The following is a 144,179-nucleotide window of genomic DNA, read 5'->3' as shown; positions in this document are numbered from 1 at the left end:
GTTCCAGACCAAATAAACCTTTCTTCCATTGGTCTCAAAGAGTATGTGGGGTTCTAAAATATAGACACTGTCTTTTTTACCCCTATGTTCTGAATTACTTTAATCCCAACCTGTCTGGCTTTATTCTTTTCTCTAAATATCAGGTTATGTATATAAAACAACCTCCAAAAATCCAGAAATAATCATCACAACTCCGGACATAATGTGTCTGCTTTAAAAGCTTATAAACTAGGCCCCTATTTTTTTATAAGCATTTTCTAAAGATGACCATACCATTGTTGTTCTTTTGTTTCTGGCTTATTTAGTCTCACCAAATGTCCCACATGTTCATTCACATCGTTGCATGCCTCATGACTTTGCTCCTTTTTGTAGCCACACAACCTTCATTCATGAATATACACCATTGTTCACCAATCTACTTCACCTTCAGTGCATCCTTCAGCCACCTGCATTCATCAGGCATCACATACAGGACCCAAAGCCCACAGTTCCTCAAGATTCTCAATTTTAGATAATTTCATTGTTCTCAAGAGGGTGAAAACCAACAAACACACCCTTGCCAAATAGAAAATCTAAACCTCCTCTTAACTCCTGTCCCTCTACCCATTATTTACCTCTGCTGTTGCTGTGGTAGTGTTGATGGTTTCCTTTAAAATATAGCTCATAGCATGCAATAGCAGTTTTCCCCCTGTACCCTGGACTTAAACACTTTTTGTACAAGAATCATATCTTTGAAATAATTCTTGTGAGAGTTCATTTTTCTAGTGTTAATCAGTGGGGCACATAGGTCTATACAACCCCTTTCAAGCTTGTTCATCTTCAGTATGGTAATATTACTTATAGACTCACTAGAGAATCATCTTCACTCCAATCTATCCCCTTACATTGGAGTTCAACCACATTAGCTAACGGTTCACGCATCTCTAGCTTCTATGTATCTGTAAGTCCCCTATGTTCTGTATTATAAGCTTCTGTTATACTTCTATGCTGATCATAAAAGTGGAATCACACAGTATCTATCCTTTTCTACCTGGCTAACTTGACTCAGAATTATGTCCTCAAGGGTCACCCATCTTGTCATGTGCTTCAGGACATCATTTTTGTATTACTGCTGCATAATATTCCATCATATGTATATAACACATTTTGTTGATCCACTTGTCTGTGGATGGGCATTTGTTTGTGTCTATCTTTTGGTGATTGTGAATAATGCTGCTATGAACATTGGTGTGCAAATGTCCGTTTGTGTCATTTCTTTCAGTTCTTCTGGGTATATACCAAGTAGTGCTATTGCTGGGTCATAGGGCAACTCGATATTTAGTTTCCTAGGGAACCGCCAAAGAGTATTCCATAGTGGCTGCACCATTGTACATTCCCACCAGCAGTGCATTAGTGTCCCAGTTTCTCCACATCCTCTCCAACATTTATGGTTTCCTGTTCGCTTAATAGCAGTCATTCTTATAGGTGTGACGTGGTATCTCATTGTAGTCTTGATCTGCATTTCCCTTACAGGCAATGAAAATGAGCATCTCTTCATAAGCTTTTCAGCCATCTGTATTTGCTCTTCAGAGAAATGCCTATTCATATCATTAGGCCATTTTATAATTGGATTGTTTGTTCTTTTGTTGTTGAGTTGTATGTTTTATTTGTATATACAGGAAATCAAACCTTTGTCTGATAATGCGATTTCCAAATTCTCCCACTGAGTTGGCTGCCTCTTCGCCTTTTTGACAAAATCTTTTGAAGTATGGAAGCATTTGATTATGAGGAGTTCCCATTTATCTATTCTTTCTTTTGTTGCTTGTGCTTTGGGTGTAAGGTTTAGGAAGCTACCTCCTATTACTAGGTCTTGAAGATATTTCCCTACATTTTCTTCTAGAAGTTTTATGGTGCTAGTTCTTATATATATGTGTTTGTTCCACTTTGAGTTCATTTTTATGTAGGGTGTAAGATAGGGGTCCTATTTCATTCTTTTGGCTATTGATGTCCAGGTCTTCCATGCCCAATTATTGAAAAGACGATTTTCAATCTGAAAGTCCCATTTAGAGAATTTGGGGGCCTTTAAAAAAGTCAATTGACCACAGATTTGGTGGTCTATTTCTGCACTCTCAATTCAATTCCATTGGTCAATGCTTCTATCTTTGTGTCAGTACCATGCTGTTTTGACCACTGTGGCTTTATGATAGGTTTTAAAGTCATGAACTGTTAATCCTCCCACTTTGTTCTTGCTTTTTAGGATGCTTTCACTATTCAGGGTCTCTTTCCCTTCCAGGTGAATTTGGTAGTTAGCTTTTCCAAATCTTCAAAGTAGGTTGTTGGAATTTTGATTCTGTAGATCATTTTGGGGAGAACTGATTTCTTAAACTATATTTATCCCTCCTATCCATGAGCAGGGAATGTCTTTCCACCTATTTAGATCTCCTTTAATTTCTTTTAGCAATGTTATATAGTTTTCTATGTACAAGTCTTTTACATCTCTAGTTAGGTTCATTTCTAAGTACTTGATTCTTAGAGTTGCTAATTTGAATGGAATTTTTTCCTTAACTGACTCCTAAGCTAGCTCATTACTTGTGTATAGAAGCGTTACTTATTTTTGCACATTAATTTTATATCCCACCACCTTGCTGGGTTTGTTTATTAGCTCCAGTAACTTTGCTATAGATTTCTCAGGGTCTTCCAAGTATAGTATCATATCATCTGCAAATAATGAGAGTTTTATTTCTTCCTTTTCAATTTGGATGCCTTTTATTTCTTTGTCCTGCAAGATTGCTCTACCTAGAACTTCTAGCACAATGTTGAATAATAGTGGTGACAGTGGGCATCCTTATCTTGTACCTGATCTTAAGGAGAAAACTTTCAGTCTCTCTCCATTGAGCATGACGCTGGCTATCAGTTTTTCATATATTCACTTTATCATATTGAGATAGTTATCTTTGATTCCTATCTTTTGGAGTATTTTTTATCAGAAAAGGATGCTAAATTTTGTCAAATGCTTTTTCAGCATCAATCATGATGATCATGTAATTTTTCCCTTTTGATTTGTTAATGTACTGTATTACATTAATTGATTTTCTTGTGTTGAAACATCCTTGCATTCCTAGCTTAAACCCCACTTGGTCATGGTGTTTAATTCTTTGTATGTACTGTTGGATTCAATTTGCTAATAATTAATTGAGAATTTTTGCATCTATGTTCATTAGGGAGATTGGTCTGTAGTTTTCCTTTCTTATAGCATCTTTACCCAGTTTTGATATTAAAATGCTATTAGCTTCTCAATTGTTTGTTTTTAATATAAACATATATCTATTCAGAACTATTCATATTCATATAGATTTATAAAACTATGTTGTACATCTTCATCTGTTCACATCAGGGGAAGTGTTTCAGCAAACACTTGATTTACCAAGTGTTTTTGCCAAAAAATGGCAAGATGACTTTTTCAAGTTACATATCTTTGTCTGAGGAAGAACTCAAACTAGAACCCTGTTCACTCTATTTCATTTTTACTCTATCCAATTACCTTATGACTTTGAAAGGCATTGACTAACATTTTGCTAAAACTGAGGTTCAAAAATCTTATGCCATTCTCCCAAAAGGCCATTCTACTAATGTTGTCTCAAAGTGTATTTTTTATTTGTTTTCCGTGAATGTATGCAAATTTTTAATTGACACAGTTTTGGTTGGGCTGCAGGTATTTACTTACTTTTCTCTTGAGAACTTTTAGATGAACTTAGATCATGTCTACGTCGGCAAAGCAGGGTTATCTAATAAATTCGGTACAAGATGTGGTTGTTGATCGTCTAAATGGATTTTTCACACTATCCAGATGATTGTTTAGGTCTATGAATCATTGAGCTCATGATAATAGCATATTTTTTTGCCTGTTTCTGAGAGGTTGATGTACTGACTTCAATGCTTGGATATGAATCAGATATTATCTTACTTGATGAACTTAGGGACCAGTTCAGACCAACCTTCAACTGATCATAAGTTTCAAGGAAAAAAAGAAAAGATTAGAAAAAGAGACTCTTTCCATAATCTCCTTAAAAGAGCTAAAATACTTAGGATCAGAATTTCCTCACATGTTTTACAAAGGGGTCCATAAAGTACAATATTAACCTCTTTTGTACTGTGAACTATTGGGAAACTTTTAGTATGTACTAAAATTAAATACGTGTATATATATATATATATACTTTCTCCTTTTGGATATGTCATCACTATTCAATATTCATTGCTCCCAGAGCCAGTATCCCTTTCATTAAGAGAGATTTAAAAATCTGTGAGACATTGGCTATTCAAAATGGTAGAAATGATTGCTGTACTTTATTCAAATGTCTAATAATTTATTCAGATGTCCATAACAGTCTTTGGAATGGTGTAGATACAGCCGATGTATCTTCAACAACAATGCCCCAAATGTAACAGCCACTTTCTCTCTTCCCCATCTGCATATAACCTTCCTGCTAGGCTTTAGACTCCTGGGTAACCAATTAGCATTATCCCCCATGTCAGTAAAATCACTTCCCACCAAGACTTAATTTTGCAAGCTGCTACAAAATTGCTTCCAGCCCTTCTCCCTTAATATACTGCTAAAGGATGATTTTTAAATGCTCTGAGGTTTTGATTTCTCAAATACATTTGCCAAAACAAAAAACTGTTTTGATCTTTAATCAAGCAATGAAGGAGCCAGCCTCCACCTACAGTTCCTTACCTCTTTTTGGGTGCCAGCTGTTTCCAGAACTCCCCGTGAGGCTTCAGGAGAGAACCTGCCCCTGCCTGCATGCCCACCAGGGGCTCCCCCACCAGCCTACAGAATGCCAGCATGGAGCAAGTTAATGCCCTCCCAGCCCTCTTTTCAAAGAACTTCACCAAAGTCCAGACAATGGACACTGCATGAGGTTTCTATTAGCTTAATTTCCAGTTTGATGATTTTGAAAAGTCACCTTCCTTAAAAGACTTCATAGTGTGTATTTGAACGTACGAGTTAAGGAAAATACTCAGAGTGCTTTCTCATATGCAGGTTGAGTTGAACTCAGGCAGGGTGAAGGAAAGGACACAAATGAACATTAATTTATTTTATTTCCAAACGCCGTTTAAGAGCCCGACTCTGCCAATTTCAACTATGTTAAGGACTCAACTTGTTTTCTAAGAAGTCAAAAACAAGTCTTCACAGAACATTTTTCCCTATCCATTGGCTTCTGAGAAAAATATTGTTTTTGCTTTAGCTAATTAATAATGAACGAGTCAAAATCATACCTCATAATTTCTAGTTCAGTTCAAAGGGATTTTTGTCTTGTCTTTTTATCATAAGGTTCCTGCATAGGCCCATTTGTTTCCCTTAAATATTAAGGACTTTGGTAGAATCGGGACTCTTACTGTCTGCCTATTCCTGAACATGTTTCTCTTCTCTGCAGAGACCAACACCAAACTGGTTTGATTTGGAATATTATTATTTGTTAATAATGCATTTAAGTTTTTCTCACATGATTTAAGAAGGCAATTATACCATATCATGTCAGGGTAATAAAAATGTACAATACACTTAAGTATATTTTATTCAAGTCTTTAGCAGCCTTGAATTTCTTCCAGGTCCTCTTAGGGGAAATTTTCACCCTCAGGGGCTGGAGAACTTGGCATGGAACATCCATTAGGTGTAATGAGGGCTTGATTCCCAGTGCACAGCAAAGAGAGCTTGCCCTTCAGAAATTCTCCTTGGTTTCACATCAACAGATGGGGGAAAAAAAATCTGTGCTTTTTGCTTTCGCCCTAAATTTATGTTTGGACAAGAAATAGAATCCATGCCCCATAAGGCACTTTGCATGAATTGGTCGTGCTTTTCTTCTATCATGATGCTATTTCCCCTCACACCTTATGTTTGCTACAGTAAAACCTATTGATGCATAAAGATATACCATGAGTGAAACAAAAATGTGGCAGAAGTCTCTTTTTAGAACTTACTAAAGATTTTCCCGGGGCCTCAATACCTCTTGCTCCTTGATGTAGGTGGTGCTAATTTCCTTTTATCAAGATTTAAAGGCAGGAGATAGTAAAGAACATTACAGTAAATCTTTGTCTTCTACCATAGCAAATTAAAGTGCTTTTTAGACAGGAATATTATCCTATTAGCTTCATTTTAGTGTATTTAACCACAAACCTAAATACCTGTGATCTGAAACTATAGTTCTATTATGCATCTAATTTACATCTATTTTATAAAATAATGTTTAAATGGTTGATGGAAATGTCAGTGCTAATAATGAAGTCTGAACAGGACTAAAGGGAAAGGTCAGGGATGCAGACCTTCCTTGGTCATCTTATGGTGGGCCAGAAACATCCTCCACCTCCACCTAGGATTATCTTTTCTGGCATTTTGGTTTTGTTTGCTTCACTTATTAAATGAGTGATATGTTTCCCCATGTACCCAGGATTTGGGGGATGAAATAACTGAATTACTGGAAGCTTGAATATGAGCAAAGCAACATTTTTAATAGAAATACAAGATATAATAGTGCTCCTTTGGTTGGCATGATAAAGAAGTTTACACCAAATCCCACTATACATATGGACATGTAAGAACTGGAAGGTAAAAGCTTCAAAAAAAAAAAAGAGAAGAAGAACCCAACAAAATATCATTTCAAAAGGCAATATTTAAAGTATAATTACTTATATAAGGGAAATTTAAAGGGTGTTGGAAAGGTCCTATGTTGAAATATTTCCGCTATATTTTTTTTTTTTTTTTTTTTTTAAAGACAGAGAGAAGGAAGGAAGGATAGAAGGAAGGAAGGAAGGAAGAAAGGGAAACATCTTTAAACATTTTCTTGTTTTATTGTATTCTGTTTCTCCGTATTTGTTACATGGGCTGGGGCCGGGAATCGAACCGAGGTCCTCCGGCATAGCAGGCAAGCACTTTGCCCGCTGAGCCACCGCGGCCCGCCTCCGCTATATTTTTGATGTCTAAAATTGTACCTTAAAATATACTTCTTCTGCTTCAAAAGAATTATTTTAAGTTAAAATGTAAATCTGGGGCAGGCCACGGTGGCTCAGCAGGTAAGAATGCTTGCCTGCCAAGCCCAAGGACCCAGATTCGATTCCTGGTGCCTGCCCATGTAAAAAAATAAAAATAAATAAATAAATAAATAAAAATGTAAATCTGCCTGCTATAACAAAATAAACAAAAATGTATACACAATGGCGATTATGCCATAAAGGAATTTATCTATTTCTTCTCCTGTACCTGTAAACAGTTTCCTGAAAGATAAGAATGAAAGAAAGTTGGATGACACTAGAAAAGATGGAGTGGCAAATTTGAGCCTGAGATTGTGGTACTGCCTGGCAGAGCAGATTTGGGAGGGACCCCTGGACAGTCAGAGGCACAGTAATTTGTCATCTGAGAAAAAGACAAAGGAAAGGAAGGCATGTACAGGATGGTGTGGGAGAGACTAAGATGCTGATAATGAACTTGGCTTATGCCACAATTTTGATAGACCTGGCCTTAGGCATCATTCTAGATTCAGAATCGAGAAAACTTTATACTTTCTACCTTGCTAGGTACATCCCTGATTATCTCCTTGCATCCTTACAAAATGCAATGATCTGGATGTGATCACCCTTCTTTTAAGATTTGGAACTCACTGACAAGCTGTGTGCTGTTGGGCACCCTGATGTCATCTCCTGCCTCTCTAAGCCCCCAATTCTTGGCACCTCCTCTTCCATTTTGACTGGTCCTGTGACCTTTTGTATTGGGGGAATGGTTAAACAACTGATGAGCAGACCTGATTCACAGAGTCAAGCTGCTAATGGCTGAACTTTGCTTAGTTCGCAACCTCTTCAAAGGCACAATTTGAGCTTTGAAAGGTCTTTCTTTAATATTCTACTTTGAATTATATGATGGATTATATACTGGAAATGAATTAGAAGGCTGAAGGAGCAGTGCCGTCTATTAGAGTTGGCTAATTCTCTACAAAAGTATTCGTTCTCACTTGCTAGTCATGGAATCATTTTTGGTCTGGCACACGACTGCATTTCTCAGCCTCCCCTACACCCATGACTACATTCTGCTGATGAGGCATCAGCAGAAACATGTGGTGTATCCAGGAATGGCTCCAGGTGTTGCTTTATCACTTTTCTCCATTCTGTTCTTGGGAATCAAAGAAGTCTGGAGTAGGACATTCTGGGTTTTAAAAGGTTTTATTTGGGATTCTCTGTAATATGGAACTGAACCTCATCTTACTGGAGAGCAGTATTTGAAACTTTCCATGCCAGCCCCCTTCAGAACAAGCAGCTACAGTTATTGGATGTATTGCAGGGTGGCATGACTTGACCTGGCAGCCCTTATCAGCCCAAGGTTTGGCCTCTCTCTGAAGTGTTTGGCAGGAGAGCTCTGATGAAAGGGCAGTATTTCCACATAGATAATTTTTTGAAGCAAATAGAGGGAGAAGATGAATTGGAGAGCTGAGCCCTAGTGTCAGCCTGTGGAAATTACTCTTATCTCCTGATTGGTGTTCTAGAGATCCTTGAGGCCTGCTGAGTAGGTTTTTGACACTTTCTTGTCTCCTTGCCCACTCCGGAGGGCTACTGGGCCTCCTGACCCAAAGGATGGCCTAAGACCCAAGGTCATTTACATATGATGTTGTTGTAAATTTAGAGACACTGTCTAAAATAGGAGTCCTTAAAAAGATTCCCTGAAAATATCTACCTACTTAAAAATCTAGCTGGGACTGAGTATCAAAAAACTGTACAATAAGTATCTTGTACCAAAGACCATGTAAAAACACATCAACTCTTGAATACTTACTCTTGATGTGAGAACAAAAATAAGTCTACTTTTCTTTAAATTGCTCAAAACATACGCAAGATATATATATATATATGCTATTTTATTTTCTATTTTGTTTTGTTTTCCTCCATTCTCTCTGTTTTGGAGAACCAAGGTAGGCATATGTATTATCATCCACTTATATAACAGGCAAGGAAATGGAGGGACCAAGTGTCTTGCCCAAATTCACACAGCTGTGCAGAGATATAGATACCATGTTATGTAGTTCAGTTATGTTACATTTGATATTTATGAAGCAGTGAGATAGGTTGCATAAAGTTCTGCAGCTGGAAAATGCAGTACCTGGCTGCCAATTCAGGATGGTTTGAGTGCAAAGTATTCTCCCCCTTGCTCTAACATACCTCTTACTGAAGGCAGTAAAGCAGGGTGAACAGGGAGTGTCTGGAAGTTTGGAATCAGGAGGCCATTCCAGGCAGAAGAAATAGCTCACTGAAAGCATGGGTTTATATATAGTGTGCGCACGTGTGAAGTTACTCAGTGTAGTGTATGAAAAGGGATGGTCACAAGAGCAGGTTAGAGAAGAAGTCAGGACCAAATTGAATGTGTAAGGGTTTGGGAGCTTTTGGAGGATTTTAAGCAGAGAGCAACACAATGCATTTGATAGCTTTGTTGGCAGTGAAGACGCTTGTGAGGATGATCAGGGTGGAAGGAGAAGATCCATGAAGATTTCATCCAGGTGGTCCAAGTAAAGGGTGATGAGGACCTGAGTCACATTGTTGAAATTCTGGAAGGAGACAAAGGGATAAATTGGAGGACAATTTAGAAAGTAAAATTGGCATGTAAATGGTAAGGAAAAGAGATGTCAAGAAGATTTTTACTTTTCTAGCTGGGAAGGGGGTTTATAAAGTGCCACGAAAAAGAATAAAGGTGGGAGAAGGAATTTAAAAAGAAAGGAATATATCTTGAGAAGGAGGTCTTAGAGATTGTGCTACAATATCCAAGGGAAGTGCCCACCTGGCAGTTGCATGCAAGTCTGGAACTGTGTAAGGGATCTGGAAGGGAATGATAGACACACTCGGAAATCACCAATGTATCCATGGGCAGGGAAAAGCAAGAGAATAAATGAGACTGTCTTTGAGAATACAGAATGAAGGAATGATAGAAGTCTAGAAACACTGGGACCTAGTAGACTTGTCTCTTTTCAAGAAGTGAAAAAAGGGCTTCAAGGAGAAACTAAGGGGATGGCCCTGGATAACCACTTCATTCTTTTGCTTCATTTACAAAAGAAGCTCAACTGTGACAAGGGGGGAAGAGATTTTGTTCTTTTTTAAAATGCGGACTTGGGGGCCTAACTCCAGGTTTAATAAATTGAAGTCTCCGGGAAGTGGCTCAGGTCTCTGAATTTTAAACAAGCACTTCCAGTGAGAATCAAATTTCTAGCAGGATAAAATCACATATCTAAGGTACCTAGCTCCTGGAAATCTCCTAATATTCATTAGCAACATATAATATTAGTACTAAGAAACTTAGTGGGACCTGAGGCATTTAAACTCCCAGTGGGTTCATCCTGCTAACTCTAAAGGCTCTGAAATTGTTTTCAGGTCCTCAGATTCCCAGGGGAGGGTGTGATCTGGGTAAAGATGATTATATTATTTTTCTTTCTTAGTTATTTTTCTAAAAGATATTTCTCAAGGAAGATGAGAGCCTTTGTAATTTTCAACTTTTAAAAACCAATTATTGCTGAGTTATTTTTGTATTTTGAAAAGCACCAAATTAATTTCCATGGAATCTTCTTTTCTGTGATCAACAAGGAGGTGAGCCGGTGCTGAATATGATATTCTATCAACACTGCATACTGCCTCTCTGAGTTCTAATTGCCTTAACTCTCTACAATTCTATTCTGGGAACATCTTTTCATACAGTTTTAAAAATCTCAGCTTCCTTACATATGCATGAATGACAATACGTTAATTTGCATTTTGAGTTGCAGGGTTTACCTGGTGTAATTCTGCACATAGAAAAGCCTTAAAATCCAGAAGCCTTGGTCTGAAATGTTCTCCATTCTCAGAACACATAAAAAGACACAACCTCAGAGCATAGGTGGAATCATGATATCCCTCTCTCATTCATTATATACAATATCTTGCTCCAGCCCTGAGATTTCCCCCTGTGCCTTTGGAAAATGTGGACAGATAGAGTTGAACCAGCATCTACAGGTAAATGATGCCATAGACTATTGCCTGAGCTACTATCTCCCCAACAGCTTTCCCCTCCTCATTGCCCTAAAGAGTACATCTTTAGGAACTGAGAATATTCAGTGAACAGAACTCATAAATCAAATCATTATCATTAATAATCAGAGTGAGACACTGTGAGAAATAGCAAATTAATCACAACTGGCAGGTGAAGCTACTTCCAGCATGTGCTTCCTGAATACTAAAGGAAGCAGAACTTTCCCTAGTAGTATTTTTTATTTTATTTATTTATTTTTCACAGTGAACACTGTGAACTTGTTGGTTGGCTGGCAACCATATTTTAACCTAAGTTTTCATACCTCTCGGAAGACAGATTCTGTTTCATGAAACTTTATTTTCAGAGCCATTTTGTTCTACAACAGAACACAGACAATTTGAAATATTTCACTAGAACCAAGCAATAAGTTTGAAATTGAGGCCATTTTTTTTTAGGGGAGATACAAAACCAAATTTGTATTTAGATGTCTTTATTTTAAATGTGACCATCTGTAATTTTAGCTTAAATTCTTTTTTCCTGAAAATAGCCTCAAATGTAATTCTCTATATCATGAGAATTTTTATAGACAAGGATAATAAAATTGCCTTGGATTTCTAAAACACCTTATTTCTTGAGGAAAACAATTCCTTCTATCATCATGTTGGCCTTTTTGGATTTCCTGTAAAGTAAAAACTATTTCCTTTAATAGAGAAAAAGTTAGTGAAGAAGAGTTAAAGTTCTGCCCACTTCACACAGCAATTCAGAGTTTGAATTTGTAGTACAACTCTTATTTCCTGACTTAGCACTACAACTGTGGTAAAAAAAATGTTCAGTCCATGAATTTTGAAAGGCCATATAATTTTTTTAAATAAGAGAAAATATTAATTTCTAGATTATATTTTCACCTCTGTATTTAATTAAAATTCAATGAGTGATAAAAATACATTTGTGTCTTCAGAGGATATAAAAGTATACTAAACTCCTTCATATTTAAGGATAAGGACAGGCAAAATATGTGAGGTTGAGAAGGAAATAAAAATAAAATGCAGAACTAAGACAACAGTGTAAGATGCTTCAGGGTGCTGTTCGGAATCTTTTAGCAATGACTAAAATCTGGCAGATCATCTTCCTCATAACTCTGGAAAACAGTTAAAAACCTGCAGTAGTGAATTAATGCTGAATCAAGAAATTGCAGTTTGAATAAATGGTAGGAGAAGCTCATGGGGTTCCTGTTGGCTCCTGGCCCCTCCCTTTGACAACTTGATATGGAGCCAGCCTGTACCCTCATTGTGAGTCTCTGTCCCTGCTCCAGAGGGAGCAGAGGAGCTGTCATGTGCATACTGGGGTGTCTCTGTGCTGGTGGAAATAACTTGTGGTGCAGCCTAAAAGACAAAACCAGGAAACTCATCTCTGGCTCACCTCCCAAAACTTGCCCTGTAGGTTGAAGTTTTAGCTAGTAGACAGCAAAACCAGTGGAAGAAATAATTAAAAGTCAAAGTGGCCTGGGAAAAAGGATTGCTTCTTTACGTCAAAGAATATAACAAGCTAGAGGGGCCAAAATCTGCTTCATAAGGAGTAGAGGGGGCAATTAAGCTTCTGTAAATGGGAGAATTCCTAAACTCACAAACAAGTCCAAGTCCAGGACAATACACAGCCTCAGAAAAGACAGGGAGGATCTTGCATTTCATTTTTGTCTGGGGATAATCTTCTTGATAGAAGGTCTTAACTCTGAAGGAAAGCACTGGTCAATCCTTTCACAATTTGCAAAAAACTGTGAAAGGTGTTTTTTACTTTTGTTTATTTATTTTGTTAGCTCTTGGCACCCAAGGAAATCTCTGTCATTTCACTAACTGAATAAAAACTTAAGGAACAGATGGCTCAGGGACTAAGTCCAAGGGTTAATACTTTAAAATATTAAAATGTATAGTGTGCAACAAAAGATTTTACAAGGCAAACAAAGAGAGGGAAAATGATGGCCCATCCAAAGGAACAAGATAAAAATTGAGCAAACCTCAAGGAATAAGAATAAATTTTAGGCATACCAGGCAAAGACTTTTAAAAAATGATCTTCTATATGCTCAAGGAAATAAAAGAAAATGCAGACAAAGAAAACATAAATATCAGGAAACCGATGTATGAGCAATAGAAGAATTATAATAAAAGGATAGAAATTTTCAAAAGGACTCAAACAGAAATACTGGTGGTGAAGAACACAATAACTAAAATGAAAAATTTCTTAGGTGGTTTCAACAGCAGATTGGAGCTGACAAGAGAAATGATCAGTGAACTCAAAGACAAGACAATGGAATGACTGGGCTGAGGGGCAGAAAATAGAAGGAATGGAAAAAAGTGAACAAAACCTAGGAGACTTGTGGGACACCATCAAGTATATCAATATATATATTATGGGAGTACCAGAAGGACAAGACAGAAAAAAAAAGGGGCCAGATAGAATATTCTAAGAAACAATGGAAGAATACTTCCCAAACATAACAAAAGACATAAATATGCACATCCAAGAAGCCCAAGGAAACAGAACAAATGCAAGAAGAACCACACCCAGATATATAGTAGTCAAATGGTCCAACGCCAAGGACAAGGAGAATGTTCTGAAAACTGTGAAAGAAAAGCAATGTTATGTACAAGGAAAAGTAAAAAGACAACCCACAGAATGGGATTAAATATATGGATACCACATATCCAATAAGGTTTAATTTCAAGAATCTATAAAGTTATCCAACAACTCAACAATAAAAAGAAAAACAGCTCAAATAAAAATGGGAAAAATATTTGATAGATATTTCTCCAAAGAAAATATACAAATGGCCAAAAATACATGAAAAAATGTTCAACAACATTAACCATTAGGGAAATGCCAATTGCTTTATTATTATATATTTTTAGGCTCATGGTCTGGGAATCAAATGCGGGTTTCCCACATGGAAGGTGAGCATTCTACCACTGAACCACCCATGCACCCAAAGCAATAGTTTTTTGTTTTTTTTTTTTTTGCATGGGCAGTCACTGGGAATTGAACCCAGGCCTCTGGAATGGCAGGCGGGAGCTCTGTCACTGACCCACCATCGCACTGCCCTGGGAAATGCCAGTTAAAACACTTTTATGAGATATCATTTTACACCCACTAGAATGGCTACTGTTCAAAAATCAGAAAATAACAAATGTTGGAGAATATGTGGAGAAATAGGAACACTCATTCATTTTTGATGGGAATGTAAAATGGTGCAACAGCTGTGGGAAAGTTTTTCAGTTCCTCAGAAAGTTAAATATGGAATTATCATATGACCCTGCAATCACACTTCCAGGTATATACCCTAAAAGACTTAAAAGCAGGGATTCAAAGAGATATTTTCAAACAATGTTCGTAGTGATATTATTCACAATAGCCAAAAGATGGAAGCAACCAAAGTGTCCATCTATCAATGAATTTATCCAAGCAAAATGTGGAATACACACACACACACACACACACACACACACACACACACACGCACGCACAATGGAATATCATCCAGGTTAAAAAGGAATGAAGCTTCCATATGTGACAATATGGATGAAATGGTACACATCATGTTGAGTGAAACAAGCCAGACACAAGAGGACAAATAGTTTATGATCTCACTGATATGAAAACAATTAGAATAAGCAAATCCCTAGAGTCAGAAACTAGAATACAAGTTACAAGGGGCTGAGGTGGAGGAATTGATGCTTAATTGATACAGAGCTTCATTTCAGGTTGATGGAAAAGTTTTGGTAATGGGTGGTAGTGATGGTAGAACAACATTGAGAAAGTAATCAATACTACTGAACTACATATTTGAATGTGGTTAAAAGGAGACAATTTTGATCGAAAATGTACTACTAAAATAAAAACTTTTAAAAATCCGTAGGACTGTACAACACGGTGAACCAAGTCCATAAACTATGGACTCTAGTTAATAGTATAACTGTAATAATATTACTTCATTAATTGTAGGAAAGTTACCACATTAATACAAAGTGTTAATAAGGAAAACTGTATGTTTGGGGGGACTGTATATGGAACTCTTTCTGCTTGATTTTTCAGTAAACCCATAACTTCTCTAATAAATGATAAAATCAGAGTACTTAGGGATTACGACACAAAACATTTCAATAAATCCTGTTTGGTTACAAAGATCTGTACCTTTGTTGGTTCTGTCCTACTAAGAAAGGGGGGAGAAATTGAGACTGTCATTTTCTGTTATCCAGAATCATTTTTCTCTTCCATGACGGTTTCCAATTGCCTTAAGCTCAATTCAATAATCTTCATTAGTACTCCAGGAGTTCAACCAGAAAGCAACATTAAGGGTCCAAATGCTAGGGTTTTGCAAATGTTGAATTCTCAAAGTCTTTTCAGCAGATTCCTGAATTATTCAAGACTGTCAATGTCTATTTGTTTCAGATTACTTATATAATGACTTGTTTCTGCCATTTGAAAGCATCTCTGTTTGGTGAAAAAGCAAAACTAAAGTGAATCTGTGATATAGGTTGTATTGAAGACAGACTCTGAAAGTGGTTTAAAAATAGATAAATGCACTTGCTTGCTTGAATCTGACACATGTTGCTTACTATTTCCTGGCTCTTTTCCGGACTCTTTTTCAGTTTCTGTTGGTGGTCTGATTTGTCTTTCTCCTTGAATTTCTTCCTCTACTCATCTTTGGCAGGAAGACTTAGTCGTGCAACATTATGAGATTGTTTCCCGGGTCTGATGAGCGCTTTGTTGGAGGATGTATCCCTGTTCTTCAGCAAACTGATGCCCTTAACATCTGGCAGGGTGTCTGAAGGATGAAATTCCAACTCTCGAATGATGTAGAGAATAGGTTTCTTGGAAAGCGTGATCGTTTTCTGTTTGAACAGCTTTTGCTCCTTTTGAGAGAATATGTAACTATAATGATTCGACACTGAACTTGAAGAAAAAAAGTTAAACCTTGTAGGAAGGGTCTCATGAATTTGTCTTTTTATTTCTTGCACTATTTTAGACATTAAAGGCAAAATGTGCCCCTTGCTTATTGAGTCCAGAATATGCCATTAATGAGAAATGAAAAATGAATACACTTTGTTCTATAATGTCTCCCCATGGACTTACTAACACATCATGTTTGCATGACCTGAAACTGGAGAATTGTTTATGTGATTTGAAAACCAAGGAAAACCATTTCCAGACAACCAACACAGCGACCAATCATTTATAACTTCCAAGGATCTCAGATACTTCACAAAGATAGGTTTCTTATTTGTTTGTGTGTTTACTTTTATCATCCCTGGTTTATAAATACAGAAACATCATCAAAAAATCATAAAATAAGATTGCAAGCCATCACCAAACAAGAAGTTAAATAGATTCTCTGACACAATCAATTAGCTAATGCAGATTTCCCTTCCCCTGTTCTCCATTCTCCCTTTTTTTTCTCTCCTGCTCTTTCTTCTTCTCTGCTTTCACACACCTTGAGTTTTGTCTTCGGTAACTCACATGGTACTTTAGAACAAAGTTAAATTTCATGGTGTATTACTTGTAATCTAACTGCGTGGATGTAAAAAAAAGTGCCTGAGCACATTAGGTTATTCAATAACACAAGGAATGTAAAGTGATTTCATATCTCCTTGAATCAGTAACGTTAATTAATCATATGATGAGAATGCAACCTTCTATTTACCAGTGCAAGAGACTGCGAAGATCTTTCTAGCTTTAATAATTGCACATGCTGTGGTGGGAGGGGAAAATTAATTTAGTTATTAAATTGGAGGGTGCTTTTTCCTATCATGGTGAAGCTGGAAAGTAGCCAGGCTATAACATTAATGTTAGGAGAGGTGGGGTCTTTTTTATTAAAAGCTTTCTTCATTTTTATTTGAAGAAAAATACAGAAAGCAAGCATTAGGAATGGTCCATGACACTTATTTCCAATGAATGCAGATGTAAAACAATCACAGTGTAAATAGTAGTTTTTCAGGAACAAGTCAATTGAAGTGAGTGCAAGCATGACACTATTTCAAGGTGTCAGTGTTGACTTCAAGATGTGCAGTGGTTCAAATAGAAACAGAAAATATTCACAAAAGTATGTAGCGTTGCAGGGGAGTGAAGGTCTTAGCATGGAGGTATGGTTGTAAAGTAAAAAGAGGTGACTTGCCATTTGTTTTCTTGCCTCCTCATCTTTACGCGTGTGTGTCTGTGTATGTGTGTGCAAACAGAAGTGTGTGTGTGTTTTCTTCTGGCAGAAATCATTTTCCTTTTCCTTCTCTTTCATTTTCAAGGATCATCTCAAGTAACTCTCCTTCAAACAGTGTCTTACTGGTCAGGCCAACTTGAGGAAATCTTTCTATTTCTCTCTCATCCTTTTTCTTTTCTCTTTTTCTCTTCCTTACCCTCACCTCCTTTTAATTGAGCTCTGATTTGTAGCACTTTCCTGACACTTAATACTATAGAAAATGTGTGCTATATTTATGTGTACATGATCTTTTATCTCCTGCTAGCTTTCTTGAGAGTAGGGATAGGTTCTTGCTAGTCTTTGTATTCCTAAGTGTCAAGTGCAGTGATGTTTACAAATTTGTCAATAATTAAGTATCACATTTGTTTGGAAAGGGAACCATTGGTGTGGACATGCGGCTATTGAGAGTAGCTTTTGGTTAGCTGGACATATTCTTTATAAAGTCACTTAATTATTCTGGCTCTCAGTGCTTTCATCTTTAAAGTATATCATTCCACAATATTTTTATGTCTCTAATATTGCATGATCTATATGAGTTCATGCTTGTTTTTATTAGAACCCTGCAAAGCACAGTGTTTTCCCCAAGACAACTAGGTGTTTTAATAGTTTAATAAGAACAGAAAACAAGAGCCAGAATTTGGGGGAAAGACAGTACTACCTGGTATAAGTTTTGAATGTATGCTCAGCATTAAATGCAATTTCTCTACATTTGTTTGTGTCTAATAATTGCTGAATTAACCAAATCTGAGAGGGAATAAAAATATATATTTTAATGAATGCTGAATTAGTAGACATGCAATAAATTAATATATATATATAAACATTCATACAAAACATCCAGTATGGAGTCTAATTGACTGTTTTTAGAGAACCCGGTCTGCAGAGAACGTTGTAAATGACACTCCAAAAGTCATTATTTTAGATCCTCACATTTAGCCACAGTCTGATACCTGTTTAAGGGCATCATCCCAATTTCCTTCTAGCTCCCCAGCCCTACTTGAGTTGCATCTTTAGCTTTCACTTAACTTTGAAGGAATTGAAAGAAAATAAGCATTTACCTGCAGCTAAAATTCCTGGAACTCACCTCCAGATACATTTTCATACTGAGTCTAGAGGAAAGATGGAAAGGTAGCTCATTGTGCTTGTAAAGGGAACCCAGATTGTCAACACTATTCTTAGGAGCTCAATCTGAAATGTACTATACTTGAGATAATTAAGAGCTTTTTTAAAAATCCAGACCATGGGTCAATAGCTAGAAGGCAGTGCTTCAAAGCAAAAACATTTTTTTTTATTTGGAATTACCACTGTTTTGAGACTGGGGGTGGGGGCTACTGTTTTATTCATTAAAACTCACTATCTTAATCCTGGTATGTTCAATGTGAATTTCCAAACAAATGGACAAATAAACAAACAAAAAAAAACATACCATTTGCCCTCTACCACCCACCATATTTTAGCAGATTTGAGGAAATGTTGAAGCTGATAGCAGCAATCTGGCCAAAAGTAACTGGCAGCAAAGCAAGGAGGTAGGGCTTATCGAATGAAGTAAGTTGGGAAGTTGGAGAGTTTGGGAGAGGTGAAAAAAGTGCTTTATTAGAAATTGGATAGCACTGATGGGCAATCTTGTAAAGATGATATCTACTTGGGCTTTTAATTTGTTAGCCTTATTTTCTATGTGCCAAGATCCATAAAATACAGCTACACTTGGGAAGGAGTTGGGATTGATGCTAGTACATCTCTCTTAACCAATTTATCAGCATCCAGATATATCAAACAGAATGCTTTTTATAATATAGTAGAAATAAGTATTTTATCTGACAAGTAGAATTTGTTTAAGTTACAACACTTGGAAACATATGGAGCTACATCTCAGCTTTCTCCAAAGTCTGTTATCAGCCTTTTATATCTGGAACACAGAATACATTGGTTTGATTGAGCTGCTATACCACAAATACCACACAACAGGTTGGCATAAATAATGGGGGTTTATTATCTCATAGCTTTGGAAGATAGAAGGTTGCTTCCTCACAGTGTTGCGAAGTGCTGCCTTTTAGGCACTCCTTGGGGTTCTCTGGCTTTCCTGTACATGGAGATGCCCTTTCTTTTTGTTTCTAGATTTCTGCTGACTCTCTATTTCTAACTTCTGCTCATGACTTTCTCTTTATTAGGCCATCAGCAATACTGACAAAGGCCACCCTGGTTCAGTTGGGCCACACCTTTACTAAAAATAACATTCAAGAGGTTCATACCCACAATGTATTAGTTTGTTGACACTTTGGAATGGGATATACCAGAAATGGAATGGCTTTTATAAAAGCAATTTATTATGCTACAAGTTTACAGTTCTAAGGCCATGAAAATGTCCAAATTAGGCACCAACAAGAGGCTACCTTCACTCAAGAAAGGCTGAAGCCATCTGGACACCTCCATCAGCTGGAAAGGCATGTGGTTGGCATCTATTGGTCTCTTTCTCCTGTGCTCTGTTGCTTTGAGCCTCTGTTTCCTGTGAGTGTTCCTCACTTAGCTTCTGTGGGCCTTCACTTGGTTCCTCCAGAATAACTCTGGATTCTGGCTAACTTAGCATCTCATGGGAAAGCACATGGCAATGTCTGCTGGGCTCTGCCCATGTCTAGGCATCTGCTCTCTCTGTTAGCACACCACACATCTCCAAACAACTGTGTCTCTGTCAGCTCTGAAGCAACAGTTCCCCAAGAGTCTGCATCTGAGGTTTTATCAAATTGTGTTCCCTTTCAAAGGATTCTGGTAAACTAATCAAGACTCTCCTTGAATTCCATCTAATCAAAAGGTCACACCTACAATTGCATGTACCGCATCACCTTGGAGATAATCTAATCAAAATTTCCCCCCTACAGTATTGAATCAGGATTAAAAGAAATAGCTGTCCCCACAAGATTGGATCAGGATTAAAACATGGCTTTTCTGGGGTACATAATAGTTTCTAATGGCACACAACACAGGAATTCAGATTAAGGTTAAGAACTTGGTTTTTCTAAGGTACATAATTCAATCTACTATGGAAAAAAACACAAATTTAGGTAAAACTGAGCACTGAGTAGCCAAATGCTACTCACAAAGTCCAGGAATTAAAATTGAATTAAAATTCAATTGTAACTTAAAATAGAGCTTTCAGTTTTCAGAGCCTATTAGTACATACTTTACACACAATTCTAACAAACCTGGAAAACTATCTGCATTATAGAAATATGCGATAAAAAAAAGAAAAAATCTACTTCTGAGGTAGTTTCATTGATAGCAGCAACAAGTGGTAGCTGATATCTTTATTCAAGGGAGTAGAACTAATTATAAAAAACAGAAACAATTACTAAAAAGAAAAAACTCTCTGGGTCTTTCAATGACAAAGCTAAATTCCATTTAATAAGATTTGTTTCAGAAGAACAAGCAATGCATGCTGTTTTAACTCAGAATCATTTTCTTCAATATTGTTTAAAAGGGGTGCAGTGTATTGAATTGCATCCCTCCAAAAAGCGGTGCTGAAGTCTTAACTGCTGGTACCTGGGTATATGGCCTTATTTGGAAATCGGGTCTTTGGAAAAGTAATTGAGATGAGGTCATACTAGATTAGGGTGGTTTTAATTCAATATAATTGGTGTCTTTATAAGAAAAAGGAAATTTGGACAGAGGCAGACTCAGGGGAAGATGGTCATTTGAAAATGGAAGCAGATTCTAACAATGTGGCCACAAGCCAAGGAATGTGTGGGGCACCAGAAACTGGAAGAAGCAAAAAGAAACTACTCTATCAGAGACCTAGAGCTCAAATAATAGCAAACCCATCCAACTCCATCCATGTTGCTGCCTTTTCTCCTCTAGAGATCCCATTTCAAATTTATATGTAGAATAAGGGATAGCACCCCAATGGAAAGCAAGAGACCTTGCTTTTATCTCTTCTTCTGCATAATTTGGGGGCTTCTACTTAAGTAAGTACTTTGTTGACATGAATGCCTTTTTTAGTCATATAAACTAAGCCAGAGTTAGGAGAGAAGCATTTGGAGACCCTATAAAAACCACATTATCTATTTGGTTCCTTAGTCATGTTATTTAAAAAATGAATATATTACTGCCTTTTTTTTTAAAAGGCAGGAGCAACTGCATATTTTCAAGGTCCTTTCTAGGTCAAGAATCTGTGGGTCTATGAAAAAATTACTAACTATGTGATCATGCAGCAGATTTTTGTTCAGAGATATGGCATGGAAAAATACACTCAAAGAATAATGTTTAAAAACCTAGCACTCCAATGTTAATTATAGCATCTGTTTCTTTAGCTTGAAATAAAAAACACCAAAATCATAGCAAATTTCTTGAAAGAAATTTGGCAGATTATTATTTAGGGATAACGTATATAAACTACACTTCAAAGCAAAATCCCACGGTCTTACAACTTTCCTTCCTCCCTTCCCTTTCCTTCCTTCCCTTCCCTCCCCTTCTCTTCTTTTCTTTCTATTGCACTTACTAATAAATATCTGTTCAATTGCATTAAAAGGATTGAGTTGCCAACAGTGAGAATGAGATGAAACTTAAACACAAATTTGCAACCATAACCTGAGGGGGAAAAAGTGACTGTTTTCAAGAAGGGGTACAGTTGCACTCACTTTATGCCAAGGCTCAGAAAAGGAAGCATGGCAGTTTCATAAATTAGTTTCATTTCCAATAAAATTTATTAGCCATCTAGCTGATTGAATTAAAACTGCTTAAAATCAGTAATAACTGCCTTAGTTATCCTTTATGAAGATTTGGATTTTAAAATATCAGATTTGTTTAAAGAATTTCTTTAAAATGTCAGAACCAGTTACTGTCTGGTTCACTAAACCACAAAATGACTGGAACATACAGTTTTGGTCAGAGGACCTCCAAGAAAACATCAGGGCTGGAAAAGATCCCAAACTGCACAATTAAAATGATCACAGGCCTGTAGGGCTGTCCACATCTGTACTTAGTATTCTAATAATAAATTCATACGACAAAGCAACCCCTGAAGGGTGTGGGGCATAAAGAGAAAGACAAATGGTTCAAGGAACATTTTGTAATCGATGAGGGTGTTATTAGAGACCTTGGATGTTAATGTAAGAAAATATATTTAACTCAAAATATAATTATTTAAAACATTTTTTGGTATCATCTTTAAAATTAAACTCAGGGTGGACTGCAGTGGCTCAATGGCAGAGTTCTCTCCTGCTGTGCTGGAAGCCCATGTTCGTTTCCTGGTGCCTGCCCATGCAAAAAAAAAAAAAATAATTAATTCACAGGACCCTATCAGAGGGGAATATTATATTGATGCATTTTTGGTTTAGTAACAGAGCTTAAAACATTTTGGAATTAGATATGTAGCTCTCCCTATAATGAATTCTAGCTACTTGAGTGATTTCATCCATATAACCTAAACTTTCTGAAGTTCGGTTTCATCTGTAAAGTTAGGTGATTATGCAGATTTTTGGGTTTACTTCTATGATACATGAACCACAGAGGCTCCCTTGAGATCTCTTTAACACAAACTAAAAAACTCCCATTAAAAAGCACAAATCTTACACTAAATTCTGTAATGTCAAGGATAGTGATGGAGCAAGTGCCTTCTATATTTCCATGCATAAATTTGAATTCTCTGATCAATCAGTCGATTGAAGGAAAATTTTAATATGCTTTGCCCCTCATTTCTTACTTGCCTTCTTTTATCTTTTCTTTTTCCTTGAAAATTAGTAACTGGAGGGAATCTTTCGTTCTTACTATTGTAAACAGAAACCTTTGCTCTAGAGATGCTTTTCTTGCAGAATTTCTTTACTAGCCATAAAATTGTCTGAGTCCTGTGGATTTAGTTCATCAATATGATATCTAGACAAATAACCCTGAGGTTTTAAACTTGCAAATACGTGTGAAATAAAATAGTGATCAAATAACTTGGTTGGTGGTCAAGAAAGTTGGGTTCTAATCTTTGTTCTGCCATTAATACTCTTTGAGATCCTGAGCAAAGTCTCAATGGTTATAGTAATATATATATATATATATATAATAGTAGCCCAGCCAAGTAACCGAATGTGTTCTACCAGGAAATATTCCATAAAAGGGCTCATAGTTTTGTTTCTATGTGGTCACTAGATATTGTAGTATTTTTTTCTTCTTTGAGGCATTTATATCTATCAGATGTCTGAAGATAAACTTAAGCCATCCATGCTCTTTCAATGTGAAATATTGGAAATGGTCACCTCTGCAATACATTTAGGTACCTGGAGAGTTACCAGAGTACTCAGAGAGAGAGGGAATTTCATGCTTTCAGGTCATTTCAGTGGGACAGATAGCAAGACTGGCAATGTGATTGACATGAAATTGACATCTTTATGATGTCAAACAAATATTCTTACAGAGAGCAGCCCCCAGCATGTAATTATGCATCTTGATTGGTCTTACCAAGGATGTTTAGTATGATTAAGAGGAAGAAGAAAGAAGTGGATCTAGCCAGTGAGACAACCTGAATGCACACATCCTTGGGCATCCTCAAATGAAGGTTATTGCTTTCTATGTTCAAGCATGGCATTTGGTCATCTTGAAAGTGACATTGTCATGATGGTGGGAAACTCTTGACCTCAGTTCTCAGATCCCTGAAGACGTACTTGGGCAACTGAAAGTAAAATCATTGTTTATATATATTATTATTTATTGTTATGGTATCTGCTCCCTGCAAGTGGCATAGTAGTAAATAAGAGTTAGAATTTCTGATGTTAATTCCTGCCTTTTCAAATACTAGCTCTATGACCTTAGGAAAAGTTAGCTTCTGATCTTCAGTTACAAAATTTGTGAAGTGAGGATAATAACTGTCAGATGTGTTTGAGAATTAAATGTCATAATAGACAAAGGAATATATTGTCAATACTTTAAAAGTTATAAAAATATAGACATCATTTTCCTTGCTGGTTTCTTCCCATACTTAAACGTTGTATGCTTTAGTGAAAATCATTGCTCAGCCTAGGTTTGCTATTTTAATATTTGGTTAATATATTTAGGAAGATGAGTTACAATGTGCAAACACATTGCTTTTGAAATGATCTGCTGTTTGTGTTGTAGACACTTAATGGCTTTCCTCCATTAACTCAAAATTTGAGAACTGACCATCATTTGAACGTAAGAAGTTGAGGAAGGTAGAAATCTGGTGAAACTATGCTGCATTTCTTTATCTCACCATTATTTGTTACTCAAAAAAAGAATAAAATGAGGATTCAATGAACGTAGGTCGTGAAAGGTGTAAGAGGGGGCACTCTTTTATAAACATCGTAGTGAGTATTTGGCTTGGTATCCCATGCATTCTAAATTCTCACCATGAGACAGGAAAATACAGTAGTTTATAGGATTGATGTAATTGTTGGATTAGATATGCCTAGAAAACTGGTTTTGGGGAAAAGGGACTTCTGCTTCCCTGAGGTTCTGGCTGGACACGTGCTGCACTCAATTCAAAGGAAGATTTCTCCTAAAAAAGTTCAGCATTAAAACAGCCATCTGTTTACAAGGGGGATTTTATCGAGCAGGCTATTACAGGAGTGGCTTTCATAGGATTTGTTTGCTGTGATTAACAATAATAAACAGCCAAAAATGATCATTGACACCTGGTACCTGTATCTAAAAGATCCCATTTTAAGACTGATTTTGAAAGGCACTTTCTCTAATCTCAAATTATTTAGGAAAACTTTAGGAAGATGGCTTTGGCGTTTTGTTTTTCTTAAAAAAATTTTGTTAGTTTAGCTTTGTTTTAAGGTTGTTTGTTTTTCACATAGGAAAAGACATCGTCCCTTCTGATTTGTTCTGAGAACAAATTACTCCAAAATAGCTTAGAGAATATGGGAGATTGCTTATCTTGCTATATTAATAGACTAATACAAAACTGTAAGCTTTGACTGCTTAATAAGGAAAAGATCTTCTGCCATCATGTGGAATGTTGGAGAATCTTCCCTTGTTTGATGTTTTACTTCCTTTGCTGGCTTCTACAGGAGATCAATTTAATTTCCTGACAGAAGGGTAACTGCTATTACCACAAATAAAATTTCTAAAAATCATGGAGGAAACAAAGTGAAAGCATTTTAGAAAGTTAAATCTTGATCATCTAGATTTTACGTTTCCCATGATCCATGAGACAACTTAAGGAAAAAAGAAAAAGAAAACCTTCCAGTTCAAAAATAAATCACATATATTAGAGATGGAAAATATTCTTTGTCCAGTCTCTTTATTCACTGGGGAATTAATATACATATACCAATATGACTTAATTGATTGAATAGCTACATGTTACTTTGCTTTTGCAAAAGAATTTTTTTTTTTGCATAAGCACTCAGTATTGCCGGTACTTTTATTCTCAGGAAAGTTATTAAGCACACCTTTTCTTTCTCCTTGCCCAAATCCATCCTTTCCTATCATCAATGATTTTCAATGGGGTGGGAAAGCGAACTAGTTCTCTGTGATGACGGTGAGAGTTGTCAGCTGGCATGGAGAAACCTCCTGCTGATAACACAAGTATATTTGATTGTACCTACCACTGACGGACCAGTTTCAAAGGAAAATTTTGACCAAGCTGTCATTCAGGCTTAATTTATATGCTAGAAAGAACCTTAACTAGATGCCATGTATTTCTTGTTGAAGTGATTCATCATATTCTACAAGTAATGCAATCATCTCTCACATTGGAAGAGAAGTGGGAGAAAAGCTGTAAGGAAAGGAATAGCATTAAATGAAAAGGAAAATGAGTCCAAATTATCCCTTATTATCGGTGTGAAAAAATATGATGTCAGCAGCAGCAAAGCACTGTTAAGAATGGCTGCTGACTTTGCAACTACCATTTTTAAATGAATTTTCCAGTTTTCCACGGAGGAATAAATCTATAGGTAGTAGTACTTATATGGCAGATGCAATTTCCCACTCCCTCATCTAATTTTCCACATAGATCCATCTCACTTTCTTCCTTTAAATACATTGTAGAAAATTCACTTCATTCCCAAGTTATACAGTTCTAGGAATGAAGGAGTTAAACCTCTTTCTTTAAGTGAGGGGAAAGTTGCTTCCTGCAAATATATCTCAGGAGCCTAAGAGAAATGTTCTGCTAGATTAGGTTGATTGAAAAACTCCACTGATAAGGAAGGAAATGAAGAAGAAGTACCTGGAACTGTTTCCCTCATCCTCTCTAGAAGGCTGTAATCATTCCATCATTTCAAACCATTACTCACATCCACTTTTTCAATGGGGTCTTCTCCAGCTGAATTTTATTTTGTCCACATTATAAACTCCCAATCCCTTTGCCTTCTGCAAACGTATGTAATTTATTTTAAACACATCTGTGGACATGGGATGTGTGTGTGCGTATGTGTGTGTGTTTTCCTGTAGAGAGGACTGTGTCAAATCCATGAATAGTGAAATGACTGGAATAGGGCACAGTTAGTCAAATTTCATTCAGTATAACAAGTTCATTGTGGGTTTTTTCTTCCTTCCTCTTATTGTGAACCTCTATGTGTTCAGTACACTGTTAGTTGCTGGCCTATAAAAATATTTATTGTGATTCCTAATCTCCAAGGATTTATCAGACAGTTGGACATTTAGGACTGATAGATATGAAGAAACTGGTTGGTATGCTCGTGGAGAACTTTGCTTCTTGGCACACTTAACAGAATCAAGTTGATGTAATAGCATCTTTACTCACAAGTCTGTGAGGTAATGAGTGTGAGAGGATAAGAACTTATCAAGTCATGGTGGACTTTATCTCCATGCTTAAGGTTCTTACAATTATTTGCCTATCATGGTGCTTCGACAATTGGGCCACTGCTAGTGTGAAGCTGATCTGTGTTGGGAAGGCTGGTCCTGTTGCTTTTGCTTTTATTAATGATTTTTATCTGGACTCTTTAGTTATGAGCTAAGTTCCTAGGTGTCAAGGGTGACATCTTCTCTATTTTGAGCCGTCTGTTCGGTAAAGTGTTATGGCCACTGGAGATACACTATGTGTTTATCAAAATGACCATATGATAAAGACCTAAGAGAAAGTGCACCTACCCTGCAGAATTACTTGGGCAAAGGGGAAGAAACCCAAAGAGGGGAAATATAAAATAAAAGGAAATGAACTAGGAGAGGGCAAATGGCTTGACCCTCGTTGACATAACTAACACAGTGAAACCTGTTCAAATAGCAGGTTACAGATGGGAATTTGGAATTAGGACAATTGACATTGCTCTCCAAAGTCATTCTCTGACAGTGAAATAGATGAACGCATCCTGGACCTTTTGTTTGAACTTATAAAGCCATAGGACTGAGATCATAGCCATCCTCTTTCTCAAGTTAACTTATGAACTTGATGCTCTTGTTCCACCAACTCATTAAGATGATGACCACTTGTTCTGCATTTTTGGTTGGTTGGCTTGTGTGGTACCTGATAGCTTAAACTTTTCTTATTTCCAACATTGACAAGCTGCCAAATGCACATCCTTTAAAGTAAAGACAAGGACTTTCTATTTCTGCTTCATAAATAAGAAAATACATTCCAGAAGACATAATGATCCTAAAAATCTAACTCAATTGCTATAAAAAGAATAATCTGAGTTATTTGTAGGTTTTCTTAAATGAAAAATAAATAAAGCTTAGAGACCATGTGAATTTCCCTGGGACAGTAGCATCACTTGGGCAGGAACAAGTAAAAAATGACAGTATTTTCAAATGATGTTTCAGGACAGGTTTAAATAAAAAAATTTGTAAATTATCTTAAAATACAATAGCATAAAATTTAATTATAAAATGTAACACATTCTGTGTGCACAGATGTGTTTTGAGATGCCCAGTGCTTCGTACTCTGGATATTTTTTGCTGGTAAGAGCTGTTAGGGCAGTTATAGTAATATAGAGATTTTTCAGATGTGACATTGATGACAAAGAGAGATTCCTCCAACTTTTCTTAGATAAGCTCCGTCAGAAATATACTCTGCTAGATTTTTACTTTTTGATACAGTACACAGAAAATTCCTATTGATTTTCATGTGGCTATCGACTTACCTCAGAGAATTTGTAAACGTATCTCAATTCACCAAACACCACAACAATAACACACACCGACACACACAGACCTGGGAAGAATTCGGCCTGAGTGGAAGAGAAATGGAAACAGAAGTATAAAAGGTTGACGTCGCTGCTGTGTTTGTTTTTCAATGCCATACATGGCGTGACATAAATACCAAGATTTTTGTTATCAGTAATTCATAAGAAGAGTCCCAGAAAGGTAAATTCATTGCAAATAAAAATTCTTCCTCCTAGTCCTCTCTAGATAGTAACTTGACAAGTGAGATTCCTTAAATCCTATGTTAAAGTTTAAATCTATAAACAAATTGAAAGTAGGGAATGGGAAGCTAAGGCTTAAATTGTACCTAGTTTCCGTTAGAAGTGATGGAAAAGTTCTTGTCATGGATGGTAGTGATGTGTAGCAAAATATTGTGAATGTAATTAATAATACTGAGTTATATGTTGGAATGCAATTAAAAGGGGAAATTTTAGATTGTATATATGCTGCCAGAATAAAAATTTAAAAATAACAACGTAAGTTTGTACAGCACGAACAGTGGAAACTTAATGTAAACACTGATCTATAGTTAATAGTACAATTATAATAATAACTTTTTATCCATTGTACAAATGAACTGCACTACTGCAAGGTGCTGATAATAGGAGGGTTATATGGGAACTCTATTTTGTGCATCATTTTTCTGTAAACCTACAGCTCTCTCATTTTTAAAAAAGATGATAAAGGTAAAAAATAAAGAAGTTGGAGTATTTCAACTGTGATTGGACTAAGAAGTATAGACATTACTGGTGAACAGTCATAGCTCTGGCGCTGAAGGGGCTGTGTAGCTCAGATGTTCTTGCTCCACCGTGTGTCTTATTTACCATCTCCTGAAGATTAAATAAAAAGCCCCCTAAGAAATTTGCTTATTTGGGTCCACTGAAGGCCTCTGGGCTATTTCCAGTTTTCACAACTACCATTTAAATGTTCTTGAAAACTTTAGATGGTGTTGTTGTGGCTGAGTTCAAAGGCAAAGTTTACCATTAGCAAAGTAAGAATTACACAGTGACCTGGAATGAGTACAGGAATGTTCCAGAATTTATGTTTCAGCAAGTCCTTGGCAATGTGTTGCATTGTGGTGTTTTTGGAGTGAATGTTAACACAGGTGTTTTGAGAACACTATGTGCTTTAACTCAGAATTGTTAAGTGATTGTAGCCAGATAAATTGAATTTTGAGTAATTTTTTTAAAAAATTCAGATTATTGGGGCCACCAATGGGAAAACGATTACATTGAAGCCTATAGATGAAAATATTTGTCTTTGCAAAAAATAGAACAAATACCCCATGAGAAAAAAGACATTGGATAAATGCCTTGGGTCATTTATTTAATATATAAGTTTAAATGAATGAATGAATGAATTTTCAAAGAATTTGCTAACAGTTGGCAGAATAAGGATTAGTAAAATATAAAAAGTCTCACAATCAAATGGAGAAGAGGGATACATGCATTAACAACTTAGAATATGTACAGGGACATGAAGAAGACTAGGTGGGAGCCATCACTTCTGCCTAGAAAAAGTGGTCTGAGATGGACTGCTCAGCAAAACCTGTGTCTTGAGTAAATGAGTTTATTTACAGGTATTCCATATGTGTCAGTTAGGGTTCAACCAGAGAAGCAGAACCAATGGAAAATATACATTTGGAGATTTATTGTAGGTCATTGACTTATGCAATTGTGAGGATTGGTGAGGTAAGTCCAAAATCTGCAGGGCAGAACATCAGGAGGTCAGGTTGAACTTTTGGGCATGGGTTGAAGACGCTGTCCCTAGATGGACTCTCTCTTTTTCAAGGGAAGTAGCAGCTCTGCTTTTTAATCTTGCCAACTGATTGCCTCAGACCCACCCAGACATTATAAGATAGTGCCCCTCAAAGTCAACTGATTATAAACTTTAATCACACGTATAAAACACGTTCATAAGCAATACCTAGATTAGTGTTTTGCTGAATATCTGGGCATTGTAGCATAGCAAAGTTAACAAATCAAAAGATTATCAAGGGCAGTGTGATGGTGGCTCAGTGGCAGAATTCTCGCCCACCATGCCAGAGACCTGGGTTCAATTCCCAGTGCATGTCCATGCAAAAAAAGAAAAAAAAAAGACCATCAAAAGATCTTAGGTCACTTAAGGTAAAGGAGATACAAGAAGGGAAAAGCTAGAGCAAAAGGTTAGAGCATTCAAATAAAATGTAAAAATATGAATTACTTATTGTTTTATCAAAATCATGGCAGGTTTGTTTTCAAATGGCCATTTGATCTAATTGTATGTTTTCCTCTGAGTTGTGCTTGTTTGTTTCTAAGTAAGAGTTTGTAAGTGTTTACATACCTATCTGGTATTCCTCTAACTAAGTTACAGAGTATTAAAATCAATGATTGTTGTTTCTTTCTTTTGGAACAACATGCAATGTATTATATGTGTTTTCTGTTTTTCTTGGGTGCATGGTTCAGGAATCGAACCCGGGTCTCCCACATGGAAAGCGGGCATTCTAACTACTGAACTACCCATACTCACTATTTTCTTAAAAGAAAAGTTTTTCTTTCCATATAATACCAAGTTAGAGAGATACTGTTCTCACCAAAAGTCTTATATTTTGTTCTCTTCAATAACTTTAAAACATTGCCAATTTTGCTGAGGGATACTTGACAAACAGAATTGTGCATATTTAAATGTCTAATTTAATAAAGTTTGACCCATACATGCCTAAGAAACTGCCATCACAAATAAGAGTGAATAAATGTATCACCCCCAATGTTTCTTTGTTTCCCTTTGCATTCAATCCCTCCTCACTGCGTCTCTCTACCACCTGGCAACTATTGATTTAAATTATGGTACTATAGATTAATAGGCATTTTCTATAAATAAAGTAATATAGTTTGCATGATTTTCTGTGTGGCTTCTTCTGCTCATATAAATGCTGAATTCATCCATGCTGTTGTGTGTGTCAGTAGTAGTTTATTTCTTATTATTGCTAAACAGTATTCCATTATATAGAGATGCATGGTTCATTTGTTTATTTATTTATTTTTGCATGGGCCAGCACCGGGAATCAAACCCAGGCCTCTGTCATGGCAGGTGAGAATTCTACCACTGACCCACCGTCACACTGCCCTAATTTTAACTGTATACCAGTTAATGAACAGTTGGATTATTTCAAATTTGGGGTTATTATATATAAAATTGTTATGAACATTTGTTTACAAGTATTTATGAGGGCACATATTTTTATTTCTCTTGAATAATTACCTAGAAGTACAATGGATGGATCATATAATAGGTATATGTTTAACTTTTTTAGAAACGATCAAACTGATTTCCATAATAGTTGAGCCAGTATGCTTTCCCACACATGTCTGAGAGTTCCACTTCCTCCTCAGCATCTCTAAACCTTGGCATGGTCACATAGATTTTTATATTACAGATTCTAACTTTGTAAAAGTACCTATGTTTTTTATTTTCATTTTCCTAGTGGTTGATAATGTTGAACATTTTTTTCCATATGCTTCTTTGCTGTTCATATATCTTATTTGGAGAAATGTCTGTTCAAATTTTGACCCATTTTTATTGAGGTACACACAGTTATATCATCGAGCTTGACAGTTTTTCATATATTCTGCATACAAGCCTTTTTTTTTGCAAATATTTTCTCCCAGTCAGTGGTTTATATTTTTATTCCCTTAATAGTATCTTTAAAGAGCAACATTTTAAAATGTGATTGTGTTAGTTTCCTGGCTGCTAAAATAAACACCATACAATGGGTTGATAACAGAAATTTATCAGTTTATGGTTTTGAGGTGAGAGGAAGTTCAAAATTAAGGCATCGGCAAGGTGATGTCTTGTCTTAGAAGACTGTGGCATTTGGGGTCTGGTGCATTTGATTCCTGGTCCTTGGCTTTTCTGTTACATGGCAATGCACATGGTGGCATCTTCTTTCTTGTCTGGATTCCATTGACTTCCTGTGGCTTCTCTCCCTGTGGCATTCTCCACTAGGCCTCCCCTAGTAGGATTAAAACCCAACCCGCTTGAGTTGGGCCACACTTTAACTGATTGAAGAGCTTACATACAATGAATTCACACTCAAAGGAACAGATTAGGAACATGTTTTTCTGGGATAGATAATTCCAAACCACCACAGTGACTATGCTGGTTTGAAAGGATTACATACCCTAGGAAAGCCACGTTTTAATCCTGATCTGTCATGTGGAAGCAGCTGTTCTTTGTAATCCGTATCCAGTACTGTAGGTTGGAAACTTGATTAGATTATCACCATGGAGATGTGACTCACCCAATTGTGAGTATTAACCTTTGATTAGAGGGAAATGTGACTCCACCCATTCCAGGTGGATCTTGTTTAGTTTACTGGAATCCTTTAAATGAGGAAGCATTTTGGAAAATGCCTCAGAGCCATGGGAGAGCCACCAAAATCATGAGAGCCCACACAGTCAGAGACCTTCGGAGATGAAGCAAAATGCACCCAGGGGAGCTTCGTGGAACAAGAAGTCTGGAGGGAAAGCCAGCAGACATTGCCATGTTCGCATGTGCCTTTCTAGCAGAGAGAAAAAAACCCTGAATGTCATTGGCCTTCTTGAACCAAAGTATCTTTCCCTGGATGCCTTAGATTGACATTTCTAGAGACTTGATTTAATTTGGACATTTTCATGGCCTTAGAACTGTAAGCTTGCAGCTTAATAATTTCCCCCTTTTAGAAGCTATTCTGTTTCTGGTATACCACATTCCAGTAGCTAGCAAAATAGAACAGTGGCTAATCCAGTTTTTGCATATTTTCTCCAATTAAAGTTTTGGTGCCTTTCCTAAGATATGTTTGCTTAACCTGATGTCACAAAGATGTCCCCCTATCTTTTTCTATTAATTTTATAGCTTGTAGATTTACATCTATGATTCAATTAATTTTCACATATGATGCAAGGTATGGATCAAATTCTTTTTTTTTTTGTTTACACGTGGATATTTGTTCCAATACCATTTGTCTAAAGACTGTCCTTTCTTCAGTGACTCACCTTGGCATGGATATAAACAAAATCACTTGACCTTATACATATGTGTCTGTTTCTGGGTGATATACTCTGTCCCATATTCTGGTAGTCTGCCTTAACATGAGTACCATGATATTTTGATTACTGTAGCTTTAAAGTGAGCCTTGAAATTGAGTACTGTTACTCCTCTAACCTTGTTCTTTTTCAAAGTTGTTTCAGTTCTTCTAAATCCTTTGCATTTCCATGTGACTCTTTGAATGAGCTAGTCAATTACTACCAAAAATAAATGTCCTGGAATGTTTTACCGATATTGCATTCAATTGATGGATCAATTTGTTGAGTAGTGATGTCTAAACCATGTTAAAATCTCTGACCCATGAATAGGGTATATCACTTTGAAAATTTAGGTGTTCTTTAATTTCTTACCACAATATTCCTTATTAGTTATTACCTAAGAGTGGATTAAATGCTCCTATTAAAAGGAGAATATTGGGGCGGGCCGCGGTGGCTCAGCGGGCAAAGTGCTTGCCTGCTATGCCGGAGGACCTCGGTTCGATTCCCGGCCCCAGCCCATGTAACGAAAACGGAGAAACAGAATACAATAAAACCAGAAAATGTTTAAAGATGTTTCCCTTTCTTCCTTCCTTCCTTCCTTCTATCCTTCCTTCCTTCTCTCTGTCTTTCCTTTAAAAAAAAAAAAAAAAAAAAAAAGGAGAATATTGGAAAACTGGGTGAAAAACATGATCAGTCTATATGTTATATACAAGTCACTAACTTTAGATTCAAAGACACAGAGAGGCGGAAAGTAAAGGATGGAAAAATGTATTTCATGCAAATTGTAATAAAAAGAGAGTGGGAGTGGCTATATTTTTGTCTAACAGAATAGATTCTAAGTCGAAAACTGTTACAAGAGACAAAGGACACTATATATTGATAAAAGTTTCAATACAAGAGTGTATATAACATTATAAATAAACACATGACTAAACACAGAGCTCCAAAATATATATAGCAAAAATTGACAGAATTGAAAGAGAAATATTTATAATAGTTTCATCATAAATATTATAAATACTTATGATATATTACACACACAATGGGAAATTTTTTGATCATAGGAAGAAAAAAAGTGCTGACATATGCTACAATATGAATGAATCTTCAAGATATCATTGTGAGTGAAATAAGGCAGACAATAAAGGAAAATTATTGTGTGACTTCACTTTCATAAATTCTCAGAATAAGCAAATTCATAGAGCTAGAAAACCTGGTTATCAGGGACTGGGAGGGGGGGAACAGGCAGTTATTGTTTAATGGGTTTGAGTGCCTGTTTTGGATGGCAAAAAGAGATCATGGTAAAAGTTTCACAAAATCATCAAAGCAGTTTTGGTCGCAGAATCGTACACTAAAAATAGGTCAAATTGATTTTTTTTGCATATATTTAGCACAATAAGGAAGAAAAAGACTAAAATAAAAATCTAAATGGGACTAGGAAAGGAAACCATTTTAGTCTTCCTAAAATTTACCTCCATCGACTCCTAATAAGGAAAATCTTGTGACCAATATTAAAACTCTAATTTGTTGTATACCCCTACAACACTTTATCCATGGTTAGTTATTGGTTGCATTTCATGTACAGATTTTGGTTTGGCTTGCGTTGCTGTTTTTAGCCCCTCTCCATAAATCTTTGTTCCGTAAAGATTGGAATTAAGATAAAAATATCAAGGAGGTGTATTTGGTCCAGGTGAAACTATCTAATATCTGTAGCCATGCTAATCCCATCTTTGGAACCTCTTCTGACCCTGAATATACAGTATATACAAAGTAGTTAATGTTCATGATGATATACTGAGATTATCCGATTATCTGTCTACTTCCCTTAGGAGACCACAAACTCATCAAGGGTAGTGACCATATTTTAATCGTCTTTGAACCCCTGGTACCTAGCTCAATCCTGCATACAAAATGAACTCTTAATGCATATTTATTGAAGTGAACTAAATTATTATTGGTCATGAGTAAAATATTAAAGAAGTATATTTCTCTTTTCAAATGTAATCTAAAGAGGAACGATTCTTAATGGAACATTTCACATTTTATATAAAGAAAAAGAAAACTTTCTAAAAAATTGTCCACTGTTATGCAAAAAATGGAATTTCCCCAAAGTGGAAATCTTTAATTCCATCCTTTGACATTAAAACTCAACTTTCCCGTGGTTCTTATCTTCTATTTTGGCTTTTAATTGGCATTCACTTTGATTTATAAATCCTGGTGGCATTATTCTTCTTATAAAGGCATTTTGTCTATCTAAATTAAATCTCATTCAGCTGATTTTCTTTTACATCTTAAACTCTCAAGATCCATCAGCAATTTCTCTGTTTTTAACTTGTAATCTTCTCATTTGCAATCATCTCTAGGGTTTACTCAGGTTATTTTTTTCCTTCTCTTTAAGTAAACATATTACAGGAATATTGACCATAGGATTAGCTTACCTTTTGAAATCTCCCCTTAATTTTTGGGTTATTCTTAGCTACTGTCTTCAATATTCACTATTTTCAACCCTGAAGCATCATTGACATGTTTCATGGCTATTACAAAGTCAAAAGCTCCTTGCTTCTTTGTATTTCAGAAAGAAGCTGATTAACTCAGCCAAAATTTGATTGGATCTAGGATCCCACCAGAGATGACTCTGGAATCCAGAGAAGTATGTTCTTCAACTTTCAAGAAACCTTGGACTCACTGTGACTACTGAATTATTTTATCTTTAGAAAACTATCACAGGGTCCCTCAGAATCAACTATGCATTTTGAGGGGGATATAACTTTCCTGGGTAATTCAAAGGGCAATTAATATTTCTGTGCCATTATTTAAGAATTACTACAAAGTATATTATAATATTAGTTTTGTAGCCACTCATTCATATTTTATAATATTGTGAACAGTTTTCATCATCAATTATTAAATTTTCTCATAAACAATACTTTTTACCCCCCACAGAACTAAGAGGTAGAAACAGGGAATATCAAATCCCATGTAACCTTCTCAATCACAAATTTTAATAAAAATTCTATAATTTAATTTTTATGTTAAATTTGAATATATTAAAAATAATAAGGGTGGTGCAATGGTGGCTCAGTGGCAGCATTCTTGTCTGCCATGCCAAAGACCTGGGTTTGATTCCCAGAACCTGCCCATGCCCACCCCAAAAAAATAAAAAAATAACAGTGATTATAGGTATCATTTCTAATGTTTGAAATGATAGTCTATGTAGACCTAATAATTCATACTTGTTTTAATAAGAATTCCCTGGTTGTTAAGAAATCACAAGACTCCTGAGCAGGCTCAATTAGTTTTATCCTTTTTTTCCATGTGGCAGCAGAGGCTGAAACATATAGAGGAAAAGAAGTGCACCAGCTAATAAAACATGCTTATGGGAGATAGAAAACAAATGGGCCCTGTGAGAACTTAATGGGATATGCCTATTAAACTATTCACAAAATTGCGAATAAAAAGCAAAGACAAAGAATTATTAGTAGTTATGCCCTCTGCCCCCTCTCAGTTCTCAGCCCAAGTCCTTTTCTTTTCCAGGAAGACAATTCAGGAATTTAAAATAATACACTAAGTAATAATGCTACATATATATGATATTAGGAAATGTGTTTTCATATGTACATTTGTTCACATTGCCAGTACAGTATCTTTTCAGGTTAGTAAATATTTATTGGGTCATGCCACCCGCTGTGCTTGACATTGTGACTTAGATATGAAAATATATGGTCCATGTATTTGTGGAGATTGCAGTCTGCTGAGAGTAGATAGATAATCAGAATTATAAATGGATAATAATAATATGGTATGGTAACACAGTTTTTTCATTTAACAAATTTACTCAATTGCCAGGTAATTATTGAGCACTAACAAAATGCCAGTTCCTCTAACAGGCTATGTGGGGATATAACACTGAACCTGTGGCCAAGGTCTCTGATCTCACACAGCTTACTGTACAAGGCAGTCACCCAAGAGTGTGATAAGGACTAGAATTTCAGGAAGCCTTTCAAGGATCATAGGCAGGTAAATGACATGGTCCAGTTTTCATTTTATATAACCCACTCTGAAGAAAAAATTTGAGGAACACACTGGGAGAGAGTAAAGGGGTTACCTTGAGTCAATAAGAGGTGATGAAAGTTTAAGTCAGCACAATGAAAATCATCATCATCGTCATCGTTAAAAAAAGGATAAAGAGCATCCTATGTCCTGGGTTCTTTCTATGTTTTTATATGATTTCTGTCATTTAAACTTCACAGCTACCTTATATTACCTCCATTTTCAGAGAAGGCAAACAACAATGCAAAATAGCTAGCAAGTTTTTGAACAGGAATTTAAAGCTGTGTTTGGGAAATAGAATTTGGTAACTTTTATTAAATTTATTCATTTATTTATTTATTTAAAAATAATATGCATTTGAACAGTGTGCTAAAAGTTACACTGGGTTTGCAGGAGTGTATGATGTACAATTTGGTGGGTTTAGGAGAGCAAGATGCCTTCTAAATTTCTTGCTTGGGGGGAAAATTGAGAAATAGCTCTTAGAAAGGAAACATGAGAAAATAAATTGAGAAAGGGATAACAGACAGTAAACATGGGGAAGCAAATTGGAAAAGAAAAGAGACAAAGACAAGGAGATGAAAAGATGGTGCTGGAGATGAAAAGATTGATATCCCTCTAAGACATCCAAGTAGATATGGCCAAACCAGGAGTTAAAATGAGTTTGAAGTGAGAGGTGAGAGACAATGTTAGGGATATAGACTTGACAATTATACAGTTTAAAAAGTAAGGAGAGATAAAATTTCATGGGATAATTGTGGAGAATGTGAAGATACAGCAACACAAAACACTTAAGTTCCAAAATTCAGGAAGAGGGCAAAGGAGGTTCCCTAATGGATAGAATACTCAGAAAAAGTCTCCAAATTAGGAAAAGACCAGCAGAATAAAATGTCAAGGAAATCAAGAGAGGAGAAAGCTTCAACGTGTCAATGCTCCTATGTTATTTGTAATGGAGATGTTTAAGAAGATAATAGCTTTGTGTAAATTGAATTTGACAAGTCAGAAATCATTGATGATTTGAGCAGAAGCAATTACAGTGATATGATGGGAGTTAGAAACCTTGGCGAGTGAATGGAAGATGAAGTGAAGACAATATGAGATAACTTTTTTAGAAATTTGGATGAGAAAAAATAATAATTGGAAGAAACTAGGGATCTTCATATGTTGAGATAAGAGATTCAGTAAAAAAACTGAGGTTAAAAATAAGGAAGGGGCTGGAGGGTTGGTGCGACAGTGGCTCAGTGGTAGAATTCTCTCCTGCCATGCTGGAGACCTGGGTTCGATTCCAAGTGCCTGCCCATGAAAAAAACATAATAATAAATAAGGAAGGGGCTTGAGGTTTCAGATTTGATATGAAAGAATCTTGGAAGTCATCACTCCCCATTCTTACAACAATAAAAACAGGACAAACTGAAAATCACTGACTTTCTTAGGACTCATTTTGCAGAGCAAATTGCCACACTGAAATCTGGGGAGAATGATGAATTCAGAGAGATAAAGCCCACATTTGCTGACCAGAAGAAGAAGATAAATGGAAATTTTGATGAATTGCTGGAGACTACTCATAGACTAGCATAAGAATGTGGAACCACTGTCTTAGGGGAGCCTCCATACTTTTATGGAATTTGTCTCCAAGTTTTCATGGTGAAAAGTGAAGAAAGAGCCCCTGTATGGCAGGAGAAGGGGACAGGAATCATGGTGGAATAGCCTCAGAGTTTTCTCCATAACAAATTCCTGTTCTCCAGGGGATAAGATTTTGCCAGAGCCTTGTCTCGGGAGGGGTAGGGCATTCATCCCACATCTACCTCTCCAGACTTCCTGGATCATCCAATTTAAATGAGCATAGTAAATAGAAGTCAAGTTTGAAGCAAATAATTGGGGAATGCTACATCCAGGAAAGGGCAGTGGCAAAAAGCAATGCCACCAGAGAAACACTTGCGAAGGTCACAACATTCAAGATGCAGGTCCACTAAAACATTGAGATGTAATCAGAAGATTACAAAAGGTTCCCCTTCCACATGCTTCCCACCACAACAGGGCCCCAGTATAACTATGGACTACAGTTGAAAAAAGCTGTAAAACGCAGGGTTTCTTCAAGGTGGAATTCTCAGGGAAGAACAAAGGCAAGAGAGGAGACGAAAACAATAACACTTAAATGAATTTGAAGCACCTGGTACGTATAACTCCAAATACCCAATTTCAAGATTTACTTTTGAGGAACATTAATAAGGGTAATGTAGTATTGGTGAAACAGAAGACACAGAAACCAATGGAATAGAGGAACCAGAAATAAACCTACAGAAATGTAGTCAACAGATCTTTGACAAAGGAATAAAGTCAATTTACTAGCAAAAGGATGCCATTTTCAACAAATGGTGCTGGAACAATTAGATGCCAATATATAAAGAAACGAACAAGAACCTTACACTTAAAAAAATAATAATAACTCAAAATGTAACATCAAGATAAATGTTAAACCATAAAACTTCTATAAGAAAACATAGGAGAAAGTCTACATCACCTTGGATTTGTCATGAGAGTTTAAATACAAAGCCAGAAGCACAATCCAGCTTCATTAGTCTGCAACAAGAGACTCACCTGTCCTTTGTAGCCAGGCATTGACTCTTCCTCTCTAGCTATGAAAGTCTGAGATTGCAACTACTTCCAATAGAAAGCTGTTTCGCCTACATTGCAAATCTGTTGTTTAGTGTACTCACTTTCATCACTTATCATGTCTAGATCTTCTACATAAATTGCTGCAGCTTCTCCATCTGTACTTGCTGCTTCACCTTGCACTTTTATGTTATGGAGACAGATTCTTTCCTTAAACCTCATGCATCAACCTCTGCTAGCTTCAAACTTTTCTTCTGCAGCTTCTTCACCTCTCAGCCTTCATAGAATTGAAGAAAGTTAGGGTCTTGCTCTGAATTAGGCTTTGGCTTACAGTCATGTGTGTGATGTACAAAATGTTATCTGTTTGAGCTTTATAATCACATGGAGAATCCTGGTCATTTTTTTAAAAAACCCAGCATAGAACAATTCTATAGTTTTAAATGGGAACACAGATGCTTTATTTTATATTGTCCTATGGCTTTGCCACTAATTTAAAAATTATTCCTTTGGACAGGCCATGGTGGCTCAGCAGGCAGAGTTCTCATCTGCCATGCCAGAGACCCGGGTTCGATTCCCAGTATCTGCCCATTCAAAAAAAAAAAAAATTATTCCTCCATGTATGCACTCTCCCACTCTCATTGCTCTCACTACACTTTTTTTTTTTTACCTCATAGTCACATTACCCTTGCTATTTTTCCGGGTCTATCTTTCCCTAATTCTGTAATTTTCTTATTCGCCAAATCTAGACCCAATGATTGATTGCCTAAACACATCCATCAACATCTGTAACTGCTTTGGGCCCATGTCTTTTCAGTGTCTGCACTTTTTTTCTTTTTATTCTTACAGTGGATATTCAGGCACCTTTAGATTTGAAGCACAAAACTCATTGGATAAAACCTCAGATTAGTGATCTCTAATCTCAATTAACTGCACAATACCAGGAAGCCATGCTTTTCGTTTCCTTTAATATTTTATTCAACTTCTTCTCTTATGCTTCTGTGAGAATTCCTAAGTGGCAATACTCACAAGTCTTCAATCCATAATCCACCACTTTTTCATGATATTTCATCAAGAAGACTGAAGCTATAAAATATGAACTCCTTTAATCCAGCCATCACCTTTTTGCTCCTTACCTCCAAATGGTATGAGGTTTTTTTCTTCCTGGACCAGGTCAGAGCTTTCTTCTTTACTCTTTATTCCATCCCATTCTGTTTCCTTTGGACTCTTCTTCCATTAGGTATTTCTTTTCTCTCCTATATATTTTTATCTATTTGTATAAATTTTTTAAATATTAGAATAGTTTTCAATTTACAGAAAAACTGAAAAGATAGTAGAAAGTATTTCTATGTACACCACACCCAGTTTCCCCTATTAATAGCATCTTATATTACATGGCACATTTTCCATAATTAATGAGCCAATATTGAATCTTACTGATTAAAGTCCACAGTTGATTAAGATTTCCTTATTTTTTTAACCTAATGTCATTTTTTTTTCTATTCCAAGATCCCATACAAGATACCATCTAACATTTGATCATCATTTCTCTATAGGCTCCTCTTGGCTGTGACAGTTTTTCAGGCTTTCTTTGTTTTTTATAACCTTGAGAGTTTTGAGGCGTTCTCATCAGGTGTTTCGTAGAATGTCCCTCAGTTGGTATTGGTGTGATGTTTTCTCATGATTACACTAGTGATGTGGTTTAGGAGGAAGGAAGAACACAAAAGTAAAGTGCCATTCTTATCACATCATATCAAGGGAACAAACTATCAACATGATTGCACAGTAGAGGTTAAACTTGTTCATCTACTGAGGTAGCGTGTGTCAGTTTTCTCCATTATAAAATTACACTTTTTTATACCATTTTTCATACTATACTCTTTGGAAGGAAGTCAATGCACAGCCTGAATTTAAGGAATGGGAGTTATGTTTCACCTCTTTGAGGGAAATGTATCTACATACATTGTATGGGATCCTTCTGCACAGATTTATCCATTCTTCCATATTTCTTAACTTATTCAACCATTTATTTATATCAGTATGAACTCATAGATATTTATTTAAACTTTGGGTTATAATCCAATACTACCTTATTTTGTTGTTCAAATTGTTCCAGCTTTGGCCATTAAGAAATTTTGGGTTGGCTCCAGTGTCCCTTTGAAATACCCTCATCAGTGTACTTTGTATTTTTTCTAAAACATTCCCTTACTTTCTGCCACTACAAAGTGCTCTAGAGTCATTGCCTGTGTTTCCTGCTTCAATCCTAGAATCAGCAAAAGGGACTCTAGTAAGTCCTGGTAACTTCTATAGAAGAATGGGATGAGAAACCATGGCCTAAGTTCTAGGTGTGCTTGTGTTATTGGGATGTCATGCTTCTAGTCTCTGGAAACATATGGGTGTGTACTCATCTGTGTGTATGCACATACCTATAAATATTTCTTATTTAATCATCTGTGGCTATAGTGAGCAAAACATGAATTCATACCAATGTTTCCAACTCTAATCCATCACCACATGAATCATTCTAATTTCTACTTTTGTTTATTTGTAAGACTCCTCTTCCAATGTGTAGAAACTTGGCTTCCATTTTCTGTCATCCACTTAGTTAATTGTTCAGTTCCAATATACATATACAATGGTTCCAGAATTGTTAACCCAAATCCCCAAGGGAAATAATTTTTATTAATTATAGTATTGTGCTTATGTACAGGTCCTTTTTCCCTTAGTTTTTACAGACTCACTCATTTTCTAGGTCAGCACTTTTCTGTCATCTTCTTCAGTGAGGTCGTTTCATTCATTTGTATTACAGTTAGAATATTTCATCAGACTCTGCATTTTATTCTGGGATTCCTCAGCCTTTTATGTTGTTTTCATGTCTGCTAAAAAATCATCCATTCTGCAGTCCATGGATCAGGAGCCATTTCAAATTTCAAGTCTTATTATTTAAGAAATACGTTTTGCAAGGCTATAGCTGCCAAAGGTAGTGATTTTCTGATGGATCTGAGGAAAGTAAATTGAAAACCTTCTGGAAAGAATTCTCCATTCTAAATGCCATTAAGAAACTTCATGATTTATGGGAGAAGGACAAAATATCAACATTAACAGAAGTTCTAACCCTCATGGATGACTTTGAGGGGTTCAAGGCTTCAGTGGAATAAGGAACTGCAGATGTGGAAATAGCAAGAGAGCTACAATTAGAAGATGTTACTGATTTGCTGCAATTTCATGATAAAACATGAGTGGATGAGGGGTTACTTCTTATGGATAAGCAAAGAAAATGGTTTCTCGCGATGCAAGTCTTTGTGAAAATACTATAATGCTTTTGAAAAAACATCAAAGGATGTAGGATATTATATAAGCTTAGGGTTTGAGAGGATTGACTTCCATTTTGGAAGAAATTCTACCCTGGGTAAGATGCTACCAACAGCATCTCATCCTACTGAGAAATCCTTCATGAAAGGAAGAGCCAATCAATGCAGAAAATTTCATTGTTTTCTTATTTTAAGAAACTGCCACAGCCACCCCAACCTTCAGAAAGCACCATCCTGATCAGTCAGCAGCCATCAACATTGAGGCAAGACCCTCCACCAGCAAAAGATTATGGCTGGCTAAAGGTTCAGTTGATGATTAGCATTTTGGAGCAATAAAGTGGTTTTTTTTTTTTTTTTTTTTTTTTTTTTTAACATGGGTAGGCACTGGGAATTTAACCCTGGTCCTCTGGCGTTGCAGGCAAGCATTCCTGCCTGCTGAGCCACCATGGCCTGCCCCAATAGAGTATTTTTAAATTAAGGTATGCAACTCATTTTTTAAAAACATACAATGCTATTGCCCAATATAGTGTAAATATAACTTTTATATGCACTGGAAAAAAGGATTAGTGTGATGCACTTTATTGTGATATTCATTTATTATAGTTTTCTGGAACTGAACCTGCAATATCTCTGATATATCCCTGTAATCACTGTCCTTTCGTCTAATGGAAGATGCGAATGGTAAGCAACTATTTCGTTTTCATTTATTAAGAAATTTGTTATAATACTTCAAACTAATTTAAAATTTGGCTTCTTTCCATCATTCATTAATTCACTCAACAAAAATTTAATGAGCCCCACTTTTATCTTCAGAGTTCACTGTCAAATATAAGAAGCTGATGTCATTACTGCACATTGTGACTGAGGCTATGATATAGATATTGCAGAAGATAAACTTCTAAGTGACTGGTCAAAGGAAGAATCCCTGAGCAGATGTTTTGGGGACATTTTTAAAGACTAGGATGAATTAGTCAGTTGGAAGAAAAGAAAAAATACTCTGGGGAGGAAGAGGTAATAGTAGATGCAAAGGAATAGAATCAAGAGAAAGTGGGGGCATGTTTGGAAACGCTCATGATATTTAGAGAATGAGTAAAGTAGAGGTGGCATGAGGGGCAGAGAATGAAGATATAGCTGGAGATGCAGGCAGGGATCAGATTAGGTTGATTCTTGAACGCCACAGTAGTTGTCAGTCCTTTCTACAGTTTTTAGTAATAAAAATTCAAGGCACTTGGTGTAATCTGCCATCAGGGAGCTAATTATTGACTCTCTTAGTTATGTATTAGAATCATAGCTGATCACATGTTCCAGGGAGAAGCATAAAGTGATCAAGAGCAGTCAGCTGGATCTGGCAAAATGAAAGTGATTGTTGAAATATTTTTGGATTCAGTTCAGAGTTTGAATCTTTTACATCTGTTCCTCCAACCGATTCATTTTAGAATTAGTTCTGAGAACAAATTGAGCAGCTTATAGAATTACCATAGTTTAAGGACTTATTGCTAAAGCAGAAAAATGAGTCAATTTTGAAGAGTGACCTATTGCATTTTGTGTGTTGATAACTTCCCCCCAACTATATATAATATTGGGGAAAAAGTTGCTGCATGTTTCCTATCTACAGTAAGTATCTGGAAGCCTTAAGCATTCATTACTTCCTTCGAATGTAAATAGGTTTGCATTAACTTTCTTCCAAGCAAACTAAAACAACTGATATTTATAAGCTCATCAATCCCATATTATCATTTGTTGGTAGGTATTTTTATTGTCATTTTTATAGGTTGCCGAAGTAAATAAATTTAAATACCAAATCCCTGAATTTGGAATGTAACGCCAAAGGATTTTGTTGAGTACCTATTTCGAAGGAAATTTCTCTATCGCTTTGTTGCTTTTAGTATGAGTTAAGCACAATATTATTAATGTAGTAATTGATTTATTAGGACCAAAATTCAGTGTTGTACTGTCCTAACTTAGAGCTTATCAAATTGGGTTTATTTTAGTTTGCTTGGCATTCTCAGCTCTCTGCTAGCAGGGCTATTTGGAAGCTTAACTTTAAAGGAGAAATTTACCTTTATCTTAGTAACTCTGTCCCCTGACAGTGCATTCTTTTTTTTTAAGATTTGCCTTCTTTGCCCCTGATGCCCTGTGGTTAGGAGTCTTTCCTTTGGAGCTGCCTACCCATGACTGTCCAAACTAGATAGTATTGAATGCCCAATATCTAGATTTTATTAACCTGGACTGTAGGGAGTCAGCAACTCGGCCATCATTGTGAATGACAATAGTTATTTTTTTATTTTTCAGAGGATAAACATTGAGATTTCTTTTGGATAATCATTCTCATCCTCATAATATGTATGCATACACTATATATATATATGTAATATGTATACATCCATTCAATACGTATGCATTCAGTGCCTCCTAAATTAAAATGGAAAGACTGATACATTAAGGGCATTTACCCTGAGAAACTTATCTCCTTCTGCCTTATTTTTTCAACATGGGAAGTTTAAAATTCCACTGGGTGGGGATTAAGAAATTTAGAGGCAGGAAGTATTTTTGGGGTCTTCAAAGCATTCTGTTTTTGTGGTTGCTTGTTTCCTGTCCTCACTATGAGAACACTGGCTAATGACCCCAAAATGAGGAAGATACTCCCTCATCTTCCTTCTCAAATTCTTTAGAGTAGCCAGCCTTTATTTCAAATAGTTTTTTCAGCCATACTGAAATTTGTACATTGACCAAAGAGAGTAGCTTCCTTCTATATTTGCTATAGTAGCACTAGCTGCTGTGACAAGAGAAAAACTGGTAAAGACTCAACCATGATGGCTATTTCCTGCTTATGTGGTGCAGATTACTGGGAAGCTCTCATTTAATCCATAATGTAGGTATCCAGACTCTTTCATCATGGTGTCTGAAATCACCATGCTCATCTGCAGGTTTTTTTGAAGTACAAAAATCCTAGAGGTTTAGGAAGAAAAACTGTGGACCCCGCAGTGGTCCCAAGCACTTCTACTCATATCCCATTATTTAAAACTCATTTGCAAGGAGAAGCTAAGCCTACTTATAATCATGCCTAAAATTCATCCTCAGAGAAACTGTTTTTTTTTTTTTTTTTTTTTTTTGCTTAGATCTGGCCTTTCTCTCAAAGCCAACTCAGCAGGTAAACTGCCCTCCTTGTTATGTGGGACATGACCCCCGGGGTGTAAATCTCCTTGGCAATGTGGGACATGACTCCCAGGGATGCGCTGAGTCCTGGCATCGTGGAATTGAGAAACTCTTCTTGACCAAAAAGGAGAAGAGAGAAATGAGACTAAATAAAGTTTCAGTGGCTGAGAGATTTAAAACAGAGTAGAGGTATTATTCTGGAGGTTATTCTCATGTACTATATAGATATTCCTTTTTAGTTTTTACTGTATTAGAATAGCTATAAGGAAATACCTGAAACCATTGAACTGTATTCCAGTAGATTTGATTCTTTTTTTTTTTTTAATTTTATTTTTTTTATTTTTTATTAACGGAAAGAAAAAAAAAAGAAATTAACACAATATTTAGAAATCATACCATTCTACATATGCACTCAGTAATTCTTAACATCATCACATAGATGCATGATCATTGTTTCTTAGTACATTTGCATCGGTTTAGAGGAACTAGCAACACAACAGAAAAAGATATAAAATGTTAATATAAAGAAAAGAAATAAAAGTAGTAGTAATAGTAAAAAACAACAACAACAAACAAACCAACAAGCAAACAAAAACAAAAAAAACCCTATAGCTCAGATGCAGCTTCATTCAGTATTTTAACATGATTACTTTACAATTAGGTATTATTGTGCTGTCCATTTTTGAGTTTTTGTATCTAGTCCTGTTGCACAGTCTGTATCCCTTCAGCTTCAATTACCCATTGTCTTACCCTGTTTCTAACTCCTGCTGAACTCTGTTACCAATGACATATTTCAAGTTTATTCTCGAATGTCCGTTCACATCAGTGGGACCATACAGTATTTGTCCTTTAGTTTTTGGCTGGATTCACTCAGCATAATATTCTCTAGGTCCATCCATGTTATTACATGGTTCATAAGTTTATCTTGTCTTAAAGCTGCATAATATTCCATTGTATGTATATACCACAGTTTGTTTAGCCACTCTTCTGTTGATGGAGATTTTGGCTGTTTCCATCTCTTTGCAATTGTACATAACGCTGCTATAAACATTGGTGTGCAAATGTCTGTTTGTGTCTTTGCCCTTAAGTCCTTTGAGTAGATACCTAGCAATGGTATTGCTGGGTCGTATGGCAATTCTATATTCAGCTTTTTGAGGAACCGCCAAACTGCCTTCCACAGTGGTTGCACCCTTTGACATTCCCACCAACAGTGGATAAGTGTTCCTCTTTCTCCGCATCCTCTCCAGCACTTGTCATTTTCTGTTTTGTTGATAATGGCCATTCTGGTGGGTGTGAGATGATATCTCATTGTGGTTTTGATTTGCATTTCTCTAATGGCCAGGGACATTGAGCATCTCTTCATGTGCCTCTTGGCCATCCGTATTTCTTCTTCTGGTAGGTGTCTGTTTAAGTCTTTTTCCCATTTTGTAATTGGGTTGGCTGTCTTTTTGTTGTTGAGTTGAATAATCTCTTTATAAATTCTGGATACTAGACCTTTATCTGATATGTCGTTTCCAAATATTGTCTCCCATTGTGTAGGCTGTCTTTCTACTTTCTTGATGAAGTTCTCTGATGCACAAAAGTGTTTAATTTTGAGGAGCTCCCATTTATTTATTTCCTTCTTCAGTGTTCTTGCTTTAGGTTTAAGGTCCATAAAACCACCTCCAGTTGTAAGATCCATAAGATATCTCCCAACATTTTCCTCTAACTGTTTTATGGTCTTAGACCTAATGTTTAGATCTTTGATCCATTTTGAGTTAACTTTTGTATAGGGTGTGAGAGATGGGTCTTCTTTCATTCTTTTGCATATGGATATCCAGTTCTCTAGGCACCATTTATTGAAGAGACTGTTCTGTCCCAGGTGAGTTGGCTTGACTGCCTTATCAAAGATCAAATGTCCATAGATGAGAGGGTCTATATCTGAGCACTCTATTCGATTCCATTGGTCGATATATCTATCTTTATGCCAATACCATGCTGTTTTGACTACTGTGGCTTCATAATATGCCTTAAAGTCAGGCAGCGCGAGACCTCCAGCTTCGTTTTTTTTCCTCAAGATGTTTTTAGCAATTCGGGGTACCCTGCCCTTCCAGATAAATTTGCTTATTGGTTTTTCTATTTCTGAAAAATAAGTTGTTGGGATTTTGATTGGTATTGCATTGAATCTGTAAATCAATTTAGGTAGGATTGACATCTTAACTATATTTAGTCTTCCAATCCATGAACACGGTATGCCCTTCCATCTATTTAGGTCTTCTGTGATTTCTTTTAGCAGTTTTTTGTAGTTTTCTTTATATAGGTTTTTTGTCTCTTTGGTTAAATTTATTCCTAGGTATTTTATTCTTTTAGTTGCGATTGTAAATGGGATTCATTTCTTGATTTCCGCCTCAGCTTGTTCATTACTAGTGTATAGAAAAGCTACAGATTCTTGAATGTTGATCTTGTAGCCTGCTACTTTGCTGTACTCATTTATTAGCTCTAGTAATTTTGTTGTGGATTTTTCTGGGTTTTCTATGTATAGTATCATATCGTCTGCAAACAGTGATAGTTTTACTTCTTCCTTTCCAATTTTGATGCCTTGTATTTCTTTTTCTTGCCTAATTGCTCTGGCTAGAACTTCCAACACAATGTTGAATAATAGTGGTGATAGTGGACATCCTTGTCTTGTTCCTGATCTTAGGGGGAAAGTTTTCAATTTTTCCCCATTGAGGATGATATTAGCTGTGGGTTTTTCATATATTCCCTCTATCATTTTAAGGAAGTTCCCTTGTATTCCTATCTTTTGAAGTGTTTTCAGCAGGAAAGGATGTTGAATCTTGTCAAATGCCTTCTCTGCATCAATTGAGATGATCATGTGATTTTTCTGCTTTGATTTGTTGATATGGTGTATTACATTAATTGATTTTCTTATGTTGAACCATCCTTGCATACCTGGGATGAATCCTACTTGGTCATGATGTATAATTCTTTTAATGTGTTGTTGGATACGATTTGCTAGAATTTTATTGAGGATTTTTGCAACTGTATTCATTAGAGAGATTGGTCTGTAGTTTTCTTTTTTTGTAATATCTTTGCCTGGTTTTGGTATGAGGGTGATGTTGGCTTCATAGAATGAATTAGGTAGTTTTCCCTCCACTTCGATTATGTTGAAGAGTTTGAGGAGAGTAGGTACTAATTCTTTCTGGAATGTTTGATAGAATTCACATGTGAAGCCGTCTGGTCCTGGACTTTTCTTTTTAGGGAGCTTTTGAATAACTAATTCAATCTCTTTACTTGTGATTGGTTTGTTGAGGTCTTCTATTTCTTCTTGAGTCAAAGTTGGTTGTTCATGTCTTTCCAGGAACCTGTCCATTTCTTCTAAATTGTTGTATTTATTAGCGTAAAGTTGTTCATAGTATCCTGTTATTACCTCCTTTATTTCTGTGAGGTCAGTAGTTATGTCTCCTCTTTCATTTCTAATCTTATTTATTTGCATCCTCTCTCTTCTTCTTTTTGTCAATCTTGCTAAGGGCCCATCAATCTTGTTGATTTTCTCATAGAACCAACTTCTGGTCTTATTGATTTTCTCTATTGTTTTCATGTTTTCAATTTCATTTATTTCTGCTCTAATCTTTGTTATTTCTTTCCTTTTGCTTGCTTTGGGATTAGTTTGCTGTTCTTTCTCCAGTTCTTCCAAGTGGACAGTTAATTCCTGCATTTTTGCCTTTTCTTCTTTTCTGATAAAGGCATTTAGGGCAATAAATTTCCCTCTTAGCACTGCCTTTGCTGCGTCCCATAAGTTTTGATATGTTGTGTCTTCATTTTCATTTGCCTCTAGGTATTTACTAATTTCTCTTGCAATTTCTTCTTTGACCCACTTGTTGTTTAAGAGTGTGTTGTTGAGCCTCCATGTATTTATGAATTTTCTGGCCCTCCGCCTATTATTGATTTCCAACTTCATTCCTTTATGATCCGAGAAAGTGTTGTGTATGATTTCAATATTTTTAAATTTGTTAAGACTTGCTTTGTGACCCAGCATATGGTCTATCTTTGAGAATGATCCATGAGCACTTGAAAAAAAGGTGTATCCTGCTGTCGTGGGATGTAATGTCCTATAAATGTCTGTTAAGTCAAGTTCATTTATAGTAATATTCAGGTTCTCTATTTCTTTATTGATCCTCTGTGTAGATGTTCTGTCCATTGATGAGAGTGGTGAATTGAAGTCTCCAACTATTATGGTAGATGTGTCTATTTCCCTCTTCAGTGTTTGCAGTGTATTCCTCACGTATTTTGGGGCATTCTGGTTCGGTGCGTAAATATTTATGATTGTTATGTCTTCTTGCTTAATTGTTCCTTTTAATAGTATATAGTGTCCTTCTTTGTCTCTTTTAACTGTTTTACATTTGAAGTCTAATTTGTTAGATATTAGTATAGCCACTCCTGCTCTTTTCTGGTTGTTGTTTGCATGAAATATCTTTTCCCAACCTTTCACTTTCAACCTATATTTATCTTTGGGTCTAAGATGTGTTTCCTGTAGACAGCATATAGAAGGATCCTGTTTTTTAATCCATTCTGCCAGTCTATGTCTTTTAATTGGGGAATTCAGTCCATTGACATTTAGAGTTATTACTGTTTGGATAATATTTTCCTCTACCATTTTGCCTTTTGTATTATATATATCATATCTGACTTTCCTTCTTTCTACACTTTTCTCCATGTCTCTCTCTTCTGTCTTTTTGTATCTGACTCTAGTGCTTCCTTTAGTATTTCTTGCAGAGCTGGTCTCTTGGTCACAAATTCTCTTAGTGACTTTTTGTCTGAGAATGTTTTAATTTCTCCCTCATTTTTGAAGGACAATTTTGCTGGATATAGGAGTCTTGGCTGGCAGTTTTTCTCTTTTAGTAACTTAAATATATCATCCTACTGTCTTCTAGCTTCCATGGTTTCTGCTGAGAAATCTACACATAGTCTTATTGGGTTTCCCTTGTATGTGACGGATTGTTTTTCTCTCGCTGCCTTCAAGATCCTCTCTTTCTCTTTGACCTCTGACATTCTAACTAGTAAGTGTCTTGGGGAACGCCTGTTTGTGTCTAATCTCTTTGGGGTGCGCTGCACTTCTTGGATCTGTAATTTTAGGTCTTTCATAAGAGTTGGGAAACTTTCAGTGATAATTTCTTCCATTAGTTTTTCTCCTCCTTTTCCCTTCTCTTCTCCTTCTGGGATACCCACTACACGTATATTTGTACGGTTCACATTGTCCTTGATTTCCCTGATACCTTGTTCAAATTTTTCCATTCTTTTCCGGATAGTTTCTGTTTCTTTTTGGAATTCAGATGTTTCATCCTCCAAATCACTAATTCTATCTTCTGTTTCTTTAAATCTGTCATTGTAGGTATCCATTGTTTTTTCCATCTTTTCTACTTTATCTTTCACTTCCATAAGTTCTGTGATTTGTTTTTTCAGTTTTTCTATTTCTTCTTTATGTTCAGCCCATGTCTTCTTCATGTCCTCCCTCAATTTATCGATTTCGTTTTTGAAGAGGTTTTCCATTTCTGTTCGTATATTCAGCATTAGTTGTTTCAGCTCCTGTATCTCATTTGAACTATTGGTTTCTTCGTTTGACTGGGCCATATGCTCAATTTTCTGAGCGTGATCCATTATCTTCTGCTGGCGTCTGGGCATTTAGTCAGATTTCCCCGGGTGTTCGACCCCACAGGTTGAAAGATTTTTCTGTGCAATCTCTGGGTTCTGTTCTTCCTATCCTGCCCAGTAGGTGGCGCTCGTGGCACACGCCTGTCTGTGGGTTCCACCAGCGAAAGTTGCTGTGGGTCCCTCAACTCTGGAAAACTCTCGCCGCAGGGGAGGTTCGGCAACCGAAGCGTCTTGGAAGAATGCCAGCCGGCCCGGGGTTCCAAACGCGGGGAGGGTCGCCGGCCGTCGCAGCACAGGAGAGCGTCCGGCCAAATTAGCCAGTCGGCCCGGGGCACCAAGCGTGGCGGGAGGGCGCCAGCTGTCGCAGCCCGGGAGAGTACACTGTTCCCAGCCGACGGGGGAGTCACGTGTTTGGAAGGGATCCCCCGGTCACTGTTCTCCGCAGTCTGGGGATTTCCGACCCAACTATCTCAGTTGTTCCGGGGGGCCTCGTGTGGTGGGGGCACCAGCCGCCACGGCCCAAGGGGACCGCCTGTCCAATTCTACCAGCTGGCCCAGGAAGGTGGAAGGGAGGGACTCCGGTCGCTTGCCGTCCCACCCAGGAAAGCCCGTGCCCCTTGGTGATGTCACCGGAGCTGGTTCTCCCAGATAGTCAGCCATTCCAGGATGGGGTACGCTGTCCCTTTGATCTCCCTCGTGGCTCTGGGAGCTGCTCTGTATTATCTCCACTCCCCCAGTAGCTGTTCTGGAGGAGGAAAGGTGAGGGCGGCAAGGCTGTCGAGGCTGGTGGCGGAGGAGCACGGTGAAGGCGGGGGAAGAGGGCACCGTGGTGGTTGGAGAGCAGCCGGAGCAGGAGGGGAAGGAGAGGGGAGAAGGAGGGCGGGCGGCTCGGCTGCTGCGGGGCGTGTAGATTTGATTCTTGAAGAGACTGAATAACTATACTATACAGCTTTTACAGTGTGACCATGTGATTGTGAAAACCTTGTGGCTTATAATCCCTTTATCCAGGATATGGACAGATGTGTAAAAAAATAAAGACAAATATAAATAATGGGGGGATAAGGGGTGAAAAAAAATGGGTAGATTGCAGTACTACTTGTCAAAGAGAGGGAGGGGTAAGGGGCATGGAATGGATGGATTTTTTCTTTTCCTTTTTTTTTTTTTTGGAGTGATGCAAATATTCTAAAAATGATCATGGTGATGAATACACAAATATGTGATGAAATTGTGAGCCAGTTATTCTGTACTTTAGATGGACTACATGGTTGTGGTAGTTAGATTCAGTTGTCAACTTGGCCAGGTGAAAGCACCTAGTTCTGTTGCTGTGGACATGAGCCAATGGTAGGTGAATCTCATCTGTTGCTAATTACATCCGCAGTCGGCTAGGAGGCGTGTCTGCTGCAATGAGTGACATTTAACTTAATTGGCTTGTGCTTAAATGAGAGAACGCAATGTAGCACAGTCTAGCAGCTTGGCATTCCTCATCTCAGCACTTGCAGCTCAGCCCGGGCCCTTGGAGGTGGAGAAAGAGATCACCCCGGGGAAAGTTGTTGGAACCCAGGGGCCTGGAGAGAAGACCAGCAGAGACCATCCTGTGCCTTCCACGTAAGAAAAGAGTCTCAGTGGAAAGTTAGCTGCCTTTCCTCTGAAGAACCAACAAAATAAATCCCCTTTTATTAAAAGCCAATCCGTCTCTGGTGTGTTGCATTCCGGCAGCTAGCAAACTAGAACAATGGTACATTAAGATATCTCAATAAAAATTGTTAAAAAAAAAACTGATTTGCACAGTGATACAACTGTGAGAGAAGCTGTGAATTGCAATACAGCTTGTGCCCAGGAGAAAGGAAGAGTAGTGACTATTTAGCCAATCTCTCCCATATCGCATGCATTTTCTATAGCAGCTGGGAAGGTGTGGGGCTAAAGATTAGGTTCCAGGGATATTATGAACATTGCCTCTCCGCACTTCAGAATGATATTGATATTGCCTCCTTTGGGAAGCAAGAAAGTAGATGTCACAAAGAGCTTATGCCTTTCTGAAAATATTCACTAATACTCACATACATTGTAGAGAACCAACTATCTTCTATAGGCTAGAGAGAACAGAGATGCAGAGGCTGATCTTCTGAGCACAATTGATTGAGTCAGTTATTCCCTTTGGGTATATCATAGCCTTGTGTCTATTTTCACTGTCAGTGTAAGGCCAGATGAAGAAAATAGAGGAAGGGGACCAACTTTGAATTCCCTATATGTGAGACATTTTTCTAGGTGCATTGTATGCATTATTTCACTTACTCTTCACAACAGTATTACATCTTAAGTATTATTGTCATTTTGTAGGTGTGGAAATCCATCCTTAGAAGGATCAAATAAGTAAAATAGTTTAAGACAATGTAGATAGTAAATAGAATAATAAGTGTGATTTTAACCTAAGGTGTTCTTACTTCTGTTTATGCTTTATTCAACCATCTTACTACCTTCAATATCATACTGAAGTCCAAATTGAATAGATTATTATAGAATTAATTATTCTCACTTATAAGATATTTCCTTTAATTCAATTGTTGTTCTTATACATGTAAGTGTTTTCTTGTTTTGCAAGAGACCTTTGGTCAACAGGAAAATATAAAATTAAGGCTGAAAACTTACTGTAATATTCCTTAATTATGCTAAAGCTTGTTAAGCCTCTTGTAGTTGCTCTAATTATTGATTTTAATCTAAATAAGACTAAATTCTCTTGCAAAACAAAGCATTTTTCACATTAAAGGTTGTTGGATAATTTGTTCATGACTCATATCCATTAACCCTCTGGATAGGTTATATAAGGGCAATCTTCAATAGTTTAGTAGATATACAATTAATGATTAGCTTCACTTGGACTAACCTAATGCTACTATTCCAGAGGGTAGTAAAGGGAAATCTGAATACTCTGTATCTAATGGGCCTGACTGAAAGGTTTATGGTATTTATCCAAGTAAATTACTGAATTTGCATAACTCTGTTTAAAAAAGAAAAATTGTAAATCAACAAAAGGGGAAGTTAGGGTGATTTTGATGTACCACATCCCAAACTAGCAGAGGACATCACGATTAATCATCTTTTCGAGGTGAGTAGGGTGTCTACTTCTCACCCTTTCCCCAGTTACACACTTACAGAGATACACATCCATGAGTCCTGCAAGCCTCAAAACAGAGGTTTTAAACTGGTAAGGAAAGCACATTCCCATTTAGTAATTATCAACTCTCAGTCCAGAAATGACTAGAAGGCTCTCTTTCACATGCTCTCCATCCCATTTTTCATTCTTCTTTTTTTTCCCCTTTTCTCATCCTTTCCCAGATCTTTATCCCTTAAGGTGTACTCTCCCATCCTTTTCCAGGATCCAATGGCCTCAAACTTTCTCCTGGTCAAAATGTGCTTTAAAGAAAGCCACTGAAAGTCGTTTTGTTTTTCTGGGATAAAGCAACAATTTAGGATATTGCCATGCCCAGTAGATTTGCATTTTAACAGGAATCAAATGGTTGGGCTAAGAACTGAAAATGTTACTGTATAATTTTAGGCATAAGTAAGCAGATGGGACATTTATTTGGATGGGCTGAGGGGCGTTCCTGAGCCTCTGGAACTGCATGGGTCTTCTTCAATTCAACCTACTTTTAAAATTATTTCACACTGCTAATGTTACCATCACCTTCATCAAGCTTTTTATTATGGCTCTGAGTTCAGGAAACGCACTGTCCAGAGGTGTCCATGAAGATCAGAGATGTCCTGGACAATGTAAACTAAATACCATATTAACTATGCTGCATCTCTCATCACTAAGGTTGTTCAGATGTTTCAACGCAGACTGGCTGATTTTCATCTAGTCACTCTATCCTCAAACAGAAGGATCATTGCTGGGCAGAAAGAAACAAATTTGGGGGGAAAGGAAAAAGAACAGGAATAATCTAGAAAAACTATGATAAAGCAGTGTAAAGTGTTGAGAACATTATCCTGATCTTTCAAGCTGATTTACAGGTAACATTCAGATTGCTTAGGTCATGTCATGGATGCTAGTGGTATCTCAGAATCAGATAACAGTCTCAATCTCTTCATACTTTGAAGAGTCAATCTCTCATACTTTGAAGAGTCATACTTCCAAGAGCATAGTTAATCGGTAACACTGAGAATGCTTTTAGGGATGCATTCTACTAAGTGTCATGATGTAAAGCAACATCAGGACTAAATTGGAAAGGAGAAGTTTAACTGGTTGAATGATTACTGTTGCTAATCTTATTATTGGTGCCATTTTCATGATTATGTGGCCATAATCAGTTCTACAGTATATTGATCAGAATCAGTGTGATTAAGGTTGCTACAATGAGTGTACTACAATTCAGTTCACTAAATTATTCATAGTTTGAATAGCAATTGCTTATTCACTGATACCACTGTAGTTTTAGTTAAAAGTTTTATTTCTGGACTATATTTTAGATTGTACTCCTATCTGGCTTTTTATATCTTATAGTTCCCTTCACGGTAATAAAGTCTACACCATGGCTACCAATTTAATCCTTTCGAAATGCTATATTTGTTATGCTTTACTGAGCCTCAAAAATCTTAACTAGGTGTCCAATATTTAAACAATAAAGTCAAAGTGCTTTAGTTTATCATTCATGACTTGTTGTCTGTTTAATTATGTACCCAGAAAAAAACATGTTCTTAATCTTAATCCATTTCTGTGGGGTATGAATCCACTGTAAATAGGACCTTTTGAAGACATTCATTTTAATTAAGGTGTGGCTCAAATGAATGAGGTAGGGCTTTGTTCCTGTGGTGTTAGACTCCATGAGAGAAAGTCTTGTGCAGGAGCTGAAGCTGGAAGTCAAGGGAACCTGGAAGAAAAAGAAGAGGACTTCATCTGCATATTCACCTATGACAGAAAATCCGAGAACCCAAGGGTCTGCAGCAGTCAATGCCAGAATGTCATAGTCTTTAAGCAGAAAGCATCACTTGGCTGATGTCTTGACTCTGGACTTTTCCTAGTCTCAACCCTGTGTACCTATAAATTCCTGTTGTTTAAACCAACCCATTGTGTGGTATTTCTTTTAGTAGTCAAGAAACTAAGACATGACCTGGGTGATGGTTTAACTCCACCTGTGTTTTCAACCACATTTCTCAGGAATCTCGTCCAGTAATCCTCCACTTAAGCTTCTTCTCCAAACAACTCGACAATTTTTGTCGCTTTACCCTTCATTTGTTCACCAAATCACTACTCCTGAAATTTTTTTTCTACCCGTGTATGTTTACTATTCAAATGTTAGCGCAAGTTCTCAGGCTATCCAACTCTCAAATATTTCCTCTTCTTTGTAACTCATAATTATTATTGTCTTTATTACTCATAAAGTAATTAATCAAGTGCTGCCTTGCAATAGCATATATTTATTTTATCTGAAACTATTATTTGCCTTTCTTTATAATTATATCTTGTGATTTATGCATCTTTTCCACATAAGGCATTGAGTAGGAATTCACATAAAAGGGATGCTCAATAAATATTTTTTTGGTAAACAGATAATTTATCAAATATGACCAAATTGAATAGATTCCAATCTGGAAAATAGAGAACACCATTATTTAGAATATGCTGATTTTTTTTATGTTACTGCTTTCATAGATTTATAAGCTGGTTTTGCCAATTTAATGTAAGAAACCTCTATGATTTGCAGGACTGTGTCTTCAAAACTCTTGGGCATAGAGAAGAGTTGAACCTGCAATTAAGTATAACTTGAAGTTTACTTTAGTCTTATCAGCATATAGACATTTACCTGGTACTATGAAAGCTTTTGGGTACATGTTGGTAAGTTGAATTTTCCAGTTTTTTAATACATAAAATGGGGGAATACACAGTTCAATACAGATAAGTAGATCTCAATTACGAGAGAAAATTTTGCTCTCAAGGAGACATTTTATTTGTCACAAATGAGGGGATTAGTGGATAGAGGCCAAGAGTGCTCCTAAACATCCTGCATTGTGCGGGATAGTCCCCACAAAGAGTCAACTGGCTCAAATATTAATGACGAGAAACCCTGATGCAGACAATGAGTTTGGTGTGTTTATTGCAATTCTCATCACACTTATCAGAAGTTCAATAAGCGATAATCACTGTTTTGTTATTACCTCATATTATGTCAGGATGGTATATTTGATCTCTTTAATAAAACTGTATGATACTGGAGTTCAAAAATTATGTCTTTGATCATTATTATATTTTAGCTTCTGTCTACCTAGCTCCAATACAAATTCTCTCCATGTTATAGACTCATGAAATTCACACTCGAATGGCAAGCAAAAACATTTGATTAAGGAAAAATTACATAATTTTTAATTAATAAAATTATGATTTGCTTAATCTTTGAAAACATTTTAATCAGCAATATAATCAAGTATTAAAAGAATAATATTGAGCGGTTATGTGCATGATAAGCGTTAGACTTACCCTTAGGTGTGTTTTTAAATGCTATGTATGGTCTACTGTTCAAGCTTCTAATGGGGCATCTGTAGATTCTACTTTATAATAGGACTACGGGAAATGTCTCAAATTATCTTGTTTCTACTTGACTCACCTTATGCTCCAGTTTTCCATTTCTCTCCTACCTCACAGGTAGTTCTATTTAAGTCCTATTTGCTGGTTTTCCCCTTTCTTCCTAACTTTTAATGGTGGCAGTCTTTAAGGCTGGTCTTTGGTCTACTTCTATTTTCCATCCTCATTTAGATAGAAATTTGATGACCCATCCAGACTCAGTTTTTATATGTTATCTATTCGTGGAAGACCTTCAAGTTTATGTCTCTAGCCCAAATATTGTTCCTGAATTCTGTACTTTTATAGCTGATTATCTATTTGATGTTGGGTATCATGGTAAATATTGTAGGTGGTCTACTAGATAATTGCAGATCCCTGTGAGCGTGTCTATGCTCCTATCCCCCAGCTTTTGTCTGCTTTGCTTCTGACAGCTTGCAGTGCACCTGGGACTTTCTTAAGAAAATGGCCTTGAATTACTGGAGCCTCTTTGCCCACAAGCACCGTTTTGGCTGTGCCTGAAAGTTGACACATCTATTAGCGCTGCATCCAAGAATCTAAAGATTTCTTGCTACCTTCACTGTCACCTACATTCAAGAAAATATCATCTCTTACCTGCAAACAACAATAGAACAATAACTGCTGCTCTGCTTCTGCTTTGTACACTGTCCAATCTACTTTATTCTCAAAGCTGCAGCCAGAGAAAACCTACAAAAGCTTAATTCAGGTCGGGTAATCACTTCTTTCAAAACCCTGCCTTGGCTGCCCCTATCACTCAGAATAAAAGTCCTTTCAATGCCCCACAGACCTGTGTGTTATGGCCTCCTGTGGTAGACTGAATTATGTACCTCAGGAAAAAAAAAGAACATATTCTTAGTCTTAATCTATTCCTGTGATTGTGAATCTATTGTAGTTATGACATTTTGAGGTATTCCTTTTAATTAAGGTGTGGCCAACTGAATCAGGTGGATCTTTCATCTGGATGACTGCAATCTTTTATAAACAGAAAGAAATTCAGACATAGAGAGAGAAAGCCATGTGAAGAAGCTGGAAATCAACAAAACCCAGAGTAGAAAGAAGATATCACTGCTTGCATTGTCATGTGACAAAAATCCCAAGGATCCAAGGATCATCAACAGGCAGCCCCAGAATGCCAGTTACTTGAGGGAGAAAGCATTACCTTCCTGATACCTTGATTTTGGACTTCTCTTAGCCGCAAAACTGTGAGCCAATAAATTCCCATTGTTTAAGTCAACACATTGTATGGTATTTGGTTTAGTAACCAGTAAACAAAGATACCCCTCAGTATCTCCTTGACTTCATCTCTTACTTTTCTACCCCTATCTTATTCTGTTCCAGATACAACAGCATCTTGATATTTTTCAACTCTACCAGGCATAACTATCTTGGTGTCCTTATGGTAATTCTTCCTTCTGCCCAGAACAATACTCTCCTCCAGATGTCCCCATGGCTAATGCACTCTCACCTCCTTCAAGTCATAATAAGCTTTATATCATCCTGATTCTAGCATCCCTAAGCATCATTATTCTTCTGTATTTTCTCCTACAGAACTTAAAATTTTCTGATATACCCTATAATTTTTTTGGTTGACTATGTTTAGTTTGTTTATTAACTGACTTCCCTCCCTCCCATATCGCACATTAAAATGTAAGCTACAAAGGAGCAAGGATTCAATAAGAAATGATGGCTTGAGCCTATGGATTAACCTGATGTGAGGACAGATTTTAAAAATTCTGTGCCTGACTTCCTATGGAGAAGACTACCTGGAGAAGCTTATGGTCTTGGGAGTTGAGGGAAAGGGTTAATAAGGAAACACAGGACCAGATATTTCCTGAGATTTAAAATTTTCTGTTACTCAGTGGTTGATCTCCTGGCTCTACCTCTCACATATGTGGTAAAAAACAGATAGTAAATGGGGGCAAGGGTAGATGGATTTGATTGATAAGTTTGTCATCATTTTATATATTACAGATATATCACACAACCATTAACCAATAATGTGTTAAGTATGACCTATTGTTTTCATGGTAGGTGTTTCAATGGATGTAGACTCCAACAATCTATAAGCATTTCTAAATTTATTTCTCCAGGAAGTGGTCAGTCCTGATTGTTATAATAGATTCAATTGTAGAGGCTTAAATGACTGACAGCAGTCTCATTCTAGTCAGAAACAACAAACCCTCAATAAGTATTTATTCAACAAGTATCACCAATAGTATTCAACCCTTACAACTCAACTATTTAAAAGTAAGCATTCAACTAATAGCATACGATATGAGTAGAAATTTAAAATGATTTTTAATTCACTAAAAGTCATCCTGCATCTTCTCACCGTTATTTACCTGATGAGCTTCTACTTCTCTTGTAACATTCTGCTCAAGGTTTACCACCACCCCCATAAATTTTCTCAGGCATCTCTTTGCTAATCCCAGTCACTGCTTTAATCTCATAATATTTTAGATTTCCTTCTTACCACTCTTAATGTGATTGTACTGTTATTGTTTATTTCCCTGTGTTTCCTTATTAAACTTTTCCCTCAATTCCCAAGACCATGAGCTTCTCCAGGTAGTCTTCTCCATAGACTTGATTGTAACTATAGTCTTACCATCTTGCAAAAAGTAGGTGATCCATAAATATTTATTGTATGAGCAAATAAATAAAAATGATACACCAATTCTTATTTCTAGAGGTAATGCTGAATTTCAAAATGTGTAAATTAACTACTGGCAATACAGTCAATCCATATATTTATTTTTCAGGAACTCAGTGAGGATTTGTCAAATGGATATCACTCAAGTATTTAAGAGCATAAACTTTTGTTATTCCATCTCTAGTATAGAACTGAAAGAGTGGCAAAGTCTGGCAAAGACCCTGCTTCTCAAAACCACAGACTAGAAAATTTTCCTAGCTGCCTTTGTTGTATACTCATTGCCAGCTCTATGTTACTATTAAAGGAGGGATGGTTGCTTAGAATTCCTTGGAGAATCCTGTGTTATGAATTATGACAGGACAGCTGAAGCAAAGAAAGAAGCCTTAAGTTAAGGGAACTTCAGTATCTTCTCTTTGTGATCAAAGTAGATGAACATGCACTTGCTAAAAAGCTAACAGACTAAAAATGTCATAAATTGATAAAAAAGGTGATGAAACACCTGAAACATTCTACCTGTAATACTCATTGTATATGAAATACAATTATGATGCTTGTAGCTGTAATTTATGTGTTTTAAGAGTTAGAGGCATTCAGCTTGAAAATTCAGGAATCAGCCTGTCAAGACTCCAATTTCTACTCTCCCATTTACTGGTTGTGGTAACATGGGCAAGCCATTTTATCCCTCAATGCTTTAGAGGAGTCATGATAGTACGTACCATATATCATTAGTAGGGAGATTAAATGAAACAGTAAATGTAAAATACTATTTTGCCTTTATCATTGTTAAATGTAAGGAGATGATTCTTTTATTAAAATCCAGTCCAAAATAACAACAGCTTTGCAGAGAGAATTCAATTTCATTTTCACTTGATACACATTTTATATCCAGTCTGAGCTTGATGGTTATAGTTTCCTTTTCAGAATACTCTCCTTATATGGACAAAATTCAGTTCTTACCTGTGGAGTTAGAGAACTTAACAAACCAATAATTACAAAAGCTGTTTTCCATCTTCCATTTAACTTCCTTGACTCATTCATGTGCCCTTTAGCATTCCTTAAGCTTTTGATGGCCCTGTGATGTTGTGGAAATATAAAAATAAAGGGTGGATCTCACAGATTTGGTGAGAACCCTAGAGATGATGATAAGACAAGAGGAGAAGGTACACTTTATCAAACTGTATACTATACTTCCTTGATAAATATGTTCCTTCATAGAACACCCTCCCCCTTTTTTTCCACTTTCTGGCTAATATAGTTTTGATTTGTTGTAAAACTGTTGTATTTGTCTCTTATTTTTACTGCACTCTTTCTATTTTCCCCTGAAATACTACTTTTATCCTTGGTAATTGACAGCTGTATCAGAGTTCTTTCTGAAATTCAGGGTGGATAAACCTGTCTGTAATTGGATTGGTAGTGGAGGTTTTTCACCAGTCCATTAAAAGTATAGGGAGAAAGAAGAGCAAAATTTAAGAGGAGGGACGCACGCACACAGAGAACTATCTGTGATGAGAATCTAAGCCAGTTATCAAGTAAGATTGATGCCTTGACTCAGTAGTGAGTCAGGGCAAGCAAGATTCTACTGGTAGCTCAAGTTTCTTCTCAGAAGACGGTTAACTGTTTCAGGCCATCAAGATGATGGTTATGCTCACATAACCACTAAGTATTCTAGAATTAAGAATGTATTATGACATAGAACCTAGAGCTCATCAGTCTACAAGTATCTGTCCTAATATAGATAAAATTCTGCATCAGTTGTGATGTCATGATAGGCATTCCAGAGACAAAAAGATGTGTAAGTCAACCACTAACTTGAAAGCATTCTGAACATAGATGAACAAAAGAGAATGAGATGCTACAAAGGACGCTCAAATATGTGGCATAGGTCATCAAAAAGAGAAGAATGAAGTTAATGTGTGAGTCTGCCTGATCAAGGATGCCTATTAGAATTCTGATTTTCCTACAGTCATTAAGCAACTATGTATTGAGCATCACTATATCCTACTATGTCACATGCCTCATTCATTCTACAGCTATTCCCTTTTCCTTTGTTTATGGTGTTGAAGTCCAGCGGGCCCAGAGAAATCTGACTACGGTTTCCAGCCCCATCCCACCATTCACAAACTGTGTGATTTGGATGCTGAAAGTTTCTGTGCTGCGGTGTCCACATTTGTAAATTTGCCTCTGGTTTTTATAAGGGTCAGTTAGATAAGGTACAATGTTTGGCACCTGGCATTTCATAAATGTGAATTATGATGACGATGATGAAGAGTTTGATGACCACAGTGATTGTGGTGGTGATAGCAGTCGGCATTCCGTAGTGGTTAGGGCAAGTGCTTTGGACCTGGAATGCCTGGTCCAAATTCTAATTCTGTTCCTTTCTAGTTATGTGATCTTGGGGAAGTTACTCAATCTCCCAGATCTCAGTTTGTGTAGCTGTAAAATGGAGATAGTATGTACCTCAGACCTCCTAGAATGATTAAGAAGATTAAAATTTTAAATTTGATAAAGATTTGGAATAGAACTTTGCACATATTAAACACTAAAATATTGTCAAAAAAAAGGTAATGATTTCACTGAATTCTAAGTGTCATTAGAGTGGCAAACCATGTAGGTTTTGTACTATTCCCAGCGTTTAGGAAAGTCCATAGTACATATGAGACACTCCACAAATATTTATTGAGTAATAATCGTTATTACTATGCATCTCATTGCAGTAATTATTATGACTCTTGACAGAAGCATTTGTAAATATTGCCAGTATTGCCAGAACAGCACTTTACTTAAATTGACTATATGTACAAGCATTGTCATCGAATCCTTTTATGAGAAATCACATAACTTCTCAGATTATACTAAAAGCATTTTCCTACTGTACCGACATTGTGTAAGCCATGACACACATGCACACACACGCGCGGAAATCAGTTCAAATGTTTATAGAACATTTGATGTTCTATAAGTAATGTTAAAATAATGTTAGGTTCATGTATTTAACACGTCATTAATTAATTAAAATTTTACATCATCCCAGCATAAGTCCAAATTCTCATTGATCCTATGAAATAGTTTCAAAATTGTAGCTTTTGAATAAAGGCCAATCCAGAGTGTTACATTGTCAGGTAACACTTTGCTTATCCTGTCTTTTTTTCTTAATGTGATAATGAATGATTTATCTTCTGATTCTTTTTTGAATTTTGCAGAAATTATCATTGTTCTAAATTACTTCAGATTACATAGAGAGGGTTGGGTTGGTGGAGGAGGTGGTCTTGTAAAGTAATAGAGTCCTTTATTTAGCTTGCATACAACCTGTCTTCAGGATAGAGGACACGGTAAGAACCACGTGGAAGCAGCACTGACAGACTTTATTAAACTAATTCTTAGAGAGGGGGAGAAAATGTAAAACACGAACTGCTGCTAGACAAGAGATGAACCAGTGGTAAACCATACATGTGCTGTATGATTCAGCCAATTGGTTCTACTCTGGAACTGTGAGATGAGGGTTTCGGCCTTAAGACAAAGGGTCCTGATTTCTGCCCTACATTGTTTTAGTTCAAATGGAGAACTCTAAATTAAGGATATCCTTTGGAAAACAGTGGACACGTTCAGAGTTCCAAGACAGCTCACCAGTATATTCCCAGAACCTAGAATGGTCCTGGCACATAAAAGGGACTTGGTAACTTTTTGTTAGGCTCTCCAGTGTAAGAAATCTTCCTCTGATTTCTGGTTGATCATAAACATCTAGGAAAATGCTACTCATATATATTAATGAGTATGTTTTCAAGGGTTAACAGAGTACTTTGGTAAGTTTAAGAAGCATCTGGAGTTGGTTTAAAATGACTAAGTGATATATAAAGACAGTAACAGAGAAGTACTGGAAAAGATGCAAATTGCATAGAGGTATGGAATAAAAGTAGATTTGAATATTCTGTTTGTAACTTTCTTTTTGATGTATGGAAAGATTTAACTGACTTATTCAAGTGTATTAAGTATTTGAACAATTACTTTATTTCCTTTGTTTTCTTGACTTCAATTTTTCAAATGCACTAATATCTTAATGTGATCCTTATTAATTTTAAAAATTAGGTAGAATTACTTTGTGAAGGATAATCAATAATTCCTTTTTATACTTTTCTTAGTTACTTATAAAATGTTGTACAAAAGCCCCCAAAATTGAAAAAACAGATCCCCATTTCTTCCTTTGATGATAGTTAAATTGGAATAGTTACTTTGGAGTAGTATTTATACTAAAGTAAAATATTGTGTCTTGTCATAATCTCGTAAACTTTTTACATTGTAACATTTTATGTCATACTCTCATAACTTTTTTAGTTTGTAACTTTCTGTGTCATAATCTCATAACTTTTTTAGTTTATAATTTTTTATTTTGATAGAGTTTCAAACTTTGAAAAAGTTGCAGCACTAGCACAATAGCAAAACAAACATTCATATACCTGTGGTAGTTAGATTCAGTTGTCAATTTGGCCAGGTGAAGGCACCTAGTTCCATTGCTATGGGCATGAGCCAATGGTATGTGAACCTCATCTGTTGCTGATTACATCTGCAGTCGGCTAGGAGGCGTACCTGCTGTAAAGAATGATGTTTGACTTAATTGGCTGGTGCTTAAATGAGAGAGCGCAACGTAGCATAGTCCAAGCAGCTCATCATATCTCATCTCAGCACAAGCAACTCAGCCCAGGCCTTTGGAGATGCAGAAAGAAATCACCCCGGGGAAAGTTATTGGAACCCAGAAGCCTGGAGAGAAGGCCAGCAGAGATCACCTTGTACCTTCCCATGTAAGAAAGAAACTCAGATGAAAGTTAGCTGCCTTTCCTCTGAAGAACTAACGAAATAAATCCCCTTTTATTAAAAGCCAATCCGTCTCTGGTGTGTTGCATTCTGGCAGCTAGCAAACTAGAACAATACCCTTTACTAATATTCACTAATTACTTACATCTTGTTCCACTTGCTTTAGCACCCTCTCTCTCTCTCTTTTTATATGAATCATTTACAAGTAAGATGAAGGTGTGTTATGTCCCTTTGCTACTAAATATTGCAGTGTGTATTTCCTAAAAACAAGAACATTTCCTATGATAACCAAAATTCGTTATTAACTCAGGAAATTTTACAGTAATACAATATATTATCTAGTCCACAGTCTATATTCAAATTCTTTGATTGTCCCTTTAGAGAATCCAATCCAAATATTTAATTTCATGCATCTGTAGTCTTATTTAATCTAGAACAGTTTTAGCCTTTCTTTGTCTTTCCTGACCTTGACATTTTGAGTCAAGGTTATTTTATGTAAGGTTTTTTAATTTGGGTTTATCTTGTATTTGCTCATGATTAGATTCAGATTATGCATTTTTTTTTGCGGTGGGGGCAGGTCTACCACAAATGTTATATGATGTTCTTCTCAGAACCTCATATGAGGAAGCACATGATATCTGTTTGTTCCATTACTGACCAGTTAACTTCGTTCACTTGATTAAGGTGGTATTCACTAGATTCCTCAAATATATAGTCTACTTTCCATTTTGTTATTAATAAGTTTTTTTTTTCAATTGTTTTTTGCATAGGCAGTCACCGGGAATCAAACCCCAGGTCTCCGGCATGGCAGGCGAGAATTCTACCACTGAGCCACTGTCATATTGCCCTTAATAAGTAATTTTTGAGGAGATTCTTAAACACTGTGTGTATATCTTCTTTCTCACCAAACTTTCACCCTGGTTTGAGCATCCAACAATGATTTTCTAACTCCATCATCTCTTTTTAATTATTGATCGACTCTGAGAATTTCAAAGAGTCATTTTAAAGTGGGAAGCATGGCTACCCGTAGGAAAATAGAAAGAAATCATACTTAAATTAAGTGAATAGATTGTAGCCACAGAGATTGGGGAAAGGACACATCATTTTAATCCTTTCTCTTCACCTCTGAGATCTTTCCTACATAGCCACAGCACCAAATATGCTCTACCTAGCACTGGCTAGCCCTTGATTCATCATGTAAGTGTGAGTAAAGGACTAAATCACCCTGGGTCTTAATTTCCCTTCTTTTAAAATGGCATAATTATATTGGGCCTTCTTTCCCTTCACAAGGATGCTGTGAGTAAAAAGAAGAGATCAATATTATGATAGATCTCTGAGCTTTTTTATTTCAGGCAATTTTTAATTCAGATCATATTATGAATCCTAATTACAACTATATATATATGTATTTTCCCTGTTTCTAAAGACATTTTCTCCCCAAATCTCATTCTATATCCAGCACCACTGCCAACCCCTGTGGCCTGATTCTGAAGCATCTTAACAGTTTTGCCAGGAGATTCCAACAAAAAGAAATCGTTCTCCAGCCTGAAGTCTTCTTTTCACACTTCCTCTTCAAAAAACGTTTGATTGCTGCTCAAGGCATCTATTTCACAATCTGCATTTCAATTTGCCTCACCCTTAGGTGGGAAACTCTCCTGCTGATTTTGCAAAGGTCCGGCTTTTCCTATTTGCAACTAAAATGAAAAGGGCATTCAGAGAGATTCAGTAAAAGTGACTTTACAGTGGTACTAATTCAGCTCAGACTCAATGTACTATCCGAAGAGGGTACACCACAAATTCAGGTTGCTGAAATAGGACCTGTACATAGGGATTTTCTCAGCTGTTTTTCTAGAGCAGACCCACAGCACTTAGGTCCAAACACTCAGAGCTATTCTGGATTGCCCTTCAAATTCAACTGGAGAAGTAGTCAGCTTGCAAAGTCTCTTGAAAAGAGTAACAGTTCTTAATCCCACAGATTGGATTTGTGACATCAGTTGTGTCTCTTATCTTCCTTTGTATCATACACAAGAAAAGCAAGAGACTGTCATTTTCTACAGTTAGGTATAGACCCACATTGCTTACTTAAGCATGATTAATCCTCCTAATATTTCTATTTTAGAAATATCTGTGCCCCAATGCAGGACACTGATTGCAATTGGTGATTCTATCAACAGGAGGTATATAAGAAGATTCATGGTTTAGACAAAGAAATTGTTTTATATGCTGTATCAGCTCATTTGTATTAAGCAATTGAATAGCCTGATTATATATCTATTTGCTTGCATTTCCCTGTGTTTCTTGAATCCACCTTGGCTTCATACCTGATCATTTCTCCATAAATCTAGACACACTCCATCTCAATGAACTTTTTTTGTCCCAACCTTCCCTTGGTTATCTAGGTCCCAGTTTCTCATGTTTATTTGTTGCAGCCAATAGTTTTAGTGTGGCAGAAATAAGAAAGCTTTATTTGTCGAAAGAAATTGGAAAGGACAGTATTATAAACACTTAGATTTCTACTTGGAAGACTGCTATGAACCCCTTCCCTTAAAGAATTATTTTGGCATCTCTAGGGTATTAAGCCACTTCTAGTAAGAAGCAGGCATGTTGTGAGTCCATGAGTCTTTGGCTGAGCATTTTATCAGCATTAACACATAATGAACAAATTCTACCTATTTTTTATTTTGTCATAGCTAATACCAACAGTCTGCAGAAAGAGCTGATGAATAAATGATCAAGTCCCTCTGTTTCCAATTAAATTCTACAGAAAACAAAAATAAGTAAAACACGGTATCTTAGTCTATGAGGTGATTTTTCACAAATGTGGATTAGGCAATTCAAACAAAATGAAGCTGACACTGGAGTCTTAAAGTTTCCTATTTTTCTAGCTTTAACTCTTAACGACTTTAAAGAAAGAGAAAAACATCCTTGAAAAAGTGCAGTTGAATTTTTTATTGTTACTATCGGTATAGGGACCGCAAGTAACAACTAACATTGTGCTGAGATATGTGGGTGAATGTGTCATTTGACCTCTTGCTTCCTTAACTCAGAAGAGTTGTGGGGGGAGGGCTCAGCAAAATTTCTTTAGTGTTTTTTCAAGGATGTAATTCACATCCTATTTATTTATTTTTATTTAAGATCTTTCAGTAGTTCTATTAATTTTAGTCAAAGGCATATAGATGGCTTGTGTTGAGTGTGTGGAAGTTTCTTTGTAGGTTATGTATCGTAAAATTAGAGATGCACAAGAAAACTCTAGGCTCTCGGCCCAAAGACTTCAGCCAAAAAAATGATACAAATATAGACTAGGCAAGAGCCTCTCCTTAGGAAATTTAAAGCGTTTAATATACTTTAAAACTTATAATCACTGTCAAAATTCCCTGATAACCTCAGTTAGTTATTTTTTTTAATGATAGAAAGAACCATTTGGTCCTTTAGTTAGCTAGATGAAAAATTTCAAAGCATTTCATATGACAATGTAGTTTTTAAATGGTTTCTATGAGTAAAGGTTAATGGCAGTTTTCATCCCAATAAATGCATTTAAACTGTCAAAGTTGATGTTCAGGAGGATGATATAAAGTTTTGCATACTTTCAAGAAGATTCAAGCATTCTTATGAGTTGAGAACAATTACCCACTTTGAAATACATTTTATTTTGCAATGTCTTGCAACATTGTTCTCACTCAGAAACAGATGGATTTTGGATTTTTACAGCAATGTCCTTCCTGCCTTCCTATTCATCAGGCAACATGCTCATACAAATACACACACATAAACACAATCAATAAAAATCAAAGAGCGATTGTTTTTCCGAATGTGATCATTTTTGATGTTTCAAAAAATTCTTGAACCAAACAGTGCAGTTGAATGCTTGAAGTGTTCAGAGAAGCCTAAAAAAAAATTTATTCTTGTTATTCACGCTCTATTTAAAGGGTGGGGTGGGAAACCGCCTAAAGTTTATTTCTAAGCCATGGACAGAAGAGACTGAAAAGAAAGACATAATCAAACAAAAGTATTAGGGCTTTTACATGCTAAATCTTTTGTATATTAGTGATTTTACAATGCAATAGGTGCTTACAAAAGAAGAAAGGATAAGATAACAATATCTATTTATGTATCTGTGTATACATGCTTATATGTGTGTTCATCACTCTTCCACTTATAAAGTACCTTGTATAGACACTCCTAGAAATAATACATGCTTTGTTTTCCTCAAGTCAATGTTTTAAGCAGGTGTATTTTGTATTTTGCTGAATACCACACTGAGGTATGAGGGGAAAATGATCATGAAGAAATAAACCTAGCTATAGAATAAAGGTGATTTGCCCATTCAAGCTAAAAATGCAATGATGTCATTCTAACTGGGAGTCTAGTACACAATCTCTCCCCGTTTAATTTGCTTTGAAAAATATATACTATGTGCATTCTCCAGAAGGCAATTGCTTCTCCCCAAAACATGTTCTACTTCTTTTAACGCCTCTGGTAAAATTTTTATCTAAGCCATCAGATTTAGCAATTTGTAACTGATCTAATCTCTCCACAAAATCCTTGCTTACTGAAATTGCATCCAGTAGATCCTCACTATAAACCTTTCTGTTCACATAAAACTGAATGACAACTTGTGTCTCTCTTGTTTTTTTATTTTTATCATCTCTTGTGTTTTTCTTTAAACCCAAATAAAAGTATTTAGATAAACTAAGCAAGCAGACATAATGAATCATTTCAGCAATTGCCAGTTATGACATTACAAACTAGATAATCATTTAGATCTAGATCTATGTGCAAACACAATTATAGGTGTGGAGGATATAGCAGTGAGCAAAATTAGATGCACAATGAATAATGGATTCATTTAATAATAAACAATTCCAACAATTGAAATACATGTTCATTACACAAACTTATTTTGGGTAGGCAATTGCATTTGTGAAAAATTACTTTCTCTTGTCTTCTGTGATAATTACTAGTATGTCTAGTGTTGTGTCTGACACAGATTAGCTGCTTTTCAACTAATGCGTGTTTAATGATGAAATTTAAGATTCTTTTAGAATGAAATCTTTGATCTTCAGATTTCTAAATTCTGTCCATTACAGTTTCTTGAGTCCTCTATTAAGCATATAACAAAGTTCTTGATGCAATAATAAGGCCAATTTCTGGTCAGCACATAAACTACTTCCTGAAACAGATGCATTTGTTGGCTCATTTGAGTACTGTACATTTTAGTACTAAATCTGAATTTCCCGTCACCCCTATATATGCCTAGTGGGCAGATTCAATGACTCTAGTGAGATTAGGCCTTGAAAACCCAGGCGATGCCTAATGTTTAATAAGTTTGGCCATTAAGCTAGAAGATTGTAATATCTCTCAGTGGAAAGGGAAGAAAATCTAAATTTTTTCAATCTGTAAATTCTTTGGAGTTTTTTCATGCTCTAGAAAAATTGGGCTTAAATGTTGGAAAATGAGAGATCACCTTGAGAATAGGACGACATAAACCTCTCCTTTTTGTGTCCTAGGTGACTTCACACATAGAGGACATTCCACGGGAATGTCAATTGACTGATTGAGTACATTATTTTTCTGTGAGGGTAAACGGAGTTTGGAAAGTCCGAATTTCAGGCACTACTTGAGATTTCCAGACGTGAGTTGTAATTCATTAACTTCAGCATGTGTGATACCAAAGGATGAGTTCATTTTGTTTAAAATCTGCATGCCTTATTTCCTCCCATTTCCTCCTGTTCTCTCCAGCTCCAAGAAAACTCGTGACTCTCTAGGTGTGTGGAGATAGTTTTACTTCTGGCTCACATATTTTTTCCTGAAGACCCAGCTCATTTAAGCCCCAGCTTAACATTAGGGATACCTTCTATTAAATTTTGGATATTGGGGTGGGGGTACACTTTATGTGCCCCACATACCTGTCTGGGGTACTGATTGATGACTTGTTGCTGTTCTGGTGGCTTTCTGATGCTTTTCAGAAAATGTAAGAAGTATATATTTATCGGCATCTTTCATGTTTTCAGAAAGAGAATTGGTGTCAATAACCTGACCAGACCTACTGCCAGATATAGAAGTTGAAATTGCCAACACATTTTTCTTGATGTATTTCTTCTGGTTTACACCTCCATGTTTTAACCAGCATATGCTGAGAAGAAAGGCTTTCTCCTAAAATCAGCTCATGCTTTTGTATCCTGGCCTCTTGTAAAATGGATAACCAACTATAGAGTACTTTGATACTAACATATTCTGCTGTAACACTGACAACATTTTTATTCTTTTGTCGTGAGCCTTCTCCCTTCTCTGTGATTAACTCAAGAGCTTTCAAATAAATTAATCTCTCGGGCATGTACTAAATTTTGAGCATTTAGAGGAAAATCCTCAACTGGTTCCTCCCTCATTTTTTCCATATATGATACTTTCTAGTATTACTTCCCATTCTGAATTAGCAGCATCTTTGAATTATATACATTTCCCCAAAGTCGTCATGTTAAAATGATACCATTAACTGAATAAAGCACAATGTCACCCAATTTTTTCCATCCCACCCCCTGGATAAATATCATTTCATCATATTCATTTAATCAAAACCTAATTACTGGAACTTAATATATGGTGTCAGGCACAATGCTAGACATTGAGAACCAGACTAGGTAGAGAAAAATTGTTGCACATGGGTGCTATTTCAACTGTCTCCCTGAGAGTGTCTTTTAAAATTACTTTTGAGAAAATTATACAATGGGGTAGCCAATGTTTTACCTTCTACCTGATTTCACTTTCACATGTCACTCCCTGACACTTTCCCAATAATAGTAAAATGAGGACAGGTGAGTCAATTGTCTTTGAATTCATTTTTAAATGATTCATGAAGATAATCATCTAAACAGGAAAATGTATGATAGCTTGTGTTTCATTTATCCATATTAAATATCCTTGAGAATACTTCTCCTTATTGAAAGCCGTTTGTGTCAATGGATTTTGGAACAAACTTAAGCAATACTTGTGTTGATTTATCTCTCACCTCCATAACATTTAATGTCATTCCTCATTCTTTAGTTGGAAATCTTTATTTGGATGTAATTTGTCAGTTTCATCAGTTGAGATACTAAGAGATATATTACTATACACAATCTTTATAACGTAAGAACAAGATCCATTTTTTCTTGCATATATTAAAAAGACTGAGATTAAAAATGGATTGAGCTGAATAAATTAATATATAATAGAGACTGGCACAGAGTTTTACTACTTTAACCTTATCATTTCTTATAGATCTGAAGTTGTATATCAATTCATATATGTAAGAACAATATATTATGTACTGGCTATTTATATGAGAACACATCAATCAGATACGTATTTCCAAATCTACTCCTGGAATTTCTTTCCACATTGAAATTTCAGGTGATATTGGTGCATACAAAGTATATATCTAGAAATATTAAACTTATTTCTACCAGAAAGAAGTTGCCCTTATTTTAAAAATAATGAAGAAACTATATTACACCATTGTAGAAATGGAATGAGCAACATTTAGATATAATCATCATGGAGTTCCTGTCTAAAAGCAAACTCAAAACAAAGAAACCTACACATTTAAATAATATCACTGTAGGAAAACCTACTGCAGATGATAGTTTTGATTTTATTTGATCATAACATTAAGCTTGAAATTAAACAATTCTGCATCATTCTTCATATTTGAAATGTCTTGCAAAAAAAGCATTAGCTAATTAATTAGATAACAATTCTGTTATAAACTGAACATCATATGGAATCATTTGCTGCAGAATATCAAGATAGTATATGTATATATGTCACTTTTGAGGTGATAATTATAGCTATGTGCAGTAAAGTATTTATTACCTTATCTAATTAATACACATTTTGGCATGTCAGGGTTTGTGGGTAATTATAGTTTTCTATTGCGGTAATAATTTGTATGATTTATGAAGCCTATGAAACAACACTATGAGCCAAAAAGCTGTCTGGAATAATTACAGCTAAGCAGCATGATCAACAGGTACACCCAGCCAAGAGAACACAGCCCTAGGGATAAGTGCCTCAAACAAACAGAAGCAATCTGAGGTGTTCACTTCTCAGCCTGTTTTTTCTCACCTGAAAAAAAAAAGGCCCACCCACTGTCCTCAGATGTCTTAACAAAGAGCTGATTGCTTAAGTATATGTGGTTATTTTCCAAAGACCTTATGTTGATGTGGAGGGCTTCATAAAAGAAAATAAATACAACTGTCACGCAACCTATAAATTTGCAATGATTTCAAGACTGAATGTAGATACAGTCAATATGTTTTAATAAAGCCAGTGCATTCCATGACCACTGAAAACTCTTTACAAGAATATGAACTCATCCTAATCCAGTTAGAAATAGAACATTGCCCATCCCTCCAGCCTTGCCTTTCCAATGGGCACTGATACGAGTCTCCTTTTGGATATACCTGATGAATTGTCACAGCAGAAATGGAGAATGCATTTTGTTTCCAAAGAAACTTTGCTGATACTCAGGAGTTGACAGCAGAGAAATTTGAGAGAGAGTTGGAGAAGAACCCAGTGATCATTAACCATATTTGTAGAGTCATTTTCAGGAAGTTGGTTGGTTGCTGTAGAAGATAATGCTGTAGAATTTATTGGACACTACTTTTCTCTTGATAAGTTTATTTTGACCTTCCCATCAGTTATCCCCCTTGTTCTTCGCATTAACGCCCTCGAGGTGTGCAATGCTTTCATTGGCATTCAGCGTTGTACTGAACCAGGAGATTCTATCTCAGATAAAGAAGCAGCTGGCAAATTTCTATGAACTGTTCTCAATATGTGGGAAGTTCTTAAATTAGTTTCTCTTTCTCAGGGTGACTAATACATGTATAACCTGTAGGAGAATATTTAATTTTTAGTTATTAACCCCATCAGAGGCAAATTTTACTATTTTGTGTTAACTCAAGACCAAAAGATAATGTCAGATAACACAGATTCTGGAAAGCAGTGTCACAGGATATTTTGCTTAAAAATGAAGGTTAAACTATAGAGTCAGGAAGGCATAGCATGAGAGAGACTTGCATAAATCAGGCAGTTTAGCAACAGAGAGAATAGCAAGAGATCTGGAACCATCTGGAATGGAAATCAGAGCTTTCCCTCTGACATAATCAAATATGCGGCCACCTTCATTTTATCAAGAGTTTGCTGTAGGTGAGTTAAGGCAAAGGGAGGTAGCCTGATGAGATAGGTGAAGCTGATCTTGGCCTTTGCAACGGTCATTTTCTGAGACACATTATAACATATACCATCCAAACCCTTACTACTGAACTGATTTTGAATTGCAAACCTCTTCTCACGGTATGTTAAAGCCCATGTGAAATGAAAAAGTCTCTCCTTTTGACTTCCGAAATACTTTTTTTGAAGGGGGAAGTGTGGCATAAATAAAATAAAAATCAGAGCAAACAAAATTGCTTCGTTCCTAACAATAGGCTATTTTTGGTACAAAATGTGAGGCCTGTAGGAAGAGTAATATACAAAGGAAAAATACTCCTGAGTATTTGAGTGCTGACTCTACATTTAGGCCCATTCTATTTTACCAATGCAATAGAGAGTTGAGTTCCAATGAAATTTTCTGCAAGTTCAAGCATTTTAAGTAGAATTTTATAGCAGATATTTGAGTAATTATGACCAGTGTGTCATAGAGTCTGGCATACCAGGAGCATCTAAAATATTGGTTTCCTTCTCTCCTCCTCTCTCTGCTGACACCCAGGCTGTCCTCAGGGTCCCACTACAAATACACACGCACTTCCTGCAAAGGACAATGACCCCAAATAGGTTGAACACCCTCAGGAAACAAACAAAAAAGGTAAAATAAAGTTCAGAAATCCAAAGCTTTTTTCAGGCCAAAGAGCAGAGGGAAAACAAAAATGATATTAGGATATAAGGAGAAGTAAGTAAAGGGTGAAAATGTCATTAATATCCTTAGTTGCAACATTATTTTGCTGCTCACTGTGGATTTTGGCAAATGGTGTGGTAGACCAGGGAGGAATTACATAGGCTGTATATATAGATATACTCATATAAACACACACATATAAACATATGGTTATGTATAATGTATCCTATGTGAGATATTACTCTCTTTTCACTTTTAACAAAGATTATATCTTAGAAAATAGTTTTTTGTCTTCAAAGGTATTTTGTTGTCATTTCTAGCTACACCATCCTACTCATTTTGCTTCATTGTATTGTAACCATCAGCTTAATGGTTACTTTCTATTTCTTCAATATTCATCTCTTATCAGCTATTGATGTTTCTCTTCAAAGGTCTTTATTTTATGTATATTTTAATTAAGGGCTCGTATTGTATTTCTCTTTCTTACATTTTGGTGTGCTTGAAAAGCTAAGTCATTAACTGTAATGCTTTGAAAATATAAAATGACTTTTGCTAAAAATATTGATGCTATTGATGTTATCTTCCAGAATCATTTATATACAGAGAAGTCTCATTCATCTTGCCCAGTTTTTTCTTTTCTTCTTCATCATTAGTTTCTTGCTTAATTGCATTATCCGGTAATGTCATTGTATGCATCTGCTCTAGCCAAAGGGGATAAAACAGAACTAAATTTAAACACAGTCTGTGTCACATGTCTACAGTCAACAAGCTTCAGTTCCTTTTCATTAAATAGTGGTCAACGCATATGTGTTGCTGGGAATTTTGCTGCCTACTCTTTCCAGGAATGGTCTTCATTCACCTTAGTCAAAAGACATTATTTCATTTGTTTTGCCCTCAACGGTTTCCTTCATAGGTCGTAAAAACGCGTACCAAGATCTTGGCATATCTTTTGGAATTTTTCTTTGCTTTGGTAGGGAGACATTCTCTGAAGTGTAGCTTCTTTCCTTTGAAGATTCAACGTCTTTTGACATTAATTATTACCATTGTTCACCTTCTGGAAGTGAAAAAAATGAAGACCAACAACCTGAACCGAACCCTTGCCAAGACCCCAGGAAACCTATTTTGCAAGTGAGATGAATCATCAGCGGTGTAGTCCAGTTTCCTTCAGAGTTCCTTAATTTCGTATTTTCTCTCAGTGGATTCCAGGTTGGGGCCCCTGGTGGGGTCTGACTGGAGCCTTCTCTAACTTCAGTATAGTTAGTATCATTACATGTGTTTCTTAGGGATTTGCTTTGAAGTTCTGGGGATATGTTCTCTACCCACTGACCGTAAAGATGAAACATCTAGACTGGCAGGCATTAAATATAATCCACAACTTTGGTTTTTTTAAAATACTTACTCAGTTTGACTCAACATTCTACAGTTAACTTCATCTGATAACCCTCATGTATTGGTAATTTAAAAAATTAAATAATTCAACTGTAACATGATATATTTGTCTGACTCCAGCCAAAATCCACCCACAGAGTGTCTCTTTATAATTTAATATTGGGGGGGTGCCTAAACTTGCAAAATGAAATGGATAATTGTGGTGATTGGACAATTCAAAGAGATTAAAACACCTAATCCTCAGTAATTTGAATATGCTCCATCAAACCTTTGTTTGAGAATTTGAAAGCTTAATTATAGGGTTAATAAAAAAACATTTTTATCTTTCTTTGGGGACTGACAGACTAAGTAACTTTAGAAGTTGGACACATTAAACCTTGGAAAAAACTCTTTTTAAAGTGTAATATTACAAAATTAAAAAAAAATATTTAAAAAATGGTACAACCACTTTGGAAAACAATTTGTTTCTTGAAATTGTCAAATATACAGTTACCTTATGACTGAGACATTCCACTCCTAGGTATTTACCCAGAACTGAAAGCATATTTCCATAGAAAGAATTTTACATGAATGACCTCAGCAGCTTTATTTGTAGTAACCCAAACTAGAAACAATTCAAATGACTATTGATAAGACAAAACAGCTGAATCTCAAAACAATTATGTTGAGTGAACGAAGCCAGACAAGGAAAGAATACACACTGTATGATTCCATCTATAGAAAACTCTAGAATATGCAAAGCAATCTATATTGAGAGGAAAAAAGAAGTGATGGCCTGGGAATGGAAGGGGCAGTGATATGAGACTAGATCACAAAGGGCCATGAAATTTCTGAAGGCACTGGTTATATTCAGTATCTAGATTGTGGGGATGGTTTCAGGAGTGTGTCAGGTCTCAGAAAGATAACTTTATAGGTAAAAGAGACTTTTGACCCAGGGGCCCCTCAGCTTCTTTTGCAGAACCAGATGCAGCAGCAAGACATGCCAGCACCTTACCCACCAGAAGGTGAATGAAGCAAGCAGTCAAGGCCTGTCCCTGTCTGATAACCCTTGTCGGCCAATGCAGGTGCACATCAAAGGAGAGCCGTGCGTCACCACCTAGCTAGCACCCTTCCCTCCCAGTGTGGTTTTTCCTTTGGAGATGCAGCTCTCAGAAAGAGAGCCACAGCCGTTGTCTTTCCTTTCACTGGCAGGTCTCGCTGGCTCCCACCTGCCTTCTTCCACCGGCTTTCTCCCCTCAATAACTCTTTTAAACTTTGACTCACTGTCTTGTGCAGATTCATTGACAACTCCAACCCAACAGGTGTATACATATGTTACGACTGATCGCATTGTGCACCTTAACATGAAGTGATTGTATGGCAATTATATTTTTATAAAGTTGTTTTTAAAAGGTAAGCGGAAAGGAGAATATCTATTACACATACTTTTTATCAATTTAAGTAATTTTTTAGGAAATCAAGATTATCACTATAACCTAAGGGAGGTTTGTGCCTTCCTCACTTCCAAAAGAATCTAGAGTTTTCCCTTTTCTACACTTTCCTCCATTGCTATAAAGGGTGCAGAGAAGGCAATGCACTCAAAATCTGATATATAGTACTTTTATGAGGGAAAATGGGGACAATAACCAAAGTTCTCATTCTTTTGCTTGCCTGTAGCTTTATCTACTCATATTTTTAGTTATCCATTCAAAAAGTATTTATTTGGCTCTGTGCCAAGTAGTAGGTTGTCATTAGAAATATAAAGGTCACAAAAATAGATGCTATTCTTATGGAATTCAACATTTTAGATGAGAGAGAAAGACAATCAAATACATGAATAAATGCACAAAATATAGCAAAAGATATTAAGAAGAACTTCAAAATAATACGAAAGTCTATAATATAGAAATTTTACCTATTCAAGAAGAACAAAAACCAGGCTAGGATCAGGACATCATTTAGAGTTTCACTTTATTCATCTCCACATTTCCCACAGCAAAATTATCTCTTCCTTCCCAACTTGGAAAACAAAAGCTCCCATGAATATTAAGCTTTTTTATTTTCAGCTTCAACTTTTACTAGCTATATAATATTGGAAGAGTTTTTTAACCTCTCTGTATGTCAGTTTCCTTACTTGTAAACTGGAAATTATTAAGCTGGGTTGTAGAGATAAATCAATGAATTGTTAAGTATAAAGGACTTGTTACAGCTCTTTCCTCATAGTAAATACTCAACAAATATTAGCTGTTATCATCTTTATTATATAGCATAATTGTTCAAAAAGTAAACATCAAATTAAAGTCAGAAAGGTAGAGGCAACTGATACTTATATCTAGTAATATAGTCTGGTGGTTACGAGTGAATTTTGAAGCCAGTCTCTTTGTTTTTGGTTATTAGTCCAAGGGTTTGCTAGCAGTATAACCTTTGGAAAATTGCTCAACCTTGTTAAGCCTTACTTATTTCATCTGTGAAAGGATGATAAAAAGAGTCTCTAGCCCATAGGGTTGTAAGGATCAAATGAGAGAATCCTATTAACATTCAATGCCATTATTATTGTTTGTATGGTAAAGTTCAATATCACATTTACAAAGGATAAATGTCCCAATTATCCATAAGGAGGGTGTTTTAATTCCATGTGGTTACACCATATTAGTTATTGCAGTAGGTTTTGTCTGCATTTCGGAAAACTAGAGTGGTCATAATTAGGACAAGCCTGAAGCAATGACAATGACACAAAGACAGCAGTGGAAACATAGGGTGATCCTAGAATAATCAAATTGAAAAATCAAGTAGAAAACAACAAAAGCATGCCGTGGTTAAAGTTGGTAACACTTACATCTAAAAGAATTTAGAGTTTCATGAAAGAGACAGACATATCCACAAATAATGCCAAGAATCCAGCTGGCCTGGTGGGAAGCAAGAGAAACAGTACTCTGCCAGTCAATAATATAATTACTCCACTCTATTGTTACCTTGTATATAGAAAGAAGTATTGCTTAGGGGAAATTCATGGGAGCAATACAATTTCCAAGCTACTATGAACATTGTAGAATATAGTAATGTATAAAAGGAAGTCTAATATTGATAGCAGTGAGGAAAATAAGGTATTTTAGCTTTTACTTAAGCTATGATTCATTATTTCTTACCTCATAGACAAGGAACAGGTTTTCTAAATTTACAATGTTTTTATATACTTCATGCTTCAAATATTGCTGACTCCCTATTATGCATTGAGCCTTTATCTAGATGCAGGAAGCTTCTTCTTTTATATAATAGATACTGCAGGCTGGTGAATCACTTTATTGCAAATTTACTTAACAGTTTATTCACCTACTACTCTGTTCCAGGCACCATGTTTAGGATGTGAAAATCAACTAGAAAGTAGGAGAATCAGTAATCCAAAACCTCCCAGCAAAGAAAAGCCCAGGACCAAGTGGCTTCATTGGTGAAATTTATCAAACACTCAAACAAGAATTAACACATGAATCCCCAAACTTTTCCAAGTAATTGAAGAGGAGGACACATTCTCTAACTAATTTTATGAGTCGAGTGTCACCCTGATTCTAAAGCCAAATAAAGATAGTAAAAGGAAATGGCAGATGAATATTCTTATGAATATAGATGCAAAATTCTCAACAAAGTGCTGTTAAACCAAATCCAACAGCACAGTAAAAGGATTATACATTATGATCAAGCGAGATTTATCCTGAGAATGTAAGAGTAGTTCAACATAAAAACATCAATGTAATACACCACATTAATTAATAGAATTAATAGAATGAAAGGGGGAAAACACACATAGCATCTAAAGTGATGCATAAAAGGCATTTGACAAAATCCAACACCTCTCTTGATAAAAACATTCAGAAAACTAGGAACAGAAGGAAACTTTCGCAATATGATAAATGACAAATATGAAAAATCCACAGCAAACATAATACTCATTGGTGAAAGACTGAAAGGTTACCCTCTAAGATCAAGAGAAAGGATGCCCACTGTCACCACTGTCTTTCAACAGTGTACTGGAAGTCCAGTTAGTACAATTAGGCAAGAAAAATGAATAAAATACATCCAAATTGGAAAAAGAAAAACTAAAACCATCCCAATTCACTGATTGTATAGCCTACATATGGAGAATCTCAAAGAATCAACAAGAAAATTACTAGATCTAATAAAGGAATTCATCAAAGTGACTGGTATAAGGTCAATACACAAAGTCAGTGGTGTTTCCATACAACAGCAATGAACAACCTGAAAAGAAAATCAAGAAAATCCAATTTACAACAACTAAAAAAAAAAACTATGAAAAAATTTAACCAAGTATTTAAATGATTAATGCATGGAAAACTAAAAATTGTTGCTGAAAGAAATGAAAGAACTAAAAATGAAAAGATATCCTATGTGTTTGTTCATGCACTGGAAGACTTAATATTCTTAAGCTGTCAATATTACCCAAAGTGATTACAGATTTAATGCATCCCCAATCAATATTCCAACAGCCTTCATTACAGTAATGGAAAAGTTAATCATAAGATTCATCTGGAAGTACAAGGGACTCCAAATAGCCAAAAACATCTTGAAAAAGAACAAAGCTGGAGGAAGGACTCATACTTCCAATTCCAAAACCTTTTGCAAAGTAATAGTAATTAAAACAGCATGATACTTGTACAAGGTCACATGTAAATAATGGAATCAACTTGTGAGTTCAAATATAAATTCACACATCTATTACCAATTGATTTTTGACAAGGGTGTCAAGTCAACTCAATGGGGAAAGAATAATTTCTTTCACAAATGCTGCTAGGAAAACTGGATACCCATATGAAAAATATTTAAAGTGGACTCCTGTCTCACACCGTATGCAAAAATTAACTCAAAAAGGATTACTAACCTAAATATAAGAGCTAAAGCTATAAAACTCTTAGAAGAGACATGGGGAAATAGTACCCGTGCTGGACAAGGGATTCTTAGAGTTTATGTAAAAAACATGACTAACAAAAGAAAAAAATAGATAAATTGGATTTAATCAAAATTAAAAACTTTTATGGATCAAAGAATATCATCAAGAAATAAAAAAGATAACCTACACAGTAGGAGAACACGTTTGGAAACCATGTACCTAATAAAGGTTTAATATCTAAAATATACAAGAATTTCTACAACTCCATGACAAATTTAGAAATAACCTAATTTAAAAATGAACAAAGGATTTAAACAGGTATTTCTCCAAAGAAGATACACAAATCACCAATAAGCATGTGAAAAGATGTTCAACATAGTTAGCTACTAGGAAAATGCAAATCAAAAACACAATAAGAGGGCGGGCCGCGGTGGCTCAGCGGGCAAAGTGCTTGCCTGCTATGCCGGAGGACCTCGGTTCGATTCCCGGCCCCAGCCCATGTAACAAAAACGGAGAAACAGAATACAATAAAACAAGAAAATGTTTAAAGATGTTTCCCTTTCTTCCTTCCTTCCTTCCTTCTATCCTTCCTTCCTTCTCTCTGTCTTTCCTTTAAAAAAAAAAAAAAAAAAAAAAAAAAAAAAAAAAACAAAAAAAAATAAACATTATTAAAAAAAATCAGAAAACTATCAAGTATTGGTGAGGATATGGAGAAATAGGAACTCTTGTACATTGTTGGGAATGTGAAATGGTGCATCCACTGTCGAAGACATTTTGGCAGTTCCTCAAAAGTTAAACATGAGAGTTATCATATGACCTGGCAATCCCACTTCTAGGTATATACGCAAAAGAATTGAAATCAGGGATTCAAATAGATATTCGTATATCAATGTTCATAGCAGCATTATTCACACAGCTAAAGATGGAAGCAACCCAGATAACCATCAGCAGAGGAATGGATAAACAAAGTGAGGTGTGTACTTAGTGTGGAATATTATTCAGTTCTTAAAAAATGAAGTTTTGATACATGCTACGACACAGAAAAACCTTGAAGATACCATGTTGAGTGAATTAAGTTAGATACAAATGTACAAATAGTGTATGGTTCCAATAATAAGAAATAATGGGAATAAGCCAATTCACAGACATGCAAGGAAGGGTCAATGGGGAGTTAATGCATGATGCAGTCAGGGTTTCATGTCCTTATTTTGGAGTGATAGAAAGTTTTGGTAATAGATAGTGGCGATGGTAGTACGTTATTGTGAATGTGATCATGGTTGGGAGTACTTGAGATGGGAAATTTTACATTGTGATAATGTGCCACCATTAAAAAAAGAGACTAAAACAAGATAATGAAAAATAAACGTATTACATGAAACTAGAATGGATCTAATAAAGGAGGAGAAAATGTCCAAAAGGACATTATTGGTACAACTGAAAAATTGGAAAATGAACTTATGCTTTATATTGATGTTAAATTTCTTGAACTTGATAGCAGCACAAAAGGTGATTGCATGAGTGAGTATCCTTGTCCATAATGGGGTTGTTAAGTGTAGGGGAGCATGCCATATGCAACATACTCTCAAACATTTAGAAAAGAGGAAGTGATGGATGAATGGACAGACATAGGTAGATGATAGATATGATAGATCATAGATAGATAAATAGATAGAATGTTATAACAAATGTGGGAAACTGCCCATAGTTGATACATTTAGGTATCTGAGTGGTGTGTATATAGAAGTTCCATGCATTGTTTTCTATTATTTTTGCAACTTTTTTGTAAGTTTGAAGTTGTTTCAAAATAAGTCTTTTTTTTTTTTAAGAACTAGACAGTATTGCCTCTAGCTCCAAGGAGATAATTTAGGCAACTGAAATTCTGATCAATGTTGCACAGGGGCAAGAACAAGATGCTGTGGGAACATCCCACAGAAGGATTTGCCTGATCTCTGAAGTCAGGGAAATGCTCCCTGATAAAGGGAATTTACATGGATGGATGGCTTGCGGCCTGAGCCAGCACTTGAAGGGTGGTTGGCTCCCTCACATCTCACCAATCGCATTCTTCTTGCTTCACTTCCTGAAGTCTTTGTGGGTATTCTTTTACAGTCAAGGGGTCCCAGGTTCCTTCTATGGGTATCACAACATATTACTCACCTTCGTATTTTTCATTACAATGTCTAGCTCCATGTGTATTAGTTCTTGTTACTGTTTATTAATGATGATAATGTAATAAATGAAATAAATGATTACTCAAGTCTTGACCAAGATTATCAGCTAAAGTTGGTAAGATTCGATTCGATTAGAGTTTGTTTCTTATTCTACTAAGTAATTTTTAACATATTAAATGATCTCTCATATGGGGTTTATTGTATAGATTTTAAAAGCATCTTAATGTATGTATGAGCTATGACATGTTTATGTACAGGAGAACATTCAGTTAGACTATTTTCTCAACTGACCGTGATAAATATTGGTTTAATTGCTGTTATTGTTTTGTTCCTGCCTTCAGAATTTGTGTCTTTGTATATTTAAAATACTAGGAAACTGAACAATGGTGTTTTTTTCCTTGAAATACCTTAGAATTGTTCCATGTTCTTTTTTAATTGGACAAAATTTTACTTCGAAATCTTTAATAATAGTTTGTTTAATCCTGAATGACACAGTTTTGTTTAGTTTAAAGCGGGATTTAATATTTCTCTTAAAGTAGAGGCAGAGCATACCTTGTAATGGAAAAGAACTTTTAACCAAATGTAAATATATTACAGCTAAAAAATAGAACATTTAAAACAAAGTAATTATGGGAAATCCAAGATACAGTTTACAAAGTATCTCTTTACTATCTTCATTAAGAGATTTTCCTTTTACTAGTTACGTGAATCCTCACATCAACCCTATTGATTATTCATTTTACAACTGAGGAAGCTGAGGCTCTGAGAGGTTAAGAAACTTACTCCAAGCAACACAGTAATCTATAGGAGCCAAGATTTGAACCTATTCTTCTGGCACTAGAACGCATTCTCTTAATGTCTGTATAGAAAGATGACTGTAAGGCTCTCCCTACAAATTTTAGGAGACATTGCTAAGTTGAAGTTTAAGGAATTTACATGCAAGCAGGCACCAAGAATAGGGGGTCTCATTTACAAATAGGAGATGATAGTTCCTTTAAACGTGGCCTCCTAATATATCAGGAGTATTTTCAGATGGGGCCCAGTGGGTTCACACGGATGGGCTAGATTTTTAAAATTACAATGCATTTTGTTTAGAAGAGGAATTAAAGCATTTGCCACAATGATGTGTGTTGACAAAATGGCTTAGTCCATTTGGCAGATTTGTTCTGGAGAATGGAATAAATTAAGGTGTCTAGCAAAAGATGTGCTACAGCCACTGAAACAGTTTCAAGTATTTGAGAAACTCTATTTTTATTCACTTTGCAAAATATGCTTAGTTGAACTGCCAGTCCCTGTTACATTTCCATTTCTAAGCAATTAATTAAAATCCCAAATCAGTTTTTTCTTGATCATGCCAGCAGGAGTTGGTTACCATGGAAATAGGAAGATCAGTAGTATTTGGAAGAGACAGAAAAAAATATTTTGCATTGGTCTTTTATTGCAGAAACACAAGTGATGGTCTGGAGTAGCTTGTTGGCAGAGCAATAGGAAGCTCTGCCCCCAGTAGCAAGTGTGGCAGCAACAACTGGAAATTACTAACAGTCCTGAGGATTACAGTTTGCCCCCCAGGGATATCATTTGGCCAGTTGAAAAAGTCATTAACTCAGCTTTTTCATGTCTTGTAGCTATAGGTTATACTGCCAAATGTAATTGATTACAGAGCATTCTGTGGTGGCTAAGCAGGATTTCAAATCAATAATTGGTTATATTTTGCAAAAGACCCATCAAAGACCATTTATGATTTTTTTTCTTATGTCAAGCCAGTGTGTTATAAATACAAAGCTCATTGCCAGACAATAGTACAAACTAAGAATGACTGTGATAGAAACCACATTTCTTTATGCTTTAGAGAATGGAAGCATATGGAAAATCGTTTTGAGGATTTAATTAAAATACAATGCAGCAGTGCTACCTTACAGACAGTACATCAAGAAGGAAAGTATAACGACAAATGCTAAGACTAATTATTAGTTTTAGCTAATACTAATATTAATACTTATACTAATAAATACTAATATAACGGTACCTAAACAAATTAGAGTTGTATGGAAAAAATCTAAACCTTGTTAAAGGCATGATTATAACAGAGATAGATGATAGCAATAAGGATAATAATTTCTAACATTTATTAAGGGTTCATCACATACCAGGCATTGTTCTTAGTGTTTGGAAAATATGAATTCAATGTTTACTCAACGCCATGAGGAAGATCCTACCATTGATGGATGCATTGATTATTTCTAAATTGTTGGACTTATCTGTAGTTGATAAGCCTCTGTACTGCCATGCTTCAGTCACTAAACTGTCTGTGAAGTCAGAAGGTGGCTGACAGTGTGATATGCTTAAGGTAACGTGGGAATTGCCCCCACATTTTCCTTGTTTATTAATTAGTATTTTTCTGAAAATCATTATGGAATAAATCAGATATTAAAATGAAAGAGGGGACAAATCAGGCTTTCATGTATTGTTCTAGCATGAGTAACCAGTGCAGAGACTAATCTAAAACACCCAAAGAGAAGTTCCAGACTGCATATATTGATAATAATTAGGAAAATGGAAATTGTTCAGTCAAGTTTTCCTTATTGCCACAGGCAGTCGATAGAATGTTTTCATTTGTGTCTACTAAACATGATTGTGTTTTCCTCATAATAAAGTCTTCAAGGCAGACACAGATGTCTTACGCCTATTAGTAGTTTATGATGATAGTTGTTTCAGATGGGTGGTATTCTCTTTAATTAATCTCTTGAAGAAAATAACCATAACACAATTCCCAGAGTCCAGTATAAGATGAAAGAAAATTTCCCAGCCCACTAAAGCATCTCTGACAATACAAATCATACATGGGTTTAGAGCCCTATACATCATGAAGTTTAATAGCTCTGTGTATCATAGCATCTCTCTGACTAACTACTAGCTATGCAGCTAGAATCTAAAACATATAGTCAGTAGAAAGGGTGAGTTAGTGTGTTGTTGTCTGTTGTTATTCAATGCCTTCCCACCAGTCTAAGCCCCCTCTTTGTAATAGCCTGGAAACCTAAATCTGTATTTCACAGATATCCTTTCCTTTCAAATCTTATTTCGATTTTATCTGGTACCTATTAAAATCATATATATTTATTAAGTACCTACTAAGTGAATAATACTCCATGATTGACTATGGAAAAATCCAAGTCTTCAAGGGGCATAAAAAGCTCACAGTACTTCCTATAGTACATAATATAGGAATTTGAGTATCTTGAGAATTTAGGAACTCTTGTTGTTGCATTGATTTCACAACAAAGTTCCTATAAACTAATGTCAAAGATAAGTAAGACATATAAACCAATATCTATGTTTTTTATTTGACAGTCATCCACTGAGGACATTTCAGTTTCACATACAATACTAGATATTAGGAAATAAGATATCTAAGATATTCTAACAAAAGGCAATTTACCATAGTTGGTAAAGACATGATTTCTGATATCTGGGTAAATTCTTACTCCAAATTACTTACTGTGGAAAAAAAAATCTCCAAAGACCCATTCCCAATGAACCATGCCTCCCAGTATGCATGTCCTCATGTAGTCGCCTCCACTTGAATTTGGACTAACCATGGGAATCAAATTTTGAGCAATAAAATGTGACAGAAATGGCTTCCTGGGCTTGGTCATGAGAAGCCTTGAAGCTTTCACTGGGACCTCTTGGAAAGTTTTCTCTGAGGAAGCCCCTCCACCACTGTCTGAGAAATTCCCTTTACCTGGGGATTGCTATACTGTGTAGAAGCCCAAGCTAGGTGAATGGAAGCTGAGAGAGGTCCATCAAGGTCCCAGATACTCTAACCATATGTAGTAGGTAGGTTTCTCTAGAGAAATAGAATCAGTAGGAGATATCTGTAGATATAAAATTTATAAAAGTATCTCACGTAACCATGGGAATGTAGAGTGTAAGGTCTATAGGACAGACTGCAAGCTGGCAACTCTGATGAAGGTCCTCAACAAATTGTCAGGAGAGGCTGCTGGACAACCATGGGTATGGAAGAATCCAGAACCCATAGGGCAAGCTGTGAAGCTGGTGGCTCTGTTGAAGGGTCTGGACAAACTCCCTAGGAGAGGCTCGCTGTCTGAAGTAGGAAGAAGAGTGACTGTCTCTTCTGAATCCTCCTTAAAAGCTTTCCAGTGATTAGATTAAGCATTAGTCGTTGCAGAAGACACTCCCCTTAGCTGATTACAAATGCAATCAGCTGTGGATGCAGCCAACACAATCATGACTTAAGTCCATGAAATGTCCTCATAGCAACAGATAGGTAGCCGGCCAAGTTGACACATGAACTTGACCATGACACCATCCTAACTGAGACACCGGATATGTGAGTGAGAAAGCCAGCATCCCTGTTCATCCCAGTTAAGCCCTCAGATGACTCTAGCTCCAGCCATCATCTAGTTGAAAACAGTAAAGAACTTCTCAGAAGAGCCAGGTCTACCTAAATACCAAGAACGATAGTAAGTTATTGTATTAAGCCACTGAGGTTTGGAGTGGTCTGCTGTATACCAATAGATAATTGGAGCAGTTGCAAGCTTTGCGATCATAGATAATTTAAATTTTCTTTGTCTCAGTCACCTCCTTGGTACAATGGGGATTGTTTCGTCTGACTTTCGATTAGCCCTCATTATCCTATGGACCTTAGTCACTGGCCACTGTGGTTAGCAGACACTGGAAATGTAGCTAGTCCAAACTGAGAGTGCCACCTATGTAAAATGCACACAGAATTTCACTTGGTGTGTGTATGTTGAAGAATTATCATTATCCTTAAAGACATCTGGCTTTTGTCCTTGACTAACAGGAGGTGATCTCTAGGTTTATGTAATGTCCTGCTTGATAGGAGTATCTTAGTTTGCCAGGGATTTTTGTCCACTGGACAGTCTTACAGTTTGATTTATGATGGCGGTTTTAGCTATTTATTTAAAAGAATTGAAAGCAGAGACCCAAACAGATATCTGTACACTGATGTTCATAGCAACATTACTCACAATTGATAAAAGATAGAAGCAACCTAAGTGTACATTGATAGACAAATGGATAAGTAAAATATGGTATATACAAACAATGGAACATTATGCAGCTGTGAAAGGGGACAAAGTTCTGAATCATGTGACAACATAGATGAACCTTGAAGACATCATGTAAATGAAATAAGCCAGACACAAAAGGACAAACATTGTATGATCACACTGATAGGACATAATTAGAAAAAGCCAATCGTATGAAGTTAGCAACTAGAATACCTAGAATACAAGCTAACAGGGATTGGGGAAATGGGGAGTTAAAGCATAACTGGTACAGAATTTCTGTTGGGGGTGATAGAAAAGTTTTGGTAATGGATGGTGGTGATGGCAGTGCAATGTTGGGAATGTAATCAATATCGCGGAATTAAATATCTGAATGTGGTTAAATAGTATATATGACCCTAAAAGAAATTTAAAATCTTCCAACCCAGAAAAAAAGAAATTATTACTACAATTGGAAAAATTGGAATATGGACTGTATACTTCATGTCAATGTTAAAATGCTTGATGTTGATATCTGTACTTAAGGTGGTTAGATAGTGAGTGTTCTTGTTCTCAGGAAATACACCTGGAAGGGTTAAGTGTTAGAGGAGCATGATGTATGCAACGTATTTTCAAATGTTCAGATAATAGGTGGAAGGATAGAAAATAGGTAGATTGATTATGAGAGAGAGAGAGAGGGAAAGAGAGAACAAGTGATATAATAAATGTCACGAAATAGCAAATGTTGGTAAATCTGGGTATCTGGTTGAGAGGGTATACTGGATTTCTATGTATTGTTTTTTTTTCCTTTTTTAAATGTTAGGCCTTACAGAACAGTCATGCATAAAATGTGGGGTCCTTAAATACCACCTTAGTATTAACCCCTTACATTGGTGTGGAACATTTGTTATAATTGATAATAGCACATTTTTATAGTTGTACTATTTACTATAACCCATGGTATAACTTAGAGTTCACTATTGGTGTAATATAGTTCCATGGATTTTTAACTTTTTTATTATGAAAAATAACATATATTAAAAAAACAATAAATTTCCAAGTACATTTAACAAGTAGTTATACAATAGATTTTAAAGATTAGTATGAGTTACAGTTCCATGATTTTTCAGTTTTTCTTCCAGCTGCTCCAAGACATGGAGACCAAAAGAAATGTCAATATATTGATTTAGCAGTCACATTCATTTGTTAAATCCTATTCTCTATTTTACTCTTCCTTGTCTTTTTCTTCTTTGTGAAAAATAACATATATACAAAAAAGCAATAATTTCAAAATACATTTCAACAATTCATCATAGAACAGATTTCAGAATTTGGTGTGGGTTACCATTCCATAATTTTAGGTTTTTATTTCTTGTTGCTATAAGCTACTGGAGACTAAAAGAGATACCAACATACGGATTCAGCACTCATACTCATTTTTTAAAACTGACCTTCTGTGTATAACTCTACCATCACCTTTGATGTTTCTCTCACTCTTTAGGGGTATTTGGGCTATGGCCATTTTTACTTTTTCATGTTGGAAGGGGCTATCGATAATGTGGGATAGGGGCAAAGAACTAGTTGATGTTCTAGAAAGGCTGGCCCCTCTGCATTTCATGACTTATCTGGTCCAGGGACCTATCTGGATGTTGTAAGTTTCTGGAAAGTTACCTTAGTGCATGGAACATTTGTTGAATCTTATTTAATGCCCTAGGTATTTTTTAAGATTGGCAAGAATGGTTTTGGTTGGGATTTGGCAAGTTATGGCAGGTAGCAATGTCAAACTGAAGCTTGCATGAGAGTGACCTCCAGAGTAGCCTCTCGATTCTATTTGAACTCTCTCAGCCACTGGTACCTTATTTGTTATACTTCTTTTCCCCCTTTTTGTCAAGATGGGTTGGTTGATCCCATGGTACCAGGGCCAGACTCCTCCCTGGAGGTCATCTACCACACTGCCAGGGAGACTTTCATCCCTGGATGTCATGTACTATGTAGGGAGGAGGGTAATGGTTTCAATGCAGAGTTGGGCTTAGAGAGAGAGAGGCCACACCTGAGCAACAAAAGAGGTCCTCCAGAAGTAACTCTCAGGTATACATATAAGTAGGCTAAGCTTCCCCACTACATACATAAGTTTCACAAGAGTAAGCCTCAAGATCAAGGGCTTGGGCTTTTAATTTGGGTTTGACATAAAATTCAGATTTTTTAATAGTTCCACATTTTTTTCTCCCTTCCCTCAAGGGACTTTGCCAATACTTTTGATTATGTAGTTCCATGGATTTAAAAATATTTTTAAATTCTGTTATCATATATTCAATCTAACATTTCCCCTTTTAATAAAATTCAGGTATATAGTTCAGTGCTGTTAATTATGTTTAAAATGCTGTTTGCAAAACACTTCCATCATTCCAAATAAGAACCCTTGTACTTTTTAAACTTAAACTTCCCATTCCCTATCCTCTCCCCAGCCCCTGGCAACCTGTATTCTAGATTTTGATTCTATGAGTTTGCTTATTCTAATTATTTCAGATCAATGAGATCATACAATATTTGTCCTTTTGTATCTGGCTTATTTCACTCAACATGATGACTCCAAGTTTTGCCCATGTTGTCACACGTATCAGGGCTTCATTCTTTTTTTTTGGTATAAGGCATGGTGAGGTCACATTTCATTCTTTTTCCATGTGACTATCCTGTTATTGCAACACCATTTGTTGAAAAATTTTTGCAAGTACAAGGTCTAGAAATCAAACCCAGGTCCCCCACATGGTAGACCAGAAGACTTCATTGTTTTTTATGGATGAACAATATTTCATTGCATGTGTATACCACCTTTCATTTATCCATTCATCAGTTGATGAGTTACTTCCATCTTTTGGCAATTATGAATAATGCCACTACGATCATCAGTATGCAAATATCTGTCTGAGTCCCTTCTTTTAATTCTTTTGGATATATAACTAGTAGAGGGGCTGTCCTGCTATATGGTAGTCCCATACTTAGCTTTCTGAGGAATGGTCAATATGCCTTCCACAGCAGTTGCACCATTTTACATTGCCACCAGCGATGAGTGTTCCTATTTATCCACATCCTCTTGAACACTTATGATTTTGTTTTTATTTTTTTTAAATAGCAATCTTTCTAATAAGTGTGAAATGGTGTCTCATTGTGATTTTATTTTATTTCCCTGATAGATAAAGTTATTGAGCATCTTTTCATATACTTTCTGATCATCTATATATTTTCTTTGGAGAAATGCCCATTCAAGTCTTTAGCCCATTTTAAAAATTAGGCTATTTTTCTTTTCATTACTAAGTTGAAGGATTTCTCTCTATATTGTGGACATTAAAACTTTATTTTATATGTGATTTTCAAATGTTTTATCTCATTGCATAGGTTATCATTTACTTTCATTATAAAGTCCTTTGAGGAATAAAAGTTTTTAATTTTGATGAGGTCTCATTTGTCTGTTTTTTTTCTTTTGTTGTTTGTGCTTTGGGTATAATAGTCTTAAAAATACATTGCCTACCACAAGGTCCTGAAGATTATTCCCTATGTTTTATTCTTGTAGTTTGATAATTCTGGCTCTTATGTTTAGGCCATTGATCCATTTTGAGTTAATTTTTGTATAACGTATGAAGCAGGAGTTTTCTTTCATTCTTTTGTGCATGGATATCCAGTTTCCCCAGTACCATTTATTGACGAGTCCATTCTTTCCTAATTGAGTAGTCTTTGTCATCTTATCAAAAATCAGTTGGCCGTAAATGTGAGGGTTGATTTCTGAGCTCTCACTTAGATTCCATTGGTCTATATATCTATGTATTGTTTATATTTTATTATATTTGCAACTTTCCTGTAAGTTTGAAGTTCTTTCAAAATAAAAGTTAAAAAAAATGTAGAGTATCTTATGAATAATTATTTTAATTTTCTTATGAATAATTATTTTAATTTCATTTACATATTGAAATGATAATATTTTGAACATATTATATTATTAAAATTAATTTATTTTTATTTTCAAAAATGTTCTTTACCCCCCAAAATAAAGTTGCATATGTGGCTTGCTTTTGTAGTTCTTCTTGTATTTCTATAGGACAGCTCTGCTCTATAATGTCAATGGCTCAAGGACAAGAGTTTGTTCATAGCTATAATCTCAGTGCCTCCAAAAGGGTCTGGCACATAGAAGATGTTAAAAAAAATATTTATTGAATAAATGAATGATGCCTGCCTGGAAAAATATTTATTTTTCTCATATTAGAAATATTTCCTTAACCAATGTGCTGGTTTGAAGCTCTTATGTGCCCCCAGAAAAGCCATGCTCTCTAATCCAATCTTGTGGGGCAGACTTTTTGTTGAGTGGGACCTTTCGATTAGGTTGTTTACATGAGATGTGACCCCACCCATTCAAGATGGGTTTTAAGCTGCTTACTGGAGTCCTTTAAGAGAGGGATGTGTTGGAGAGAACACAGACCTAGATGTTGCAGAGAAAATGCCCATGGAAGTGTCAAGTATGGGCCACAGGAACCAGTTATCAGGACTATAGGAGGAGCTAAACTACCAAGCTCTGGCTGGCAAGGCATAAATAAGGGCAGCTTCAAAGACTTTAGGGATTGGAATTACAATGTCAGATTCCACCGTTTGTCTTGCCAGCTATTGTCTCAGAGGCTTTTTTTCATTTCAGCTTCCTTCATTCAGGCCAACTTCCTCCTGAAGCTGGAAATCCTGCCACCAGCAGGTCTGGCAGGGTGAAGAGGTGTTGGGGATAAGGGATTCCCTATCAGAGAAAAATGGTCTCACTTCCTAGATGAAACATCCTGAGAAATAGCCTAGTTCGAATTGTGTGTCCACTGCTGCACTATCACTGTGGACAGAGAGGCAGATCCCATCATTACTACATTACTTGATGGACCAAGGGAGAGGCAGTTCTTTTAAAAATAGGGCACAATTTGGAGAAGAAGGGAAAGGGACAAGAACTGGTTAGACAAAACATGGCATGGCCACTGCAGCGTGTGGTAGCCATCAAATTACTCATTATAGTATATATATATGATATATATAAAAATACAGTGAGCATGTTGCTAATAGATAAATTCTTACAAAATGATAGCAATTTAATAGTGAAAAGGTGGCTATACCTCTTTTACAGAGAAGCACATTTTTTTTGGATATCTGAAATGCTTGCATTTTAATAACCTATTTAATTTTAGGTATTTACCAATAAGGAAAGGAAGCAAAGATGTTTTCTGTTCCTAACATTGGGTTTAGCAGGGCAAGAATAATGTTATCTATTAATGAGCAGAGATGTTAGTTGAAGAGGTCTGGCTATGTTCCAGTTTGGTTAATTAAATGCTACCTGCTTAAATTCTCTATTTCCAGATGAATATTCACTGTCATTTCTCATATGAAAAATTGCTTGACTTTATGTGTATTGGGCTAGTAGCTTATTTATGAGGAAAAGTGTTTTTGTTTACTTTGAGCTCAAAATGTCCTAACTTCTGTCCAATATTTTATTCTTTTGTGTTGGCATTGAGAAGTGTCTGTTATGGCAAGAATAGTAGAATCATTTCTCTAATTATATTATCCTTTTTAAAATTATTCTCTATTTCTCATAATACTGGTAAATTATGCAACACCATTCCTGATAGAAACCAGATTTGGTCTGACTTTTAGAGTTGTTGCTTCTTTGCACAATAATACTTATGCTAATGGACTGTGTCTGAAATGAGCATGCTGCAAGCTCAGAAGGGGTCAAATGAAAATTAACTTATCTCTAATCAGGTATTATCTTATGTGAACCTGGATCACTGTGAAATGCATTGTATCATATGCCAAATCGACATATTGCAGTTTAAATCAGTGATACAAATTAAGATTTATTTTTCTAAATTTTTTGAGACATGAGAACCTGTATTCATGTGTATGCATGTGTTTGCACTAATATATTCAAGAACAGCACAGACATCACATAATTTAATGAATAATTATGGTATTATTTATTAGGAAGAAAGTGAGACGTTGGGAGTAGAAGTAGTTTGAGCTGTTGTGTTAGAGGTCTCAAAAGAAACAGAACTGAAGAACTGTCTACATATATACATTTGATTAGAGAGAGAGGGTGGTGGAAAGAGATTGATTTTATTATAGAAGTGGCAAGTCAGAATTCCATACGTAGACCAGAAGTTGAGAACTCTGAGGAAGATTTTTACAAATCCCCCTAAAGAAGCTGGCTGACTGAAGTAGCAATAGAAATTCTTTTAAATTGCTGAAATCAGCTGTTCTCCCTTTAAGGCTTTCAATGATTGGATGATACTTCTCTTATTGCTGAAGGTAATCTTCTTAGTTGATTGTAGATGCAATCAGCCATAGATGCAACCAACTGACTAATGATTTAAGTCCACAAAATACTCTAACAGTAACAATCAGGTCAGTCCTTGCTTGACCAAACAATGGACACCATAACTCAGCCAAGTTAACATGTGAATCTAACTATCACAGCTGTAAATGCTCTTTTTTATTTTTTAAGTAGAATTTTTAAAAATAAAGACAAAGTTAGAAAAGACAGAAAAGTTTAATGAAGAAAATAAAGAACAGAGAAAACACATTTCTAAAATATTTTAATTTATAATTTCCCTGTATTTCTACTTTTTCTTTCTCTTTTTCTTCCATTTGTTCTCACATACACAACCACATTTATATCCATTCTTTTCCCACAGGGGATAATCCAGTACAATCAATATTGTAGTCTGTTTTGTTTTTCATCATTTAACAGTAGACTTCATATCCATAAATACTAATTAACCACAACATTCTTAATTAGTTAATAAATATGTTTCTTTATTGAGTAATGACTACAAGTCTACTCTATGCTAGGCACTGTTAAAGGCATTATAGATACCTGCATGAACAAGAGATAACTGTTCTCAAGGAGTTTGTATTCTAGTGAGGAATTGATATGCAATAACTAAACAAGAAAATATTATATGTGCATAAGTATATGGCAGAGAAATAATGTGCAGTGATGTATTGGAGAGTAACTGGGTGGCTTCATTTGTGTAGGTAGTCCAAAAAAGTTTCTGAATATATAATATTTGAATTATAAGATTCAAATGACAAGAGGGAAGGAAGTTGACAGTGAGTATTTTCAATAACTGGTTAGTATTAGTTTTATAGATGTAATATAATTTATATATACAACCCTCTATCACCTGGGAAGTTTGGTTGTTTGGCTGTTATAAATTATGGAATAGCAAAAATTTATGTATTTAAAACTTTGCTTATTCTCTGAAATAACCTTAGGATAATTATTCCTAGAAGTAGAATTCATCAGTCTTAGTATATTTCCACCTTAAAGACAATTTTCCTCCATAAATATTAGATACATTTATTCTCCCATCAGCAGTATATGGTAGAAGTATATTCGACATATTCTTACCATCAAGTATTATCAGATTTTAGGCTCATCCTTTGCTTACAAAGCCCCTTATCTCTGACAAAGACTCTTTGATCTGGTGTTAGTAACACTATGAATAGAAAAGTTTCTCTGTTGAGAATCCTTGGTTCTAGCGGAGAAAGAAGAGTAAGTTCTGATAGACATGTAGTCAGTAAGCACTCGAAATACGACTTTTTTGCTTGTTTTAAAATATTTTTTTATTTTTTTCTTCAAGCCAACATTAACTATCAACAGCTTGATGCCATACAACAAAACTGATGAAGCTTCAAGTGTACAGAATTAGATCTATAAAAGAACATACTTTCTAATCATTATATCCATGAGATATTTGTCTCTTGAAAAACAGTTTTCTCAATTTAAACAAGGCACTGAATTAAGAAAATAATTGATCTATTAATCATTGTTTTCAATTATATGACATCTTTTTTTTTTTTTTCTGTGCATGGGCAGGCACCGGGAATCCAACCTGGGTAGACGAGAACTCTGCCTGCTGAGCCACAACGGCCCACCCTTTTTTTTTTTAATGACAACTTTTGTAAAATATTTTGTAGACTTAGTTATACCTGTGTTTGCCTTTGTTTTTTCATCTTTTGAACTATTCACAGTTATGCTTTTCTGTTACCTAAAAGGTAAAGCAAGAAGCATTCTCTAGAGCTGATACTAATGCTCCTCTTCAAATTTAGTGAAGGGGAATAGCTCAAATCTTCAAGAGCGTATATGTTAATTTGTTCATTCTACAAATACTTTTCTCTCCTATAGTGAGTACAGATCCATCACTGATGAACAGAAAGCACATATTGTCTCCTACACATGGAAATTTAGTCTAGTGGAGAGACAGGCATTCATAAAATAATTGCATAAGTAAATAAGAAATATAAATTTCAATATGTGGCATAAAAGATAAGTTCATGGCAAAGTGAGTCCATAATAGAAGAATGTAATCTAGTTAAGATAGTTTTCCCTGAAAAAGTGACAATTAGATGAAATTTGATATTGAGTAGGAGTTGACTAGACAGGAGAAGGAATGAAAATCATCCCCTGCCATGGGAAGAGCAAATGCAGAGGAAAGAAAAAGCATGGCATATTTCTATCCCTGTGGGAAGGCTAACGTAACTTGAGTGATGCAAAGGGCGCCAGACCATGCTCAGCTATAAAGGATGTGAAGACGTTTGTACATTCATGGTTTGAATTTTCCAAACAGAGATTTTTGATGATCGCACTTAAATTTTTATAAAGGTCTTTCCAGCTGCAATGTACAGAACAGACTAAAACGGGTAAGGGAAAATATCAGCGGACTATTTTGGAGGAAAGTTGCAATCGTCCAAAGGACAGGTGATGCTGAGCTTGGGTTAGTGTTGAGGTTGCTGTTTGTGTGGGAGAAGGAGAGAATTGAACTTATTAGAGTGATGGAGCTATTGGGTGGTGTCGAGATAAACTGGCTAAGACGTTTAAGCGTGGCAATTAGATTTCTGCATCATATAACTGGATGAATGGTGATGAGATGGCGGCATATGGAGTTGTCCATTAGCTTTTGTATATCTCTGTTTAAAGTGTCTATGAGATTCACAAGGAGAGCTACGAGTAAACAACATATGATAGGAGCTATGACCATGTGATCCAGGCGGGAGATTTTCTCAAGTGGGATATGTCAACAATCTAATAATGTCATAAAACTTTCCTTTACTGAAAACAAAGGGGAAAGCAGTTAGTCAAGGTAATATAGAAAGCAGACAACATGAGACTTATTCAGATTATATGTAGAATGAGGTATCTGTCATATACATAAACAAGTATATATCTATCAAAATCTTTACTATTTCTCTTTGCCATCCTTCTCCATAACAGGGTGAAAGTTTTCTTTGCAAGGCAAAGTGTTGAATCTTATAATTCAGTACCTCTTATCTCACCAAAAGTCACTGCTTTGAAATAATCCAAAAAATTTCAAGAAAGCTACAGCTAAAGTAAAATTCTGCTAGTGTTTCTTCATTATTAGTAGTCAGGCAAAAATATTTATCTAAAAATATTTCCTGTGTGTGTGTGTTTTGTGTGTGTGTCTGTAATCGTAGAAGGTCATCCTTTTCTTCTTTCCTAAGTATTAGCATACAGCATACCCAACAAGGAAGGTATTGTAAAGTGTTTCCAAGCAATGCCTTCACCTCTGTCATTACATCACATTGAATACCTGCTGTGACATGCAAATGTCCAGGCTAAAGTTCTGTAGACTTTTCCAAGAATTCACAGAGATGCTTCAGTTCTGGGCATACTGTGATGTCAGTGTCAGAGAGAGGGTACTCTTGTTCTAAATTCAAACTTTTGTAGATGCACATGAACAACTTGTTTAATTTCACATAAATTCCCCTCTAAAAAAGCTTATAACCCAAGGAATTCTATCAAGGTCAGGGAATTGAAAATACAAAAGAACTATGTGTATTTAGGTATAGGTATAGGAATGCATATAGACTAGTATCATTTTATATTTCCATTTTTCTTTAAAATTTAGAAAGCTACGTATGGGTATCTTTGAATATTGCTATAACCCAGGGGGAGTTACCTCCACATGTATTTATGGAAGCTGAGCCTTTTTAAGGTTAAGGGTCTTGTCCAAAGTTATTTTTGCAGTATATGACAGAGCCAGGAATGGATACCGTGTCTTTACTCATCAATTTCAGTGTTTTCTTCTGTTTATGGCAGCTGACATTTTTGTTCATGGTTTTGCTAAAAAAAGATCTTTGTAAATTTAGAAATCTCCCCTTTTTAGTTATTTCTGAAAGAACTCAAACTCTGTAACTATTAGGTAATGATTAGGGTGTGAAGCAGCTTCAGTCACTACCTAAAATCATGATTTTATATCTAAACACCAAAATTAAAAGGATGAGAAAGTGGAGACATCGATCTGAAATGCTCAGTCTTTTTGTACTGCTATATTTCAGCCAATCACTGTGACCTCAATTAATTTTAACGACGATGTACATTATGTACCAGAAACAATGTTCCCTTCTGTCAGTTAGAAAGCCAATTTCCTATGAAAATCAGATTGAACTCTTTCTCAAATTTGGCTGTTGTTGAGTATCTATCTACATTGAGAATCTTACAAACTGCATTAGAATATGAAATATCATTTGGCAAGTTTTAATCTTTCAGAGGCTTCAAAATTGCCCAGAAGGTGAGAAACCTTGTAGCAAGTAACAAGGTATTTGCTGTACTCTTGGTATTCCTTTGTCTTCCTCATCACTCCATTTTTCTTTTTTCTTTTTAAAGATATATTTTTAACATAGGTTGTTCCTTTGCTCTATTGTAGAAAATCTGAGCATTAGCTCTTCTGAATTAATCCAGTGATCAATTGACGGGAGGAAAGGCCTAGCATCAAAGGGAGAAAGGGAGAAAATAGGAAGGACTAGGTACCCTCCCTGGGCTGGTGGCTGCAGTTTCCACAGAAGCATGCTTGGAATGGGCACTTGCCACAGGGACAAATACTGGAGTCTTTACTGTGGAATATGATGGTAAACGGCACACTTTAGCAGGAAAGCTAGCCGCAGAAGCAACTTTGAGAAATGCTCTCAGAGTTTCCACCTTTAAAGTAAAAGTAGAGCTGACATTTGACAGTAATTGTAACTAAATTCTGATAATGTTAACTTAAATTTTTAAAATGTATCTCTACGGTCGTGTCTCCCAACAGTTTTATAATTTTTGATTTGTTACAACAATTTGCTCCTTTATTTTTAGGGAAATTTATATACCATAAACATCACCCAGTAGTAATAAGTATATAGTACGATAATATTATTATTACATTATTATTATTATTATCAAAGTGAGTATGTGCTTGAGTCTCACTGTGGTTTTAATTTGTACTTTCCTAATTTTTAATGATGTTGAGCACTTTTCATGTGCCTATTAAGAATTTTTATAACTTCTTTGGCTAAATTCTGTTCAAATCCTCTCCCTACTTAAAAAAAATTTTGTTGTTTGCCTTCTTATCTTTGTAAGATATTTTTTATATTCTGTACACAAGCTCTTTATCAGGTGTACACTTTGAAATTTTTTCCTAAAGGTCTATGGCTTGTCTTTTCATTATATTAGTGGTATCCTTCAAAGAGTAGAAATTCATACTTTTCACAAAATTCAGTTTATCCTTTTTTTCTTTGCAGAATTGTGTTCTTGGGGTCACGCTTTATTTTCTTCTTGAATTTTTATAATTTTAGCCCTTATGTTTAGATCTATTACCCATTTTCCAGGAAATGATTGCTTATCGTGTGAACTAAGGGTCTGAGTTCATTGTTTTACATATAGATATCCAATTTTCCCAGCATAATTTTCTGAAAAACTATCCTTTCTCCACTGAACTGTCTTGGCACCTTTGTTGAAAATCAAATGCCTACAAATGTAGAGGTTTAAGTCTGGGTTTTCTCTTCTAATCCATTGATGTATTATATGTACATCTTTACACCAATACCACACTATCTTGATTATTGTAGCTTCATGTTAAGATTTGAAATTGGGTAGTGCGTTTTCTCATTCTTCATTATTCTTTTTCAAATTAGTTTTGGCTATTATAGGTCTTTTGCATAAATTTTAAAATCCATATATCAGCTTCTACAAAACTGTATGCCAGAATTTCAATAGGTATTGTGTTGAATCTGTAAATAAATTAGTGGAGACTTGCCCTTTTACCAATATCGAGGCACTCAATACATGGATACATGACTTACAGATTTATCTCAGCAGTGTATTGTAGCTTTAGTTAACAGGTCTTTCTTGTATATTTCTTTTGTTAAATTTATTCTTGCATTTTTTTATCATATTGTAAGTGGAATGTTTTTAAATTAATTTTATTTTCAGAATATTTTTACTAGTATATAAAACATAATTGATTATTTAATTTGTATTTTTACTTTGTGACCTTGCTAAACTTAGTATATTAGTTCTAGTAGCATTTCTTTTAAATTCTTTGGAATTTCCTAGGTGCAGGATTATACCATTTGTGAAAAAGTCAGTTTTACTTATTCCTTTGCAGTTTGCATGCTTTCAATTCATTTTTCCTTTCCTTGTTGAAGTAGCTAGAACTTCTGATACAATGTTAAATAGGTGTGTTGAGAGCCTGCTTGCTTTTTTCCTGAATTCAGTGGTATTCAGTCTTTAACCACTATGATAACAGCTGCAGTTTTTTTCTGAGATATCTACTAGTTTTTTTGAAAGTCTTTTTTTTTTTTTTTGCATGAGGGTTAGATTTTGTCACATACCTTTTCTTCATGTGTTGAGATGAGTATGTGGTTGTGTGGTTTTTGTTCCAATTTTTCTATTAATAGGGTGTATTATTCTAATATTTCTATTAATATGGTCTATTGCATTATTTGATTTGGGGATTTAAACCAAATTCATATTTGTGGGATTAATCTCATTTGGTTATAAAATATAATCCTGCTGCTGAATTTCATTTGTTAATATCTTGTGAAGGACTTCTGCATATATGTCCATGAGAGATACTGTTACGTATTTTTGTTTATTTATTTAAAAATAAACCTCTCAGAAAAATAGGGAGAAAAGGGAGCTTCTACTTCATGAAGATCATCTCCATAAAACCAATTTATAGTTAATGGTAAAAAACTGAAGACTTTCCGGCAAGGGGGAACAAGGCAAGAATGCTCCCACTGCTCTTATGAAGTATTGTGCTTGAAGCTCTAGCCAATGCAATAGGACAAGAAATGGAAATGAGATGCACACAGGTCAGAAAGAAAGAAATAACAATATGCCACTCGCAGATGACGTGTTTGTCCAAATACAAAATCCAAAGGATGTTACTATTTGAGGGACTGAATAAAGGGTATATATGATCTCTACATATCATTTCCTATAAATGCATGTGAATCTACAATCATCTAGAGATAAAATGTTTAATTTACAAAAAGGTGTCCATACAATAAAAAATAGCACAAAAATATTCACAAAATGATATTTTGTGGTCCAAAGTAACTTCTGTTTTCAGCTAGAGACCTCATATTTTGTCATGGAATTGTCATTTTTATGTAACAAGTTGAAGTTTTACTTGTAAATGAGTAGAATTTAGCAGTAATAAAAATAATACTTGCTCATTTACCCTTAGCCTAAAAGGAGACAGTCATGTAATCTGAAATGTTAACACATTCCTTTTGTCCTCTTTCCTTGGCTACTCTCTTTATTGTTATTGGTTTGAGATTATTGTTAAATTTTTTTACATAATATTTGTTTATTATAAAAATTTCAAGCAGCAGGAAATTAGATGGAATATAAGGATAATTATCTCAAATTCCATTACTCAGAAATAATCATCACTATCCTTTAAAAAGCATAATTATGGACATTTTTTGATACATTAAGTGAACGGAAAGAAAAAGAGAAAAAAATGTGACTCCATAGAAACATTTCTTTTAATTTAATTTTTGTAGATATATGCATATAATTTTAAAAACACATTAAAAGGTATATTTTCAATAAGTCAACAACTTCTACTGGCCATGACGAAGCATCTGGTACTGGGATTTTCTTTTTGCCACAAACAACTAACAATTGGAAAAAGATATGAGGCCATTCCTTCTAGAATTTGGACAACAGACAGAGAAGACCTATGATTCTTGGAAGAAAGTAAAAACATTAACGGTGACCCCCACATTCACTTAAGACCTTGGACCAGGGAGGTGGAACCCTGTCTTAGTTTGCCAGCCTGCTATAAAAAATGGCACATCATGAGTTTCACCTTAAACAATGGGAATTTACTGGCTCACAGTATTGAGTCTACAAGAAGTCTAAAGTTGAAGTTTGATCCAGTTGATACCTTCTCCTCAATGCCTATAATATCTGGCTGCCAGTGACCCTTGGTGTTCCTTGGCTCATTCCCTCCCTCATTCCTTTCTCTTTTAGGACTTTTGGCTCCTCCACGAGGCTTTCTCTGACTGTGGCTTCTAGTTTCTCTTTTTCTATAAGACTTCCAATAAATGAAGGCCCAACCTCATTTAGTTGGGTCACACCTTAACTAAAAATAACACCTGCAAGAGATCCTATTTCCAATGGGTTCACACTCAGAGAAATAAGTATTAAGCTTCAGAGCATTTTTACATTAAGGTACATAATCTAGACCCCACAAGCCCCAACAGAGCCAAGCAGTATGTGTGCATGTGGAAGTTTGTGTGGAGATTCCCCCCACCCCCCGGCTTTTACCTGAGGGCAGAATTGCAGGTGAACTCCATCAGGGATGTCATTTGGCCTGAGAGATTAACAAACAAATAAGGTATAACATAGTACTGGGAGATGTTGGAGATTTGTACATGGAAAGAAAAGCAAATTTACTAGATATTCAGACATTCAGTTGAGATCTCAGAAAAGACATGCCTTATGGGAAATTACCATATTCTAGAGTGAGGGCCACTCATTAGAACTAAGGGCTAAACCCACATTGATCCACCAGGACAAAATGCAGCCAAGTCTGACTGGACCAAAGGCATCTGTCAGTAGATTATCTATTGACGTTACAAAACCTAATACTTTTTAAAGGCAGACAACTTGATCCAGTGTCTCTAGTGTGCCATCCACAGTTACTGCATATAATAAAAAATTACTGGACATGGAAATAAGAATGGATAACGTAACCCAGAAACAAGTAAAAAGCAGGTGATATTGTATTCAGAGCAGGTTAAATCAATGTAAAGAAAATTACCATCTTTAAGATATTTAATCTTAGTGTCTAAGAATAGTTTCACTTCAATTTGTTCAAGTCACCGTTTTCTACACTGTCATGGTTAGGGACAGGTGTCAACTTGGCCAAGTTATGGTACCTGTTCATCTGATTGGGCAAGCACTGGCCTGTCTGTTGCAATGAGGACATTTCATAGGATTAGGTCATGATCACGTCAGCTACATCCACAGCTGATTCCATTTGTAATCAGCCAAAGGGGAGTGTCTTCTGCAATTAGTGATGCTAAATCCAATCATGGGAAGCCTTTTAAGGAGGACTCAGAGGAGACAGGTTGCATTCCTGCTTTGGCTGGTGAGCCTCTCCTGTGGAGTTCATCCAGGCCATCCATTGGAGTCGTCGGCTTCGCAGACTGCCCTGTGGATTTTGGACTCTGCATTCCTACGGTCACGTGAGATACTTTCATAAATTTTATATTTGCAAGTGTTCCCTGTTGATTCTGTTTCTCTAGAGAACCCTAACTAATATATCTTGGTACCGGGAGTGGTTCTTAAGGAACAGAATCTTAAAAATGGGATTTTATGAATGGTTTTCTACTCTGACTGGGCTCAGAGACACTAAGGACTCTGATTCCCGTAATCAGAATGACACTCCCAATCCATGGACTGAGTTGGCAAAGGAGATAGTCAAAATATCATCATTCGATTCTCCTAATGCTTCGCTTGGACGAAGCCAGACTCTGGGGGATAATGTTTTTGACACCTTTACAGAGTTTTGTAGAAGTAAGAGCTATAGAGATGTTGGTTGGTTGTTGTTAGATACACTGTCTACATTAAAGGGTGAAAGGGATGGGCTTAAGGCTTCAAACAAGAAGCTTAAGTGCCGCCTGAAAGATGTAGAGGTTTCTATGAGTATCCTGAAGGAAAATTTTATTTCCTGTAGCCGTAGACTTGAGATCTCTGAAAATCAGACTCAGAATCTTATTGTTAGAGTAGCAACTTTACAACGTAAACTGAAATCTCAGTCTTGCATGGTGTCTGCCGTTAAAGTGAGGGCATTGATTGGAAAGGAGTGGGACCCTGAAAAATGGGATGGTGACATATGGATTGATAATGATGTTGGGGGTGAGGTTGAAACCCTAGACCATGAGGAGCCTTCTTTAGATAACCCTGTAATAGTCTGCCCTGAGGACATAGCCGCCCCACCTCCAGCCTGCCTTAAGGAATTGGCCACCCAACCTCCTCCTGAAGGGATTAGCCCTAGAGTTATTAATCCTGTTTCACCAGATGAAACTGCAAATGAAAGCCCTGAAGCAAATGGCTTGGAAGATATTTCTAATTCTTTTCATGACCCACCCCCACCACCCCTCATTTCTTCTAGACCTATAACTAGACTAAAGTCCCAACAGGCCCCTAAAGGTGAGGTACAAAGTATCACACATGAGGAGGTACGTTATACTCCAAAAGAACTGTGTGAGTTTTCCAATTTATATAGACAGAAATCAGGGGAATATGTGTGGCAATGGATTTTAAGAGTGTGGGATAATGGTGGGAGGAATATAAGGCTAGATCAGGCTGAATTTATTGATATGGGCCCACTAAGCAGAGATTCTGCATTCAATGTTATAGCTAGAGCAGTTAGAAAAGGTGTTAACAGCTTGTTTGGGTGGTTGGTTGAAACATGGATCAAAAGGTGGCCAACATTACCTGAGGTTGAAATGCCAGAACTGCCCTGGTATAATGTAGATGAGGGGATCCAGAGGCTTAGAGAGATTGGGATGTTAGAGTGGATTTATCATGCAAAGCCTGCTCTTACACCCCAGGAATGTCCAGAAGATGCACCTTTTACCAGAACAGTGAGAAATAAGTTTGTGAGACTAGCACCATCATCCCTCAAGAGCTCTGTGGTTGCACTTCTCTGTAGGTCAGATATTACTGTAGGAACTGCTGTCACTGAGCTGGAATCCTTAAACACAATGGGGATGACAGGATCCCGAGTTGGCAGAAGCCAGGTGGCAGCACTTAATCACCAAAGACAGGGTAGACGCGGGTATTATAATAGACAACAAACTCAAAGGAGGCATCAAAATTATATGACACGCAGAGATTTGTGGCATTGGCTAGTAAATCATGGGGTGCCCAGAAATACAATAGAAGGGCAGTCTACAAAATTCTTGTTGGAGCTGTATAAACAAAAGAGTTCTAGGTCAAGGGAACAGAAGTCTAACCTGAATTACAAAAACACAGAGTCACGGCCCCTTAACCAATTTCCAGACTTGAAACAGTTTACAGACCCTAAGCCCCTTGAATGAAGGGGAGGCCAGGTCCCTATGGGGGAGAAACCTGTTACACTGCCACAAATTTATACTGTTAACATTCCTCTAAGTCTTCCCCAAGGAGACCGACGGCCTTTTACCAGGGTAACTGTGCATTGGGGAAAAGGAAATGATCAGATATTTCGGGGATTATTGGACACTGGTTCAGAAGTGACATTAATTCCAGGGGACCCAAAACGTCACTCTGGACCACCAGTCAGAGTGGGGGCTTATGAAGGCCAGGTGATCAATGGAGTTTTAGCTCAGGTCCGTCTCACAGTGGGTCCAGTGGGCCCCTGGACCCATCCTGTAGTTATTTCCCCAGTTCCGGAATGTATAATTGGCATAGACATACTGAGCAACTGGCAGAATCCCCACGTTGGTTCTCTAACTCGTGCAGTGAGGGCTATTATGGTGGGAAAGGCCAAGTGGAAGCCACTAGAACTGCCCCTACCAAGCAAAATAGTAAATCAAAAGCAATACCGTATTCCTGGAGGGATTGCAGAGATTACTGCCACTCTTAGGGACTTGAAAGATGCAGGGGTGGTGATTCCCACCACATCCCCTTTCAACTCTCCTATTTGGCCTGTGCAGAAAACAGATGGGTCTTGGAGAATGACAGTGGATTATCGTAAACTCAACCAGGTGGTAACTCCAATTGCAGCTGCTGTTCCAGATGTAGTATCATTGCTTGAGCAAATCAATACATCCCCTGGTACCTGGTATGCAGCTATTGATCTGGCAAATGCTTTTTTCTCAATAGCTATTAGTAAGGACCACCAGAAGCAGTTTGCTTTCAGCTGGCAAGGTCAGCAATATACTTTCACTGTCCTACCTCAGGGGTATATCAACTCTCCAGCCCTATGTCACAATCTTGTTCTCAGAGACCTTGATCGTTTCTCCCTCCAACAAGACATCACACTGGTCCATTATATTGATGATATCATGTTGATTGGACCTAGTGAGCAAGAAGTAGCAACTACTCTAGATTTACTGGTAAGGCATTTGCGTGTCAGAGGATGGGAGATAAATCCAACAAAAATACAGGGGCCTTCCACCTCAGTAAAATTTTTAGGTGTCCAGTGGTGTGGGGCATGTCGAGATATCCCTTCTAAGGTGAAGGATAAATTGCTGCATCTGGCCCCTCCCACATCCAAAAAAGAGGCACAACGCCTAGTTGGCCTTTTTGGATTTTGGCGACAACATATTCCTCATTTGGGTGTGCTACTCCGGCCCATTTATCGAGTGACCAGAAAAGCTGCTAATTTTGAGTGGGGACCTGAACAAGAGGAGGCTCTGCGACAGGTCCAGGCTGCTGTGCAAGCTGCTCTGCCACTTGGACCATATGATCCAGCAGATCCAATGGTGCTGGAAGTGTCAGTGGCAAATAGAGATGCTGTCTGGAGCCTTTGGCAGGCCCCAATAGGAGAATCACAACGCAGACCCTTAGGATTTTGGAGCAAAGCCTTACCATCTGCTGCAGATAACTACTCTCCTTTTGAGAAACAGCTTTTGGCCTGCTACTGGGCCTTAGTAGAGACCGAACGCTTAACCATGGGCCACCAAGTTACCATGAGACCTGAGTTGCCTATCATGAGTTGGGTGTTGTCTGACCCACCAAGCCATAAAGTTGGGCATGCACAGCAGCACTCTATTGTAAAGTGGAAATGGTATATACGAGATAGAGCCAGAGCAGGTCCTGAAGGCACAAGTAAGTTACATGAAGAAGTGGCACAGATGCCCATGGTTTCCACTCCTGCTGCCACATTACCTTCTCTTTCCCAGACCAGAGCTATGGCCTCTTGGGGAGTTCCTTACAGTGAACTGACTGAGGAAGAGAAAACTCGGGCCTGGTTTACAGATGGTTCAGCACGATATGCAGGTACCACCCGAAAGTGGACAGCTGCAGCATTACAACCCCTTTCTGGGGTGTCCTTGAAGGACAGTGGTGAGGGGAAATCCTCCCAGTGGGCAGAACTTCGAGCAGTGCACCTGGTTGTTCATTTTGCTTGGAAGGAAAACTGGCCAGAGGTGCGTTTGTATACTGACTCATGGGCTGTTGCTAATGGTTTGGCTGGATGGTCAGGGACTTGGAAAGACCATAATTGGAAAATTGGTGACAAAGAGGTCTGGGGAAGAAGTATGTGGATAGACCTTTCTGAGTGGGCTAAAAACATGAAGATATTTGTGTCCCATGTGAATGCACACCAGAGGGTGACTTCAGCAGAGGAAGGTTTTAATAATCAAGTGGATAAGATGACCTGTTCTATGGATACCAGTCAGCCTGTTTCCCCAGCAACTCCTGTTATTGCCCAATGGGCTCATGAACAAAGTGGTCATGGTGGTAGGGATGGAGGTTATGCATGGGCTCAGCAACATGGGCTTCCACTCACCAAGGCTGACCTGGCTACAGCCACTGCTGAGTGCCCAATCTGCCAGCAGCAGAGACCCACACTCAGCCCCCGATATGGCACCATTCCCCGAGGTGACCAGCCAGCTACATGGTGGCAGGTTGATTACATTGGACCACTCCCTTCATGGAAGGGGCAGCGATTTGTTCTAACTGGAATAGACACATACTCTGGATATGGGTTTGCTTTCCCTGCACGCAATGCTTCTGCCAAAACTACTATCCGTGGGCTTACAGAATGCCTTATCCATCGTCATGGTATTCCACATAGCATTGCTTCGGATCAAGGAACACACTTCACAGCAAATGAAGTGCGGGAATGGGCACATGCTCATGGAATTCTCTGGTCTTTCCATGTTCCCCATCATCCAGAAGCAGCTGGATTGATAGAACGGTGGAATGGCCTTTTGAAAACTCAATTACGGTGCCAACTAGGTGGCAAAAACTTGAAAGGCTGGGGTAATGTTCTCCAGGAAGCTGTGTATGCTCTGAATCAGCGTCCGCTGTATGGTGCTGTTTCTCCCATAGCCAGGATCCATGGGTCCAGGAACCAAGGGGTGGAAATGGGTGTGGTGCCACTCACTATTACTCCTAGTGATCCACTAGGAAAATTTTTGCTTCCTGTCCCTGCTACCCTGAGTTCTGCTGGTCTACAGGTTTTAGTTCCAAAACAGGGTGTGCTTTCTCCAGGAGAAACAACAGTGATACCACTGAACTGGAAGTTAAGATTGCCACCTGGCCACTTTGGGCTACTTATGCCTCTGGATCAACACACCAAGAAGGGGATTACATTATTGTCTGGGGTAATTGACCCTGACTATCAGAAGGAAGTAGGACTGCAACCACATAATGGAAGTAAAGAAGAGTTTTCTTGGAATATAGGAGATCCCCTGGGGCGTCTATTAGTACTACCATGCCCTGTGATCAAAATCAATGGAAAACTGCAACAACACAATCCAGGCAGGACCACTAATGGCTCTGAGACTTCAGGAATGAAGGTTTGGGTCACGCCACCAGGCAAAGAACCACGGCCAGCTGAAGTGCTTGCTGAAGGGAAAGGGAACATGGAATGGGTAGTGGAAGAAGGTAGTGATAAATATGAACTTCGACCACGTGATCAGTTACAGAAACGAGGACTGTAATGCTGTTTTGTTTGTGTTATACTATTTAAGTTGTAAGATATCAAGTTTAGGAATGAATGTTGCCCAAGGATTTGCACGCTATTCTGGAGAGATTTAATGTGTTTCCAGTTATATGCAGGACAGTTGAGTATTGTCAGGTAAAAGAAAAAATGTATGCTTATTTGTTTTCATTTGGAAATTAAGTATGGTCTAAGGTGATATATATATATATATATATATATATATATATATGTGCCAAGTTGACAAGGGGTGGACTGTCATGGTTAGGGACAGGTGTCAACTTGGCCAAGTTGTGGTACCTGTTCATCTGATTGGGCAAGCGCTGGCCTGTCTGTTGCAATGAGGACATTTCATAGGATTAGGTCATGATCACGTCAGCTACATCCACAGCTGATTCCATTTGTAATCAGCCAAAGGGGAGTGTCTTCTGCAATTAGTGATGCTAAATCCAATCATGGGAAGCCTTTTAAGGAGGACTCAGAGGAGACAGGTTGCATTCCTGCTTTGGCTGGTGAGCCTCTCCTGTGGAGTTCATCCAGGCCATCCATTGGAGTCATCGGCTTCGCAGACTGCCCTGTGGATTTTGGACTCTGCATTCCTACGGTCACGTGAGATACTTTCATAAATTTTATATTTGCAAGTGTTCCCTGTTGATTCTGTTTCTCTAGAGAACCCTAACTAATACATACACAGATGTATTTCATGCTTTCCCCTATGGTGGATTATTTTATTTTATTTCTTTGATTAATTAGGTTTTTTCTTTTCTGAAAGCCCTTATGCTAGTGGTGGTTTTGATCTCTTATCTTCTTTTAATGAGGTCAGAGAGTGTCACTGATTTCTCCATTCCTATAGCCCTCTATTTTATTTTACTGAATTGCCATACTATATGCAATTATTCTTCGTAATTTCTCTTAGATTTTCCAAGTATAATTGTGAAAATAGTTTCAGTGTTTATACCTCTATTTTTCTTCTTTGTTTTTAATTAATTTTAACTAAATAACTACTGTAAAATGCAAACAGGGTAATAGCAGCCATTGTTGTTTTGCTTCTTACTTTAGGTAAGCAGGATGCTAACTTGTGGGCATGTTTTAACAAGTATCAATTTATGCCTGTTTTACTGAGTTTTTTAGTCATAGAGATTGTTGCATTTTCATCGTTCATGGAAATGAACACATGACTTTTCTCCTCAAGTCCATTGTTTGACAATTATAGTGATAGATTTCCTGATAATAAACAATTTCTTAAAATTTAAGAATAGATTCCAATTGCACATATTATTCTTTTAATATTTTCAGAATTTTTGTTAGTAGTATATTTAATATATTTGTAGTGATATTTATAAATGACCTTTATTTTTAATTTACTTTTCTTCTGCTATTTTTGTCAGGTTTTACTAAGAATAATTTGCTTAATTCATAGAGAACATTTAGATGTTTCTCTAATCTTTTACTTATGCTCTGAAACTGTTCATTAGAATTGAAATTAAATGTTTGGTAGAATTCCACTTGGAAATGTCCAGTCTTGATCTTTGCTAGTGAGATAACCCCTTCCTAGCATTTCTCTTATATTATCTGGAATTTAATGAATTTAGAAAAATATATGTTCCTAGAAGGGATCAGTTTTATCCAGGTTTGAAATTTGATTATTTTAATTAATTGGTTTCTACAGTCATTTCCATTGATTCATAATTTTGGTATCTGAATATCCCCCTTCTTCTTCTACTTGGCAAGATTAGAAGATTATTTTGTATAGTTAGAAGGATCTTTTGTATTTATCATCTTCTGTGTGAACTAATCCTTTCCTTTTCCTTCCCTTTGGCATACTTGGTTCTTATCCTATCTTTCAAAATTCAACCATTAATTTGTTTACTTTTCACTGCTAAAAGTTAAAAATTATGATTCTTCCAGTGACTTATACTGTTTTCTTTATCTCATAGTTTCTGATTATCATTGTTTTCTGAATGCTCTGTAATTTTGATTTGTATTTCCATGCTTGACCCAAGTGGTGTTTTAAGAGAGAGTTCCCCTCCCTCACTCCTTTCCTTTCTTCCCTCCACCCTTTCTTCTTTCCTTCCAATTTATAGAGTTTATACTCTGTTCTCTAACGTAATTTCAGTGTGCATTTAAATGGATTTAATTGTAGTTACTAAAGTTTTAACATAATTTTCTGTTTTACTTCTTTATTAGGTTTTCTTAATAGAATAGGTCTTCCATTCCTCCCTCCATTTTAAACTGGAGTTTGAAATGCTTTTTCCATATTTGAAACATGTATTCTTCCTGCTATGTGCAGAATAGACATTAGGAAAACAATAGGGAAATTAGGCCCATCACTCCAGAAGCTATTTTAGTAGTCCAGGAGCCATGATGATGGTAATTTTCACAAGATGTAGATGACTTGGAGAGGCAAGTTTGTTTCAGGAACTTTAATGTGTATGAAAAGTTTGAAGAAGAAGGGTGAGAGGATATGTAGAAATCAAGATTATCTTCCAGATTTTGGCTTGGATAATAGGATGGATGACGGTGTCCTGTTAATGGGATGAAACAGATTTTGCAGAATAGAAACTCAAATTCCATTTTATCATAGCATGTTGAGAAGCTGATTAGCCATCCCCATGTTTATAGATGCATATAAACTCTATTGGTCAGGGTGGAATTCAAGGCTGCAGATAATTTGGGGAGTAATCAATAGGTTAATGTTACGGGATTTTGTATAAATTCTGCAGGCAGAAAAGTAGATAAAGAAGAGGATCAAAATATAAATATATTTCAAAGAAGCAAGCCAGATTTGTAAAATATTACATAAAATTGGCAAGGTAAGGGTGAATATTTGGTTTACATTGGTATTCATTGAATGGGCCCTTAAAATACTGATTTTTCTTAGAGAATTATATATTGTTATTCTGAAAATCCAGTTTATCATTTCTCATGATAATGTCTAAGATAAAGAGCACTACAATATCTAAGATTGTTAATTGTATGAAATAGTATAAGAGTTTTAAAAGAGCTTTTATTTTGTTCAAGAAAAAAATGATAGTAAGAAAATAGTTTTTTAATGAAATACTTCACCCAGACATATGAAAACATTACTGCCTTTATCAGTATGCCAAAACCTATGTAGATAGAAAATGAGGCAAGGATAGTATTTGCTTCATTTTAAAGTTCGAGCTAATATTCTGCATTCTGAGGTCATATTCTGTCAATCCTAAATTGTTGTTGATCCTCATCTGAATGAATAGTGCAAGCCATTACAGTTGAGAATTGGGTTGTAGGAAAACATTATCTGATCATTGCATTATAAGTGCTATTTGGATGTTTAACAATTGAAGTAAACCTGAAAGTGGAACTCAGAATAATAACTGAATAAGGCAAGCTTTACTCTCAACCCCAGAGTAACAGTGAATAACAGACAAATGTCCTGGTTGACCAGAAAGAAACCATTTGTTCCAGTTGCTTCATTGTGCTTTACTTTTTGAATCAAGGACCTAAATTAGGGTTGATTTATACGGCCACACGATCACTCACATTCTCCGTGCCTTAAGTTCAGACATTGAGGCATATAATTTCATGGTTTTTATCTCTGCTAAATTTTATCTGATTTTATGTATAGATGGACTTCAGATTTCACATTTTCAGAAAATAATCTTTCATGGAGATTCAGAAAGTTTAAAACAAATGTTTTTATTATCAGAACGATACAGAAGCATTGAAGTTTTTCTTACTAGATTCAATCTACATGCAATAGGCATTACGTAGTCTCAAGCATACTACATTTAAAATGAAACAACAGCTGATATGGTGATGAGCTATGGTGTATGGTGGCTTTGTGGGAAGCTGTTCTAGTTTTCTAGCTGCCAGAATTCAATATACCAGAAACGGAATGGCTTTTGAAAGGGGAATTTAATAAGTTGTTAGTTTACAGTTTTAAGGCCAAAAAAATGTCCCAATTAAAACAAGTCTATAGAAGTGTCCAATCAAAGGCATCCATCCAGGGAAAGATACCTTGGTTCAGGAAGGCCATTGATATTCAGGGTTTCTCTCTCAAGTGAGAAGGCACATGGCTAACATAGTCAGAGCATCTCTCTCATCTGTAAAGGCATGTGGCAAACATGGAATCATCTGCTAGCTTCTTCTCCTGGCTTCCTGTTTCATGAAGCTCCCCAGGAGGCATTTTCTTTCTTTATCTCCAAAGCGCGCTGGCTGATGGACTCTGGCTTCTCACAGCTGTGTCATTCTCTGCTCTCTCAGAATCTCCTGCTTTCTCCAAAATGTTTCCTCTTTTATAGGATTCCAGTAAACTAATCAGGACCCACCTGAATGGGTGGAGACACATCTCCACTTAATCTAGTTTAACAGCCACTCTTGATTGAGTCATATCTCCAGGGAGATGATCTAATTATAGACTGAATAGGTATTAGAAGAAACAGCTGCCTTTACAAAATGGGATTAGGATTAAAACATGGCTTTTCTAGGGTACATACATCCTTTTGAACCAGCACAGAAGCAAATGAAAGCCATTATATTTATCAGTAAAATATGACACCCAAGAATAGATTATTTTACTTCCTCTGTATCTGTGGTAGTAGCAAAATTGAAAAGGTTAGTAGTGCTCTTAGTTTATGGTAAACTTAATTCTAAGAAACTAGTCTCATTTCATGAGAAGACAATCTACTATTAATCCAGATAAATGCGATCTTCAAAATCAAGACATGAATAAACTTACAAGTTGTAGTAAGATTCCCGTCTCCCAAAGAATTTCCCGATAGGCATGCTCTTTTATCATATTTGGAACTTTTGAATGCCTACACCCTTTTATTCTGGCCAATATATTCTAATGTGAATGCATGGGCATACTTTTCAACTGGATAGCTATTTGGATTTGGTGATGGTGAAGGAAGAAGGGACTGCAACAGATTGCCAAGTCAGGGAGAAATGAGGCAATAAAATAAATGCCACCAATCCCTTCTTAATTCTTCTCCGAGATTACGATGTATCTCAGTTTAAAACGCAGATTTATTCTGAGTGTCCAAGGTTTTTCCTTGAGTAAGCCAGATTTTAAAATATCTGTGAATTTTTAAATCTAGTATCCACATATTTACTTGTCTAGATTTTATTGTATAGTATCCAGGTATATAAAGTAGGGTGACTATAAGTCCCAGTTTCTCTGAGATGGTCCTGATTTCTGGCTGCTGTCCAGACATAATTGTCAGGAGTATCACTTTCATTCTCAGCAGTTTTCCATTTAGGACAGTAAGTTATGTGATTACTCTATTTATGGGAGAAGTTAGTGGTAGAGATATTCTCATCAAAGATCAAAGCATATATTGCCACAGATTTCTATTGTTATCTTAGCATAAGTGATCAAGTTGTTGAACTTTGCTGAAGAGTAGAATTAGCCTTAATTTTCCCCTAGTAAATGAATATACTTAAGACAAATAAAACAGGTTAGGAAGTACTTGATCAGGAATGACGTTCAGCCTTCCTGGGTCCCGGTGATAAAGGGAACTACCGTCCAGGCAATGATACAACAGAAAAGTCTAGATGGTCAAGGCAAAGCATTCTGAAATCAAGGGGAAAATTTTTAAGGGCCAGATAATGGTATGATTTTTTCTTGTTTGGGTGTGAATTGTTTTATGAGGTTTAAAATGGTCTTGGACTATGTTTGCTATATTACCCTTATAAAATAAAACCTTATTAATGGAAAATGAATCTTATTTAGAAAGAAAAATATCTGAAAGAAGATGCTTCTGGAAATATTAACCTAAGCTCTGGAGTCTACATAAGAAATGATGGGCTATTTCAATGATTTTTTTTATTTTAGACATCAAGACTGAGTCTCCTATGACATGAGATGTACATTATTATGTTTACATTCTATGATCTCCAGAGAACAGAAATTTGTGCATTAATTATTACCCATATATGCTTTTCATTTATAAAATGTTTTAATTTTCAATTTGATTCACACATAAAGGAATTATTTTTTAAAGTTTTTCTTCATAAATACGACTGCTATTCTAAAAGTGGTCCTTTTTATTTTTTAGACATGTATTCAGAGGCCCTGTAGTTTTATAATGTCATTATTTTCTGCTCTTTCTAGCTTAAGAATATTGCCTCTGTGTAACCTCCATGAACCAAAGAGATTCAACATAGAACTTGGTGTTTGTACAACACTTGGTGACATTATAAAATATATCAGACCGTTAGATTTTATAATATATAATCCCCAAAGAAAACATGAGAACTAAAATATCAATCTATAAGACATTTTGAAAAGAGTTGTTCATTTTCGTCAAGTTTCACCATGGTCTAAAAGGCAATAATCTTCTGAGAATCTATTTTTTTTTTTAATACTAATAATATATATATATATAAAAAGGAAAAAGAACAAAACAAAAACAAAAGATACAAACACACAAACAAACAAACAAAAAACCATATTTCAGGTGCAGCTAGCTTCATTCAGTGTTCCAACCTAGTTACATTACACTTAGGTATTATTGTGCTGTCCATTTTTGAGTTTTTGTATCTAGTCCTGTTGCACAGTCTGTATCCCTTCAGCTCCAATTACCCATTATCTTACCCTGTTTCTAACTCCTGCTGGTCTCTTTACCAATGATATAGTCCAAGCTGATTCTCGAATGTCGGTTCACATCAGTGGGACCATACAGTATTTGTCCTTTAGTTTTTGGCTAGACTCACTCAGCATAATGTTCTCTAGGTCCATCTATGTTATTACATGCTTCATAAGTTTAGTCTGTCTTAAAGCTGCATAATATTCCATCGTAGGTATACGCCACAGTTTGTTTAGCCACTCGTCTGTTGATGGGCATTTTGGCTGTTTCCATCTCTTTGAAGTTGTAGATAATGCTGCTATAAACACTGGTGTGCAAATGTCTGTCTGTGTCTTTGCCCTTAAGTCCTTTGAGTAGATACCTAGTAGTGGTATTGCTGGGTCGTAATCCATTCTGCCATTCTATGTCTTTTGATTGGGAAATTCAGTCCATTAACTTTTAGTGTTATTACTGTTTGGATAATATTTTCCTCTACCATTTTGGCTTTTGTATTATATATATCATATCTGATTTTCCTTCTTTCTACACTTTACTCCATACCTCTCTCTTCTGTCTTTTCGTATCTGACTCTAGTGCTCCCTTTAGTATTTCTTGCAGAGCTGGTCTCTTGGTCACAAATTCTCTCAGTGACTTTTTGTCTATAAATGTTTTAATTTCTCCTTCATTTTTGAAGGACAATTTTGCTGGATATAGGAGTCTTGGTTGGCAGTTTTTCTCTTTTAGTGATTTAAATATATCATCCCACTGTCTTCTAGCTTCCATGGTTTCTGCTGAGAAATCTACACATAGTCTTATTGGGTTTCCCTTGTATGTGACAGATTGTTTTTCTCTTGCTGCTTTCAAGATCCTCTCTTTCTCTGTGACCTCTGACATTCTAACTAGTAAATGTCTTGGAGAACGCCTATTTGGGTCTATTCTCTTTGGGGTGCGCTGCACTTCTTGGATCTGTATATTTAGGTCTTTCATAAGAGTTGGGAAATTTTCAGTGATAATTTCTTCCATTAGTTTTTCTCCTCCTTTTCCCTTCTCTTCTCCTTCTGGGACACCCACAACACGTATATTTGTGCGCTTCATATTGTCATTCAGTTCCCTGATTCCCTGCTCAAGTTTTTCCATTCTTTTCCCTATAGTTTCTGTTTCTTTTTGGAATTCAGTTGTTCCATCCTCCAGTTCACTAATTGTAGCTTCTGTCTCTTTAGATCTACCATTGTAGGTATCCATTGTTTTTTCCATTTTTTCTTCTTTGTCCTTCACTCCCACAAGTTCTGTGATTTGTTTTTTCAGATTTTCTATTTCTTCTTTTTGTTCAGCCCATATCTTCTTCATGTCCTCCCTCAATTTATTGATTTGGTTTTTGAAGAGTTTTTCCATTTCTGTTCGTATATTCAGCATTAGTTGTCTCAGCTCCTGTATCTCATTTGAACTATTGGTTTGTTCCTTTGATTGGGCCATATCTTCAATTTTCCGAGCGTCATCCATTATTTTCTGCTGGTGTCTGGGCATTTGATCAGATCTCCCTGGGTGTGGGACCCAGCTGGTTGAAAGGTTTTTCTGTGGAATCTCTGGGCTCTGTTTTTCTTTTCCTGCCCAGTAGGTGGCGCTCGTGGCGGTCGTTTGTCTGCGGGGCAGTCGGCCTGGGAAACCGCGTGTGGAGGCGGGGGTCGCTGGCCGTGGCTTGGGGGAGTGCCGGTCCAAATTGCCCAGCTGGCCCGAGACGCCAAGCGTGACGGGAGGGCCCCGCTATCCAATGTTCCCAGTCAGACCGGGGAGCCACGTGCGTGGAGGGGACCCCAGACGCCAGCCACCCCAGCCGGGAAAACGTGCACCCCTCGGGTATCTCACAGCAGTGGATTCTCCCTACCCGTTCAGCCGTTCCAGAATGGGGTACGCTGTCTTTTTTGGTCTCTGTCGTGACTCCGGGAGCTGTTTTGTATTGTTTCTGTTGCTTTAGTTGCTTTTCTGGAGGAGGAACTAAGACCCGCGCGTCTTACTAAGCCGCCATCTTCTCCGGAACTGAGAATCTATTTTTATATCCACAATAAAAGGAACAACAATGATGATAAACTTATTTATTTAACCCAAGTCAAAGCTGTCTGAAGAGAATTGCATTGTGAAGAAGATAAATATTCATTACTAAGTCTAGAGAGCACTAGCCATAAACTCACTGACGTCTCAAACTTAGACCAGGTCGAGGTTATCATATTGTGGTCTGAATGAGTTTTTAGCTTCACTGTCTAACACTTACTTTTCCATGTTTAGCTTGCTCTTCGACACTGTTTTGCAGTCATTGCCCATCAAATCAATGTCTTCACCTATGATTTCTGCCATTCATTAACACCATACTTAATTAGACCAATACCCTCAGTAGTCCTTGTGATAATTTATATTTCTTCATTTCCTTTTTTGGGGGGTGGTGGTGGTGGTGCATGGTCCGGGAATCAAACCAGGGTCTCCTGCATGAAAGGCGACCATTCTACTACTGAACCACCGGTGCACTCTTCATTTACTTTTTTACTCAAGTTGTATCACCTGTAGATTACAGTATTTTCCTGCTTTCTGTATAACAAGGGGTTAAAAGTTTCCATATTTGCTCAGTAAGCTTTTCTTTTCTGAGATGGAAGAATTAGAGTCTCCACTGATGGGCAAGTCTGGAAATTATTCCTCTACTATTTATCTCCATACAAACGTTTGATCTTTTATTAAATGCAAAGATAATGTTTAATTAATTTGTTGACTGTTTATTTGGCTTCCTTAATAACTCAGTCTGCATCAGTGTTTGGCTGGATTTAAGTTTCCAGAAGGTAAAGGCTATTTAAGTTTAATTGATTTTATAAAAAAGATTGATGTAATGTCGTATCCTGTTAGATGTTTCATAAAGTCATTTTATGATTACATGCACTTAGCATCAGATATTGGTTAGGTGGTTTAACATAGTAGCTAAACATTATTATATATGCAAATATTAGGAGACTGGATAAACATCAACATCTTCAATCTCAGAGTACACCAATTAAGATTTTTTTGATTGTATAATATTTAAAGACTCCAGGGTTAAGATGTTATCTTGATAGTAATGAAGGTGATATAGTACTGTGGAAAACGTCTATGATGTAATAAAATCATCCTTACGTATTGAACCCCTACTTTATAACAAGAACTTTATAGAAATCATTTTTAAGTTTCACAATAATGCTTCAAGGTATGTAATTTTGTCAACCTTTGGTTTATAGATGAGGAAATACAGGCTCACATAACTCAGGAAACTTTTCTGTGGCTACATAAAAATATGTAGTACTGAACATTAAAATCAGGTTCTCTGATTTTAAGTTCATGTATTTTTACTTCGTTAACTGATATTAATACCATAAAAATGAGAAGGCAAAATTTGCACACGAAATGATGAATATAAACACACATTGTTTAGAAAACAATGTGAAATCCAAAAAGCAAAAATTGCCAAGGATTTTCTTTCTTCTTCAAAGTTTCTGCAATGGAAAACAATGGAGGAAAAAAGTAAAAAGTAAAAAAGAACTGGACAAATTCAGGATTGATGCACTAATTCCATTTATGTTAAAGGGTTTGGTTTAATTAGATGAACATTGCATGATTTAACTTTTTTTCCTTAGGAAAAGCATATAAAAGCTAGCCCAGGACTAAGTAGGCACTGTTGTTAAAGGAAGCAAATTTTTTGAAGACAACCTGAAAAAGGAACTGATAGGAAATGTGATGAGCCTCAAAAGACTGGTTTTATTATGCTTTAAATAATGAAGCCATTAGCAAAACAATTGTTAGAATATTATCTGTTCTATCATGAAATAAGGATCTAGATAGTGCACAGAAATTAAAGATTGACTTTGATTTAGATAATTCATTTTAATTGCATTTTAATTGTAGTGAAAATTTCATGAAGTAGCATTTGAAAATGCTGATGTAGAAAGATTAATCAAGATCATGTCATTATATTTAAATTACTAGAAAAGAATCATGAGTAGTTTAACTATAAAAAAATCTCTCAACTAACACATGAGTCCCTTTAATCTCAACTCACCTTCTGGGAACAATGTATAACAAATTAAGGCTGGCTCATGAAATGTCATACAATCTGGCCAAATGATCCTATTTGATGAAGAAACTGCTATATCAATGATTTTCTAACAACCATGAAAAATTTCAATTACTTGGGAATTATGACAAAGCTACCTTAAGGGGATAAAATATTTTCTAAAAGTTTTCTTTAACCATCTCAGAGGTCCTACTGGGCATTTCCTGAGCTTTTCACACTCTTTTAGTTTAGTTGAATAGTTGGGCACATGACATGCTGTGAATGTTCAAAAATCATCATATTCAATACTAGGGCAACATAATTTGAAGTTTCCAGATTTGCTAGACCTGTTTTCACCACTTAAATGGATATGCAATCTGTCCATTATTGTGACTGTCATGGATTAAGTGATCAATATTTATAAATGTAAATTTTCATTATATCAGATCTCCTAACATCCTACTAACCATCCATTTTCTAGTTTCCATTGTGGCACTTCTCACAATATATTTTTTGAAGTAAAAGTATACTTCTATCTTTTTATATTATGGGTAATTTCTGACTAGGCAAGGGGGCAAAGTATACATTCAAGGTATATTTTGATTAGATAAGATTATGATTTTCTTCAATCTGATTAATATTTTGGGTATCATAATATATTTTGATCTCCTGAACTTAATTGTTCTACAACCTTCCCACAAGAATATATACGATACAAACACATATAAATATGTTATCTATACAAATGCATAACAATATATATGAAGTAACTTTGGAGTTACAGAAAAACCTAACCTCAATTTATTTGTCTACCACCATGTGGAATAAATGAAGATTTTCTAATTTTTAAGATTATTTTTTAGCTAAAATTTAAAACTTCTAGTTGCTGTTCAATGGCATAAAATACTGAATATTCATGGAGATTCTACCTGAAGTCACTTCTGGGAGAAATTATAAGGAAAGGTGGCTGTTTATTTGAGACTAAATTTAACACTTCATGCAGTTGTATCCTAGACATAGTGAAAAAAATCTGTGTTACTATACTCAATCTTAAAATATTCAAAAATAACTCTGTAACTTCAGGATGTTTTATGGAAACATCTTCTTATGTCAGTGTACGAAAACATACTGAAGCTTAAAAAATATGTAACAAGTAAGATTTTTTTACATTTTCACATTAACTATATGGCACTCAAGTATTTTAATGTAGTAAAGGTGAACAATTTTGGTGAAAAAAACGGTGATTGTAAGCAGACATTAGTTTTCCCTGTCAAAAAACTTAAAGAAATAAGAAAAAGAGGGAAAAAATGGAGGTAAAATCTCCATTAACTTTGAAACTATGAGAGGCATTCCCATAACACTGATTTTTAAGCAATTTCTTCTATCCTTTGTATAGATTGGCATATTATGTTCTTCAGTAAATATTTATTAAACATTTATTATGTGCAAGCAGAAATTTAGTACCCTCAGAGAGTGCTTATTGTAAAGGGACATGAATGGGAGTATGTTTGTAGAACTCTCTTAATATCCTTTATTGTGAAGAATGAAAGCTACTATTGGGTTTGGAGCTAGAGAAGAGAGGCAACTTTCCACTGGGAGTTTGTTTTCCTGCCACAGATAGAATCATTTAGAGATGACTTAGTTTGGCTGCAATTTCAAAAGAAGCCCAACCAAGCCAAAATCCCGCCATTCACAGGGACTTTTACTACCCTCTGAAATGGTGGGTTCATCATGACACCAGTGAGCACTATCCTGAATTAGAAAATCAAAGAAACTTCAATACCATACTAGAACTAAGAAATCCTCTGACTTCTGAAACAGTAGCTCCCAGGAGGAAGCATGACAACATTATGAAAGTACACAACCCAAGAGCTCAGGACAAAGATGTCGGCATAAGACATTCCAAGGTGCCCCCACAGAACCTTTAAAAAACTAGCAAAAGTGGCAGTTTTCCTCAAAACTTGGGAAAGCAGCTAAAGTTTTGAAGTAACTGGACAAGTACTGAATTTAGAAAATAAAGCTTTTAAAAATGTAAGGGGAGGTTGAGGTGCCCTGCTGGCCCTCTATTCTAGTTTGCTAGCTGCCAGAATGCAATATACTAGAAATGGAATGGCTTTAAAAAAGGGGGATTTAATAAGTTACAGGTTTACAGTTCTAAAGCTGGGAAATTGTCCAAATTAAAGCAAGTCTATAAAAACGCACAAATTAAGGCACCAACAAGAGGTTACATTCTCTAAAGGAAGGCCAATGAAGTTCAGGGTTTCTCTCTCCATTGGAAAGACACATGAGGAATATGGCGACAACTGCTAGCTGTCTCTCCAGACTTCTTGTCTCATGATGTTCCCCCAGGGGTATTTTCCTTCTATCTCCAAAGGTCTCTGGTTGGTGGACTCTCAGCCTTGTGGCTCTGCTGTGGTTCTGTGTCTCTCTCTTTGTTCTCAAGCTTTCTCCAAAATGCCTCCTCTTTTAAAGGGTTACAATAAACTAATCAAGACCCACCTGGAATGGGTGGAGTCACTTCTCCCTCTAATGAAAGGTTAATACCCACAAGTGGGTCAGTCATTTCTCCACAGAGATAGCCTAATCAAGTTTCCAACCTACATTATTTAATAAGGATTAATAGAAATGGTTGCTCCCAGAGATCGATTAGGATTAAAACATGGCTTTTCCAGGGTACATAAATCCTTTCAAAATAAGCACACCCTCCATGCAGTGTGGAGCCAACCTGTGCTCCCTAGATGGGCCCCTTGCCCTGTTACTGTGGGAAAAGAGGGTTTCTATGCACATGCCAGGGTGCCTGTATGTCTGAATGAATCAGGTGGCAGACTTAAAAACTAAAAGTGGAAATGGGTGTCTGGCTGGTCTTCCCAGACTTTACTCTTCAGGCAAAAACAGTTTTCGGGCTTTTTCATTTATGTGGAAAAGCCAATTAAGTCACAGCAGCCTGGGGCAAAGGATGACCTGCTTTAAGTCATACAACAGAGTAATTCAGAGTGGGAGAAAGTATATTTCATAGGGAGTAAAGGGGCATTCAAATTCCTGAAAAAAGAGAGTCCTTAAGGCCTCTAGCAAGGACAAGCCAGAACAAGAGGCAGTCTCAGAAAATTGTAGAGGATCTTGTACTTCACATTTGTCACAGATGCAGAGGGCTAAACTCTGAGGGGAGCAGCAGCCAATGCAGAGCCAGTTTGCAAAGACTATGAAAGGTTTCTTTTTTTGCTTTGGTTTATTTGTTATTAGCTTCTGGCACTCAAGGAAAACTCTGTTACATCGCCAGCTGGACAGAAACTTAAGGAACAGACAACTCAAGGGACTAAATTCCAGAATTAATGCTGTAAAATATAAAATTGTATAGTGTGAAGCAAAAGATAGTAAGTCAAACAAAGAAACAAGAAATGATCGCTCATCCAAAGGAATAGGGTAAAAATCCAGAAACCATCCACAAGGAAGACCAGACTTTAGATACACCAAAGACTTTTAAGAAATGATCCTCAACATACTAAAGAAGATAAAGAAAACTATGGAGTAAGAAGTAAAAGATATCAGGAAAATAATGAGTGAATAATATGAGAATCTCAATAAAGAGATAGACATTTTTTAAAGGAACCAAACAGAAATACTGGAGTTGAAGAACACAAGAACTGAAAAGATTCCCTAAAGGGTTTCAACAGCACATTGGACTTGGTGAAAGAAAAGATCAGTGAACTTGAAGATATAACAATTGAAATGATTCTGGCTGAGGAACAGAAAGAAAAAAGAATGAAAAAGTGGACAGAGTCTAAGAGACCTGTGGACACCACCAAGCATACTGATGCACCCATTATGGGAGTTCCAGGAGGAGAAAGAGAGAAAGGGAAAGAAGAATTATTCAAAGAAATAATGGCAGAAAACATCTCAAGTTTCATGAAAGACATGGATATGTACATTCAAGAACAGTGCACCCCAGCATTAATCCATGATGGATAAAGCTAGAAATCAGTATTAGGGGGAGAACTGGAAAATTCACAAATATGTGGAAAGTAAATAGCACACTCTTAAACAATCAATGGAATGAATTCCAAGAGAATTATGCCCAGATCCTTATCAAACTGTCAAATGCCAAGGACAAGGAGAGGGTTCTGAAAGCTAAAAAGTATATGTTATATGCAAGGGAGTCCCAATATGATTAAGTGCTACTTTCTCATCAGAAACCATGGAGTCAAAAGGCAATGGGACAAAATAATTTAAAGAATAAAAGAAAACAAATGGCAGTCCAGAATTTTTAATCTGGTGTGAATAATTTTCAGAAATGAGGTTGAGTTTAAAATATTCCACAGTCAACAAAAGCTGAGGGAGTTCATCACCATTTGACCAGCACTTTAAGAAAGGTTAAAGGAAGTTCTTCAAATTGAAAGGAAAAGACACTAGACAGTGGATTGAAGTGGTGTAAAGAAACAAAAACTGCTGGTAAAGATAACCATATGGGCAATTCTAAATGCCTGTACTTTTGTATTATATTTTTTGGCATGTAACACCACTTCTTACTTCTCACAGGTTCTCAAATGTAAATTCACAAAATTAATGGTAAATCTATGATTTTGGATTCAAAATGTTTAAAAATATAGTTTGTAACGAGTACAACAAAAAGGGCAGAGAGAAGGACATAGGGATAGTGCATGACTGTTCTTTTGAAGTTAAGATGGCATCAAATCAAACATGATTATTATAGATTCAGGAAATTAAATTTTAGCCTCATCATAACTACAAGATAATATGTGAAAAAATATATATACAGAAAGAAATGAGAACATACTCAAGAGGGTACAATACCAAAAAATCAAATAAGTATGAAAGTAAGCATTAACTGAAGAATTGAGGGACAAAAAATGTATAAGACTTACAAATACCAAGTAGCCAAAATGGCAGAAAGAACTTTTGCTTTATCAGTAGTTACTTTAAAAGATAGTGTATGTTATTTACCATAGTCTCACCTTACATTAAAACACACAAGTAGGCTGAAAGTGAAAGGATGGGAAAAGATACCATGTGAGTAGTTACCAAAAGAGAACTGAGGTAACTATATAATATCAGATAAAATAGACTTTAAATGAAAAACTGTTATGAGAGACAGGGATCTCTATATACTGATAAAGAAGTATTAATTTACATGCAGCTAATGGCAGATCCCAAAAACATATAAAGCAAATGTTGACATACATGAAGGGAAAATGGTAAGAAGCTTCCATATAACACTTACAACATCTCGACAGATCAATAAGGAAATAGAAGACTTTTACAATACTACAAACCAACTGGACACAACAGACATAGACAGAAGACTAACCAATAGCAGGAGAATACACATTCTTCTCCAGTGCACATGGACCATTCTCCAGGAACGACCATATCTTAAGTCACAAAACAAGTCTCAATAAATGAAAAAATATTGAAATTATACAATGTATTTTCTCTGACTAATGGATGAAGCTAGAAACCAATATCAAAAGAAGTAAAAAATGCACAAATATGTGGAGATTAAACAACACACTCTTAAATAATCAATAAGTTAAAGAAGATATCAAAATAGAAATTAGGAAAAATGTTGAGACAAATGAAAAAAAAAAGCCAAACTACATTAAAAAAATCCTTTGACTTAACATAAAGAGACAAACAACCCAATTAAATAATGGGCAAAAGATGTGAATAGACATGTCTTCACAGAAGATATACAAATGGCCAGAAAGGACGTGCAAAGTTGATCAACATCATTACCCATTAGGGAAATGCAAATCAAAACCACAATGAGATACCATTTCATGGTGACTGGAATCACTGCTATTGAAAAACGTCAGAAAATAACAAGTGTTAAAGAAGATGAGGAGAAAGAAGAGTACTCATCCATTTGTTGATGGGAATGTAAAGTGTTATAGCCACTGTATAAAACAGTTTGGTGATTTTCAGAAAAAAAGGTATAGAATTACTGTAAGACCCAACAATTCCATAACTAGGTATATACCCAAAAGAATGGAAAGAGCATCTCAAACAGCTATCTGCATACCTTTGTTGACAGTCGCATTATTCACAATTACCAAAATATAGAAGCAACCCTAATGTTCATTGAGAGACAAATTGATAAATAAAATGAATTATACATTCAATGGAATATTCTTCAGACATAAAAAAAGGAATAAAGTTCTGATAGATGTGACAACATGGATAAATCTTGAAGGCATCATGTTGACATGTATTAAACCAGATATAGAAAACAAAATATTGTATGATATCATAGGTATGAAATAATTACAGTATGCTAATTCATAGAGTCAATGACGTGAATATAGGTTACCAGGGACCAAGGTGTGAACAGAGAATGGAGAGTTAATGCTTAATTGGCACAGAATTTCTATTTCAGGTGATGAAAACATTTTGTTAATAGATAGTGATGATGGTAGCACAACTGTGAATGTCATTGGCACCACTGAATTAGATTTGCGAATATGGTACAAAAGGGGTAAATATTAGATTGTGTGTTACTAGAATAAAAGTTAAAGTAATCAAAGGTGATGGAGGAGTTACACAGAGAAGATAGGATTTAACAAATGAATATGAATGCTGAATCATTAAACTGATATCTCTTAGTTTCCAGTATATTAAAGCAGCTAGAAGTAAAAACCTAAAATTGTGAAATTGTAACCCATGTCAAACTCTGAAATATGTGTCTACAACTAATTGTGTTGCTGTGCTTTGAAATTTATAGCTTTTTTGTATATATGTTATTTTTCACTAAAAAAGAAGGAAAAAAGTTGATTGTGATGATAAAAAAAATATTTAAGCCTTCTAGCCTCCTATATTCTAGAGCAGCTAGAAGGAAAAATATGACTGGATCATATGGTAGCCCATGACAAACTCTGGGATCTGTTCTGTAATCACTTTTGAAGAGTGCTTTGAAAACTATTGCTTTTTTATTTCTTTGCTTTGTATATATGTTATATTATACAATAAAAAAAGGTTAAAAAAATTAACGCATAAAATATAGAACCTGAAACACATACAGTAAACCTCAATGTAAACTGTGTATTGTAGTTAATGGTACAATTATAATATATATTTTTCTCAATTGCAAGAAAAGTACCACACTAATGAAAAAGTGTTAATGATAGGGGATGTGCCAGTTTGAAAGGATCATGTACCCTAGAAAAGCCATGTTTTAACCCTAATCCATCTGGTGGAGGCAGCCGTTTCTTTTAATCCCTATTCAGCACTGCACGGGGGAAACTTGATTAGAGTATCTCTACAGAGATGCAACACACCCAACTGTACGTATTAACATTTGATTAGAGGAAGATGTGACTCCATCCATTCAAGATGGGTCTTGATTAGTTTATAGGAAGACTTAAAATAGGAAACATTTTGGAAAAAGCTTCAGAGCCATGAGAAATGTGAGAGTCCATTCAGAGAGACTTGGAGACGAAGAAGGAATGTGCCCCAGGGGGAGCTTCGTGAAACATGAAGCCTGGAGAGAAAGCTAGCAGATGTTACCGTGTTCACTATGTGCCCTTCCTGAGAGAGAAACCCTGAACTTCATCAGCCTTTCTGAGTGAAGCTAACCTCTTGTTGGTGCTTTAATTTGAACACTTTTATAGACTTGCTTTAATTTGAACATTTTCATGGCCTTAGAACTGCAAACTTGCAACTTAATAAATACCCCCTTTTAAAAGCAATTTTGTTTCTGGTATATCACATTCCAGCAGCTAGCAAACTAGAACAGGGGGTACATGAGAATTTTGTATTTCCTGTAAGATTTTTCTGTTATCCTAGAATTTCTCCACTAAAAAAGTTTAAGAGAAGAATGAGCACAAGTCTGGCCTTGTGCAGAAGTATTTAAAGACATGAAAGCTCTACAGAAACATGAAGCTGACTCTATAGAAGTGTTTACATCATAACTTTTTTTTTTATTGCCTGAGACCCAAGCTTCTAGATCACTTAACTTTAATATAAAACTACACAAGCCAACTCTCCGTGCAGTTTAAGAACTAAGAAAATTTTTAACAAACCCAAGGAAAGTTTAAGGGTGCCTCAAAAATATTTACCATATATTAAGTGGGCAAATAATTTAGTTTAGAGTTGTCCTTGCTCAAAGATAAGTTAATGTACATAAACCAACCAACAGTGCAAGGTTCATGAGAAGACTGTGCAATCAAAAATCTATCACAAAATCTATCTCTCAATCTATGTATTTACAAACACATAAATGCAGGACTACTTTCAGTAAAATATATTGTCTGAATCCTTCTAATTTTACTGATAAAGTTCTGTTTCATTTTTTTAAGTGACTGCATAATATTTCAGGGTATATATTTATTACAACTTGTTCCTCCTTATGGAATATTGGATTATGTACCCCAACGTAGACATGTTTTTAATCTTAATTCACATTCTTGGAAGTATGAAACTTGTTATAAGTAGGTACCTTTTGAAGATGTTATTTTTAATTAAGGTATGGTCCAACTGAAGTGGGCCAATAAATTCCTGTTTCTTAAGACAGTCATACAGTGGTATTTGCCATAGCAGCTTGTCAGACTAAAAATCTGGATGAGCCATTCCATTTTTTTTGTTCATTTGCTTGTTTCGCCATGACTATCATGGCTGCAATAAATGTCATTTACAAATGTAGTTAAGTGATAGTACTTTTATTTTTATGGAAGAGGTTCCATAGGTGGGATTTTAAGTCAAACATATAAGTTAATTTTTATAAATATTTAATAGATATTGCTAGATTGTTTTCCAAATGACTGTTCCCAAATACATTTACAATAGCTTTTATGAATGTACAATTTTTATCTACTCTACAGATCTAGTTATCTATAATTTTCTTCTTTCTAAGCAATTTAGTTTAAAATATGTTAAACTAAATACCCATTAATAATGATATATTAAACAGTAATTCCTATTTATTTGACGATTTGTGACTTTGAACATCTTTTGATATCTCTGTACAGATATTTGCTTTCTATGAATTAATGTTCATGTATTTATTAATTTATTTCTCTTTTAGGTCAGTTCTTAAGTACCATTTATATATTATTGGTAATAATTCTCTTCATAATCTTTGCTTCACAAATAGCTTTTTCAAAACTATTTCTCTACTCACTTTATTTGTGGTATCTTTTGCAATGTAAACATCCCTAATCCTATGTAGTCAAAGATGTCAGATAAGGGAGCTTATGCTTAGTTTATAAAACATATTACAAGTCAACATAAAAAGACATTGCAAAAGAAAAATGATTGAAGAGTATAAAAGGTATAGCAAAAAATAGAGATGTACAAATGACCAATAATTACAAAATATTTATCTTCTTAAGAATCAAATGCAATAAAAACAAAATGAGGCATTTTTCTTTTTATTTAGCATTTATTAAAATAACTTTATCATTAAGAGTTGAAGGAAATATAGTCTCATAAACTGATGATGTAAACATTTACTTTCTAGGTGCCATTTTGAAATATTCTTGTATTCATAGACTTTCACTAGGAATTGACTGTCAAGAGTTTAACTGAATTTCCTGGTGCCTGCCCATGCAAAAAAAAAAAAAAGAGTTTAATTGAAGGAAAGAACCAAGGCAAGATACAAGGTTTTCACTGTAATTTTTCAACATTAAAAAATAGATGTTACCAAAACATTTTTTAAAAAGGGGAGAGTAGACTAAATAAACACAATTATGCCATCAAGTAATATGTCAATATTAAAAATAATTATATAGATGTATAGCTACCATAATAGCTTGAAGTCTGAGATATAGTGCCAAGTAAAAATTATGTGATAAAACTCTACATATCTGCCATGCCCATGGAAAGTGTTACAAGTGTTACAAATACTTGAATTCTTCCCCAGATTGATCTATAGCTTCACTGAAATCCTGGTTTAAATTCCAATAGATTTTTTCCCATGGGTCTTGGCAAACAGAGTCTTAAATTTATATGGCAGGCCAAAGACCAAAAAAAGACCAAGATATCCTAATAAAAAGACAACATGGCCCTTCCAAATATGATTTAAAAGAATGCTTTCAAACAAGGGGTAGAAAATAGGCCATTAAAACAACATAGAACTCACAAATACATAGATGATAGATGGATGAATTATGGATGGATAGATGGTATAGATAGATCTGATAGCTAGACATAGAGATAGGTCAGTAATAGGTAAACTAGCTAGTTAGCTAGAGAGAGAGAGAGAGAGAGAAAGAAAGATAGATAGGTAGATTAGATAGATAGACACACAGACAGACATAGGTATGGATACAGGAAAGGTAGAAAGAAAGAAAGGAAGGATGGAAGGAAGGAAGGAAGTAATTATTTATCTATGGCAGAGATGGCTTTGCAGAATAGTAAGGAAAGCATGAATCATTCAATTCATAGTAAATGAAAAAACTAAATTTCCATATAGGGAAAAATGTGTTCTCTCCTTTACACCATGAAGCATAAAATCTTGAAGGATTAAATGCTTAAATATAAAATGTATATTTGCTATATATATATATATATATATATATATATATATATATATATATATATATATATATAAACTCTATATTAAAATGTAGAGAAACATTTTTATGATTTCTATGTAGGAAGTTCTTTTAAAATATAATAAAAAATTAGTAGTAACTAAAAAGGAAATTTTGATGCATTTGACTCACTGTTGAGCTCCAGCTACATGCATCTACATGCAAATAACACTAAAATGTCATACCATGTTTATAAACATTAAAAATGAAAAAGGCTAGCTCATATAGCATTTAGATACCCATATAAAGTCAATAAAATGATAAAGAAAGCAAGGCCTGTGGGAAAAAGAAACACCAATTTCCTAGGTGAAATGGGATGGGAACTAATTCCTAGGATGGGACCAGGAAAAGGTGCACAAGTCACATCATGGTATAAAGGAGGTTCTATTTCTGAATGGGGTTACTGGTGCTTTTTCTGCTATTAAAATCCATAATTTATTATTTATTTATAAAAATGGGGAAATCTTTACAGGCTATCCTCATTTTGGTAAATTTTATGTATTCACGAAGTATCTTTGTAATTATATGCCTGGTAAAATTTTAATAAGAAATAAACTGAATTGAAAATCCTAGCTTTGTCTAGATGGTGGGATTATGAGTGATTTTTTTTAAATCTATCTAAATGTTCTTTTTCCCCTAAAACATATTTCTTGTGTTTAAAATAAATGTTGTGAGACTAGCAGGGCTAGGGTGGGTGGCATTGCTAAACAAAGTCCTAGGGCTGGAGGGAACTAGGCAAGTGGGTTTCTTTGCCAAGGCTCTTCCCTAGCAATTAAATAAAAATAAATTTTATTGCTAAATAGCTCACTTATTAGATGAGAAATTTAGGGAGTTCTGGCTGCAGGTATTTCTTCATTTTGTGGTGTGACTGCTTCTTGAGTACCTGTCAGATTAAAAGAACTAGCTTCCTAGGTTGGGTTTTATTTACCGTCATTATTAATGATCCAAAGGATGGAGTAAACATGAAGCCAGTTAAGCCGGGAGGGTTTGCTAACACCTGGGAAAACAAAAGAATACAAAAATTTCAGTGTGGTTGCTCTACTGAGTAACAGCTTAATTTAAAATCAGCCATTAAAATTCTACACTCTCAACTTCATTTTATATATTTTTATTGCATAAAACACTTTTGACAAACATTATTTTGGTTTTAAAAGATTATAGAAAATATGTCCCTTTATGATTTTCCTCCAAGGAAATGGTTGCAAAGTATCTTGGAAATATATCTGGAAGGCAAAAATGTATTTCTTAGTAGGGGAAACTTTTCAACCTCAATGAAATTCATTCTAAGTATTTTCGTTGCCAGAAGACTACCTCTTACTTTGTAATTCCAGTAACCTGTGAGGAAACCCTTGGGACATAGACATAAACTGGTATAGACAAAGGACCTGCCCCCCATGGAGGACCAAGAAGGCCTTCTGCAGAGCATCCTGGCAGTGAGGAACCAAGAGTTGGCAGTGCTGACCTGCGTGGAAAATGGGAACTCTGAATATACAGTGCATAAAATACTGCTGGACATATAGATAGTCCAGTTATTGGTCTGTCTGTATGTATGCAATGATGTATGTATGTTCTTATACTAATGGTCACTTGAATTATAGCCCAGAGCATGACCTGTCAGGACTGGAAAGGACATATTGTAGAAGGTAGAAAAAGACATTGAACGAATTTGCTCTTGAATACTTGATTGTGGACACAAGAAAAGAGTAGTTTGAAAAATGAAAGTGCGCAGTACCACAGAATAGCTCTGTGGAGCCATGGAGTAAATAACAAAAGAGATTAAGGCAAATGTAAAGGAATCATGTGGCTGCACAAGAGAACTCAGGTACAGGAGACAGAAGAACAACTCACAGCTGATCGTAAATACAGAAAGCAAAACCTATAAGTATTAAATTGCAAAGGCCAATGGACAGAATAAACTGAAGTCCAAAAATGAAAATACCCACCAAAATGACTTGTTTCAAAATATGTTATGGGGAGAAGAAGAAAAAGAATAAAACCACTCTCTCATTTTCAAACGAGAGTAGAATTGTAATAGGACTGTGAAAGTATAATTAATGAATTTCCATTGCCTTTTTTCCTGTATCTGAAGACCAGTATTCAATCTGAAAAGGTAAAATAACTTTCATAAGAAAGATATTTCTGGCAGAGGCAATGCTAAGTGTGCACAACCATTTCATGTCTCTTTCTGTGCAAAGGAAGACTACATTTTCCAACCACATGTCTAGTTCTGGACAATTCCATGTGGTGAAAGTGTTGTATGTCAAATTTTTAGGTCTGGGCTCTGTAATCTTCTGCAATATCTCTGGCTTGCTGTCTCTTTGTTCTCTTCTCTTGTTCTTCTCTGGTAGCCAGAGGCATAGGAATCCCATGGAAACTGTGAGGTCCCAAGCTACAAAAGAGGCATTAGATGGAAGGAGCTGGATCCTCAAGTCTCGGTTTGGAGGAAATTTTCCAATAGAGTCACCTGACCATAAAAATTCACATTGAAATTTGTGAGAGTGTGAAATAAGTATTGATTATGTCAAGACCTTGAGATTGGGGATTGATTGTAATATACTTATACTAATAAAGGGTTCAAATAAAGATGCCTGGATTTTAAAATTTTCAATGTATCTTAAAAACTTGCAAGTAAGCTTTAAGATGTTATGGGTATATAAAAAGTGCCAGAAAGCTAGAAGTTGATTAATGTAAAAGATAAATGGGTAGGATTTATGTCAATTTCAGGCAGTATATAATGAATGAGGATAATGAGTTAGCACTCTATAATGAGTAATGAATTATTGAGTAGATAACTTGTGAGTATCATAAAGGACAATATTATCAGGAGCCAACTTTGATTGAACAAAAATATTTTACATGTTTTCTTATTTAAAATTGTTTCTAGGACAGCAGTTCAGGGATCAGGATAGAGTCATCTTATGGAAGACATGTGCAAGCATGTTAAATACTTGCTTGGAAAATACTCCAAGGTACACACTCTAGCATATTTTAATTAATGTTCAAAAAGTCAGTGTGACTTGCAGCCAGTTTTCTTGAGGCCACTATTTGGCTTTTATTTTAAGAAAACATGCAATAAAAATGGTTCAACTATGCCTAGCAATTACACTATGATTTAGAGTTTACACAACTTATGTACATTTTATTTTTAGATTATTATAAGAAGGAATAAATGAGGATGTTGATGTTCAAAGAGGAAGGTAATTCGTTGAGATTACACTGTAAATTGCCGCTGGGATAAGCCTAGATCCTCTGATCCCAAGCACAAATCTCTCTGGCCAACACATCCTTATGCTCTTGACTTAAGTCAATACTAAAAATGTGCTCCTTTTGGTTTCCTATTTACTTTAGTGTTGGGTAATGACAAACTAGTCAAATGAGATTCCTATTGTATAATATTAGAAGGATATACTCTCTAGTGAGATGGTCTACTAATGGAGACCACACAACTCTGGAGCTGGGCGGGGGAGGGCAGGTTTGTGGCATTCCATTTACCCATCTGCAGACTAGATTCCATGGAATGATGCAAAAGTGTTATGATACACAGGTTGGGTTATTTCCAAAGAGCTAAATGCATACCTAATGGGAAGGAGCCCTTGTCAGAAGTTTCACCCTCAGCAGCCTTCCATCATGCTGGCACTTGCCAGCTCTGATCTGCCTCTGCAGATCAACATTACAGAGGAACAAATGTTCCCTGTGGGATTGTTTGTTAAAGAGTGTGGGAATGAATGTGAAAATGTATTCTGTCAACAGATCTTTACAATCAATAGCAGCACTTCTATTTTTAAAATTGCAAATAAAAAGGGTATAAAACCTGTCTGCTCCAATTTGATTAAAAAAATTACTTAAATTTCTCAGGTTATAAATATAGCCTAGCATGATGAAAAATGAATGTCTAGAACAACTCAAATTCATACCAATTCTGATATTTTACATTTTGGAATGAATTATGTCCAATTTTAAAGTTGCTCTTCAAGATTTGCTACTAAATATTGATGAAGGAAGACAGCTCTGCTATTAGATTATGCAAGAGTGTTCATTTCCATACTTGGAACTTCCTTAAGCAAATTGAGGTTAAATAGCAATGGATTACTTTAAATTCAGATTTTAAAAAAAGATTTTACTGTACTAACATATATGCAATGCGAAATTTCCCATTTTAAAAATATTTTCCAATGTTCTATAGAACAATAGCTCAGAACCTGCCATATATTAAACAATCATAAAGGGCAATCATTACTAAAAAGATAATCATATTTAAGCATAGTAAGAAATTTTACTTCAGAAAAAAGGGGATGACATTTGAAGAAATCTACCTCCAAAGATTTTTAATTCTGATACTGATATTTGCTTAGTAAGTAGGACACTCAAATTATGTGCATCATGACTAATTTTAGAGTTTCCTACTTTTTGCATTTATTTTAGTGATGCTCTTAACTACTATTAAAGATACAATTCAGTGGTAGTAATTACATTCACAGTGCTGTGCTACCACTGCCACCATCCATTACCAAACTTTCTCATCTCCCAAAATAGAAACTCTATAACCCTATTCAAAAATACCCCATGCCCTTCCTTCCCTTCTGGTCCCTGGTAACCTAAATCTATTGTCTGCCTTTATGAATTACTTATTCCAGCTATTTCATATAATTGAGGCCATACAATATTTGTCTGTTTGTGTCTGGTTTATTTCACTTAACATGATGTCTTTAAGGTTCATGGACGTTGCAGCATGAATCAGATTTTAACTTCTATCTGTGACTGAATAATATTCCATTGTATGGATATATTACATTTGTTTATCCATTCATTAGTTGATAGAAACTTGAGTTGCTTTCATCTTTAGGCTATTGTGAATAATGTTTCATGAACATTTAAGCAGCAAGTGAGTTTCCCTTAATATGTTCACTTTACAGAAAAAAAAATATTTTTTTTTTTACCAAATTGTCTTTACCATATTGTTTTCTGTCTTTGAGGCACCACGTGGGAATGGCAGGAGGAGGCATCATTTCAGATCATTTTGGTAGATCCCTAAGAAAGAATTAGGAGAATGAGGACATCTACATCTTCTGTGCTACTTAAAGATAGCAATTTGCATTTACTAAAAGGGTCTATGGTAAGTTCCAATTCATTTTCTTATTAGGCTTTGAAAAATCTCAGGAAATAGTTTGAGCAGGAACTATTTGCTTTATGTTACAGATGAGGAAACCAAACTCAAGAGAAGTTAAGAGAGTTGCCCAAGGTCACAAATGGAGGTAAAGACTTAAGAAAAGAACCTGATCATATGACTTATTCCTTAATGCCATTATGCTACATCACCCTAACATGAAAACTTCATAGAATGATAACAGTTTACACAGCAATATATAAGGCAAAGTGAAGATATTAAAGAAAAAAAAAATGGAGATGGCACCCTAGTCCTCAGCATAGTTTGGCAGAAACAATGAATTAGCATGACCCTATGAAACAGGAAGAGGAACAAGTAGTGGACCATGCCTGATATCGTTTATTCTGTAGGATAATCTGGTCTCAGTGGTATCATTTCCCTCTCATCCAAAGCCTTTAAGACGAAAGGGTTTCACATGAGAAACCTTGTACCTTTAATAACTCAGAATAAACCCTGAGGTTCCAACTGGTTGAACTGACTGAAGTTATATTAGTATATATAAACTTATCAATCAACTGGGGTTGGGGGTGGAAAAGGCAGAATGATGTAGTTGTTTCCCATTCATTTATTTCTTGGTCATCAGAAATGTATGAAATACTAAGTGCCAGGCTCTGTACTCAGAGACAGTGAAGCAAACAGAACAAAATGGCTGCCCTCAGGGACAATACTTAAAATAAATAAAATATATAGTTGTATTTTGGAAAGCAATGTTTTGGGAAATGGTTGGTGTAATTTTTATTTGGGTCACCGGAAAAGCCTAATTGAGAAGTTGGCAATTGAGCCTGAATAAGGACTCCAGGTATATCAGATTATGACCCAGTTTGGCCTCATCTTAACTAATAATATCTTCTAAGATCCTATTTACAAATGGGTTCAGATTCATGGGACCAAGGATTAGGACATGAACACGTCTTTTTGGGGAGCACAATTCAATAGCACCAAGAAAGAACTAAGGGAAAGGAGACAGGCTATTGGCAGTAGAGGTGGTGAGGAAAGGCTGGGTTCAGGATGCACTTTGAAGCTAGTGCTGCCGTGATTTTGTGATGGATTGTGTCTAGGCTTGAAAGAAAAAGGAGACTCAGCAGTGATTCCAAATTATTTGACCAGAGCAACTAGAGAAATAGTGTTGCATATACTGAGTCAAGTAGGGTTAAGTCAGATACTTATTAGACATCTAAGAAAAGATACCAATAGACAATAGGATGTAAATTTGGAAGTTTAAGGGAGAAGTACTGGCTGCAGATCTAATTTTCAGTTCGCTAGCACATAAAAGTACTTAAAACTCCAAGACTAGAAACAGTGTAAAGGTGAAAACTACAGATATCAAAGAGAAGAGGTGTAAGGGCTGACCCTTGGGGCACATGAAAGTTTCAAGATTAGGGCAATGAGGAGAAATGATCAAAAGAGGCTGACAAGGAGGGGTTAGAGAATTGGAAAGATAATCAGGCAGCACATTTAAGAGTCCTTAAAATTAGGAAATTTCATAAAGAAATAAGCTGGAGGAATTGTTAAAGTTCTGTAGAAAATGAGTAGAGAGTATTTTCAGGAATGCTTTATATTCCATCCACTGTGAAAAAGTAAAGCCTGGTGTCCAGCTGTTCTTATGACAGAGAAGCAGTCCAGACATGCAATGGCAGGGTAGCTAAGTATGCAATTAGTGATTCTAACTTTGTACACAGTCAAAGGGTGCCATGAGAATCAGGAAGATTCCATTCAGAACAAGGGTAGATGAGTACAATGCAAGTATTTCCTTTGTAAATAACTCTGGGTCATAGATCTGTCCAAGAAGCTCATAGTGTATCCTTCATCCCAGACCAGTAAAAATATGCATGCATCAAAAAGAATGTCCTTACACTTCCAGAGGGTTTGCAGACCCCTTAAAGTACAGACCCTAAGAGGATAATACCTGGATAATGAGCGTCTCTGCAACTCCACTTTTCTCAAGAGAGGAGATCCATCAGAGAATGAAGAGAGCTCTTCCTTGTTTTGGGTTCAAGTGATTCTGACCCATGAGAGCATGGGATTGTTACTGGAAGAGCTGAGTATCCATCTGCTAATAAAGCGACAAGCTATAGTTATCCTGCACCAACTGAACATTTTACTAAAAACAATTAAGTCGAATTTTAGTTGGGAATTGTTAAAGTAGCTTGAGGCAGTGTCACTTACATGGCTTCAAATAATGTGTCTAGCGTTGCAGAAACAACTATTTTCTCTGCATGAGGAGAAGGGGTGGGCTTATTTTTTCCCCTTCTCTTCCCTGAGCAAATCCCCATAACAAATAAAGTTACACTTCAAGACAGGATTACTCAGACTATTGGCTTTGCATGCCAATGTTTACTTTAAGTAAAAATGATACTACTCAGAATTCAAATAATATGTTTAAGTATTTCCAGGCTACAGCTTTGCTTGCATTTGTCTTGGCACTAGTTCACCGTGAATGCGTCGGATTTTAAGAAAGATGATTCTTCAGTCATAGTCAAATATCTTCATCCAGTGTCTCACCTCTGCTGGGCACATTTTTATGAGCTCTGACTTTTTCACTTGATGAAATGGTTACTGTCCCATTTGCTATACGGCTTCCTGACAAGAAACTGTCACTTTTCTAAAAATGTCTTAATTTTTATTTAAGAAAGAAAGAAAATTTTAAAGAAGGAGGAAGATAAAAAAAGAGAAAGAGAGTAAGACACACCACTAAAATAAACTGCCACAAAACTTATGATAATTGATATGATCCATCAATTAAACTTTCTACAAAGTCTTAGTCCGGTCCTCCTTTTAAGTAAGTTCATTTACAAATGTTAGCAAATCACCTCTATAGCAAAGATTGAGTTCTTTGTTTTAAAAAGCTGAGCACTTTCTGTCTCTCCCTCTCTCCCTTCTTCCTTCCTTCCTTTCTTTTCTCTCTGTTGCTGTCTCAGTCTCTGATTCTATGTTATCAGATGATGAAATTATCAACTTATCAGATGATGATACCAGTTCACATTTCTTTTGATATCTACTTTTTCTCTTATGTGAAAATTATCCACCTGAAGGAGTATATTATAACCCATACATTTATAAGAAAATGTAATATTTTTAAGGAAAGAAACTAGTGACATAACCTATTTTTTATATTTAAATTGCCTTAAGATCAAGGATTTCTTGATTCTAAAGGAAATTATTTCAGGCAATGTAGTTAGAATAGTTTAGGAGATATTTTAGAGTGGTCAAAGGAGACCACCACCAATTTCATTAGTTCACCTCATTTTTTGGGAAAGAATCATGCCAAAATTCTTTGTGACATCATCTACAAGTTTAATGATGCACATTAGTTGTTTTCTTACCTGCCAAGTTCCCAGCTATAAAACATGCATGAAAAATGACCTTGTATACCATGCCATGGGTAGAAAAATTTAAAGGAAACTCTGATTTCACATATAGTTATTTTTCAGTCTTTCCCAAAATTCAACTGACTTTTTTTTCATGGGAATTTTCCTAATTCTCATGTAACATTCTGAAATATTTCCCTAGGGATTAGGAAGTTCTTTTTATGTTTAATTAGAATCCCATCTGGTTAATTTTCTTTTTTTTTGCACACAGTTGATATCAAGAGTAACTACTGTTCCTCTGGAAATGTTTATTTTTCAATTTTAGGTGTCCATTATTTTGTTTTTAAGTGCACAAGGAATGCCAAGATATCTAAAATTTCTAAAGAGAGAAACCTTTTAGAGACAGAAAGCAGATTCGTGTCCGTATAAGCTAGTGGTAGGAATAGAGGAAGTCTGCAGAAGGTCAAGCAGAAACTTGGTTATTTGATTATTATGCAATATCAAAAATTACATTTGTTAATATAATTTCATGAGAAAATTCTTTAAATATGGGGGATCGGTCAAGCTCATGGTGGCAGATACAAGTCTTCCAAAGTCTGTCTATTAAAAAGATTGGATTTAAGCTTATAGAAGTGTCCCAAAACTGGATTGTCCCAATGGTTATCAACTGTAAAAATCTACTAAAAATCACCAAACTATTTGCTTATAATGAGCAAATATATGGTGTGTGTTTATTTCTTACTTATATTATTAGAATGTATGTAAATGCTAAGCATGAACTCTGTAAATGATTGAAGCATTGGGTAATTACCACTAATTACAAAAGTGTTAAACTAACTTATAAATTCTCACACTTTAAAAAAAAAATCTATCCTACTCTATCCAAACCATAGTTTATGATCTTTCATAAACTATGGATGTAGGAGCTAAAGAATTCCCTGGGATATGAAAATAAAATGTTGTTAATGGACTGATGAATTTGGAGGTTACTTGTTTATGTGCAAAAAACAATCTATCTTCCCTTTCTTCAATATAAAGTAGGAACTTAACTTTTTATTCTTTCTGTTTGCAAGTATTTATGGTACTTCATCTTGTAGGCTAATGCAAGGCTGGCTAGCTCTGGTTTACATATAGTTGGGTAGGGTCATGAAACTAGTTCTGGACAGGGATTTGTGAGCAGAAGTCATGCCTTCATTTCTTTGCTGGAGCATTAATCACTACTGGGAGATACACTAGAGCTCTCTTTCCTTTTGCCATGGAAACCAGTAATTTATGAGATTGTGGCTTCTCTAGCAGCTTGGATCTCAGAGTGGGGAGATGTTGAGAAGAATCCCCAATTGCCCTGTGATGATAGAATATGGAAGTATTTATTTTAATAAAGAATCAAACCACTGGCAATGTTTTTTTGCTGTAGGACCACGCAGCCTTTCCTGAACTATGCAGAGGACAAGTATGGAGCACGGAAGATCAGAATAATCTGTGCAAGAGAAGATATTGTTTTGGTGGTAACAGGGCAGATGCTTAGAATTGGTCAGGCCTAGGATATAATTTGAATATAGAGTTGACAAAATTTACAGATGAATTGAATATATTGTATAAGAAAAGAAAGGACTCAAGTCTGAAGTCAAGGGTTTTGTCATTGGAAAGTGGCATCGCCAGGTACTGAGACTGGTAAAGAAATGGTTAGAGTAGATTATCAGGACTAGGTTTTGGACAGTGTTAATTTTGAGAGACCTATTAGATATCCAGTAGTAGTGATGTACATGAGTTTTAAGTTAAAAGCTGAAAGTGGGGTGTAAGATATAAATCTGTGTTATCAGATTCGAGATGGCATTTAGAGTCATAGAACGAGATCACATAGGGAATGAATGAGCTTAAAATGGGAAGACAACCCAGAACTCAGAGAGAGATGGAAATAACAATTTTTAAAGCAGCAGTTCTCAAACATTTTTGTTTCATGACCCATTTACACTCTTAAAAATTACTGATCTTTCATTGCTGTAACATAACTATTCCTATTCGCCATATTGGAACTAGAAACTTAGAATGTAAAATGTCTACTCATTAATTCATTTTAAACTAACAAAAATAATCCCATTTATATGTTAACGTATGTATCACTTGTTATAGGAACTAACTCTATTTTACCAAACAAACCAAAAAACAATTTAGGAGAAGTGTGGCATAATTTCACACCGTTGCAAAGCTCTATTAATGCCCAGATTCTTGTATCTGATTCTACAGTCATTCTGTGGGGATGTTGTTTTGATTGAAATAGATGAAGAAATTCAAGGGAAGAATATTTTAATGGCTAACTTTTCAGGTAACTGTGGATAGCCTTCTTTGATACAACACCCAAACTTGACAAGTGGTAGTCTCTTAAAGGTTACTTACATTGTGGCGTATGAAATCATACCTATTACATTACAAACAATTACCCTACCTTGTGCCTCAAATAGATCTATCTACTCATGCCTGATTTTGCAACATCAAGCAATGAACCTTTTGGAAAATGTTATTTTTCTAAGTTGCGTAGATCTTCAAATGTTTATATATTTATTATGCAATATCAAAAATTACATTTGTTAATATAATTTCATGAGAAAATTCTTCAGGTGTTGGGGATCAGTCAAACTCATGGTGGCAGATACAAGTCTTCCAAAGGCTGTCTTTTTGAAAGGTTAGATTTAGTTATGAGCAATTGTTAAGAGTTTCCTTGAAGTGACAGTTTTGCTTAGCACATTTTTCAAAAAAAAGTCTGCCAAATACCACAGTTTGTCTGCCAGTTATTAACTTATTATTTCAAGTGAAAGTGGTCTTCCATGAAAAACACTGCTATTTTAGCTCACAACTGAAGTGCTCACACATTTTTTCTTCCCTAAGAACTTTCACCCTGTTTTAAATGCAGTAGAAAGCTTTAGCCATACTTTCCATTTATACATTTAAAAAGACATATTCAAGAGTCAGTTATAAATAAAATTAATAATTACACTGCTTCATTAAGGACAGTCTTAGATAAACCTGATGTTCTTTATATTGCGTGTGTGTGTGTGTGTGAAGTAAACAATACTTTGTCTCTTGTTGCATACTAAGGGGCTGGGAGTTACCCACAATTGTTTTGTACCATGAATACAAATACCAAAAGAATGAAAAAGGCAAATATTATTTTACTATTGTTATAAAAATAGTTTTGACTTTGAGGACGCTTGAAAGTCTCTAAGAGATGGAGTCCCAGGTATCAGAGAATCACACTTATAGAACCACTGACTTAGAGATTGGCTTAAGAAAGTCTTCCAGATATCATGCCTATAAATAGTATATCGGCAAAATTTTTCAAATAATGTAGTATAAAATTCATTCCTATTATTGTGAAATTTAATTTTTCAATATCAGTGTGATTATGTATCTTTTAAAAGGTCTGAATTTAGTAAATACTTTCATGGGATTTAAAAAAAACCCATATTTATGAAAGTAAATTATCTACATAGATGAAGTTTATGAAATTGAAGTCTTCATATAGGTCTTATTATGTCTTAAATCATGAGTGAAAGAAAAAGTTGGTCAAGTTAATTAATAAAGAACCAAAAGCAGAAGGATAGTTATCGGATTGACTTGACACTGAGATAAAACAATACAACGTTAGTTATCATGTGAAGATTATGGGGAGAATCTCATAAATTTGCCACGACTTTTGCAAGGACCCACAGCGATAGAGCCCTTGAAACTTTTAAGGGAAGGAAAAAGCATATAAAAGTAGAGGGAGTTATGAAAATCGGATAAGTAATTATGCAAAGGTCTTAAGTGAGGGTCATGTGATTTAGAAAAGGTCAAAAGGCAAAGTCTTTATTCAAAACGACTAAAAAAATAGTTAACCCTAAATGTATTGTAGCTTTCAAATTGACATCAAAAATTTAAATGGTTGATAATGGTTGTTAGGAGACAATTAGAAGGGTAGCCACAGACAATATTAAAGGTAGCTCAATAGCAATGCTAATTTAAAATGTATACAATCTAGGAATACAAATGCCACAATTTAAGAGCATCACTAAAATAAATGCAAAAAGTA

At 35.9% G+C, this 144,179-nt stretch overlaps 2 long non-coding RNA genes across 2 annotated transcripts; one reads left to right on the top strand and one right to left on the bottom strand.

The window, feature by feature from the left end:
- Positions 1 to 56,809: 56,809 nt before the first annotated feature.
- Positions 56,810 to 63,030, bottom strand: LOC143689668 (uncharacterized). Its single transcript, XR_013178874.1, has 3 exons — positions 62,860 to 63,030; positions 62,329 to 62,443; positions 56,810 to 57,015 (listed from the first exon to the last, which is right to left on the bottom strand). It is a non-coding gene; the product is annotated as an uncharacterized LOC143689668 (long non-coding RNA).
- An 85-nt stretch (positions 63,031 to 63,115) lies between these two features.
- LOC143689667 (uncharacterized) lies at positions 63,116 to 137,199 on the top strand. The gene is made up of 5 exons (XR_013178873.1): positions 63,116 to 63,284; positions 71,685 to 71,809; positions 134,526 to 134,610; positions 136,615 to 136,754; positions 136,838 to 137,199. It is a non-coding gene; the product is annotated as an uncharacterized LOC143689667 (long non-coding RNA).
- Positions 137,200 to 144,179: the final 6,980 nt, after the last annotated feature.

The sequence above is a fragment of the Tamandua tetradactyla genome, chromosome 7 (assembly GCF_023851605.1).
Source record: "Tamandua tetradactyla isolate mTamTet1 chromosome 7, mTamTet1.pri, whole genome shotgun sequence".
Lineage (NCBI taxonomy): Eukaryota > Metazoa > Chordata > Mammalia > Pilosa > Myrmecophagidae > Tamandua > Tamandua tetradactyla.
This window is presented reverse-complemented; position numbering and strand designations above follow the sequence as displayed.